Here is a 138,530-nt window from a genome sequence, read left to right on the forward strand (position 1 = left end):
GCTTCTAGAGCCTGGGCCAATCAGGCCTTAGGCTTCGGCGGGATGGGCCGGGAAGGGGCGAGCCCGCTTCATTTCGACGAGGCGAGCTTACCGGCTAGACGGGCAAGAACCGTCTGGCCTGAAGAACAGGTTAGTTTGGAGGTTTGGGGGGGGGGGGTACGTCTTCGGGCAGGAGGGATTGGACACTCTCCTGCCAGCAATCAGTAGTATCGGGGTGGGAGGGAGATCGGTAATGTCGGGGGGGGGGGGGGGTGGGCGGTTGGTAGTGTCGGAGGAGGGGGGCATCCGATCGGACAGGCCGCGGCCCGCTATACTTATAGCGGCAGAGAGATCCCTTGCCGCGATAAGTATAGCGGGCCGTGTCTAATCTAACCCGATTCTCTAACCAGTGTCTGTAACATGGACGCCGGTTACAGAATCGGGGTTTTAGTGTAGGCCGATTCTGAATAGGACGCCTCTCCCGGGCGTCCTATACAGAATCAGGGCCAGAGTTGCATATCTATTTCATTTTGTTTATTACACACGCACAAGGATATTTGAAATATGATTACTAGCAGATGAAAGCATGTACTTTAGCACTCCCACTTATACCACACACATCCTCTATGACACTCATAGATTGTTCACTCATGGATTCTCTATATGGTGCCAATATCGGTAGCTACCTAAAAAAGCTGCTACTGATCACATATCAATCATGCAAAGTAGCCTTATAAAGTATCGCACCTAAGTGAAAGATAGATGCTGGAAATGTAGGCCAAGGTTTTCCAAGTCTACATTCCTGGTGCCAATCTTTGCTATGCATCATGCCTACAAAGGTGCTTTACGATGCCTAATGCCACTTACAGTGTTAGTCATGCCCATAGCGGCATTAGGCGCTGGTAGGTACGATTCCAGCACTTTTTATTTAGGCCCCAGTTGGAGCTTTAAATTCAATGTTAATCACCATTTCAAATGGCATTTCTCAATTAAATTAGGCGCCTTTAGTGGAAATTCTCTCTCAATGCTCACCAAAGGATGCTTTTCTAAAACAAAGGATCCATAATCCCTACTTTATAAAAGGACCAAGAGTAGCTAAATTAGAAATATATTGGGAGTGCTACAAATAAAATTGAAATATGTCTTCTATACCATTTTCTTCAATAAATATTGAACCTTTTACAGCAGCAACGGGAAAGAGGCTCCCAATTGTTCAGGCTGGAGAGCTACCTTTAAATGCCAGCCTTCCAGTGACAGCTTGAACCAATCAGTCAACTGATAAAGAGTTTTATTCAGAAAATTAAAAATAACCATTGGGTAAAATTGATGGGTTGAAGCTGCCCCGAGACAGGTAGAGGGGCATTTTTGATAGAATATCTTGAAAAAGACGTCCAGAAATTTAGGAGAGAAAATGACCACAAACCAGCTAGACTATTTTTTTTTTCTTTCCAGAATGACCTTTTTTTTTTCTGGTCATTCTCTAATATAAAGACGTCCACATGAAAAACTCACAAAAGCCAGCTTTTCAAACGTGTTACCCAGCTACCTTGACTGATAAGTTTGCCATCAGCTGATCGCGGCAGGAGAACCCCTATCAGCTGAGCCGGTTTGGTGGAGTCCAGTCTTGGAGGACTCGGGATAGGTAGTTGATTACTCAGAGGCCCTTACTCTCGCAGGAAGTACAGTACTTCCATTCCTGCAATTTGCTGCAAATCCCAGTTCTCGTGCGACTCTCAACTCCCAACTTGCGTTTTGAGATTGCCCGCCACGAGCCCAGCAGCTTTCCTTCCCCGGCGTCCCGCCCTCTTCTGACGTAGCGTTTTCAATTCTCCAGCGTTCTGCCCTCCTCTGACGCAACTTCCCATTTCCAGCTAAGCGGGCCGTATCTCAGGGAGAGTTGTGTCAAAGGGAACAGGGCACCGGAAACGGAACGCGGCGGGACCGATGGTGGGCGATCTCAGGTATGAGTTTGATTATGGGGGTCTTTTCAGTGAGCGGTGCCCTATCGCGGACAGGGAGGAGAGTGAGAGACATGTTGAGCCGTGGAGAAAGAGGGAGAGATGGCAGACTGTAGTGAGGGGAGACCGGTCCCCTAGTCTCTGAATGCGTGTGAAGAGGGGTTCTTGGCATCGGCATGTGAGAGTGTGAGGGCAGCCGAATCCGTCTGTCACATGCCTAACGTGTGACTTGGTATCTCCGGTCTACGAGGGGGGGGGGGGGCGGTTGACGACGACGGTGGCGGGGGAGGGGGCGTTCAGCCGAATGTTTCCTGCTTCTCCTTTGGCTTCCTGTTGAAAAATCAGAATTCGAACTGTGGTCGAGTACAATGAACCTTCAATTTGGGATAGGGTTTGGATTTCTCTGGAGCCTTTCTAGAAATGATATTCGGGTGTAGTGAGTATTTTCCTATCTCCCTAAGAGCTTGTACTTCAAGTTTGTACATGATATAAACGGAGGGTTAAGTGATTCCCCAAGATGGTTTGCAGTAGGCTACTTCACCATTCTTAATTGCCTGGGGATATTTTAGCTCTGTATTTATATTACCTTCCAATTTAATTTAGTTCAGTGTTTGCAGTCACAGCCTTTGGCTGGAGACCAAGTAGGATTTTTTTTCCCTTTGCAATATTGTAATCTTGATTCTGAATCTCCTTGTAGAGGGACCAGTGCAATAAAGTGCAAGAGGCTTTCTGCATAATATTTTTTGTGTCTGGATTCACCTAATGCTAAAATGACAGTGTTGGAGCAGATCTATATTTGGAATTCAAACTTAGCTACTAAGGTCCTAGAGACCCTGTATTACTTAAACAAACAAATCCAACTTAGGCCCCGTTCACAAAAACTTACTTTTCTTCAGACCTGCTGAATACAATTACCAATAAAACTGACTTTGGGCAAGATCACCAATATCTAAAGGCAATCTCCTGTAGGTTAACACAAGCATATGGGACTCTTAACCTGATAAGAAGGGATTGATACTTGACAATCCTGAGAGGCATTTGACCACCTGCTGCTACCTTGTTACCTGCTTAGTAGAGCAGGTGTACTCCAATAAATAACTTTCTTCCTAGAAAATTCAACAATATGTTCATAACATTGAATCAAGCTTTGAATTAGGAAGGTATGTGCTCAGAGACCGTTAGAGGAAAAAGGAGGACTAACCCCCCCAAAAAATCCTCATCGCCCAATCATTGCAAGTTCTTGCAAATTCATGGCAATTTCTTATAACTATACATGCTTATTATGAACAATAGATAAGAAAAACACTTAATTATTTGGGTTTTTTTTCTGAGCACATACCTTCTTAATGTTTTAATGTTATGAACATATTGAATTTTTTGGGAAGAAAGTTATTTATTGGAGAATTGATTGAGATTCAATTCTTCCTGTTTCTATTGAAGAAATATTTTGTATTTCCTCATTTTTTTTGTTTTACCTTAGAGCAGGAGGCTTCTCAAGGGGGCCACAAAACTCATGAGCTACTCGCTTCACAGTGGACAGTCCAGACTTGGAATTTTTTGGGAAGAAAGTTATTTATTGGAGAATTGATTGAGATTCAATTCTTCCTGTTTCTATTGAAGAAATATTTTGTATTTCCTCATTTTTTTTGTTTTACCTTAGAGCAGGAGGCTTCTCAAGGGGGCCACAAAACTCATGAGCTACTCGCTTCACAGTGGTCAGTCCAGACTTGGAAATGGAACGGAGACAGTTCTGTTTTTGTTAAATGATCTCTATAGAAACAATGATACAAGATTTACCTTGGTGCTAGTACTACTGCATTTCTCATCAACTTTTTACATGGTGGACCACAGTCTCATGCTAGCACGATTGGCAATAACAGGTATGTGTGGCACAATAATTGCCTGGTTCAGGTCTTGTATTTTGGGCAGCACCTCATTGATATCATAGGGCCATTCCATGTCAAGTGGTCTAGGCCTCCCCACTTGACCATCTCAGAAGTTGATGAAATTTTTACTGGAAGTACAATAGGATATGCAATGAATATGTGCAAAGAGCAGGATCTTGACTTCTTCCAAAGTTAGGGGCTTCATTGTTAAGCCCACTTTTTTCATTCCATGGAAGAATGTGTTAAAAAAGAGTCAACTTTTGGTTCAAGTTGTAGAAAGGATAGTTGCTTGACCAAGCTAAAAGTCATAGTTCTAGTACAACTTTTTGTGCTGATTCCAAATATACTACTCAGATCATTGGTGCATGCTTTGGTGTATCATTGCACTGTTGTGGAATGCACAGGCAAATATTTGAGACAACATAGCTCCGGAATAGAAAGCACATATAGGGCTCAGATTTTAGGAATTGGAAGAGATAATGGCCAGTTACAGCCTCATAAACTTTTAGGCACACTGCGCTTTTTTATTTTAAAACTTTATTAACTTTGTTGGGGAAAAAAGTTATGCCAAGCAAGCTCTTTCTTTCTTGCACCATTTGAAAGAGCAATTTTTTGGCTACAGAACTTGCCGAGCCACATTTTTGACTCGCTATTCCTAATAGCTTAAAATAGGCTTGAAAGTACACCAAGGTTTCAACTTGCTTTTAATGTTAAAATATGTTAGAGATGTAGACAGGCACTGTAATAATAAGAGAAACTTTGAATTTGAAATTATATGGTTTTCTAATAACTGAATTTTTATTAGAATTAAAAATTACCCCCCCTTGTTTTTTTTTTTTGAAAAGCATGGAAGGGGTTTTTAACACCAGCTGGCGCTGAATGTTCTGCGCTGCTCCAATGGTCATAGAGTTCCTATGAGCATTGGAGCAGTGCAGAGCATTTAGTGTGCCGGCTGATGCAAAAACCTTTCGTGCTTTATAAAAGGGGATAAGTGATCAAAGAACAGTATGGTGAGGAAAGAGTAACAATTTATAGACAAATTGTGCTTCACAATTGCGTCAAATGCTGCTAATCATGTAGCCAGCTTGATTACAATCCCTTAAATTGTTGTCAATATTGGACAACACAGTTCATGAATAATTGTATTGCATTCCTGTTGAGGTTGTCATCGGAGCTTCAAGAACCATAAAAATATGTTCCTCTGAAACACATACTGTATCTTTTTTTTAATATGCTAGTGAAAGGATAGAGCAGGGCCTTGTAGATGCAAAAAGTTAATTAAAGCATCATTGTGTTCTGAGGAGATTTCGGAGATATTTCCAATCTACCAATAATTTGTCATACATGCAAGCAACATATTGGCCAGGCTGCAGGTTGACAAGTTGAATAAATGTAGAAGGATTATCAGCTTTAGTGACATCAGCAATGAAAAATGTTTCATCTCCTGATATTCTGCTGACACAAATTTTGATTTCATCAGTTGGCTTAAACTGGTGATTTTCCCGAGTTCAGCTACTCTTATGGCCATTCTTAAACTTGGGTTCCTGAATAGGTCTTAATTGCTCAATGTCTTCCTTTGAGATGAATAAGAATTTAACCCCAGTAATATTTTCTTCACGAAAGCTAAACAAATCGTTTGTAGCCAAGATCTGATTTTCCAGAGGCCACTGCAAGCTGGCATGTGCAGCAAGTCATTTTATAGTTCACCCAATACCATCGCACGGTATCTTCAATGGCTAGTACCAAAAAAAAAAAAAAATTCCATTCAGCAGAAATTCCAATGTCTGTAATGCAACAAAGTTTTAAGTAAGACTACAAACATCACAATATATTCAATATAAATTTTAATAATTAAATAAATAAATAGTGCTCAGACCCGCAACCATCAGTGTTTCAGTGCAATCATGATACACAACACTAGCTGCCTTTAGACCATCATAACACTATTCTTGTCTATACCACCAATTATACTTCCATTTACTTTATACATACAAAAAAACTTATCTTTTTTGGTAGTGTGTGACCACCCAATCAGCAACTAGACGTTGTAAAGTGCTTGTGCATTCTGTAAAAGACTTTAGGAAGCCATGAAACACAAGTCCTCCCTCCGAATCGAGTTTCGCCTAACGTGTGCTTCCTCAGGAAGGGATTATCTGCGGACTGCGCTCTGCCGGCTTCTTTATCACCACCTGCCGGAAGCTGTTATCAAAATACGATGCCATCCCGAGGATAGGCGAACGGGGGGGATGGAGTCGATTTCTGCCAGCGCTCCTCAAGCTCTCCGTGGCCCGCCACGCCGGCAGAAATCAACTCCCTCCCCCCCGGGTCCGGATTTCACTCCTGCCCCCGGATGGAGAGTGGCGGTGGTCTGCAGCTGCCGCCGACCTTAGGGTGAATATAGTCGGGGTTTCTGTGGCTCCCGGCCGTTCGCCTATCCTCGGGATGGGACGGGGAAATTTGGTGGTGGGGAAAATTAAGGGCTCCTTTTACTAAGCTGCAATAGCGTTTTTAGCACGTGCAGAATTGCTGCGCTACACGGCTAGAATTAACGCCAGCTCAATGCTGGCGTTAGCGTCTAGCACATGCGGCAATTCTGCGCAAGCTAAACGCGCAGCAAAACTGCTTTCGCAGCTTAGTAAAAGGAGCCCTAAATGTGTACTATTTGTATTAGTTAATTATTATTAGTCATTTTCCAATGCTCAATATGACTGCCTTTCTTAAGGTTTGACACTTGTTCACTAATTTTTTATTAAATTTAAGAAGTATCCAATTCTAGAAGTGAATAATTAGATATTTGCCCTCTTTCAAATGGTAAAGAGCAGCGTCTCTCAAACTTTTTTAACTCCAGCACACTAAATGCAGCAAATGTTTTTCATGGCTGGAAAAAATTTCTGGGGAGAACACTGTTGCCATTAGTTTTCAAGGTCCAATCACGTCAAAGAATGATGCTTATCTGGGCAGTTGTATAATAAAAAGAATGTATAAGATAACATGAGAAGTGAAATTGTCATGAATCAGAGGCATACATACCCTGTAGGTCCTAAAAGCAGGCTTGTGAAGGCAGTGGTGTACCTAGCATATGTGACACCCGAGGCCCATCATTTTTTGACCACCCCCCATCTGTATGAAAAACATGATTTGTAGTAACAATCCACACATTGCACAAGAGTGTACCTAGGAAAAGGCAGCATCTTACATACTGCAGTGAGCAGTACATCAGTACACCCTTTGTAAAACTAAACAAGCCAGACTAGTACAGATCAATCCTAACTGAAAACCATGTCTTTCGAACATACAGAAAACACCTTCGCCTAGTATGGAATATGTAATCACAAACTAACCCCTCTCCCTTTTACAAAACTGTAATGTGGATTTTAGCCATGGTGGTAACAGCTCAGACTCTCATAGAATTCTGAGCAATTACTACCATGGCTGGTGCTAAAAAACCGCTCTACAGTTTTGTAAAAGGGGGGATAAAATAGAAAAACGTAGACAAAGGTTAAATTGAACCACCATGAAGCTGGACTCTGCATACAATGCAACACCACAGAAACAGCGATGCATCTCCCCTAAAGCAGAAAAATAAATAAATAAATATAATTTTTTTCTACATTGTCTTCTCTGGTTTCTGCTTTCCTCATAGTCTTGTCACTCTTTTCCTTTCATCCACTGTCTACCCTCTCTCTGCCCCTTCTATATGGCATCTTCTCTCCTTGTATTCAACTTCCATCTCTCCTTTCACCCCTATTATTCTGGCATCCATCTTCTTCCCTCCTTCAATGGTCTGGCATCTCTCTCCTCTTCTTCCCTTCCCTCTCCCACACCCCCATGGTCTGGCATTTCACTCTCTCCTTTCCCTTCCCCCACTTCCATCAGCATCTGCCCCCTTTCTTTCCCTCCAACCCAATTCCATCCAGTATCCTTCCCCCTTATGTCTCTCTCTCCTTCCTTTCACACCAATTCCATCAGCATCTGCCCCCTTTCTCTCCCACCACCACCCTTCTATGCTCCTCTCTCCCTCCAAACCAGCAAGGTCCCATGATGACTGCTTCTGTTGCCTCTGGAAGATGTAAGTGACGTTGGAGGGGGTGGGCCGGCAGATGCAGGGAGTTGCGGCAAGGTTTTGCAATGACTGCAGCTGCCTGTCCACCCCTTCTGACGTCACTTACGTCTTCCAGAGGCAGAAGCGGCAAATGCTGACTTCGCGGGACCTTCCTGCACTTCAGTGCGGCTGCTGACTCTGCTTCAGAATAAGTACAGCAGCCGCGCTAAGGTGCAGGTGCCATTTAGAGCAACTCGGAAGGTTCTGGATCCAGCTGGCTGTGTACCCCCCTAGGGCTGGCACGCGGAGCGGTCTGCCACTGTATGAGGGGACAAAAAATAATAAAAATAATGGATAACTTGACCGATTTAGACATGTCATACAATTATAACCACAAAAATATGTTATAAAATGTAATTCTAAACTTAAAAGACTCCAGACAAAAAACAGACTCTAGAAAGGAAACCAGAAAAGACCAAACCCATTGTACTAAGATCAATGCTAAAATCGGACATATCCATTATGAAGAGACGTGTGGATCACCGCTAATTATAACGAGTGAGTCTTTAAAATATGAGACGGTAATGGATAGCCAGACCTTGTGGACGGAAGTGACAAATACTGGAGCCAAAACCAGAGCACCGTGATGAAACTTGAATAGAAAAATGGATACCTATTTATACTTTTGAGTAAAATTGCGATGCGAACATATCAAAGAAAAGAATAATGTGTAAACTAAAAACCAAGAACAATATATTGTAACACAGAATTCAGAATTAATGAAATAACATGCTAAAAGAACTTAACCCCCCCCCCCCTAAAATAGGGCATATACATACTTAAAATGATGGCTGGTTACAAACAGTATGCCTAGACTATATAGACCTAAACAGGGCAAAAGTAAACGTATGGGAAATGAACAGCTGATAATACAGTGTATCTTGAAAACATAAGCCGATAGTAGCTCAAAGACAAGCCAACCGGGTAGATGAAAAGTGAAACCTGGGAAAGATCTAAATCAGGGGTGTCCAACCTTTTGGCTTTCCTGGGCCACATTAGCCGAAAAAAAAAAATGTTTCTGGGACCGCACAAATGCACAAACGCTGCAGCAAGACAGAGAGAGAGCCTGCAAGACGGTAAACATCCTTGGGCAGCAGAGGAAAACAATGCATCGCGCTCAACCGGGGCCGCACAAAATACTTCACGGGGCCCCTGTCTAAATTATTGTTCAAATGAGCTTCTATTAAAATCAAAGAATAAAACCACAGCACTCGGGAAAGTAAAAAAGGGAGAGTAAAATAGACTTACCGAAAAGGTCTCTGCACTGATGAGATAAACTCGTATGCAGAATAAATGTGAACACAGTGGGGCTATGATATTTGATCCGTTGAAAGAGGCGCCAAAAAAGTGTCGGCAGTGGATTGGATGCACACTGATAGGGGAGGGGCATCGGACTGTTAAAAAAGGCTGCTTTAATAAATAAATGAAAATACTGGTGAAAAACTAAATAAAAAACCAAAACCATGATAAAATGCCAAACCTGACTGCAAGTGGTAGTGAAAGTAGCATAAGGCATACATAGTACTGTTAGTGCCAGAGCTGCTTAGAATAAAGAACCGTGCTATACATGAGGAGATAAGATGTAAAGTGCTGGCCCCTCACTGCACCACTTGATAAAACTAGGGAGCGATGTTCTAGAGCAGGGGTGCCCACACTTTTTGGGCTTGCGAGCTACTTTTAAAATGACCAAGTCAAAATGATCTACCAACAATAAAATAAAAAAAACCCCCACAAAGCACACTGTTCGCATAGAAAATGTTAATTATTATTCCTATTCTGGGTTTTTTTTCAGAGGTCAAAGCAGATGACTCTATGCACTGTCACCTCAGTAACAACCATACAAAAATAGACAAATATACCCCCTTCCTTTTTACTAAACCACGATAGCAGTTTTTAGCGCAGGGAGCTGCACTAAATGCCCCACGCTGCTCTTGACGCTCATAGGCTCCCTGTGCTAAAAACCTCTATTGCGGTTTAGTAAAAGGGGCCCATAGTGTAAAATATAGATTGCAGATATAAATTCAGACATATTTTGATCACTAAATTTAAAAATAAAATAATTTTTCCGACCTTGTTGTCTGGTGATTTCATGAGTCTCTGGTTGCACTTTCTTCTTCTGACTGCATCCAATCTTTCTTCCCTTCTTTCAGCCTGTATGCTTCCTCTCCTCCAGACCTCATTCCCTCCCCCAACTTTTTCTTCCTCTCTCCCTACCCTTTCTTTCTCCCTGCCTCCCTTTCTTTCTTTCTCTCTTCATGCCCCTTTTCTTTTTTCTGTTTCTCTTCTTTCCTTCTGTCTCCCTGCCTGCCCTCTTTCTTTCTTTCTCCCTGCCCTCCCCCAAGCGACTGCCGCTGCCATCGGGGAACAGGCCCCCAAGCCGCCGCCATCGGTAACAGGCCCCAAAGTCGCCGCCCCAAGCTGTCCCTGCTTTGGGCCGACCAGCATTCCTCTCCCTGATGTCAATTCTGCCATCGGGGAGAGGAAGGCTGATCGGCCCAAGATCGCAATCGACCTATTGGGGAAATACTGCCGGGTCCTGCCTTCGCGGAAACAGAAAGTAGGCAGGACCCGGCAGCAAGAAGAGCAAATTGTAAGCTTCACTGACCTGTCTCCCGCCTTAGCCTGTAGTGAATGCATGCTTCGGGGCTCTAACATGTGCATGCCGGCTTCCCTTCTCTTCTCTTCCCCCCCACCCCCCCCCCCGGACATAACTTCCAGTTTCGGAGGGAAGAGAAGGGAAGCCTGCAGGCACACGTTAGAGCCCCGCAGCATAAGTTCGCTATGGGCTAAGGCGTGAAATCTCCAAGCTGGGTTTTTTTTATTTTTTTTGGTGTTGAGCAGCACTGGTGGCAGCAGCAGAATTCACAGCGGATGATAGCCGGACGGTCATCTAAATTACCTGGGCGGACTGCCCGGCTAAAAGACCCTAGAGAGAACACTGCTCCATAGTAGAGCTGCCCGAATCAGGAAAAAAAATTTGATTCGATCCAGCCTATTGAATCGATTTTTCCATTCGATTTTCGTGCCCAATTGGGTGTGTTTTTCACACATCCTGGTGGGTTTATTTTATAGCCTCTTCACCCCCTTTGCCCTTCCGGAGGTCTGGCATCTTTCTTTTTTTTACATCTCCATCCCCGCAGCTGCAGCGATGGACCCCATCATCCCCAAATCCACCATCTCTCCTTTTCTCAACTACCCTCCTATCCAGTATCTCTATCCCCTCTCCAAACCATCCCTTGAATCCAACTTCTCTCCCTTTCTGTTCCTTCCCTCCCTCCATCCCATTGTCCATCATCTCTCTCCTTTTCCTGTTTTTAGACCCATTACCCCCATCCCATCCCATCCACCCCTCCAGTTAATAACTCACTCTAGGGGTCTGGGCAACCTTGCAGGAAGGAGTGATCCCCACTAGCTCCTGGTCTGATGACTACTATTGCCCTAGTGGTAGTATTATGGGATTAATGCTAGGGGTGAGACAATACAATTTTCACAGTAGCAGCCACCAGAGTAGGAGCAATAGGGATCACACCTGTCCCCAATATTACTGGTCCCCTTCAATGAGTTAGAGTCCAAGGATAGGGTGGAAGGTCTGCTACTTGCCCTCAGTGCAGCCATTGGTAGGGGAGAAGCTTAGAGGGAGGGGAGCAGGGTTTTGTGGGTAGTATTGACCATTGAAGGAGCCCACTAGGGGGCTTAAGGTCCCTTATATTTTGTGCCCTATGCTGGGGCAGGGAGTGGGGAGGAAAGGCCCTTGTGGCATCCGAATCTGACTATGAGAGCCCTTTAAGACTTGCCACAATCCCCCACAAAAAGACAAGACCTGTTTTTTAACAGATTGCAATGGCTAGGAGTGTGTCATGCAACAAGGAAACAATTTCTTAAAGAGAAGCAAATGGGCTCATTTGCAGACCGTGTTTAATTCTCACAGGGGAAAAAAAATATATAAGCCTTGCAAACATTTGCATAGGAGGCCTGAAGAGAGAAAAATCAGGTACGGGTTAAACAGCGGCAGGGGACTGAGAGAGAATAGAAGTAATGAAGTAAATTAAACGATCTGTCTAATCATTTACTCTCCCCTTTTCACCGAACACTCGCATCTACACTAGCTGGAGGGGAGCAGGAAACAAACAGCTGGATTATTAACGTGACAGAGCCAAAGTGGCACGTCAAAGCCCCTACAAGCCCCCAGCCAGCACTGGCCACCGCGATCACCCATGACTTTCTTCCCTTCTCTGGCCAAGAATACAGTTGCCTGCCTCGCATAGGAGGAGCAAAGCCAAGATGCAAAAAAAAAAAAAGAGAATCGTGAGAGTCCGCCGGGCACCAGCAGGCACTTGGAAACGATCTCCAGCTGCCTATTGCCCATCACAAAGCCCACGGTGAGCAGCACATTGTTGTGCAGGTGAGGAGCAGGGGGTGCCCGTGCGAGATAGGAGCCTTGAGACCGCATAAAGCAGGAGCAGCAGTAAGAGGCAGCACTGCCGCTCCTGCTTTAGGAGACCTGAAGGCACGGGGAGGAGGGTTGGTCACCTCGAATCGGGAGGCTGATTTAATTAAAAAAAAAAAAAAAAAAATCGATTCGAATTGATTCACCCAAAGTGAATCGGTGAATCGGAAATTGTGCAGCACTACTCCATAAACAAATTACTAACTAGATACTTATGGAATGGTAACCTCCTTGGGTGTCCCTGACTAAGCTGAAGAGGCCTACATCTGTGGGGGGGGGGGGGGTGTTAATTTTTCTTTATATGCCCTTTCTGCTTTGGTGCGTAGTACTAGGCAGTTGTTTGGGAACCGTCTGAGTTCTGAAGAACCATATTGGGTTCAGTTAGAAAAAGAACTTATTGCCCCCTATCAGTTTACCCTAGATGCCCTTCATGAGAAAATGGGTGGTGCTGTGTACTACACAACAGGCGATACAAACTCTGGGGACTGATTTTATCCCAGCAATGTCACTGTGTACAGATTTACCTATTTGGGGAAACTCCCAGATCTATATTAGTCATCGTACTATTTTTTGGCCTCTTTGGGCCACACGAGGGATCTGGACTATTAAAGATCTTCTGGTAAATGGTACCGTAGTCCCTTTCCACACTATACAACTAAGTACCATATGCCTCCCACTCAGGTGTGTTGCTATCTTCAGCTTGGTCAGTGTATTCATTCTGCTTTTGGTTTTGCTTTCTCAAAGCTATACCCAGGTACGGGTTCCATCATAACCTTTTTGAGTGCATTGGAGTTCCAGTCCCATGCCATATCAGCGGTGTATAGGTTTTTCTCTACCTAAATTCGCCCTTCACACTCACTGGGAGCAGGAATTGTCTGTTTGGGTCTCTGACCTTCATTGGAACTATCTTTGGTGGTGTAATCGTTCTCTGGGTGCAGCCTCTGTACTGCGATCCTTGTATTTTATTCTAAATAAGTTGTATTGGAAGTCTGTTAAAGCGCACACTTCTAATCCTAAGTATTCCAATTTGTGTTGGAGATGTCATACTGCTATAGGTACTTTTCAACATTTATTGTATGAATGTTCTAAGGTTGCACTGTTCTGATAGGAGATATGGGAGCTTATATGTGATATCCTACCCATTCACTCTACCTGTCACTATGCAGATATTATACTGCGCTCGGTGCTCGGTGCATGGGTCCTTGTACCTTACTGTGTCTCAAGCTAAACTTTTTGATATCCTGATCGCTGTGGCACTGAAAACTATTTTATGTCATTGGAAAAAGGACTCTTACCATACATTTGTGGTGGATGTGGTTGACTACCGTATTTTCGCGGATATAACGCGCGCGTTATACGTGATTTTACGTACCGCGCATACCCCTCGCGCGTTATATGCCTGAGCGCGGTATACAAAAGTTTTTAAACATAGTTCCCACCCCGCCCGACGCCCGATTCACCCCCCCAGCAGGACCGCTCGCACCCCCACCCCGAACGACCGCTCGCACGCGCTCCCACCCGCACCCGCATCCACGATCGGAGCAAGAGGGAGCCCAAGCCCTCTTGCCCGGCCGACTCCCCGACGTCCGATACATCCCCCCCCCCGGCAGGACCACTCGCACCCTCACCCCGAAGGACCGCCGACTCCCCAACAATATCGGGCCAGGAGGGAGCCCAAACCCTCCTGGCCACGGCGACCCCCTAACCCCACCCCGCACTACATTACGGGCAGGAGGGATCCCAGGCCCTCCTGCCCTCGACGCAAACCCCCTCCCCCCAACGACCGCCCCCCCCAAGAACCTCCGCCCGTCCCCCAGCCGACCCGCGACCCCCCTGGCCGACCCCCACGACACCCCCACCCGCCTTCCCCGTACTTTGTGTAGTTGGGCCAGAAGGGAGCCCAAACCCTCCTGGCCACGGCGACCCCCTAACCCCACCCCGCACTACATTACGGGCAGGAGGGATCCCAGGCCCTCCTGCCCTCGACGCAAACCCCCCTCCCTCCAACGACCGCCCCCCCCCCAAGAACCTCCGACCGACCCGCGACCCCCCTGGCCGACCCCCCCACCCCCCTTCCCCGTACCTTTGGAAGTTGGCCGGACAGACGGGAGCCAAACCCGCCTGTCCGGCAGGCAGCCAACGAAGGAATGAGGCCGGATTGGCCCATCCGTCCTAAAGCTCCGCCTACTGGTGGGGCCTAAGGCGCGTGGGCCAATCAGAATAGGCCCTGGAGCCTTAGGTCCCACCTGGGGGCGCGGCCTGAGGCACATGGGCCAAACCCGACCATGTGTCTCAGGCCGCGCCCCCAGGTGGGACCTAAGGCTCCAGGGCCTATTCTGATTGGCCCACGCGCCTTAGGCCCCACCAGTAGGCGGAGCTTTAGGACGGATGGGCCAATCCGGCCTCATTCCTTCGTTGGCTGCCTGCCGGACAGGCGGGTTTGGCTCCCGTCTGTCCGGCCAACTTCCAAAGGTACGGGGAAGGGGGGGTGGGGGGGTCGGCCAGGGGGGTCGCGGGTCGGTCGTAGGTTCTTGGGGGGGGGCGGTCGTTGGAGGGAGGGGGGTTTGCGTCGAGGGCAGGAGGGCCTGGGATCCCTCCTGCCCGTAATGTAGTGCGGGGTGGGGTTAGGGGGTCGCCGTGGCCAGGAGGGTTTGGGCTCCCTTCTGGCCCAACTACACAAAGTACGGGGAAGGCGGGTGGGGGTGTCGTGGGGGTCGGCCAGGGGGGTCGCGGGTCGGCTGGGGGACGGGCGGAGGTTCTTGGGGGGGGGCGGTCGTTGGGGGGAGGGGGTTTGCGGCGAGGGCAGGAGGGCCTGGGATCCCTCCTGCCCGTAATGTAGTGCGGGGTGGGGTTAGGGGGTCGCCGTGGCCAGGAGGATTTGGGCTCCCTCCTGGCCCAATATTGTCGGGGAGTCGGCGGTCCTTCGGGGGGGGGGTGCGAGTGGTCCTGCCGAGGGGGGAGAAGAATCGGACGTCGAGGGGGGGCATCAGGCTTTCAGGATGGGGACAGGACTTCAAGGGGGGACAGGCAGACCTTCAAGGGGGGACAGGCAGACCTTCAAGGGGGGACAGGACTTCAAGGGGGACAGGCACGGAGAGGCGGGGCAGTGCACCGAAAGTCAGGGCGGGTGAACGGTGAGTCGGGGCAACCAGAGGAGAGTCGGGGCAGTGCACCGAAAGTCAGGGTGAGTCGGGGCAACCAGATGAGAGTCGGGGAGAGCGAAAGGAGAGTCGGGGTGGCCAGAGGAGAGTCGGGCAGCATGCGCGTTATATGCCTGAGCGCGGTATAGAAAAGTTTTTGTACATATCATCGTGATTTCTGCGCGCTATACCCCTGTGCGCGTTTTACAATGGTGCGCGTTATATCCGCGAAAATACGGTACTATAGCACAATATGAATGTTCCTCATCTCGATTGTCTTCCTATCATCAGATCTGGACTCCTTTTCTCCATTATTGCTATACCTAGGTGTGATTGCTATGTGTAGGGATTGCATACTCCTTGTTACTGTTTTTTAATCTGTTGTATTGTCTTATTGCCTACCTGTTGGTATATCCTATTGACTGCCATTGTTTGTGACTGTTACACTGTATTGTGCATGATTCTTTCAATAAAAATTGTCTTATCATAATGCCACAGGAGATTTTTTATAATCCCAAAATTAATACAAATATAATGTTGATTATTAAAGTGAAGTGCTCAGACCACCCGCTTATGTGCTAAATCATAAACAAGCACAGTCTTCAATCCACCAAGACAAATTGTTTAAAGTAAATTCACTACTAATCTACTCCAAACTTTTTCACTCTTTACTTATCTTATGTCATCTTGGTGTGCTCATGTTCTCTATACAGCGCCTGTGCTTGATTAAAGTGTCCAACTTAATCTCTCAAATTGTGCATTGAGCTGGCCCCCCGACTCTAGTTTCACATTGATAATCTCCTCAAGAGGGGACAAAAATTATTGAACAAAAATTATTGAACACACACACAAAAAAATTAGAATTCTGTTAAATTCCTGACTTGTATGTCTCTTCCTTTATGTTATTTTTCAGCCAAGAAGAGCCTTCTGGCTTTCTGGATCGCCAGGAATCGGTGGCCACCACAGAGGCCAGGCTGAGGATGGAAGGTGTGGAGCTCAAGGAAGAATGGCAGGATGAGGACTTTCCCAGGTAAATGAGATGAATTGGGATTAATACCATTTTTTTCAGGAATGGGGCAGTGTTGTGTTCAGAACCTTTCAAAAATCCTGGGTTTTTTTGTTTGTAGTCTTGTCTGTTCTCTAAAACAGGTATGTGGTATAGCTGAAGCTTGTGATCATTGGCCAGAAAGAATAAAAATATACAAGACACACAACAGAATGCTGGTAAGAAATAGTACATGAAAGAGGCAAAATTACAGAACAGGAACAAATTTGACAAGGAGATAAATTGTTGAGAAGGTGCAGTTTGAAAATAGGCTGCGTTGACCTGGGGGTTGCATAACCCTCTTCCACTCAATCCCCCCCCCCAAAAAAAAAAAGAGACTCAGTGCTTTTCTGTGGAAGAAGCAGTTCAACAGGACATTGTTGACATAATGGTTAAGAAATTCACTCCTAGTGGAATTCTGCGCAATTATGCAATGCAGAATTTTCACAGAATTCCCCAGGCATGCAGAAACACCTGTGTTCTGTGCAGAGTTACTCCCTATCTGGGTCAGAATTGCAATCGCTGCTGGCGACATCTTCAGGAGCCTGTGTGGGCTCTATAGGCTTCCCTCTTACTGTGTTCCTGTCATTTATGATGTCTTTCAGGCAGGACTGTGATAGAGGGAAGCCGGCAGAAGGTTGTCTCAGGAATTGGCGTCGCTGGGATACTGCTGGATTGGGGATAATGTGGACAATAAGGGGAGAGTCGGAAGTGCTGGCTGGGGAGGATTGGGGTGTAGGAAGTGCTGGCTGGGGGAGGGGCGCAGGGACGCGAGAGGTGTGCTGGCTGGTAGGGGGCGCCTAGGGGAGTGAGAGGCACTGGCTAGGGTGTGGAAGATCCTGCACACCCTAGAGGCATAAACATAAAGAACAGATCCTAGATGGGGACTGAGCATAGAGATAAGAACACTGAAGAAATGCTGGGCATGGAGAAGGACAGACATGGAGAAGAATGCTTGATGAGGTGAAAAAGCATTGACACAGGGGCATTGCTTGAAAAGGGGTGCTTTTGATTGTGGGATGATGGATTCAGGAGAATGGAGATGAACATGGGAGAAGCTCAGGATAGAGACAGGAAGTTTGCTGTGCTTTGAGCCCCAGCAGCCATCCACTTCACAGTGCACAGTTGTAAGTGTCTCGGATGCTCAGACTACCTTTTTATCTGTGCATCCAGACATCACTTCGCTGGTCACTGAGCAATGGGAGAATCTAGAAGTCTCCCTGAAGGTGTCAAAAACTATGTCCATACTTTACCCTATGGCTCCAGAGTTTCAGCAGCTGTTCAGTCAGACAAAGATGGAGTCCATGGTGGCTCAAGTGACTTAAGCATACCTCCCTCTCTAGCGAGTGGGGAGTGATATCAAATAATGCAAAAGATCACAAGGTAGACATGGTTCTTAAGAAACAATTTGAAGCACTGGTTTTGGGGATCAAAGCTGCAGTGGCAGTCTGTTTGTGGCACGTGCCTGCCACACTAGGTTAAGTCGGAGTCCTACCGAGGAGGACGACATCTACTCCCCAGCTGGTATTGGAAGGGGCAGATTATGTGGCAGATGCTCTATATGACATCAAAGTCATGAGCAAGGTTTCTGCATATGCTGTTTTGATCCAGGATGCTCTGGATCAAAGAGTGGATGCCAGTGTGGTAGATCGCTGCCTTAAATCTCTGCCAAACAGCAGACTTTGCCGACCCATTGGAGGAGGCAGTCATTTTTTGTTCCTCAAGATGTTTCCATCAGTACTATACAGGTTCTTTACCTCTGAGATCTTATCGAGGATCCAGACAGAGATTTAACACCTTTAGACACCAGCAATCCTCAGGGTCTCGCTTCGGCACATCCTCCAAGAAACCACAATAATGCCAGGTTATCAGCCACACCCTATGCACATTGGTGGGAGACTGTTGGCATTCTTGAGGTAGTGGGAACAAATTTTCTTGAGCTGCTGGATCCTGGATCTTCTTCGAGAGGGCCACAAGATCGAGTTCTATTGCACTCCTTCAGATTTGTTCGATCCACCAGCTGACCGGTTGGCTGGAAAAAGAGGCCATGGTCTGAGCAACAGTGTAAAGTCTATTGGATATTTTAAACCATAGAACCAGTTCCCAAAGAAGAATTGGGTTCTGGCAGATACTCTATTTACTTCATAGTGCCCAAGAAAGGCACAGAAGACTGGACACCGATCCTAGACCTAAAGTCTGTGAATGTGGCACCAAGAATATCGCACTTCTGCATGGCGACAGTTCGATCAATCATTGCAGTGCAGTGTTCTCCCCAGAAATTTTTTCCAGCCGGGTGGCATGAAAAAGTAGCTGGGCGGGATGGGAAAATTTGGTGGTGGGGAAAATTAAGGGCTCCTTTCCCTAGCAACAGCAGCAGATGAATCCAGAGACGAATGGGATAGCTCACATTTACCAGCAGGTGGAGATAGAGAAACTGATTAACAGGTGTTCTTATTGGCTGGCACTCCTCCTGTCTCATCAGTATGCTCTATCTCCCAGCAGGGGAAAGTCGCTATTCCAATTGCTCCTGGATTCTGACTATGGCTGGAAATTCTATTTCTCCTGTTGAGATTCTTTCTCTTCAGTGAGACAGGGGTGTCCGGCTGAACGGTGCCGGCTTTAGAGGTTACACTTGGGCCCCCCCTTGTCCCTGCCTCACCCTCCCTCCAATGATAGAGGGTCTGCCCTGGTCCCTATTTTTTCTTCTTTCCCATTAAAAAAAAAAAAAAAGGGGACTACACAGCTGAATTTTTGCCCTGCTCGTGCTGGGCAGCCGGTGTTACCGGCGTCTACCGGCACTATTCAGTAGACTGTGAGTATGTGTTTTAGTCTACTGGTCTCTGAACTTTGTGGTTGTGTGAGAGCTGTGGGTTCTTGACTATGGCAATTTTGTTTTGTGGTGGAATGTGTTTTATATGAGGTTGCTTCAGTAAGGTGGCCTCTGTATTCCCGCGCATAAGTAAGGAGAGCTTCTTTTCTTGCCCTGGCGCTTGTGCTGTGGGGTTGGTAGTTTCTGGGACATTGTTTTCTTGATGCTGCCACGGCCCGTGGGGAAATGCAACTGTGTGGCTCTCGATATGGCCGCGGGGATGTGAGGACGGTTCCGGGTGTGTTATACATTATCTGAACTGGAGCTGAATCTTTCTGTAGCGCGGGTGGTGCGAGCTTGTGCTCCCCTGCTGTTGGGAGCCATGCGCCTTTTCCCCTTTCCTCCCCGAGGTGTGTTTTGCAATGTTTATTGCAATTTGTGGAGAATGCGGCTGCACTGTTATATTTATGCCTGTATATATTTATATTTATATATATACGCTTCGGCTATGGGCTCCGAGTCTGTTGTGAGCGGCAATGTTCTCGGAGCCGGCCTGTTTTGGCGCGAAACAGTCCACGCTTGGGTCGCCAGCACCGCATTACTCGGGGAGTTATTCTAGGCGGCTGACCTTCTCAGCGCGGGCCTCGACGTCTGCTTTGCGGGGCGGTGTGCTTCTGTTTTGGCTATGAGTTCCCGGTCTGTTTTGTACAGCGCTGTTGGGGGAGCCAGCCGGTTTTGATTCTGGTGGGAAAGTGCCCGCGCTTGGGCCCCCAGCGCCGCGGGGTTCAATGACTCATGTCCTGCAGCTGACTTTTAAGCGTGTACCGCGGCTTCTTTTTGTTTCGGGGTTGGATCGTCAGCCCTGTTGGAAACAGCTTTGCCCCGTATTGCAGTGCTCAAGTTTGCTGTGGTGTTTATTCCACATGCTTCTCTTACCAAAAAAAAAAAAAAAAAATGCAGCTGGTTGTTCTTGGGGGCTGTCCATTTATATCCCTAGGCACTTACACATTAAGTTTCTGCCCTGGGTTTGGCTGCCTACGCTTGGTTGTGCTACCTTATGGGTTGGCAAACAGCACGGTGGAGTAGGTGTCAAGGGCGTGCCAGTGTATCATTCGAGTGGTTCATTGCTTCACTCGGGGTTCCGATAATGTGCAGCGATGTTGGAGGTTTCCTTAGGCCTTCTGCCTATGTGCTGCGTCCGCCTGCTTGTGCTCTAGACATGTTTCTTCAGGGTAGTATGCAGGAATTCCGATTTGGGGGTCTCTCTTGAGGCCTGATGGTTCTTTTCTTCTTGCTGTGGGCCAGCTTGTCTGTGAAAACCTGGTTGGCGCAAGGGTTGTGTGCTGGGTTAGTAACAAGAAGCTGAGGGTTCAAGCCCCAGCTAAGGAGTAGAGCTGATATGGCTCCAAAAGAAGAGGCGGAGGGTTCAAGTCTATTTAAAAAAAAAAAAAAAGCTAGACGGCCTTCCGCTCTAGAAGCATGGTCTAAGTGGCTGCTGATCCCTAAGGGCGAGAACCTCTGCTTGCGAGTTCGTAGGGTAGCTGGCACTGTATGCCCAATGAATTCTCCCCTTAAGCTCTCTTTTGGAGTGGAAACCTGGTCTGTTTTCGGCCAGGTACAGCTCGTTTCTCTGGAGAGGCGTATGCTGCTTCTGGATTACGCCTGGTGCGCCTTGTCTTTCCTTTGCTTGCGTAAAGTTCAGGCAGGTTGCTGAATGACCTCATGCTCCCTTTCACATCGCAAGACGGTGTTCTTTTTCCAGGTTTACAGTTTTCTCATGAAGGAGTAGTCGCTTTACTGTCAGGTCAGGGAGCTGTGGACATTTTTCAGGATGCTTGCACCTTTGCATCCTCCTCACGTTTCCAGTTCGTTCATGGAGTCTCTCTGTTTTGCGTTTCTCTTTGAAGTGTTGCTGGTCCTCGGGACAGTTCTTGTAGTTCTTAGGGTACCACTTAATAGTGGGTGGCCAAGACGGGGGCTTTGGGCAGGCTGGATTCCATTCTGCTGCATTAGTTTCTCAGGGTTACCCATTTCTGCAGTCAACCTGGGAATATATTTACATTTTCTCTATGGACTCCGAATCGGCACTAGGTTTGCCTGCCTCTCTTGGAGCAGCGCTTTCGGTTTTGGCACATTCCATTTCACCTACCCAAGGGTTCATTGGCACTGCCAGGCGATTTATCTGATTTCTGCTTGACTGCCTGCTTGATTCGGACGACTTCCAGTCGGGTCTTTTGACTGACACGAAGCGGGTGGTATCTTTTCCTCAGTTCTTTACATACGCATCTTCAAATTTGCAGTGCTCTTTTCTCCTATAATATTTATAGGTATATCGGGTTGATGCTGTTATTCTTATAGGAGAGACATTGTTTCTTTCCAGAGACTTGAGCGTGGGGTCTCGATCTCAGATTGGCGTTCTTCGCTTACCATGGCTAAGAGTATGGGGTTCTGTACAGGTTCTAGCATCCATATTGCTGACCCCTCTGGGAACCTCGGCTTGCTTTCCCTTCTAACGCTACAGCAGCCGCTTTTGTTCCGGTGGTTCCCGGTATCTCTGGGCTCCTATTAGTTGCTATGCTTCTCCTGCATAGCTCTGTATGATTTGGTGGCTCAGCAAGATTGTCTTTCCAGGGCATGCCTCGGTCTTTGCTGGACTAGCTCATGACCACCGACCATTCCGGACTGTCGGGTTGGGGGGCTCGGTGGCTTCCATCCTCAGCTTCAGGAGTCTGGTCTTCAGAGGCGACTAAGTACTGGTTCCTTCTTCTACTCTTGAGCATGGTCAGGCTTCCTTTCTGGAGCTTCAGACCATTCTTCCGGAATGCCGCTGAGGGCCCTTTCAGTCAGTATTATGATGGGGGTATTTCTCTACAGCTTGGGCAGTAGGTGATGTACTCAGTTGCCAGGTACAGTGGTTGTTCTACTTCGATGGGTGGACCCTCATCTTTCTATTCTGTTGGCAGATCATTTTACGGGTTAGGAAAAGAGTTTGGTTAGTCTTTCTCTCTGCGAAATCTGAGCATGGCCCATTTATTGGATGTTACAGTGTACAGCACTGTGTATGCTCTAGAAGTGTAGACGTTAGTTATAGTGATATCTTCTACATCCTGGATGTTGGGAATTTTGGCTCAGGCGTTCCACTTTTTTGTGGAAGTAAGATCTCCTGGAACTTGACCTCATGGCCTCGTCTCACAATTCCATGCTTCCTAGCTTCTTCGGCGGACACAGGAAGTGGGAGTTAGAGGGGGTAACAGTGTGGCTTCTTTCTCACCTCTGGTTTCTCTTTTTCAGTGTTTTCCCCTGGCTGATGATGGCTTGGATTTGCCATCTCAAGCTCGCTTTCCGGGCACAGTATTTGTAGAATCTCTGGCTTGGCTGCGCCATCCTTGCTATGTGGATCTGATGAGCCTTTCGACAGCCGGACTAAGAAGTTTCCTAGTATCTCCGACTTTGCTCTCCTTGGGTGAGATCAACATGGATATGCATACTACTTTGGTATTACGACCTAGCTTTTGAGCAGTCTTGACTGGCGTGTGAGGGTTATGCGAAGCAGGTTGTTTCTTCTCTTATCCAGGCGCTACAGACGTCTTCTCCTGTGGCTTCTGCTTCCTTTTGGAGGTTTTTCCTTTCTTGGATACTTCTCAACAGTTGCACCCTTCCTGAGTTCCTTTTTGGCACAGGTGTATTGCCGATGGCGTAGCGTTCAATTCCCTTCAGCTTCAAGTGCCATTCTTGGCTTGTTACAGGAACTAGGTATATGGCCCTTCGCTGACTTCTCAGCTTCCTGTAGTTCAGTTCCTAAACAGAAGTGCGGTATATTCATGCGCCTCTTAGAAAGCCCGGTTTGGAGTAATTCATTCACGTACTTCTTCTAAGTTACCGATGGCTTCATTTTAGCCTTGTCCTTTGGGACTCTAAAGAGCTGTGCGGTTGACCATGGGATTCCTTGTGGCCATGGCTTCAGCTTTGCAGTTGCGATGTTGCAGGCCTTGTTCAACGGGGATTCCTATTCCTTATTTCCGTCATATGGGGTGTCAGTTTGGATGGTACCACTATTTCTTTCTAGGGGGGTGTCATCCTTTCTTTTACGTCATGCTCGCTTTTCCTTCCTTCTTCCTGGGAGGAGATAGTGGGAGTAGTACTTTTATTCACTGCATTTTTTGAAACGTATGTAGCGTTCTCCGCGAGCTCGGTTTCTAACAACTGTTAGTTGTTTATATCTCCTTTTTGGGATTCTTCAAGGGACGCCTCAGGCGTATGGCGGCATCCGATGCCTACCTCGCTCAATGGGTCCAGGAGGTCATTCTTTATACTTGCCTGCTGGCAGGGGAGCGGGTGGCGATTGAACTTCATGACCATTCCGCTGGAGCGATGGCTACTTCTTGGGCTCGGCCTTGGAGGATATTTGTCTCGCGGCTAACTAGTCTTCCGAGAGTGCCTTCTCTCCGCGTTTCTGCATGGATGTGTGGGCACATGCGATAGGGGCTTTTTGGTGCTTCGGTTGTTGCGGAGGCGGTATTTGCTTCCCACCCAGATTGAGGATTGCTTTGCTACATCCCATTGGTCTCTGGATTCATCTGCTGCTGTTGCTAGGGAAGGTAAAATTATGTCTTACCTGTTAATTTTCTTTCCCTTAGACGCAGCAGATGAATCCAGAGCCCCACCCTTTCTAATATTTGGTTGTCGGTTTTTTCGTGTGCGACTTTTAGTGATTGGTTGTTGTTAATGGTTGTATTCTGTAGCGTTGCTGTTTCCGATGTGTTCTGGGAAAGAAGTTTTTTACATGCTATGCCTATTGATGGTTAAATGTACTTGGGCAAGGAGCTATACTGATGAGACAGGAGGAGTGCCAGCCAATAAGAACACCTGTTAATCAGTTTCTCTATCTCCACCTGCTGGTAAATGTGAGCTATCCCATTGGTCTCTGGATTCATCTGCTGCGTCTAAGGGAAAGAAAATTAACAGGTAAGACATAATTTTACCTTTATGAAGGTGCATTAGGGCCTTAATGTGCGGAATTGCGTACGCTAAAATGCTGTGCGTGCTAGCCGCTACAGTCTCCTCTTGAGCAGGCGGTAGTTTTTTGGCTAGCGCATGCTAATCCGGTGCGTGCGCTAAAAACGCTAGTGCACTTTCGTAAAAGGAGCCCTAAATGTGCATTATTTTTATTAGTTTATTATTATTATTTTCCAATGCTCAATATGACTTCCTTTTTTAAGGTTTGACACTTAGGCGGTGTTCCAGTAGCATTTAAGCCACCTTTGAAAAAAAGTAATGCAGATCCTCTTATTCCAAATAACTACCGTACTTGAAAGAGTAGTATTCAACCAACTTCAAACTCATGTTGAATCAGTTAAAGCTTTGCATCCCCAGCAATCTGGGTTTTGTTTAAGACATAGCACAGAGACTGTAGTTCCTGCCTTAGGGCTCATTATAAAAAGCTGCGATAGCAATTCTGTCACAGCAAATGCATTGAAGCCCATAGGAATTGAATTGACTTTGGTGCATTTGCCATGGGAGAATTGCTACTATAGCTTTGTAAAAGAGGCCCTTACTGAGTGAATTCCATAGTCACCTAGACCAGTGCTTCTCAACATTTTCAAGCCCCCTAAGTCTAACAATACCAACCAAGTACCCCAGCCCAAGCTCCGCCCTGACCCACCCCCATTATAATAGTACTAATTGTAATGCAATTTCTGCCATTCATTTTTCATGTAATCCCACTGCTAACAATACTTCTTTCAGAGATGCTTACGTAATTATGTTTAGGGTCCTCAGAGGGCCACCACACACTCAAATCATTTCATTGTGTGGGGCTTTATGCTCCCATTCGTCACTGGGCCCATATTCCTTACTTTAACTTTTTAGGGTAATTTTAAATATAAATACTAAAAGTACTTAGCTTTAGGTTGAACGTTAGTCGGGGGGGTAGAAATATCCGCCAACATGTTTCGCCCATACAACTCAGGGCTTTATCAAGACTCCCTCACCCGTTCGTTATCTTTAGTAATCTTTTTACTGCCACCATCACGTGGCATCACGTGACGTGATGGTGGCAGTAAAAAGATTACTAAAGATAACGAACGGGTGAGGGAGTCTTGATAAAGCCCTGAGTTGTATGGGCGAAACATGTTGGCGGATATTTCTACCCCCCCGACTAACGTTCAACCTAAAGCTAAGTACTTTTAGTATTTATATTTAAAATTACCCTAAAAAGTTAAAGTAAGGAATATGGGCCCAGTGACGAATGGGAGCATAAAGCCCCACACAATGAAATGATTTGAGTGTGTGGTGGCCCTCTGAGGACCCTAAACATAATTACGTAAGCATCTCTGAAAGAAGTATTGTTAGCAGTGGGATTACGTCCTATTGTGTCTGAGAGTATATACGAATATTCTTCTTTCATATTCAGTAGTAGAGTGCCTAGTGATTCATTCATTTTTCATGTACACAAAATATCTTATTCATAATGGTAATCACAAAATTAAAAAAACACAAAGCACACTGTATGTAGAGAAAATGTTAATTATAATTAATATTTGTTTTGTTTTTCAAAGAAGTCAAGGCAGATGAATTTAAAATATACAATGTCACCTCAGTAACAACTAAAGAAAAATAGACAAATATAGTGCAAAATATGACAGCAGATTATAAATTCTCAAAACTGACATATTTTGATCACTAAATTGAAAATAAAATCATTTTCCCTACCCTTGTTGTCTGGTGATTTAATTAGTTTCTGGTTGGACTTCCTTCTGACTGTGCATCCAACATTTTTTTTTTCTTTCTGCCTCCTGCATGCTTCCTCTCTGGACTGCATTCCCTTCCCCAACCAACATCTCTCTCTGCCCCTCCATGAGTCCAACTTTTCTTCCTCTCTCTTCCACCCCTATTGGCAACATGTATCCCTCTCTCTCCCTCCTGTTATGATCTTGCATCTCTGTTCTTCCTCAGGGTCTCTCCCCCTCTGTCTCTTTTGTCTGCCTCTCCCATAGTCCAGCATCTGCTTCCTATCTTTCCCATTTGGTCCAGGCTCTCTCTCTCTCTCTTTCTTCTGCTTACAACCCCCCCCTTTCTTCCTCAGGGTCTCTCCCCCTCTGTCTCTTCTGTCTGCACCTCCCATAGTCCAGCATCTGCCTCCTGTCTTTCCCCTTTGGTCCAGGCTCTCTCTCTCTCTCTCTCTCTCTGTCTTCTGCTTATACCCCTCCTCCCCATGTTCAGCATTTGTTCTCCTTTTTTCTAGGTCTTTCTCTGCCTCTCTCTCCTTCCTTCCTCCTTCCCTCTCTGGTCCAGAATCTTTCCACTTCTCTGCAGTCTCTTTCTCTCTCTTCCCACTATACATTCTTCAGGCCGTATGGTTTGTACATCTATCTCAAGAAGAGAACCTGGCTTTTAAGTTTCCTTACAGTGGTAACTCTGGGGGAATTCTTAGCCTCCCTAGATCTGACAGATGCATACCTCCATATTTCCATTTTCCTGGACCATAAGAAGTATTTGTTCAAATGGTTGGAAGCTCATCTTTGGGCGCTCTCTGCAGCCCACATAGCGGGAATGAAAAACGTACAGGCCGACTTTCTCAGCTGGCAGACTCTAGACCCAAGGGAGTAGTCACTATCCCAAAGAGTGTTCAACCTCATTGTCCAGTGTTGGGAAAGCCTGGCGATGGACTTCATTGCTTCAGCAAGAACGCAAAGGTAAATTGTTTCTATGGCTGAAGGGATGAATTGGGAAGTGCAGAGTTGAACACGTTAGTTCAGCCCTGACTGGAAGAGAGGCTTCTATATGTGTTTCCACTGTGGCTCATGGTGGGCTGGGTTATCAGTAGAATTGCAAATCATACAGGATTTGTGATCCTGGTAGCTCCAGATTGGTCTTGCTGGCCTTGGTATGTGGATCTAGTGCATCTCAAACGATACAGATGCATCAAACTACAGATTTCACACAGGGTTCATCAGGTCCAGTTCCCATGGAGAACCTGGAGTACTTTGTTCTTATGGCATGGCTCTTGAGTGCACGGCCTTAACCTGTAAGGGTTATTAGGCCACACAGGCAGCGAAACTTGACCACCAACTGTTCAATCTACTGATCACGACACTAGACTACAAAACTTTCAGAAAAGAAATAAAAACCCTGCTATTCAAGAACTCCATCAAGACAAACTAACTCCGCAGGAAGCATTTCAGTCCCCCGAAGTAACCCGCTCAAATAATAATAATAATAATAATAATTTTATTTCTTATATACTGCTATACCATAAGTTCAAAGCGGTTTACAACAAGTTACATACAATGAGAGTAAGAGATGTTTACAACAAGAAGTAAGAGATGTTTATGTAACTCTTCTGGAAATGTCCAGATAACCTCTTATGTAATCTGCCTTGAACCGCAAGGTAATGGCGGAATAAAAGTCACTAATGTAATGTAGTCATTTTCACTCTTTGAGCGAAAAAAGCCTTTGACGTTTGTGGCTTACGCTGAGGCTTGGAGAGCTTTCCAGCTCTGGTGATCCTGGCATTTCTGGAAGGTGGAACAACCCCCAACACCAGGCTACAGATATAAAGGTGACCATTTTGTTTTTGATGGGTTATTAAAGAAATGACAATTTTGCATGAGGTAAAACTCTTTATAGTTTATAAATCTTTCCTTTTGGCCAAGTCTTAATAATAATATTGTAATTTATAGCTAAAGAGACATATGATCAAGAAACTGTTTTATTTTACTTTTGTGATTATGATAAACATACCGAGGGCCTCAAAATAGTACCTGTCGGACCACAAGTTTGAGACCACTGGGCTAAATTAAGAGGCACTTAAAAGTCCTTAAGTGTTTATATAGCATTAGGATGAAAAGTACAAAAGTAAAATAAAATATTTGAATTATTTTGCACTTATAATACTTCATGGCTGTTTAAAAGTCTTTGTTCTCTTCTGTATCCTCTGCATGCTAGTTCCCACATTCTCTCCTCTTCCACTCTACTCCTCAACACTGTCCCCATATGCTTTTTAATACCCAATTACATTTTTTTGCACTGTGTTTCTCCATAGTCTCCTTTTCTATTTTTCTTACTTTAGAAACCATACCAACTCTACTACTTTAGCCCTGGCTTATTTCAGGTAGTGAGGCTTTGGAAACTCATGTTCTCTAGCCACTGCCATGCTTATTTGTTTTCTGCTTCTGAGTACATAAAAGTGTTGATATCACAAAAGGGCAAATCAAATACTATGCATGTGTTTAACATAAGATCCACTAAAACTCAGTTAAAGCTTTAGAAAGCTAGGCTTAACCTGACTGTTGCCCAAGTAACAGAACTTTGTACAGGCAGATGGGAGACACGCACATGATTCTGAAATGTTACTGCTAGTGCTGGGGCCACTAAGGACTGGAGCTGCAGCAATAACTTTGGGAAGAAGGTAGTCCCAACTGTTGCAGAAGAGCAACAACCTTTAGTTGGTTTAAGAATGTACATGCATTAGGGCTCAGAAAGGAGCTAATGTCCTTGTTCCTTGGCTAGAGGACTGCTAAAGTGGCCAAGTTAGATGGGTGTGAAGGAAGAAGACGTGGTAAGGAATTAGCCTTGTTGGCACTTTTTATTTGAATTGGATGCTTGGAGAATCTAAAATAATCAGGTACAGGGTCTGTTGTGCCATACATTGAGATTAGTTTCTATTGCAGCATATCATACCTAGCAAGTAAAAATAGTTGTAATATAGAAGCTTGAAAACAATGCATTTTACTGTTGCTAGGCCACTACCAGAGGATGACCATCTTGAAGGAGACTTCCTAGCATCAACTGGAGACAGCCATTCAGGTAAGAGCTATACGTAACAAAGTAGATGACATTGGATAAAGGCCTGAATGGTCCAGACAGTCTGCCCAGTAGTCACATCTGTTATCAATTCATAAAAGAAACTATATGATGGCCTCCTGGCCACTCAAGCAGCCAAACTAGACAACCAAATCGCCAATCTACTGACGGCATCCCTCGACTACAAGACTTTTAGAAAAGAAATAAAGACCATACTCTTCAAGAAAAGTCTGAAAAAAGAAATAATACCGCAAGTCTCAAACTCCACCTCTCACTAAAGCCAACTACCCCAAACAAATAACCTTACCCATTTCTTACTCTTTTTGAAAATGACCAATTTTTTTTTTTTTGTAAGTTCTTGTTGTAATACATCTTGGATAATTCTTTTGTAATCCGCCTTGAACTGCAAGGTAATGGCGGAATAGAAATCCCTAATGTAATGTAATGTAATAAAACCAACAATAAACATGGCATAAAATGCATATTCTTGATCTTGATCTTTCTTTGCTATTTTTGGGACACATAGCATAGAAGTCATGTGACCTTAATTCCTTACAACTGAGGTTGCCATCAAAGCACCATTCAACACATCAACATCCATGAATTCAATTAAGTTTGTGTTGTTTTGTTTTATACCATCCTTCCTAATTAAAGTTCCCTCTGTGTTCATCCCACACCTTTTTTGAATTCATCACTATTTTCATTTCCACCATCTCCTCTGAGAGGGCATAGCAAGCATTGACCACCTTCTCCATTAAAAAACTTATTTCCTGACTTAAAGCATAAGTCTACCATTCCCACAACCTCCATTCATGTCCTCTAATTTTACCATTTTCCCCATCTCTAGAAAATATTTTGTTTGTATTTTCAAGTATTTAAACATCAGTATTGTATCTTTCCTATTCTTCCTTTACTCTAGGGCAAGGGTCAGTAATTTTTTTAATCAAAGAGCCATTTTATCCTAAATGTTTGACCCAAGAGAAGGGGGTTTGAGATATGATTTTTTAATGTAATATGGGTATATATGTATTTTAACACAAAAACAAAACTTCAAGTACTTACAGAATATTAAAAAATAAATAAAAATATTTCCCTCTCCTCCCATGCACCATCTCTCCTTCCCCTCCACCCTTGTGTCCATTTCTCCCTCTCTCACCACTCTTATCTCTCCTGCAACATATTTCCTCCCCCAACCCCATTCGCAAATATTATGCTCTTTATCCCAGGTCAAGCAGGCAGCATATTCTCACTGATGGGTGACTTCACCACAGAGCCCCGGTACGGACACTTCAAGAGCCTGAAAAAGCTCTTGACACCCGCACCGCGCATGTGTGAGTGCCTTTCCCCCCCGAGGGAGGCACGCAGTCCCTCAGTTCTTTAGTTTCCGCGGAGCTAAGAGGTTGCGTTTTCAATGGCTGTTGAAAAGTTTTCTTTCGCTGCCTTCCCGCTCTCGCGGTTTCCTGACTTTTTGTCAGTTTCTTTTTCTATTGTTTTTCTAAGTTCATCTACTAAAAAAAAAAAATTAAACCTTTCATTTTATTTTTTCTTTTCATTGTGGGTTAGGCCTTTTGAGGCCTTATGGATTACTATTTTCTTTTCTCCCCTCTACATGGTTCTTGTCCCGGGCTGGTTTTTCCTGCCCATTCTTCATCCACACAGTTGTTTTGTGGGGGAACTTGTCTTCACCGACATCCCCCTATTATTTTAGCAATTTCTGGGCCTCGACCTTGTCGGTTTTTTCTTCCCTTGCTTTTTTCTTCTTCAGCACATTTTCATGTGCTTTCTCCAGAAACTGTTTCCAGTTGACAACGCCATCCATCCGGCACCAGTTGACGCTGGTGATCCGATACCCAGAGTCCTTCCGACATCGATTTCCAGCTGCACCGTCGATGATGTTTCTCTTTTTGGTAAGTTGGTTTTCTCCTTTCAGTTTCAGGTTATTGTAACAGCTTGGTTTACCAGTAAGTCAAGTCCTGCTCACCTTTTTTCAGTACTCTCTCGGGCTCTGCTTCGATGTAGATGACTGTCTTGATATAGGCATGTTCATCTTGGAAGCGTGGAGCGACACTGATGGGGCCAATCATGAGACAAGGGTACCGGTGTTCTTTTCTTTCTTCTATTCTGGAGCCACATCTATGGTACCAGTCATTGACCAAGGGTACCGGTGTTCTTTTCTTCTATTCTGCAGCCACACCCATGGTACCGGTCCTCGACTAAGGGTACCAGTGTTTTTTTTCTTTTCTTTTCTTCTGCAGTCCCAATGGTACCGGTGTTCTTTTCTTCCTGCTCTAGAACACTCAATCTATGAGTTCTCCTCTGGTGCCTCACTGTACCCAATTAGATCACTCTTTTCAGGATTTACTCTGGTTTGTGATCGAACAGATATATGAGGATTATCAGGGGGATAAGTTATCATTGTTGCAGCGGAGGGAACAATACTGGATCTTTGAACTCCAGGCTTTAGTTCCTACTGGACACAATGAATATATTGAATGGCAGCATACTTTTTAACTGTCATTATTCTTTTCCACCAGCAGGGGTCCCCATCCCTGTTGTTCTAATGACTAGATTCTTCACTTGGAGCCTGTGCGGGGAGATGTGTTTCTTTCTCCCCCATGGTTCATGCAGTCATGTGATATGTCAACTGAGTGACTTTTCTTGTGTCTGCAGTTTAAATTGGAGGCGTTCATTCCGGACAAGCGCCATTTTCTGCTTTGCCAAATTGCTGTGCCTGATGATCTGGGGGTTACAGCGCAGCCCAGCTGTTCCTGAAGAAGGGGGTGTTCACCCCCGAAACGGAGTCCCGTTGGATGAATTTGTTACTTGCTGGCTGTATCATCCACAGAGAAGCTAAGTACTGCTTAGTTGGATCTGGACGTTTGAACCTTGTGCTTTGGCCCCCCTGTATAAGGGGTAGAGACAATTTTATTGAATTGTAGAGTATGTTTTTGATTTATTTTTTGCACTTTCAGCACTATTTGTGTGCACATTTATCACAAAAATTGCACGGAGAGAGCCCGGGGATGTTTCACAGTTAACACCCTTTTGGGTGTAAGCCAGTGACAGCCATCACTTCTGGGAGCTCCCGGAGGGAGGCTGTGTGACTGAGGGCTCTCCCAATCTCTTGAAACCATATTATTGGGCTGTCTTAATTACAGCAGTGTAATCATTTTTTGACTTGTCTCTCCCTCTTATCCAGTTCTACTTCTTGGGGTTTGGGAGTTTTGTTTTTTTCATTCTTTTGAACAACAGGCATTCTCCTGTTTCTGTTCTGCCATGGATCAAACTACATTCTTGCACTCATCAGTGGTCTTTTGTTTTCCAGTGGTACCAGACAAGGGCTTGTCTCTCCACGCATGTATATCTTTGCTCTCCTCTAGTCTCTACGAAGGTCCCCTTTTTTCCTTGTTACCTCCTTGCATGGTCTTCCTGCTTGCTGCATCTTTTTTATGCCTGGGAAGTTTCTATACCCATTCTTCAGCCTCGGGGTCTATCGCCTGCCAGGCATCGGATCTTTCCTCATTTTTGTAATGATATTTTAAGACCTCATGATTTTCATCATCTACTCTGCCCTCAAATCCTCCTTCCTTGCACAGTCCATTCCAGGGTTTTACACTACATATAATTGAGCAAGGAGTCTAGGGTTCTCTCCTGTTATCTCAGGAGACCCTGTTTTTGTGACCTTGGAGGTGATTGGTCATCTGCTCTTGCTGATGAGAAGCTGAATTTCGTAGCAGCCAATTTCAGCAGGATTCTTTAATCCTTTTACTCCAGGAATTTTCTTTGTCTGACAACGGTTATTTTTCTCCTGGCTTAGGCGAGCATATTTTTCTCTCGCTTCTTCTCTTGTTGACCTTTTTTCATCAAGCTCACGAGTGCTGTTGATGCATGGTGACCCAGTCAACATGGGTTCTTCCTTCTTCGTCCACTCAATTTTTAGGGAGCTCTCTCTTCCTCTCATTTTCCTGCTCGGTTCACTCCGACTCGGGAATCTTTGTTCTCTTCTTTGGTTTTTTCTTGGGCTGCGTCTGTTTTATTTATGTCTTTCTCAGCCTTTTTGTTGCCCTCTGCCAGGACACTAGCCACTTGCCTTTGTTGATATCAAATGTGGTTTCAGTTTTTTCCTGGTGTCTTTTTATCTGCCTGTTTCCACCTTCCTACCGGTGGTATTTTTTCTTTGTTGCTTCTAGTCTCGAGTCTATAGCTCTCCGACTTCTTTTTCATGCTATTGCTTTTTTTTCTCTTGATCTCTCAAGGAGCACCTTCTTTTTGATTACTCCTCTGGTTCCCAGGATCATGACATATGTTTTCATGCCTGTAACCACATCTCATTCCTTCTTCTATCCACTGGACTATTCATGTGGTTCTTTCCTGGTCGTTGATGCTCCCATTTGTAACATTGGCGTCAGCTCCACTTGAGTTTCTTTCCTGGGAAATGTTTTTTCTTTATGTCTCTCATCTCTTCCAGGGGTAATGGTGAATTTCATGCCCTGCTAGCAGCTTCATCCTTATCAGTCTTTCATCCAGTCAGGGTGATTCTGTGTTCAGGTCTACAGTATTTTCTACTGTTTTCATTTCGCTCAGTCAGTTCTTTTGTCTGTGTTGTTTCCTGCATCTCGTTTTTCCTACGAGGAGCTGGGTTTTCTTTGTTTTTGTCCTTTATGCGTTTTTTTTTCTCCTCCTTGTTACTCAGGTCAGAGCCACAGTGATTTTATCCAAACTTTTTCTTTTTGATTCACCTCTAGTTGGATATCCTATATTCACAAGAATGATCTTTTGGCTGATTGCTTTTATCTCATTCTCTTTTACTCCGAATAGCTTGGCATGGGGATATCGTCTCCCAGTCCTTCAATTCAAGTTCTGGCAGCCTTTTCTTGTTTTCCCTTCGGTTACATTACTGAGGAACTCTGTACAGCTGCCTCATGGTCCTCAGTTCATTTCTTCACTTCTCCCTTTGTCTGTTTTTTTCTCCAGAAGGGATGGGCACTTCAGCCATTATGTTTTCAATTGTATTTTCTTTGGCCAACTCTCCCACCATCCCATCTCTGTTAGCTTAGAGGTCACCCATCAGTGAGAATATGCTGTCTGCTTGTCCTGGGATAAAGCACAGTTACTTACCGTAATAGGTGTTATCCAGGGACAGCAGGCAGATATTCTCACAACCCACCCACCTACCTCCCCGGGTTGGATTCTTAGCTGGCTTATCTTAACTGAGGGACCGCGTGTCTCCATCGGGCGGGAAGGCACTCGTGCATGTGCAGTGCGGGTGTCGAGAGCTTTTTCAAGCTCTTGAAGTGTCCGTTCCAGAGCTTCGTGATGACATCACCCATCAGTGAGAATATCTGCCTGCTGTCCCTGGATAACAGTTACGGTAAGTAACTGTGCTTTCTTGCTTTAACAGGTCAACGACAATTCCTACTGCTGTGTGATGCTAACCCGGAAACCTCTCTTCTGTTTTGTACCGCCTGGGCAGAAACGGGAAGTTCCGATAGAGGGTGGGATGTGGTAGAGGAGAGGCTTCTGGTTAGTGGCAGGCAGCTGTGGAAATCACTGTTACTAACCCGTTAAAGCAAGAGAGAAGTGCAGGAGATACAGCAAACATGAGAGCTCAACACAGGAGGTAAAATAATTGGCAATCACATGGTCAGAGAGCCGTAGGTTGTCAACCCTTGCTCTAGGGTATACATAATTCAAGTCTTCCAGTCTCTTGGAACGGCATCTAGGAAAACGGTGCTTACTGCATGTCATTAGGCACCATTTATAGATTTACACCTAGTAGCACCGGCATCTCAGGTGAGGGTTTTCATGGCCTAAAACACAGTACCAGCGCCTAACTAATTCCACGCCCAAACTACACCCCTAACCATGCCTACTTTTCGAGTAGGTGCCTCGGTGTAGACATCTACATGGCACCTACTGAGTTAGGTGCCTACCTGAAAATTAATTTTTTAAAATTAGTTTTTAATGGTGCTATTTAACAGTGCCGATTGAACCAATTTAAAAATTAAGTTAGGTGCCTAGATCGGCTAGCCGCACCAATCTAGGCACATAATTTATAGAATCAGGGCCTGAGTGCACAATTTTTATGCTGTTCTCAGATGGAAGAAGAAGAGGCAATCTCTTTGGAATCAGTTATGTTAATAGCCAAAGTTGCCAAAGTGACTGACTGCATTTTGTTTTGTTTTGCTAGCTCCAAATCCACTGGAAGTGAATGGGAATAAGAGAGGGAAGAAAAAATTAATTGCTCCAGATATTAGTTTAACCCTGGATCGCAGTGACGGTTCCGTTCTGTCCGAGGATTTTGATAGTACAGAACTCGATCTAGATGACTTGGATACACCTGAGGACAGCAATGAGTTTGAATGGGAAGGTAAAACATTTTTTGCTTTTGATGTTTGTTTATCCTACTTGAGTCAGTTTTAAGCATGTTTACCAGCATGTATTACAAGAATGATGGATTCAGAAGATTTAGGGTCTGAGATTCTCAAACATGGGTCATCCTGACCCCAGAGTTTTCAGGATATCCACGGTGAAACAAGCATAAGATTGGAGACTGAAAATTTTAGCTGGTGTGCATTAAAGATAACTTGAAAACCTTACTGGCTGTGGGGCACCAGCACAGATCAGGCAGCCCTGTACTAAAGTGAGTTTGGGAACATAAATGCTTATTGCTTAATATTTTTGGCAGCCTTTAAAACTCCAATCTGTGTGATCTTATAGATTTAATTAGAATGCATTGGGATAGTAGTTACAAAAAAGACTAGCATAACATTTTAAATGGAAGCAGTGGAGATAAAAGCTGCATATCCTGGGGTCTTGAGTAAACTGTTCTATAAATTAATTATGAATCTAATATAATATGTTGGAAGTTGCTGTCAAATTCTGTAGCTTCTTGTTTCTGGATAAGCCTGCTCTAGAACATAACAGATTGTTACAGAGATCTGGCTAATTTTAGGACTGCCTTTTGAAGTGACCAGTCTTTTGGTTAGTCTAATCATGCCCCAGGAATTCCTACCGCACTGTCTCTTGGCAGTGTATACATTTTTTGATTTATCAACAAGTTTGACTATGCACAATTGAAACGCTTTGCAGGAGAAAAGGGATTTTGAAAGTGAAATATTTGTTCTGATGTAGTGTGTCTGGGAGTCCTGACAGAAGATGATTTCCCATACACAAACTTGTTCTTCAGCTCTGCTGCCTTCTCCAGTGGCTGTAATGCCCCCTTCAGTTTTTCCTTTTGCATCGAGTTGAGACTGTTTAATTCTGAACTGCTGTAATAACTTGTATTATATTTTTGTTTTTTCCAAATTTGAGGCTTTTTGGTGCCGAAGGGGTCCCCGGTGACCCTGGGGCAGCTTTGCCTCAAAAAAGATGCAGACTCTGTGAAAGAGGTATGCAGCTAGCAAGGCAACTCATTGGGTGCCTGTCCTGCTAGCCTGCATTGAGACTTGTGGAGCTCGGGGTCCATTCCCTTTTCAAGCTAGCTTGCATCCTGATTTATTAGGTGGTTGAGCACAGGCTGTTTGGCCCTAGTATCAGTCTAGTAGAGCTTAATGGGTGTCAGCTGTGTGGATTCGTGGGGGTTGAGACCTCGGTTGGGCTTTAGTTTGACTGGCATTCCAAAGATCCCAGCTTGTAGACCTGGTCTGGAAGATTGAGGCAGTGTCTTTATTTCCAGTTTTTGTGAGGACTGAAGCAGGCTATCACCAGCACAGACAGACAGTGAGTATTGCCTGTTGTGGTCTATGGAGAAAATCAGGGGGAATGACATCTTAGATTGTCTGATTTTGCTTAAAAAGCCTCCATCTGCCTCAAAACTCATTGTTTTGCCTTAAAAACACTAGCGATGTACTCCTCTGCTGGAGATACCCCTATATCATTTCAGATTTGTGATGGATTGCCAACTGAACAGCAGCCTTGCGTCACGTGCTGCGGGGCATGTTGGGGGGGGGGGGACGACAGGAGCCTCAGGCTTTGCTGCCTACGGTGTCACTAAGACTTGGGGATCACAGAGGGCTTCTAGGTCTGGGAAAATAACCTCCTTCCCAAGCCTTTAGAAAGAAACCAATCAAAGCGAAGGTGCATGGAAAAGGAAAAGTGAGAATCTGAAGGGTGCTTTGGGACCGTCTGGTGTAGGCTTGACCCTGGATTTTGTTTACTTGCTGTAGAAAGCCTATTTAAATTGTTTAGGGTCTCCTATCTTGGTTGAGGAAGCGCTAAGGTCTTGGCTTCTCCATGTGCATGCTCTCCAGCAGAGAATCTTGAACAGCAGCCAGAGGATCAGTCAGATAATGACTGGTAGTCTGACTCTTTTACTGTCCTAGAGTGAATCATCCTTTCTGGGGGTTTCGGGGTTTGTTTAGAGGCTGGTTCAGGAGATTGTCATTCCCACCTGTCCAGCTTCGTAATTTGGGCTCTTTCCAATTATTTCAAAAATATCTGAAAACTTTACTATTTTCAAAAATGTAAATTTCGCTGCTCTCTATACAATCACTAATACTTATTATATTTTCCTTTCTTTAAAATTTTTTGTAAACCGTGCCAAGCTCTATCTTTATAGAGAAGATGCAGTATATAAGCTTAAGGTTTAGTTTAGTTTAGGTTTTGAAATTCTATGTTCTGTGGCAGAACTTCAGTTTTCCGCACTTCCCTTTGGGCTGACAACGGCACCGCGTACCTTCACCAAGGTAATGGTGGTGGAGGCAGTCCAGATGGGAATCCAGGTGCATCTTGGACAGTTGGCTGATCAGGGCTCCATCCAAGATGGAAGGAGAGAAGGTGGTGGCTCAAGTGGTCCAGCTGCTACAGGACCTGGTTTGGTTTAGCTTGTCCACTTCCAAAATTGTCACTTGGAGCCAGTTTAGGATTTGGAATACCTGGGCAGGCCGTGTTTTTCTTCCTGAGCCACACAAATGGAAGCTCTTAAAACAGATCTCAGACTTCTTGATGACGCTAGCTCTGATGATCTGGTGTTATCTCCAGGTTCTAGGCTCGATGTCAGCGACCGTGAAGGTGGCTCCTTGGCCGAAGGCTCATATGTGTCCCCTCCAGGAGGTAGTTGTCCTGCTGGTCTCCACAAGTGGTTTCACTCTAGAAGCAGCTGGCATGGACAGTGAAGCTCAACAGAGCTTGTGTTGATGGTTCCGACTGGAGTCACTGGAGAAAGGTATGCCACTGTACATTTTGTCTTGGGTGATTCAGACCACAGATGCCAGCCTCTACTGCTGGGGAGGTTATTGTCTAGGTCCAAGGCAGATGGACTCTGTCACAGTGGAAGTAGTCCATAAACTGGTTAGAATTACAGGCCATTTGGAAACCTCTGGAAGGCAAAGTGGTTAGTGTTTTTTCAGACCATTTCACTGTGGTGGCTTATGTCAGTCAAAGAGAAGCACTCCCCTTCGTCTGGAATCCAAGATGCTATTCAGTTGGGCAGAGCTCCACCTGCAAGCAATATTCGATGCATTTAGTGAGAGTAGACAATGTGCAGGCCAATTATCTCAGCAGGAAGACCCTAGACCTGGGGAAGTGATCACTGTCCCATTGGCCATTTGACTGCATACTGTGACGATGGGGGTATCCAGTGAGCATAACATCGTGCTTCTAAACTGCATAACCATCATAACCATAAGTTCAACGCAGTTTACAAAAGATTATAAATAAAAATGACAAAAGAAACATAATAGAATTATTTGGCCAAATATTTTGAGAAGAGATAAGTTTTCAACTGGGTTCTAAAATGTAACTGTAACAAGCTGTAAGCAACAACAATCGAAATTCTTTATTGTAGGAAGCTGCCTGAAATGCTAATGTATGATCAAGAAATTTCTTGCTTTTACAACCCATAAGTGAGTGTCCTTATTGAGTTGGTGGACAGATTTTCAGCAGAAGGTTCGAGCTAGGAAATGATAAATTTGGATGCCCTGGTTCAACCATGGCCAAAGCAAATTCTGCTGCATGTGTTTCTCCAGTGCCCATGTTAGGCTGGGCCATCCGTCAGATAGAAAACCATCGCAGGCAGGTAATCCTGGTTGCTCCAGACTGGCCAAGGTAGACGTGGTACAGGGATCTAGTGCGTCTGCAAAAAGACATAAGACATAAGAATTGCCGCTGCTGGGTCAGACCAGTGGTCCATTGTGCCCAGCAGTCCACTCATGTGGCGGCCCCCAGGTCGAAGACCTGTGCCCTAACCGAGACCAGCCCTACCTATGTTCGTTCCCTTTCAGCAGGAACTTGTCCAACCTTGTCTTGAATCCCTGGAGCGTGTTTTCCCTTAAAACAGACTCCGGGAGAGCATTCCAGTTCTCCACCACACTCTGGGTGAAGAACTTCCTTACGTTGGTATGGAATCTAGTCCCTTTTAACTTCAGAAAGTGCCCTCTCATTCTCTGTACCTTGGAGAGAATGAACAACCTGTCTTTATCCACTAAGTCTATTTTCTTCATTATCTTGAATGTTTCGATCATGTACGGGGATCTAGTGCATCTGCAAAAAGATAGAGGGCTCAAGCTTCCAGTGCATACAGATCTTCTGTTGCAGGGTCCAGTTTCCATAAAGAGTTTATTAAAAATTTGTTAGACAGCCTAATCGGGCTTCTAGGCGGTGTACATCATTTAAAAGATAAAATACATATAATATAACTAAAATTAATAAATACAGACGGTACTGGGGGCTTGTTGTACAATGGACAAAATAATTTGGACAAACATATACAAAAGGAGAAAGGGGTAGAACTACAGTCTTGAGAGAAAAGAACAAAAAAAGAAGGGGCAGAACTAAACTCTTGAGAGACAAGAGGAAAAGAATGAAAAAAAAGAAAAAACAGGTGAAAGGGGCAGAACTACAATCTTGAGAGAAAAGAATGAAAAAAAAGGAAAAATGGATAGAAGGGTGGGAGATGAAAGGAGAAAGGGGAAGAACTATACTTGAGCGAAAATAATTTTTTTAAAAAAAGGAAAAACAGGTGGGGGGGAGGAGAAAGGGGCAGAACTACACTCGAGAGAAAAGAACAAAAAGAAGGGGGAAAAAAGGTGAAAGGGGCAGAACTACACTCTTGAGAGAAAAGAGCGAAAAGAAGGGGGGTAAAAAGTAAATGATCATCCAGTTGTCCTTAAAAGGACAGTTATGCTCCAAATATGTTGTTGAACAGGAAAGTTTTTAATTTGGACTTAAAATAAATTAAGGTAGTTTCTTCTCTTAAATAACTTTGGTGTGGAGTTCCAGAGAGAAGGGGCAGTAACTGAAAAGATGTTAGAATGCATAGTGTTGATGTTCCTCAGAGAAGGAATGGCAAGGAGATTCTTTGAGGAGAGTAGGGATCTGAGAGGAGAGTATGGAATAAGGAGTCTGTTAATAAATTCTGGTAGGTCACTAGATTGAGTTTTGAATGTTAACAAAAGGATCTTGGTCTTATAGCATGCCTCTTGAGTGCACAGCCCTAGTGCGAAAAGGCTTCTTACCAGATCCTTGCCTTACCCTCCTTAGAACCAAATAGCCTACCACCATTGCCAAATATGCTAAGGCCTGGAGGTGGTTTTCATCAGTGGTATACAAAAGCTCAGATGGAATCCTTAACAGCACCGGTGTCAGTAGTGTTGCCATTTCTGCAGGCCGGCCTTGAAAAGGGGCTAGAATTGGATCCCTTAGAGTGCAAGTGGCAGGTCTCTTGTGTTTCAGAGACTGGTTCGGCAAGGGTTCCTAAGCTTTGCATCCTGACAGTCAGATTTTTGAAGGGAGTGCTCAGAGTAAGGCCTCTAGTAAGATGACTACTACTGCTACTATATCACAACCATTTCCCTCGTGGAACCTTTAACATCGTTTTGAGGCGCTTTTTGAGCCTTTGCAGGAGGCGTCATTGCTGAATCTTAATGGTAAAGACAATTTTTCTCATAACCATCGTCTCTGCAAGAAGAATGTCAAAGATACAGGCACTATCATGCAGAGAGCTGTTCCTCAGATTTACAGAGGTGGGTGTTTCTGTTTGCACTGTTCGTTCGTTTCTGCTGAAGGTGGTTTTGTCATTCCATGTTGATCAGGAAGTGATTGTTCGCTTTTCAAACCACGGGCTCCAAAAAGAGGGACAAAATTTTGCAACTATTAGATGTACGGAGAGTTGTTCTCTGATACCTCAAAATAACCAATGAATTTCGTCTTTCAGATCATTTGTTTGTCTTAACCAATGCTGCTAGGCTGGGCAAACTGGCATATAAGGTAACCATTTCCAGATGGATTTGTAAGACTATTTCATCAGCGTACATTGGCTGTGGGAAACAGCCACCAATTTTCTTGAGCACACTCCACTAGGAGTGTGGCGTCTTTGTGGGCGGAGACACGGGCAATTCTTCCTGAAGAAATTGTAGAGCAGCCACATGGTTCACTCTCCATACATTTACAGAGTTTCACAGGGTGGAAGTGGCAGCATGAGAGGATTCTGCTTGGGTCCTCGGTTTTAAAGACAGGCTTATCTGTCCCACCCTAGGTTCAGGAATACTTGATTGGTTTAACTCATTTCTATCCAACAGAGAACACATCATGTGGAAGGACAACACCTTGTCTCAAAGCTGAAGTTCTGTTTGTGACATACCTCTTTCCCCAATATTATTTAACCTATTTATGAGTACCCTTGGCGAAATCAAAATTCACAAATGGGAAACAACTCCTAACCTACGCTGATGACATGTTCCTACTGTTGCAAGTTGACCCAACGGCCCAAAACATCACAGAATTAATTTCAGAATATGCAAAATTTCTATCTGGGCAAACAACATGCTCAAGCTGAACAACACCAAGATAAATTTACTCTTGGTTTCATATCACCTCAACAGTCAGTCCCTAATTCTGTCTGCCTGCCATCTGAAACCACTCTCAAAGTACACAACTCGTCCAAAATCCTTGGAGTTGTCCTGAACTCCACTCTTTCCTACACTCCACAAATCTCTGGAAAAAAAACATCCTTACAATGAAATGACTGCGTTTGATTAGGTCTTTCTTTTATGAACACCACTTTGCCATACTGGTTCAAATGCTTGTTCTATCCCAGCTACACACTTGCAACTGCTTGTATGCTGGTATAATGTCAAACAACTATAGAGACTATAGCTCATCCAAAAGTGGGATCGGGGACTGTGCCTCCAAACAAAGAGCTTCTTTCAGGACGTTCCATACAGTCGAGGTTAAGGCTGCCACTAGTAGAAAGCATATGTAGTTTCTGAGTTGACGATTTGGCAAAGTATCATTAGCTGTAAGTCCATATCACTGTACCACTTTACCCACACTGTACGCAAGCGGCCTGTGTGGGTAAAGACCTGATGAAGATATATGTCCATGCGATGTCCATGAAGCAAACTGGGAAGATTCCACACCAGGCTTGAAGAGAGGATTGCCCCTAATAGTTAGCAATGGGGAGCTAGTATGCAATAAGTTCAAATAAGTTCACATCCAGGCAGCTCTGGCTGAGGATATACTATAGAGCGTGACAGTACTGACTTAAGAAAGGCCTCAGGGGCATGTAACAGGGTTCCTACAGAATGGGGCGCAAGAATTTCCAATCCAACTTCCGTAAAAGTAAAATAGGAAGTCCCCCTGAACCAGTCATTAAGATGCTGCAATTGACACGCTATTGACAACAAATGCAAGTTTAGCAACCCTAGCCTTCCCTTATCTCGAGGGAGAGCCAGTTTTGCATATGACAAGTGAGCTCGCTTACCATTCCATAAAAAGCCCTGGACAGCTCGATGGATCCGAGAATGGTAATGAACATTGCAAGTCAGGGGCAACATTTGAAAATAATACAGCCATTGCGGTATGATATTATAAAGGGTGATATGGCCCTCTAAAGAAAGAGGATAGGAGTGCCACACATACCCAAGCGAAGCTCCGTGGAATGCAATTAGAGGTCAAAATCCACTTAGAGCAAAGTGGCAAGATCATCAGACAACCAAATTCCATGATATTTAAGCTTATGATCCACCCATTTAAGTGGGAAGGCCCCCCTCCCAAGTGGTTTGCAGCATGGTAGGAATTGCTAAAACTTCAGATTTGTGAGCATTGAAGCGATATCCCAAATAGTAACTAAACTCATCCAGAACCCCTAAAGCAGTGGTCTCAAACTCGAGGCCCGCCAGGTGCTATTTTGAGGCCCTAAGTATGTTTATCATAATCACAAAAGTAAAATAAAACAGTGTCTTGATCATATATCTCTTTAGCTATAAATTACAATATTATTGTTAAGATTTAGCCAAAAGGAAAGATTTATAAACTACAAAGAGTTTTACCTCATGCAAAATTGTAATTTCTTTAATAAGACTGTAACTATTTTTTTCTGAGGCCCTCCAATTACCTACAAATCCAAAATGTGGCCCTCAAAGGGTTTGAGTTTGAGACCATTGCCCTAAAGCATGCGACAAGGAAGAAGGAGCATTAGAAAGAATGAGCAAGAAATCATCGGCAAAGCCAGGGATTTTACTACACCAGAGGGGAAGTGGATGCCCGCTACATCTGGATCTTTCTGAAGTGTACTCAATAGAGCTCCAGATAGCGTAAAAATGGGAAAAAAAAGTCGTGACTGTGCCATTGACTAGAAGAGAAACTGAAGAAGAATACAAGGTGTGTAAGGCTTGTAAGTACCATCCCATAATGCCCACATATTCCAATACTTGAAAGAGATATGACTAGCTAACCTGGTCAAACGTTTTCTCTGCGTCTAGGCCAACTAACAGCAAAGGGATATCCCGAGAGATACAATTAAGACATAGATATGAGGACCTTTTGAACATTAAGCACAGACTGCCGCCCATGGACAAAGCCAACCTGTTCAGGACAAATCAATGGTAGGAAGGCCGTCAATCTATCTGCTAAAACGTTGGATAGAATCTTAATGTCAACATTTAGCAAAGAGATAGGGCGGTAAGAGTCAGGATGACAGTCGGTTTTACTGGGCTTCAACAGTAAAATTATCAGGGCTGTATTGTCTATTTCAGGGATATCTTGATGGGCTAATTTAAACAAACATCTAGCTTTAAATTTTCAAGACGTATTTTAAAATAGCTTTTCCCTCTTTTAGATGCTCAGACTTTTCACAATAGCAACCCAAAAGGTTAAGCTTTGAATATTTTGGTCAGCTGTTACATTTTGTATAATCTAAAAAAAAAAAAAATCATTTGAGAGTCCATACTTTTGCTTTTGAAATATTTACTATTTGTTGATGCCTTTTTTTTAGGTACTCTTGACAAAGTTGATGAACTATCCATGATCTTTTTATCCACATTATGGTATCCCCTCAAAGATTGTTTTTATGTTTATTTTATTACCGTATTTTTCGCTCCATAAGATGCACCTGACCATAAGACGCACCCTCAATTTTGAGGAGGAAACAAGAAAAACCCCCATTCTGAACCAAATTCTCCCTGCCAGGCTGGGCACCCTGTCCCTCTTCCCTGCCAGGCTCTGTACCCTGACCACTTCTGGTGGGTCTAGTGGTAGGCAGGGACAGGGTACAGGGCAGGCAGGCCTAGTGACAGGCAGGGCCCCCCACCCCGAGGCAAGCAAGCAGGCAGGCAGGGTCCCCAAAGTGCATAATCTTTCTTCTCTTCTTCATTATCCATGTGTACCATTTCCTCCCCTTCCATTAAGTATCACATCTCTATCTTTATTCCTCCCCTTTTCAGCATTATTCCAATGTCCCTGTCTCTATGCTCCCTCCTCTTTCAGCATTTCTTTGCTCTATCTCTTTCCCTCCCCTGGTTGCCCTGGTTCTTATGCTGGGATTGCTCTATCTCTTATGCTGGGATTGCTCTGTCTCTTTCCCTCCCCTGATTGCCCTGGTTCTAATGCTGGGATTGCCATTTTCTTCCTCCTGTACTCCTCATCCCCACCCCAAGGCAGGCAGGCAGGCAGCCCCCCTCCTCCCCCCCGTAGCCCCTTCTGACCTCTCCCCCGTAGCTTTAGTTCCTCCGGCGCAGCTTGATGGGCTCGTTCCTCCATGTCCTGCCCGAACGCAAAGGGAGTCAGAGGAGCGGCGGTGGAGACAGATGAGGCCCCAATGTGCCGCCCAGCGCTGCCATGAGGGGAGGAGAGCAGGAGGCTGGAACCAGCCACCGCTGCTGCTATTGCTGTTATCGCTCGCTCTCTTCAGGGCTGTGCCACCATGCCAGGATTCCCAGTGGCTTCTGGTTCCGATGGCTGCTACTTGATCCCGGCCCGCGGGGAAGCTGCTGCTCGTATGGGAAGCAGGACTCGCTGTCTCCAGCTGCCTCTCCAGCGGCAGAGTGGCGCGCAAGGTTGCCTGCCTAATCAGCTGACATGGCTGCCTCCTCTTCCCTTCTGTAGCAGCAGAGCAGTGCACAAGGCTATCTGCCTGGTCCTGCGCCACTTCCCATGAGAATGGAAGTGGCGTGGGACTAGGCAGGCAGCCTTGTGCGCCGTTCTACTGCTATAGAAGGGAAGAGGAGGCAGCGGCGTTAGCCGACCAGGCAGGCAGCCTTGTGCGCTGCTGTGTTGCTAGAGGGGCAGCCGTGTCCAGCGAGGGAGGGCACCAAAATTAAAATTAACTGGAGGGGGGGGGTATTCACTCCATAAGACGCACCCTTATTTCCACCAATTTTTTGGGGGAAAAAAGTGCATCTTATGGAGCGAAAAATACAGTATATATTTTTTTGAATTATCCATGATCTTTTTATCCACATTATGGTATCCCCTCGAAGATTGTTTTTATGTTTATTTTATTATATGTTTTTTTTTAACTATGCATTTGTTTTTATTATGTGTTCATTTTAAATACTGCGTATATAAATTTTGTAAACCGTTTAGTTTTAAACGATATATAAATTGTTAAAATAAATAAATAAATCTAGCAAAGTAGTAACTTTTAGATTAAATAATACCAAAAAAGGTTGTAGTTAAATTGAACACACCTCTACATGTTGAGGATTCAGTGAAACACCATTTGACTAAGGGCTCCTTTTACTAGGCTGCGCTAGCAGCTTTAGCGCATGTTAAATTGCTGCACGCGCTAGATGCTAACGCCACCATTGAGCTGGCGTTAGTTTTTGGCGCTCAGCAAAGGCTTAGCGTGCGCGGCAATGTAGCGCACGCTAAAAACGCTACCGCACTGTAGTAAAAGGAGTCCTAAGAGTGCTGAAACTTTGCAGACAAGCTCTTCTTTGTGTGTACATATCTATATCCGTAAACATAATTTAATGTTTTAGAAGTATGCATTTGCATTTTTTTTTTGTTCATTATTCGCATTTAGTTTGCACCTTTTTTAGTAGAAGCTTAAGGTGAGATATTCAGGTACAGTAGGTAGAGGTATTTCCTTGCCCCAGAGGGCTCATAATTTTTGTACTTGAAACAATGGAGGGTTTAGAGACTTGCTCACCATTACAAGGAGCTGTAACCACTAGTCTACTTCTAGTAAAACAGTCTGTAGCATAGTTGTAACTTGCTCCAGGCTCATTGGCTGTTGGTGAACAAGGGTGAAAGCCCTTTTTCGTTATGAGGCTGGGTGGGAGATCTTCATCAGGCCTTTGTAGAATGTCTAGCTAAGGATGTAAGCAAATGGTAGAGTAAGCAAACATCCTTTAGGGTTGATGCTAGGTTTTGAAATGGTTTTTATGTTTTAAACATGCCTATTCATTTAGCCCAGAAGGGTGTGGATTATTTTTCCCCTGAGAATCTCAAATTACAGCAGGATTTGATCCACAAGTCTTGAGGGGAATTTGCTCACTTAGAGGTTAGGGACTGGAAGTGTCCCAGGGGAGAGGGAGGGGAAGGGTCCTTTAAAAGTGATGTTGCTTCTTTGGACCCTCTTCAGAATTTTGCACAAAGTCTTGCACCTTGGTTTTCAAATTGTGTCTGTCTGGAAATGTGATCATTTTTTTCCCTGAAGAAATCACATCCTTTGCTAGATGTTGCACTGAGGCCTATTGAAGATCTGTAATCCAATCCCTACAATAGGAGCTTACCTGGGGAACCATACCATAGCAAACTGCATCAACATATAGTTGTATTACTGTTAACATTGACAAACATATTGTTAGGCGGGACAAAAAGGGGCAATATGCAGGTAAGAAGATTTTGTTGTCTTAAACTTTCTGTTTCTCTTTATGCCTGGTTTGTTCACAAACATTTCCTCTTGATAGCACCAACTCGTGGTAAAAGTAACCATAAAGGCTTTTCTGTCTTTTTCTTATTTTGAAATGCTGCTGTCTTCATTTGCCTGGAAGGATAGCTTTCCTTAACAACTTTATCTTGGAAACAGACAAGTAACATACAGTAGGTCTCTTTTCCCCCCCAACTTGTGGTAAGAACAATACTACAACCATCTATCTTGAAAATGTAAATATAAGCAAAAAAAAAAAAAAGGAAAACACAATCTTGCTGTGGAAGAAACAATCTCTGCAGATTGCTTTTTTCTTTATAATTTTTCTACCTCATGATTTGGCTTGTACACATTGATCCTTTCTGAATAACTTTTATCTGCATGTCTGTTTCATACATAACTCTAATTAAGCCTATGTTCAGATCACTCAGTCATTATCCACTTTGACTTCTGTGTGACACCTCAGAATGATCTTGACATTCATACCTTTAGAAAAATAACTGGTTGTATTTTTAAACCAAATTTGAAAATACTGTTCCGATGCCTCAAAGAATTAAAAATGTACAAGATATGGCAACTCATTTTTCAGATACTCCTGAGGTAATTTTTGTAGTGATGCCTGTGTATTGGACTTGGCTTATTTTTCTGTATCTCCATCCAGTCTTATGAGGTCTATTTCCAGTCTTCAAATGCATGGCTATTTTCCCCCTTGCCCATAAAACATCTCATTTGTAAATCTGTCTCACTCGTCGTCACTGGAGACATTGTGGAATGTCTGATACAAAGATATATTTTCAGGGTCATTTCAACATGGCAGAAACTTTGCAAACCTTGACATTTCAATGATTAAATTTAGCAGTCTCTATTAAGGCCAAAACAGATTGGACCATTTCTAGCCCCTGCCTTTCTTCAGGATGTTCCACAAGTTTATTGAATTTGTGATAATTTTTTCCCCCAAACCTCTGGGTTTATAAGTCCTTAAACTAAACTAAAACTTAGGGCTCCTTTTACTAAGCTGTTCTAGTGGTTTTAGCATGCGCTACATTGCCGCACACGCTACACGCTAACACCTCCATAGAGCTGGTGTTAGTATTTTCTGCATAGCACGGGGGTTAGCGTGCGCTAAAAACACTGGTGCACCTTAATGAAATGAGCCCCTAGTTTTATAAACCGAGTCATCAACCAAGAGGAGCTCGACTCAGTTTACAATAATGTAAAACATAATATATAAATTTGACAAGAAAAAGTAGACTGAAATAGTTAATTTCCAAAATGTTTAGCTAACAAAAAAGTTTTTAGAACTTTCCGGAATAAAGCAAAAGAACCTAAACTTCTTGATGTAAGCGGTAAAGCATTCCAGAATTCGGTTAATTTAAAAGCAAAAGAATAACTTAAGTCCTTGGTGATTTTTTTTTTTCCTGTTTTCGTATACACAAACAGTAACATAATAAACCAATGTCATAAGTGAATACCCTGATTTAGAGGAAGGGGTTTAATATAACAATTGTTTGACACTAATTTTATTTATATCAGGGTTACTCAGGGGCTGTTTTAGTAAATCTTAGTGTGCGCACTAACTGCTAAGTCCATTTTATACCTGTGGTCATCTTAGCATTTAGCATGTGTTAATTCCATTAGCGTGTGCTAAGCTTTAGTAAAAGGATCCCTTAGTTTGCAAGCAAAGTAAAATCCTCACAGTTGTACATTTTTCAGCTTCTTTCATTAAAAATTTTTTTCAAATCATACATTTTTATAAGGTAGTGTTTGGATGAACTCACATGTTTTTCTTATCCTATCTCAGTTCTACATTCTTTTCTTAGTTTTTCCATAGAATTAAGAACTATTTTTGATGTGCAGCTTTTTGTTGGACAGTCAGGGTTCAACAATCCTGACTTAGACCCCTAACACCTAGGATTTCAGGCTTCCGAAATGTCATTTATTTATTTATATTTCTATCCTGTCCTCCCAGCAGCTCAGAGCGGGTTACAAAAGGACATTTACAGTGCAGAGGAGAGGACATTATTAATTCCATATTCTCTAAATAGAACTTTGAGATCCAATGAACAGAATTTACTAACTATTCCGTCTCTTAAGGTTATTAATACAAGACGGCAATTTATTTTTTCGGTTACCGCACCACAGACTTGGAACGCCCTTCCAATTTATTTAAGGGAAGAACAGGATCTGGGAAAATTCAAAAGTAATTTAAAAACATTTCTCTTTAAAGATGCCTTTGATAACTAACTTACAGAGCTTACAGGAATGGGACAGGGACAGCAACAAAACTCACGGGAACTGGGAAATTTAGTTTCTGTGGGGATGGGGAAAAATTTGTCCCCATGTCATTCTCTATAGATCATGCTGTGTGGATTATGATCACCATGGCTACCAGCCTACCTGGGAGGTCCACTACAAGGGCATGGTAGCTCAGGGCAGGTGACCCCAGGAGGATGCAGGGTGGCACATCAACAAATTTGACCATTTGCTCCTGCTGATGGGCACAGTGGTGTGGGTGATGTTGTATAATACCACCACACTATACAAGCAAGGAAGAGTCAGGAGTGCAGCAAGCAGTGCTTGACATGGATAGCATTCGCTACTTTGTGGAGTGTGTGATCAGTTAGCACAGCCAGTAGCCTACATAACAGGTGTAGAGAATATATAGGCAGTTTCTCAGCTGCAATTCTCTGGGCCTGAGGAAATGGGAGTTGAGCCTAGAAAACTTTCAGCTGTTGGCACGCTGGATGAGTCTTGTGTTGCAGTCTGATGGCTTCATAGGGTAACATGAAGTTCAGGTACTTTAGGTCACAGAAGAGAAGGCTGAGTGTTGAAAATTGTTTTGGTATAGCTGTAGTCAATTCGAGCCCTTTTATGTCTTTCCTATATAGTACTGATCAGCAGGGTTCTCCAGAGGGCAGACAGACACCTTTTTTGTTGGTACTGGTGGTTCTGGAATAACCAAGATGGCTGGGGTATGTGGACTTACATTGTCTTCTGGTAGCTATTGCTGCTTCTTCTAAAGGGATGGGGAACCTTGAGGCTCTCTTCTTAGTTACAGTTGGCCCTTGAAAGGCTCTGTCCTAAGGAACAAGGAATATTCAGCACTCCTTGAAGGGTAGAAAGGTATTTTGATGGAGAAGGAAAATGCAATACAATGGCAGATTTTATTTTTCTTCTAAATTTTTTTTAATAGACGAATGTATGTTAGGTCTGTCCTATTTATAATAATGGCGGCTATATGAGCATTGGTGCGCAGGCAGACAGCTCTGTCCTTGGCAGACCCAGCTTTCTCCCCTTTTGGTCTTTTTGTACCATGGCTTGGAGTAGGATCTAGTCCTTAACTTTTTGAAGGTCTAGGTGGCAGCATTTTCATGTTTCAAGAGGAAGTTCCAAAGATCCTCCTTCTTTACAGCTCAGTGATGTGCATTTCCTGAGGGATTTAAAGCATATTTAGAAGAGCCACACTGGGTTAAACCAATGATCCATCTAGCCCAGTATCCTGTGGCCAATCTAGATCACAAGTACCTGGCAGAAACCCAAATAGTAGTAACATTCCATGCTACCGATCTCAGGGCAAACAGTGTCTTCTCCTATATCCTCCTCAAAAGCAGACTATGAACTTTTCCTCCAGGAACTTGTCCAAACTTTTTTTAAACCCAGCTATGTTAACTGCTGTTACCATGTCCTCTGGCAGTGAGTTTCAGAGCTTAACTGTTCTTTGAGTGAAAAATATTTCTTCCTATTGGTTTTAGAAGAATTTCCCTGTAACTTCATTTGAATGTCCCTTAGTGCTACACCACTAAGTATTTTGTAGACCTCGGTCACATCTCCTCTCAGCCATCTCTTTCCAGCTGAAGAGACATAAACCCTTTAGCCTGTTCTCATATGACAGGAATTCTATCATTTTTATCATTTTGGTTGCTCTTCTTTGAATCTTTGCTAATTTCGCCATATCTTTTTTGAGGTATTTTGACCAGAATTGAATGCAATACTCAAGGTGAGGTGCACCATGGGTGATAAAGGCATTTATAATAATCCTGATCTTATTGTCCATCCCAAAGAAGATGGTGGTACCTAGATGGGACTTAACTTGATCCCACCCTTCAAACTGCTGAAAAGCATGTCAGTTTGATGGATCTTACAATAAAAGTGGTTTTCTTTGTGGCCATTTGTTGTGCTGGGAAAGTCTTAGAGCTGCAGGCCTTGACATGCAGAAGAGGCTCATACTTATCCTTTCCACTGTTCAGTTACCATTAGGAATTGAGGAGAGCTTGACTCATTTTTAATTTGAAGAGCATGATAAATCTGAACTATATAAAAAATACAGCCTCGCTGCCTGTGACCTCAACCATTGCCCACCATACCTGTTAAAAACCTCCAGTCCCAAATTCCGTTCTCTCCTCTTACAATGGATACAACCATGCTCACAGACGGCCTTTTTCCACAAGACCTCAGCGAAATCATTGTCACCCCGATCCTAAAAAAAACGTAAAGGAGCGACAGATCAACCATCCAACTACAGACCCATTGCCTCAATACCTCTCTTTGTCAAGCTAATGGAAGGCCTTGTAGCAATACTCCTCACCAACTACCTAGAAAATCACAGCTTACTGCACCCTACACAATCTGGTTTCAGAACCAATTATAGCACAGAGACACTACTAGGTTCCCTCCTAGACACTACCTCAGCACAGGCAAAAAAATGCTGATTATACAACTAGACCTCTCCGCAGCATTTGATTTGGTGGGCCATGACATCCTACTACAAATATTAGATACAATAGGAATCACAGATAAAGTACACACATGGTTTCAAGGATTCCTACAATCCAGGACTTACAGAGTAAAGACAAACAAAGAAAAATCAGAACCATGGTCCAACCCCTGCGGCGTATCCAAGGATCCCCTTTATCCCCTATACTCTTCAATCTCTACATTGCATTCCTAGGCACCTGCCTAGATAAATTAGGCTTAACTTCCTATAGCTATGCAGACGACATCACCATTCTCCTTCCTTTTGATCAACCAACACCCACAATGACAGACACACTACACAGAACACTAGAAACAGTAGCAACATGGATCACAAACTGAAGCTGAACTCAGACAAAACAAAATTCATACTCCTCGAAAATCATAAAACCCCAATCATAACAAACTTAGTTATAAACTCAATCACTTACCCCATTCAACTTACTCTAAAACTTCTGGGAATGATGATAGACAGATGCTGTACCATGCAACCACAAATCAACAAAACAATACAGAAATCATTCATGGTCATGAGAAACCTAAGGCAAGTTCGGAAATTCTTCAACAGAAAACAATTCCAGCTCATTTTCCAGTCTCTAGTACTAGGTCTTCTAGATCAGTGTTCTTCAACCACTGGTCCATGGACCAGTGCCGGTCCACAGAAATTTCCTGCCGGTCCACAAGGCCAGCACGTGCATCAGGCCCAAAACAGTGTTCTTCAACCGCCGGTCCACAGTGCGATCGATGCGTCGTTATCTTCGAGCCAGTTCCCTCTTCCTAACTGATTCAGTGCACAAAGCCATGGGCAGTGGCTCCTATGCGTCCTGCGCCTGAACCAGAAGCCTTCTCTCTGACGTTCCAACGTCAGAGGGAAGGCTTCCAGATGAGGCATGGGATGTGCAAGGTGCAATTAGTACTATTATGGGGGCGGGGTCTGGGGTGGAGATTGGGTAGAGATGGGCGGGGTCTGGCCCATGACTTAGCCCAGTGTTCTTCAACCGCCGGTCCACGGACCGATGCCAGTCCACAGAATAATTCTTTTATTTCTGCCGGTCCATAGGTGTAAAAAGGTTGAAAAACACTGTTCTAGACTACTGTAACATCCTCTATCTCCCCTGTCCCACAACCATGATAAAGCAACTTCAAACAGTACAAAACACAGCACTGAGACTTATCTATTTACTGAGGAAACACGATCATAAGAACATAAGAATTGCCACTGCTGGGTCAGACCAGTGGTCCATCGTGCCCAGCAGGCCACTCACGCAGCGGCCCTCTGGTCAAAGACCAGCGCCCTAACAGACTAGCCGTACCTGCGTATGTTCTGGTTTAGCAGGAACTTGTCTAACTTTGTCTTGAATCCCTGGAGGGTATTCTCCCCTATGACAGACTCCGGAAAAGCGTTCCAGTTTTCTACCACAGTTCTCCTTCACCCAGAGAGGGAAAACACCCTCCAGGGATTCAAGACAAAGTTAGGCAAGTTCCTGCTGAACCAGAACGTACGCAGGTAGGGCTAGTCTGTTAGAGTGCTGGTCTTTAACCAGAGGGCCGCCGCGTGAGCGGACTGCTGGGCACGATGAACCACTAGTCTGACCCAGCAGCGGCTCCCAATACAAGCAAGAATACTATTCAAATTCTACTGTCTACTATTTAAAACCATAAATGGAGACAGCCCAGCCTACTTGAACAACCGCCTAATCCAAACTACCACAACCAGACACAGGAGAATCCACACACCATTCACGCACCCTCCAATCAGATACATCAAACGAAAAAAACTGTACGATAGCCTACTAGCCAAACAGGCGGCAAAACTAGACCACCAACTCTCCAATTTACTGATCACAACCCCAGACTACAAAGCTTTCAGAAAAGAAATAAAAACCCTGCTATTCAAGAAATCCTTGAAAACAAACTAATCACCACAGGAAGGAACCTGCTCTACTCAATAATTCCTCTGGAAATGTCCAGATTACTTCCTATGTAATCCGCCTTGAACCGCAATGTAATGGCGGAATGGCGGAATCATTAATGTAATTAGTTCTTCTGAAGTTCTGTTGGATTCTGATTTATAACTGGGTATGATACTGCTCAAGCAAATAACAATACAGAAGGTTTCCAGCAAGCATCACCCCTCATACTGGTGGTGATAAATTTTACCTTTTGTTATTTGTCTTTTTCCTAATTGATAAGGTAGTTCAAAACTTCATCTCCAAAATATAAGTGATTAGATGTTTTATTAAAAACAGTATCCCTTCAAACATTTTCTGCCTTTAAATCACTTTTGAGGTGATTTAAAAATTGTGGGGGGATGGGGGTGTTGTATGCACAAAATGACACACAAAATACACCGTTTTTACAAGCTGGATGGATAAGAGCAGTCCACAAACATTTATACCTTGAAAGTGAGTGTAAACTTACTTTGTGAGGATTTGGTAACTACTGGTACTGATTCAGAGTGCTTGCCTTTATAGGCACATGTGGGCTCCCTTTTTATGAAAATTACCACTTTCATACCTAAGCAGCTTGATTTCCTTTCATTTTGAGAGAGGCTGTGTTTTCACAGTACTATATATCACTTGGGATCTATTAAACTATGGCCTAGTGTGCTACTTTTCTCTGTACATTTGGGGACATGTCTTATTTGTGGCAAAATAAGGGATTTTTTGAGTTAGGTATTTTTCTTTTCCTTTGCATGTCCAGTTTAATTAGAATTAGGTTCTGGTCCTCCCTTCCTTCCTGATTTATTTCCCTTCCCAGTGTCTCTTTTAAGATGCACTATTGTAATAAACCCAAAGTATAGAAATATCAGTTTAAGCTCCATTTTTATTTCAAATATTCTCATTTATACCACAACACATTCTTATAAACATTACAGTTTAATTTTCTTGTATGTCCTTTAGTATAGAACCCAAGAGTAACATACATGCAAATTGAAATCTGCCTCCAAGGCATCCACAACTCTGGATGACCTGAGCAAGAAATCGAGCCCAGGCCTTTCCACATGGCAAACTGCTGAGCTTCAAATCAGGTGTTTTTAATAAATTTGCTCTGTATGAATATATGATGTTCCACTGCATCTCATCTGTTGTGTGTCTTCTAGTATTTTTTTTTTTTTTTTTGGGGGGGGGGTTCTCATGGAGATTCTGATTTCATAGCACTGAGATCTGCAAATGTTGATTGAGGTGAGAGGTGGTGGTAAAATCTCACTTTGCATGCTTGTCAGTTCAGTATCCAAACAGTGACATGGTTCATGCAAATTGTTTCAAAACCAATAAACAGAGGGACATGTAACATCATTTCTTTTTAAACAGATGATCTTCCAAAACCAAAAACTACTGAAATCCACAGAAAAGGGTCTATTCCAGAATATACTGCTTCTGAGGAGAAGGAAGATGGCAGACGCTGGCGCATGTTCAGGATTGGAGAACAAGATCATAGGGTGGATATGAAGGCAATAGAACCTTATAAAAAAGTTATAAGTCATGGAGGTAAAGTTGCATTCATAGGTAGATTTATGTTTGTGGTGGTCTTCTAATAACCCTTCCCCTCCCCTCAGTGTAAGAATGCCATATGATAAAATGGTTTATTTGGATATTTACTTGCTGTTTCAAAGTGGTGTCAAACATTCCATCTGTATAGAAATGCTGTTAAATTTGTGTTGTATTTTATTACTGACATAATCATACCACAATATAACAGATATTTCTGGTGCAAAAGGTACATCGGTCTTGACCAGTAGGTTATTCTCCTCTAACTGCAAGTTATGTAGAAGACATAGTCTACCTTTTCCAGCTCCACCTCCTTCCTCACTGAACTGTGCTGTAGCTCCTTAGTTTTTTCTTCTACCCACAAGTTGGAAGATGTCTTTCTGCTCTGCTGAGTGTACTTTATTTTCAGGTTCATATCCGGATTTGGAGGCTTTTCAGTGCTCAAGAGATCCCCAGTAGCCCTGGGGCAACTATACCTGGTGGAGACACAAACTCTCTGAGCAGAAGTCTGTCGCTATCAGGGCAGCCCTTTTACAAGGAGCCTATTTAGCCAGCCTGTGTTTACATCTGTGGAGCTTGGGGACCGTTCCCTTAGTATCGAGGCTCGTTCCTGGTCATTCTGGAGCTTGAGCACAGGTTGTTTAGCTCCATGGCTGTCCAGTGGGCTTTAGTAGGTGCCAGCTGTTTCCTTACTCACTGACGACATGTATGGAGCTGTGGGATTCTGAGGTCTCAGTCTGGCTTCGGTCTGACTGGCAACTTGAAAGATTGCAGCATTTGGACCCTTCTACATGCTTATCTGAGGCAAAAGTCTTCTCCATTATCTAGCTGCAGTGTTAGTTGAAGCAGGCAAAGCACTAGCACAGAACAGTGACTACAGGCTATTATAGTCTATGGAAAGATCAAAACACTTTAATTTAGACAACTGAGATGAACTCCTCCAGGCTCTTTTACCCCTGATTCATGGCAGATTTGCACTGAATGGCCTGCTGAGGAATGTCTGTGTCATGGGGAATGTGAGGGAGGGGGGGCAGGAGTGACGGACTTAGTCCCTCTAGAGCAGTGGTTCCCAAACCCTGTCCTGGGGGACCCCCAGCCAGTCGGGTTTTCAAGATATCCCTAATGAATATACATGAGAGAGATTTGCATACCTGTCACTTCCATTATATGCAAATCTCTCTCATGCATATTCATTAGGGATATCTTGAAAACCCGACTGGCTGGGGGTCCCCCAGGACAGGGTTTGGAAACCACTGTTCTAGAGCCTGGGCAGTTCCAGGTGGCTTGTGATTAAGGGAATAAATCTCTCCTACAGCCCTTGGATCGTGACATGACGAAGCGCAGATGTGTGGACAAGGTGAGTCCCTGCAGGGGTCCTTAGGGCATCCTGTTCAGGACTTTACCCCTGATTTGGTGAGTCTGTTTTGTAAAGCCTTTTTGATTTGTTGGGGGTCTATCTACACTTGCTGGGGCCATGCCAGTGGTTGCGCAGGGGGGTTTACCCTCACAGAGCACATTTTCCTCAAAGAAGGGCCATGGATGAGACCCAGAGGTTCAGTCACAGATGGACTGAGAAGACTGAGGAGGGGGGGGGAGGGTTGGAGTTGGAGTCAATTCCTCACTGCTCCAGAGTGTATCTTCAATCTTGGAAGATTCAGGGTCTCAGGCAGAGACCAGTAGTCAAGAGGCCTTGACTAGAGAAAAGACCTGACGGTATGCCACTTTTTTCTTTTTTTAAGCAGGTAACTTTACTAGAGTTTATTAATTTTGCTGTGGGAATTAAGGCTAGAACCCCCGCAGACTTCAGCTGCACAGTGTTCTGGTATGAATGGCTCTAAGACTCAGACCACATTTTCTCCTTCACATCCAGACATTATAATGCTGCTCACAGAGCATTGGGAGGCCCCGGTGGGCCCCTTGCGGGTTGCCTGGACCATGACAAAGCTGTAACCAATGGCTTCTGAGTTTCAACAGTTGTTTGTGCTGCTTAAGGTGGATTCAATTGTAGCTCAAGTTACCAAATGTACTTCTCTATTTAGTGAAGGTAGAGTGATTAAGATATGCAGGAATGCAGGATAGATGTAGTCCTCAAAAGGTACTTTGAGGCAATGTCTAAAGACAGCAGCAGCAGCAGCTTCCTTCGTTGCACACGCCTGCCAAACTAGATTATGTTGGATTTCTGTGACAGATGACACTTAACCTGGTTGTTAGCAGATTCTCTATATGACATATTCAGGGCCATGAGCAAGTTTTTCTTATTCTATCTCCACCCATAGAATGCTTTGGATCAGGCAATGAGTGGGAGAGTTGGCTTCCAAAGCCACTTTGAGCAGGTTTCCTTTTAAAGGCTCTGGTAAGAGATTGGACGATTTTATGGCCAGTGTGACAGATCGTCGTCCTAAGCCCTTCCAGACAGCAGGAACATGGACGATGGGAATCCCAAGGGGCTCAAGGTATCTCAAGGAGCTTGAATGCTACCTCAGTAGTACGTCTCCTTTTCCTGCCCTGCAGCTGCACTCGACCCCTCCACAGAGCAGCGTGCAGCGCTCCCAGCATGCCTCCCAAACTGACCTGGAAGCCTTCCCTCTGATGTCAGAGCTAACGTCAGAGGAAAGGCTTCTGGGTCAGCAGCATGCAGGAACTGCGGCCCTGCCAAGGAGTAAGTGTGGCTGGAAGGCAGGAAAGAGGCGGCCGACCTGGACGTCTCTGGTACAGTCTCATAGGAGAGGGGCACAAAAGTAGCCACAGAAATGATGAAGAGAGGGAGCAAGTGCATTCACAAACGCATTGGGCCAAGGAAGAGAGAGAAAGGGGGCATGAACTTAGGATAAAGGAGAGAACGTGTTGGGACATGGGAGGGGCACAAACTTGGGACAAAGGCTCATAGAGGGAGGGAGGGAGCATGTTTAGACACTTACCCTTCTGTGGTAAGTTCAACAGACAACAATCGGCTTACCAACGCCGTTATGTGGCTCGTCCTCTGCAGTCAGCCCCACAACAACCTAGAAGGCAGCGTCAGCAGCAACGGCAGACACCTAGACCACAACAGCAACAGCCTGCCAAGCCGCCTCCTCAACAGAAATCCACGCAGCCCTTTTGACTTACTTCTCCAGGGCATAGCCAGCGTCCAACCATCTTCCCTGCAACCTCAACCTATAGGAGGTCGTCTTTCTTTTTTCCTCAGCCGGTGGGAAGTTATCACTTCGGACCAATGGGTCCTCAACATCATCCACCACGGCTACTCTCTCAACTTTCAGAACCTCCCGGTCCCAAATCTACCAAAAGAGTCTGCTTTGAACTCTCCTCAGTCTTCCCTCCTTCTTCAGGAGGTTCAATCCCTCCTCCTTCTGAACGCTATAGAGGAAGTTCCTCCAGATCAAAAAGGACAGGGATTCTACTCCCGTTACTTTCTGGTCCCCAAAAAGACAGGAGACCTCAGACCGATTCTAGATCTTCGCGATCTCAACAAATGCTTGGTCAAAGAGAAATTCAAGATGCTATCTTTAGCCACGCTTTACCCTCTTATCAATCAAAACGAATGGCTATGCTCCCTCGATCTCAAAGAGGCATACACTCACATACCGGTCAATCTGACCTCCAGACAGTACCTCCGCTTCATGATCAACCGCTGTCATTACCAATACAAGGTACTACCCTTTGGTCTTGCCTCCTCTCCAAGAGTGTTCACCAAATGTCTGATTGTGGTGGCTGCCTTTCTACGATCTCACCACCTTCAGGTCTTTCCTTACTTGGACGATTGGTTAATCAAAGCCGATTCATCTCAGACAGTGCTCCTGGCCACCAACCAAACCAACCAAAGTTTCTACAACTTCTGGGGTTCGAGATCAATCTTCCCAAATCTCATCTCATCCCCACTCAGAGACTTCAATTCATTGGAGCAGTGCTAGACACAGTCCTCATGAGAGCATTTCTACCGGCCAACCGTCTTCTGACTATCCAATTTCTCTGTCAGCAGGTACTTCTTCAAAGTTCCATATCTGCCAAACAAATGATGATACTCTTAGGTCACATGGCTTCCACAGTTCATGTAACACCTTTAGCACGTCTTCACCTGTGCACTCCTCAATGGACCCTTGCTACCCAGTGGTCCCAAGCGACGGCTCCTTGCTCACGACACATATCTGTGACAACATCTCTTCGTCAGTCTCTACAATGGTGGTTGATATCCTCAAATCTCTCCAGAGGTCTTCTGCTCCATCTACCGCCTCATCAACTGGTCATCACCACCGACGCATCCCCTTATGCCTGGGGAGCTCATTTGAATGAATTCCAAACTCAAGGCCTTTGGACAGCCCAGGAAAAGAAGCATCACATCAATTTCCTGGAACTCAGAGTGATGTTTTACGCCCTCAAGGCCTTCCAACACCTTCTCTTTCCTCAAGTCCTCCTGCTGTGCACAGACAATCAGGTTGCGATGTACTACATCAACAAACAGGGTGGAACAGGCTCTCGCCTTTTGTGTCAGGAATCCCAGAAAATCTGGACTTGGGCCACAGCTCGCAGCCTATTCCTGAAGGCAATCTACATCCAAGGAGAGCAGAATTCATTAGTGGACAAACTCAGCAGAATTCTCCAACCTCACGAATGGACTCTCGATCCTTCAACCCTACAGTCCATCTTCGATCAATGGGGCACTCCTCAAGTGGACCTCTTTGCAGCTCCTCACAATCACCAACGGCCCAATTCTGCTCCAGAATCTATACTCCTCACCGTCTGGCAGCGGATGCATTCCTTCTGGATTGGTCCAATCGGTTCCTGTATGCTTTTCCTCCTCTGCCACTCATGCTGCGGACCTTGTTCAAACTCAAGAAGGAACGAGCCACCATGATTCTGATTGCTCCTCGATGGCCCAGACAACATTGGTTCTCCCTTCTTCTTCAACTCAGTTCCAGAGAACCTTTGCTACTTCCTCTGTTTCCTTCTCTGCTTTCGCAGCATCAGGAGACCCTCCTGCATCCCAACCTTCAGTCTCTACACCTGACAGCTTGGTATCTCTCGGGCTGACTTCAAACAACTCTCTTCTCTCTCAGCCCATTCGGTCTATTCTGGATGCTTCCAGGAAACCCGCCACTCTGCAGTGTTATCATCAGAAGTGGACAAGGTTTTCTTCTTGGTGTCTTCTTCATCATCATGATCCTACGTCTCTTCCAGTGGAGACCTTGTTGGATTATCTGCTTTCTCTGTCTGACTCTGGCCTCAAATCTACCTCCATCAGAGTCCATCTCAGTGCTATTGCTGCGTTTCATGAGCCAGTCCATGGGAAACTCCTTACAGCTCATCCCCTGGTCTCCAGATTCATGCGAGGTCTTTTCAATGTTAAACCACCCCTTAAAGCACCTCCTGTTATCTGGGATCTGAATGTGGTTCTCTCCGCTTGGATGAAGCCCCCGTTTGAACCTTTGGCGACAGCCACTTTCAAGTTTCTCACTTGGAAGGTACTTTTCCTTATCGCTCTTACCTCTGCCAGGAGGGTCAGTGAGCTACATGCACTAGTTGCAGATCCACCTTTTACGGTCTTTCATCATGACAAGGTGGTTCTGCGTACACATCCAAAGTTTCTCCCTAAGATTGTCTCTGAATTCCATCTCAACCAATCCATTGTTCTGCCTGTCTTCTTTCCGAAACCTCATTCTCATTCTGGGGAACAGGCTTTACATACTTTGGATTGTAAGCGAGCTTTAGCTTACTATTTGGATCGTACTAAGCCCCACAGATCATCGCCACAACTTTTTTTGTCCTTTGATCCTAATAAATTGGGTCATCCTGTTTCTAAGCGTACGCTGTCGAATTGGTTAGCAGCGTGCATTTTCGGACTGACACTGGGAGGTTCCGTCACGGCCCATAGAGTTAGAGCTATGGCAGCATCTGTAGCTTTCCTCCGTTCTACGCCTATTGAGGAAATCTGCAAGGCTGCCACTTGGTCCTCAGTTCACACTTTTACATCACATTGTCTGGATACATTTTCCAGACGGGATGGTCACTTCGGCCAATCTGTTTTGCAAAATTTGTTTTCATAATGGCCAACCTTCCCTCCATCTCTCTTTTTGTTAGCTTGGAGGTCACCCATCAGTCAAGAATATGCTGCCTGCTTGTCCTGGGATAAAGCACAGTTACTTACCGTAACGGGTGTTATCCAGGGACAGCAGGCAGATATTCTTGCATCCCACCCACCTCCCCGGGTTGGCTTCTTAGCTGGCTTATCATAACTGGGGACCGCGCGCCTGTGTCGGGCGGGAAGGCACTCGCGCATGCGCGGTGCGGCCTCTAGAACTTTCCAAGTTCTTAGAGTGCAATCACTATAAAAGTGTCCGTACCGGGGCTCCGTCGGTGCCGTCACCCATCAGTCAAGAATATCTGCCTGCTGTCCCTGGATAACACCCGTTACGGTAAGTAACTGTGCTTTACTTCTTAGATTTATTGAAAGCATCATTTTGAGTCTACCCAGTGGCTCAATGGAAACTACTGTGCACTACTTTATGCAAAGGACATGGCTGCTTCTTCCCAGGGCTGAAGATGATGCAGAATCTTTTTTCATAGCCCTTGAGATTGTTGTGTCTCAGCCATTGTGGCACCTTCCAGTTAGGAATTAGGCCTAATGGGATTGAGGGTGAAATACTCACGTGGATCAAAAATTGGTTGGCGGATAGAAAACAGAGAGTGGGGGTAAATGGATAATACTCGGACAGGAAAAGCGTCACCAGTGGAGTGCTGCAAGGTTTGGTGCTTGGGCCTGTGCTCTTCAACATATTTATAAACGATCTGGAAATTGGAACAATGAGCGAGGTGATTAAATTTGCAGACAATACAAAGTTATTCAGAGTAATTAAGACACAGGAGGATTGCGAAGACCTGCAACAGGACATAAACACGCTCGAGAAATGGGCCGCAACATGGCAAATGAAGTTTAACGTGGATAAATGTAAGGTGATGCATGTCGGTAACAAAAATTTTGTACACGAATACAGGATATCTGGTATAGTACTCGGAGAGTCCCCCCAGGAAAGAGACTTGGGAGTACTGGTCGACAAGTCAATAAGCCGTCCACGTAATGTGCAGCGGCGGTGGCGAAAAGGGCGAACAGAATGCTTGGAATGATTAAGAAGGGGATCATGAACAGATTGGAGAAGGTTATCATGCCGCTGTACCGGGCCATGGTGTGACCTCACCTGGAATACTGCATCCGGCACTGGTCGCTGTACTTGAAGAAGGACACGGTACTACTCGAAAGGGTCCAGAGAAGAGTGACTAAAATGGTTAAGGGGCTGGAGGAGTTGTTGTATAGCGAGAGATTAGAGAAACTGGGCCTCTTCTCCCTTGAAAAGAGGAGACTGAGAGGGGACATGATTGAAATGTTCAAGATAATGAAGGGAATAGACTTAGTAGATAAAGACAGGTTGTTCACCCTCTCCAAGAGAGGGAGAACGAGAGGGCACTCTCTAAAGTTAAAAGGGGATAGATTCTGTACAAACGTAAGGAAGTTCTTCTTCACCCAGAGAGTGGTGGAAAACTGGAACGCTCTTCCGGAGGCTAAATTAGGGGAAAACACCCTCCAGAGATTCAAGACAAAGTTAGAGAAATTCCTGCTGAACCGGAATGTATGCAGGTAATGCTAGTCTGTTAGGGCAATGGTCCTTGACTTGGGGGCCACTGTGGGAGGGGACTGCTGGGCATGATGGACCACTGGTCTGACCCAGTAGCGGCAATTCTTATGTTATGTTCTTATGTATTTCTAGTTTTATTTCTCCAGTGCTGAAGTACTTGCGGACCCTTGTTGTGGCTGGTGGAGAACCCTAAGTACCAGCAGCTGAGGACCTCTTCCAAAGGCAACCGGCGACTTGATGAATTAGAAGTCACTGAGCCACTGAGGTGCCAGCATCTGTGACTTGGGGACGCTACTGCTGCCTGGCAAAAGTGACCACCTTCAGAGGAAGTCCTCAGCTGACATAGCTTGAGGGTTTTCATCAGCTGGAGTATTTATATTTACATTAGAGGCTCTGGGAGAGACCCGTTTACAAAGTAAGTATTCTTCCCAATTAATATTTCCAAATTAATGGGTGCACTAGAGGGCGCGATAAGTGATGGCAGCATAATTTGTAGAGCTCCGGTAACTTCAGACAAAAATCGAATAAAACATCGGGTTATTGTTTAAAGACAATAATTCAATCAACTGCACACTTTTCTAAGATCTTTGTGCATGCGATGGCGAGCTCCAAAGTTGGTAAGCGCCATAAGCCTGAGCCCCAGTCTCCACAGAAAACAACGGAGGATAAACCGGAGCAGGAATCTATACAAACTGCTATCGGAGGTGCGAGCCATGAGGGAAACCATAAACGAAACAAAAGATGATGCTTCAGAGATACGGAATGAACTGGCCTCCCTGAAGCTAAAATTAACACAGCTAAGTGGTCGGGTTGATGTGGTGGAAAACAAACAGTTTGCAACGCAGGCTGCCATTGAATCTTTACAAAAACAAACCAGACGGGTGACACAATTGGAAAAAGATCTTGAAGATGCTAACCTAAGATCTTGTCATAACAATTTAAGAATACTCGGGATCCCGGAGGCACGGGAAGGTACAGATGCAGTCAAATACATGGAAAAGCTCATCCCGTACCTCTTGAATATACAGTTTACACGAGAGTTCGAGCTGGATCGAACACTTGGGGTGCCATCTTTTAGACCCACCAACTCAAAATATCCCAGGGCCATGATTGTGCGCATTCTATGATACTCTCAATTGTCGGAGGTCATGCAAAAAGCGCCAATCAAGTTGGACACTCACATAATTTTATTTGTTCCAGATCTGTCTAAAATAATATACGGCGAACCAAAGAAAACAGCTCCTTGCCTTTCGTCCTAAGCTTAGGGAACTCAAAGCACAATGATGTTATACCCTGCCACTTTGAGGATCACTCTGAACTAGAGAGCTGCACGGGAATGGGGATGACGGGAATCCCGCGGGACCCGCGGTGATCCCGCGGGTTCCCCCTTTGGGTCACGGGGATCCCGTGGGGACGCCCCCTAGGGTCGCGGGGATCCCATGGGGATGCCCCCTAGGGTCGTGGGGATCCCGTGGGGACGCCTCCGAGGGTCACGGGGTTCCTGCGGGGTTGGATTGCAGTGCATTCGAGCCGCGAGGGTAGTCTCCTCCTCCTTACCTGCACTGTCGCAGCACACAGCCGAACGGAAGTCTTCCCGATGTCAGCGCTGACGTCGGAGGGAGGGCTTAAGCAAAGCCCTCCCTTCCTCCGACGTCACCGCTGACATCAGGAAGACTTCTGGTCGGCTGTGTGCGGCAGGGCAGGTAGGAAGAAGGCAATGGCGAACGAAAGAGGGGGGAGGGGGCGGTCCGCCCCGAAGAATGTGTACAGCCGGTCAGGTCCCCCGATCGACCGACAACAGGCCCGGCCGACAAACCTCCCTGCCCTGTAGCCGCGAATCTAAATTACCTCTTACAGCAGCTTCAATACTCCAGCTGCTGTAAGAAGGTAATTTAGATTCGCGGCTACAGGACAGGGAGATTTGTCCGACCGGGCCTGTTCTGTTGTCGGTCGGGTGCAGAAACGCCACAAAGGTAAGGGGCAGGGAAGGAGGAAAGGTGGAGTGGAGAAGAAAAGACGCTTAAGGGGAGAGAAGGCCGCTGAAAGCACTGGGGAAGACAAAGGGGTGGAGAATGCCACTGAAAGGACATGGGGAAAACAGGGGTAGAGAAGGCCACTGAAAGGAAATGGGGAAAACAGGGGGGGAGAAGGCCGCTGAAAGGACATGGGGAAGACAGAGGGGGGAGAAGGACGCTGAAAGGACATGGGGAAGGCAGAGGGGGGAGAAGGATGCTGCCTGACAGGACATGGGGAAGATGGTGGGGGAGAAGGACACTGGAAGGAAATGGGGAAGAGGGAATGGGGAGAAGACCCTGGCAGGGAAGAAGACAGAGGTGCCAGACTATGGGGGAAGTGGAGGGAAAAAGATGGGTGCCAGACCAATTTGGGAGGGGGGAGAAAGGGAGAGACACAGTAACAGAGCAAATGGAAGACACAGAGAGAAGAGAGGCAGTGGATGGAAGGAATTGAATGAGAATATGAAGAAAGCAGAAACCAGGCACCAAAGGTAGGAAAAAAAATTCTTTTTTTTTTTTTTTGCTTAAGGATAAAGTAGTATATTAGTTGTGTTGATAAAAATTTATAAACATTAGAGGCTCTGGTAGAAACCCGTTTACAAAGTATGTATTCTTCCCAATTAATATTTCCAAATTAATAAAGTCTTTTTGCTTATTTTTAAATGGGTTTCTACCAGAGCCTTTAATTCAGTAGCATAATTAAATGAAATAACTATTTCTGTAGTTTATAGGGACGGGCGGGGACATAGGGGATTCCTTGCGGGAACGTAGGGGATTCCTCGCGGGGACGGGCGGGGACGGAGGGATTCCTCGCGGGGACGGGTGGGGACGGAGGGATTCCTCGCGGGGACGGGTGGGGACGGAGGGATTCCTCGCGGGGACAGGTGGGGACGGGTGGGAGTCCTCACGGGGATGGGTGGGGACGGGTGGGACTTTGGCGGGGACGGGTGGGATTTCTGTCCCCGCGCAACTCTCTACTCTGAACAACCAGACGAAGAACTTCATGGATCCCAAACGGCTGTCGGACTACCTGGAGGAAATACAGCCCATGAGTATTGATCGGGTTTGAAATCAGGACTACGGCCTTTTTCCACCATGTTACTTACTTTGATGTTGGGCCTGCAACATGTGGTAGCATGGCGGCCTTGTTGAGCAGTTTGCATGTGTTAATTAGACTTTTCTATCGCCACATTTACGTGAAGCCAGCACAACCCATGCGCTGATGCTGCTCTGGAGTTTTTCCTATCGCTGCTTCTCAACTGTAGTATTAAATTAGTTTCTATCAGTTTTTAGTATTGAATGTTATATCTGCCTTTGTTATAATGATATTTATTCGGTGGGATGTAATATACGCAAGTGGGTATGAAAATGAATTCCATGATTATATATTGTTCTTCAGATGCTGCCCATGACTCAAATTGCACAGCTTTGCTTTTTCATGAATTACCTTCCTTAAGCACTTAATGATTAATTTCAATGTAATCGATAATTTATTATGGTATGCATGAATATATTTCTATATGATTAGCTTGGAGATGTTGAAGTTATCATAAATTGATTTTTCTCTATTACTACTGCTTAGATTTCTCTTGCTACTTAATCTTAAATGAATTTTCCATTAACCTGCATTTCCTGGATTAATTTTTCCTACCGCTAGCCGTTTTTACGTTTATTGTTTTAATCTGTTTCTGTTGGATTGACTAGTTTGCGAATGAATTCCTGTAAAGCAGGGGTGCCCAATAGGTCGATCGCGATCGACGGATAGCTCGCCAAGGCAAAGTGAGTCGATCACCCAGGACTCACTTTGCCTTGGCAATCTATCGGGCCGATCAGTCTTCCTCTCCCTGACGTCAATTCTGCCGTCGGAGAGGAAGTTCAGGCCAGCCAATCGCTGCCTGGCTGGGCGGAACTTCCTCTCCGACCGCAGAATTGACGTCGGGGAGAGGAATGCTGGTCGGCCCGAAGCAGGGAGAGCATGGGGTGGCGTCGGCTTTGGGGCCTATTATCCATTGGTGGCGGTTTGGGTCCTGTTCCCCGATGGCAGCAGCAGTGGCAGTGGCTTGGGGAAGGGCAGGGAGAAAGAAAGAAAGGGGGCAGGCAGGGAGACAGAAGGAAAGAAGATAAACAGAAAAAAAGAAAGGGGGCATGAAGAGAGAAAGAAAGAAAGGTCAGGGAGAGAGGAAGAAAAAGTTGGGGGAGGGAATGAGTGTGGAGGAGAGGAAGCATACAGGCTGAAAGAAAGATTGGATGCACAGTCAGAAGAAAGTGCAACCAGAGACTCATGAAATCACCAGACAAGGAAGGAAAATTGATTTTATTTTAAATTTAGTGATCAAAATGTGTCTGAATTTATATCTGCTGTCTATATTTTACAATATGGTCCCCTTTTACTAAACCGCAATAGTGGTTTTTAGCGTAGGGAGCCTATGAGCGTCGAGAGCAGCGCTGGGCATTCAGCGCAGCTCCCTGCACTAAAAACTGCTATTGTGGTTTAGTAAAAAAGGAGGGGGTGGGTATTTGTCTATTTTTGTATGGTTGTTACTGAGGTGACAGTGCATAGAGTAATCTGCTTTGACCTATTTGAAAAAACCCCGGAATAGGAATGATAATTAACAATTCTATGCGTACAGTGTGCGTTGTGTTTTTTTAAAATTTTATTGTTGGTAGATCATTTTGACTTGGTCATTTTAAAAGTAGCTCGCGAGTCAAAAAAGTGTGGGCACCCCTGCTGTAAAGCATTATTTATTTCATTATTTGTACTTTATAATATCTAATACTGAATATTTTAATTCTGCATAACTTTTTTAACGCTGGCCGCTCTCATATCTATTGTTTTACTTTGTTCCTCAGGGAATAATTAACTTGTGATTGCATTAGTGCAAACCTGTTTTTATTTCATTATTCACACATTATTCTATTTATTACTGCGGATTTTATCTCACATGCAAAGCGCTGCCTGCATCCTTATCAATTGTTTTATTTTGTTTCTGTAGGATCAACTAACTTGTGAATGAATTTAGTATAAATCATTATTTATTTCATTCATTGCATGTTATTTTAGTTAGTAATGACCATCTTATTTCCGAAGCATACTTCCTGACTGTTCTTTATTTCTGCCCTCTCATAGGATACCATATTCCTACCTTTATGCTTGTTTATCTAATACTTTCTGTCCTCTCTCTTAGGGAGAGGAGGAGATAGTGGATGCTGTGGATAGTCCATTTGGCCTTAATCTGTGTTCATTTTTCTATGCTTAGGAGATCTCTGGTGAATCTAGTGCCCTGAGCCATACTCATTTTGAAGACATTGGCACCGAGAGAAATCTTGTGTCAATCTTCATTTAGCATATTTCAGAGCACATGTCAGGAAGACGTGACTCATTCCCTGCATGCTTTTTTTTTTATCTCTAATCAATGAGTGACAGTGAGTCTCATAATTTGTTTATTTGCTTGCATGTAATGACTGAGTTTCTCTGTATGTGATTTGTTAGTAGTGTCTATCGCTTGACTGTCCTGTTTAAATTTTTTTTAGGTTATTATGGAGATGGCTTAAATGCCATTATTGTATTTGCTGTTTGTTTTATGCCTGAAAGCAGTCAGCCCAACTATCGATATTTAATGGACAATCTTTTTAAGTAAGTATCCAGAATTTTGTAGGCATAATGTTATTAAAGTATTTTTACACTGTAAAAATTGTTCATAAAATTACAGATATGTACCCAGATGCAAAGTGTATGAATCACAAGATTGTGCCTACTTTGTGTGTTGCATTTATATATTCCCAAGGAAATAGAATTTTTAGCACAATAGTACAATAGGTGTCATTCTAGTACAATAGGTGTCATTCTGGACAATAGGGTATTCTCGAAGGCATCCACTCAAGGTTTTCAACTCCTCCTCCTTCTACTGAGGGCTCTGCTGCCCCCTTCAGTTTTTCCTTTTGTACGCAGGTCAGAAGGTATTTTTCTTTAAAATTTTGATGTATTTATTAACTTACCATATCCCTCCTTCCATATTGTTTCCATTATGTCAGTCCGTCTTGATCCCTCCTTTTTATTTTATATATATATATATATTTATTTTTTTTTTATATATATATGCCATTACTTTTTTAATTTTACACTTTGTAAAACTTTTACTTTTTAATTTTTACATATTGAATCCAATGTAAACCATTTAGGTACCAGTTTGATAAACAGTATATCAAAGAATAAAGAAACTTGGCAGATTGGATCTTTCTGATCTGCTCTGTATATTTCTTTATTTTTGTGTAACTCAAGACTGGTAGTCTTGAGCACTGGGTTTTAAGCCCCACCAGTTGCGAGGCTGTAGAGAGCCCACTATTTGTTTTCATGCTTCATCTCCCATCACTCTGTGATGAGTTCCTCCCTCTTTCTTACTCTCTACAAGTGAGGAGTAGGGAACCTGTCTGTTCTCCTCGAGTTTAATGCTCTGGATTAAGTAGTGGGTGGGAGACTGTCTCCAAGACGATCCTGAACAAACTCCTCTTTCAGGGACAGATGATCTTTGGCAAGGGTCTGGATGATCTTATGGATAGTGTGGTGAATCATAAGTCTAGATCCCTACCAGAAAGCAGACCCGGGAATGCCAGGGAGTTAGGCAGGGGAGATTTTCATGGCTGCTGCTGGTTTCACCAGTATTTGGGAGCAGAGGACAAACCAGGGCCAAAGACAAAGCTTCGGGAGCACCAGGAGTCCCTAAGGGTCTGGATATCATTCTTCTGTGGCTGGGTCAGACCAGTGGTCCATCATGCCCAGCAGTCCGCTCACGCGGTGGCCCTCTGGTCAAAGACCAGCGCCCTAACTGAGACTAGCCCTACCTGCGCACGTTCTTGTTCAGCAGGAACTTGTCTAACTTTGTCTTGAATCCCTGGAGGGTGTTTTCTCCTATGACAGATTCCGGAAGAACTTTCCAGTTTTCTACCACACTCTGGGTGAAGAAGAACTTCCTTATGTTTGTACGAGCTTTACGAATGTAGAGATGATGCGGTATACAAACCTAAGGTTTAGATTAGATTAGATTGGAATCTATCCCCTTCCAATTTTAGAGAGTGCCCTCTCGTTCTCCCTACCTTGGAGAGGGTGAACAACCTGTCCTTATCTACTAAGTCTATCCCTTTCAGTACTTTGAATGTTTCGATCATGTCCCCTCTCAATCTCCTCTGTTCGAGGGAGAAGAGGACCAGTTTCTCTAATCTTTCGCTGTGCGGCAGCTCCTCCAACCCCTTAACCATCTTAGTCACTCTTCTCTGGAATAGATTGGTTAGTCTGTGTGTGTGTGTGCAGGCAGGGGTGGAGGTGGGTAGAATTGTTAGGCACTGCCTGGACTGTGGGAAGGGTGCTGAAGGGGTGTGGAGAAGAGGGGAGGGAGGTGAAGAGGAACAGACACTGAAGGGAAATGGGGAAGAGAGAATGGGGAGAAGACGGAAATGGGAAGAGAGAGGGGAGAAGACGTTGAAGGGAAATGGGAAAGAGAGAGGGGGGAGAAGACGCTGAATAGAAATGAGGAAGAGAGAGGGGGAGAAGACGCTGAATGGAAATGGGGAAGAGAGAGAGGGGGAGAAGATGCTGAAGGTAAATGGGGAAAGGAGGGGGAAAGACGCTGAAGGGAAATGGGGAAGAGAGAGAGGGAGAAAAGATGCTGAATGGAAATGGGGAAGAGAGGGGGGGAGAAGACGCTGAATGGAAATGGGGGAGAAGACACTGAAGAGAAATGGGGAAGAGAGAGAGGGGGGGGAGAAGACGCTGAAGGGAAATGGGGAAGAGAGAGAGGGGGAAGAAGATGCTGAAGGGAACTGGATAGAAGGAGGGGATAAAAAATGGCACATGCTGGATTGGGGAGACAGATCTGAGGGAAGGAAAGGAGTAGAGAGATGCTAAAATCACCTGGGGGATGGAAGGGAAGAAGACAGAGATGCCAGACTATGAGGGAAGCAAAGGGAAGAAGATGGGTGCCAGGCCATTTGGGGGGGCGTGGAGGGAGAGATGGAAGGGAGAGGCATAGTAACACAGCATATGGAAGAGGTAGAGAGAAGACAGACAGTGGATAGAAGGAATTGAATGAGGAAAGCAGAAACTAGACAACAAAGGTAGAAAAAAAAATTTCTAATTTCTTTTTTTTTTTTTTGCTTTAGGATAAAATAGTTTATTAGTTGTGTTGATAAACATTTATAAACAAAGCCCTGCCAGCTAAAGATCTCTTTCTCTAGTTCGGCAGCTAGAACATTGATTTATAAAATGACAATTGTAAAGAATATTCTTTCTTTTAATAAAATAAGTTCAGTATAAAACTATTTGAGGCTTTTGTGGATGGGATCAGATGGTTTGTGGGGACAGGGACCGAGCTCACGGGGATGGGACAGGGACAGAGACCTAGCTCACGGGAACGGGATGGGGTCTGAGCTCGCGGGGATGGGGCGGAGATGGGGACAAATTTTTTCCCTGTGTCATTCTCTACCCTCTTATACACAGGAAGATGCAGCAGTGGAAAGACTCCAGATCTGTTGGCAGCCACAGGCATAATCAGCTGCCTAGGCTAAGAACTGAGATTTCACAGATGGCGAGGGCAGTGCTGGAGGAGACCAAGGGTGAGGCATCAGATCCATGGGAGGGGAGGCCAAGACAAGCTGGAGGTGCCATCAACTTGTATTCGAGTCCTAGTGACTTGATGAATTACAGATTTAAAAAGAGATCCTCCAGCATCAATCCCTATGGTTGTTTTCAACATATCCAGCCCTCTGATTGCAGGTCACCCTCTTCACCTGGTTTCTTTGATCTTCCCAAACACGATATCCTCCTCCAATTATCTTTCTCTTCTGACAGTGTGACCAAAGTAAGACAGTCGTAACGTCATCATTTGGGCTTTGAGTGACCTAACTCAATGTTTCTCAAGTTGATTCTGGAGTACCCCCTTGCCAGTCAGGTTTTCAGGATACCCCAAATATGCATGAAAGAAATTTGCATCTAATGGAGACAGTGTATGCAAATCAAGTTTATGCATATTCATTTTGGATAGTCTGAAACCCTGACTGGCAAGGGGGTACTCCAGGACCAACTTGAGAAGCACTGACTTAGCTGGTTTGATCTGGAGCCATTACAAAATAGAAATATTCTGTGCTCTGTGTCAGCCCTCTGACATACTGGGCAATTGTGACACATTGGTTGAGAACCCCTGCCCTAAGCAATAGATACAGTAGAAGATATCCTGTTGTGATAAAAAGTTTGAACTGGAAACCCTTGGACCTCCAAATTAAGTTAAACTGTCCTTATGCTGCTTATTATGCAAACATCATCTTGAATTTGTTTTGACAGGTATGTTATTGGCACTTTGGAGATGTTAGTAGCAGAGAACTACATGATAGTTTATTTAAATGGTGCCACACCACGAAGAAAAATGCCAAGCCTGGGGTGGCTCAGGAAGTGCTACCAGCAAATTGATAGAAGGTAACTGTAAAAGTAATTGGGCAAAAGTTAATCTCCTTTCCACAGCTTTAAAACAGAATGACTAAGCCATGCTCTCTGTACATCAGTTGCACCCTCCTGTACATCAGTTGTTTTGCGATTACAGCATGTGTGAGAAACAGCCCCTCTTTCTTCAGTGGTGGGTCCCCTTCCACCATGTGGTACATTAAGACAGCATGCTAACACGTGCTTAAATTTTATGTTCAATGCAGTACACTAAACAATCGCACACCACTTCAATAATATGCAGCTGTTTTGCATCCTCTTTTGGAAAATGTCTCCCTTTATAGTAACACATGAACAAAGACTGACTCGTGCATTGATGGTGAGGGAGACGTTTCAAATAAATAGGTTGGCTGGACTCTCCTTCCCCTAACCTCACTGCAAAATCTCTGTGCTGGCCTGTAGACCTCAGGTACACAGGGTCAGAGGCTCTCAACCATACACTCTCATAGTAGAAGTGAAGCTGCAGCTGTGCCGCCCCCCTTCCCACCACTAAATTATACTTACCTGACTTGGGGAGAGATCCAGTGGCATCCTTCTCTTCACTCTGCCATCTTGGAAAATTGCAGTGACTGTCTTCTAGCAATATATCAAATCTAAGATTCACCAATAGGGGTTAGTCTACGAAATAGGGGAGTGCTTATCTTATTTGGGAAGCATTGCCTGTTTTGGCACACTGACCCCTAGCAGTGCATCCTGAGACACTGTTAGGGGTCAGGTACAACTATTTTTTTTCCAAGATGGCAGCACCAGTGTGTGTAATAAGTAGACATTACTCCTGGCTTCCAACAGAGGGGTGGTGTCTGGTTTACTTTGGCCACCAGAGACTATTTCTATGGGCGTGTGTGTGGGGAGCTAGAAGGTTGAGGTCTGGGGTCCTACTTGGTGTTCTTGGATGATCAGTGGTGAATGAAATATTTTTGAACTGAATATTTTGCTCCCTGAGCTAGCATAAAAATTTAGTGCTATGAGAAGTCAAAACCCATGCTAGATTTTTGCATTGTTTTGCATGCTCGCTATTCTATCCTCTAGTGCTGTGGTTTTACCACCAAATTCCCATGCCAAAATTTATTGCGTAATACCTTGGGAAAATTCAGGGAGTAAATAGCTGAACTAAAGGAAAGTACAGTTTACTACTACTATCCAGGGCAGAGTCCCTACCAGAGTAGGAGCTGGGAAAAAGTTAAAATTGTGCTTGCCATCTTGCCCAGTCCCTGGAACTTGGAACAAATTCTTGATGAAACAGGTAGAGGATTTATTACTTTTTTAATGAGGGAAGTATGTTCACATCTCACCTGAATGTTGTTCTTTGTAACTAATATGAAACTTTCTCTTACTTCCCCTTTACTTATTTTAGATTTAAACTAATGTACCAAAGGTCAGCTATTTGATATCTGGAGCCAGAAGGCTTTTCTGGCAACATGTAATAAAAGGTGGTTTGAGTTCAGCATTTACAACCAGCAGATTCTAAAGCATTGAGATACAAGAAGCATAAGATAGCTGCTGTGGTCATTGATTTAATTGGGGGAAAGCTTATGGCAAAAATATGCTCAAGCACCCAAACTTCTTGCTCAGGCAAAATCTGTGCAGTTAGTGACCCTTTATCAGCGAGTTCCAGATACACCCTCTCTTCCTCTCCTCACCACACCCAAAGTTTACAAATATTTGAAGGTGAATCAAAAATTAAAGGCAATTGTTAAATTACATAATTGGAATAGAACTAGCAAAATGCAACATATGTACTCGTATGTTGCTTGTTAGTTCGTCTGTGCACAGTGCAGCACTCAGCCTGTAGTCATGTGGCAGCCATGAGGTCAGAAACATGGATGCTCCATTGCATAAGAACATAAGATTTGCCGCTTCTGGGTCAGACCAATGGTCCATCGTGCCCAGCAGTCCACTCCCATGGTGGCCCTTAGGTCAAATACCATTGCCCTAACAGACTAGCCTTACCTGCATACATTCCGGTTCAGCAGGAATTTGTCTAACTTTGTCTTGAATCTCTGGAGGGTGTTTTCCCCTATAACAGCCTTCGGAAGAGCGTTCCAGTTTTCCACCACTCTCTGGGTGAAGAAGAACTTCCTTATGTTTGTACAGAATCTATCCCCTTTTAACTTTAGAGAGTGCCCTCTCGTTCTCCCTCTCTTGGAGAGGGTGAACAACCTGTCTTTATCTACTAAGTCTATTCCCTTCATTATCTTGAACATTTCAATCATGTCCCCTCTCAGTCTCCTCTTTTCAAGGGAGAAGAGGCCAAGTTTCTCTAATCTCTCGCTGTACAACAACTCCTCCAGCCCCTTAACCATTTTAGTCACTCTTCTCTGGACCCTTTTGAGTAGTATTGTGTCCTTCAAGTACGGCGACCAGTGCCGGATGCAGTATTCCAGGTGGGGTCACACCATGGCCCGGTACAGCGGCATGATAACCTTCTCCAATCTGTTCATGATCCCCTTCTTAATCAATCCAAGCATTCTGTTCGCCCTTTTCACCATCGCCGCCGCACATTACGTGGACGGCTTCATCGACTTGTCGACCAGAACTCCCAAGTCTCTTTCCTGGGGGGGTCTCTCCGAGTACCGCACCAGACATCTTGTATTTGTGTATAAGATTTTTGTTACCAACATGCATCACCTTAGACTTATCCACGTTAAACCTCATTTGCCATGTCGCGGCCCATTTCTCAAGTGTGTATATGTCACGTTGCAGGTCTTCGGAATCCTTCTGCGTCTTCACTACTCTGAATAGCTTCGTATCGTCCGCAAATTTAATCACGTCACTCGTCGTACATAAATATGTTGAAGAGCATGGGCCCGAGCACCGAACCCTGCAGCACTCCGCTCGTGACTTTTTTCCAGTCCGAGTATTGTCCATTTATCCCCACTCTCTGTTTCCTACACGCCAATCATTTTTTAATCCACGTGAGTTCTTATTTTATTGTGTTTACTATTAATAATAATGGGAAGGGGGGTGGGTTATGGGTTTATATATATACAATTGTTGTTTTTCTTGATAAATTTACAAGTGATGTTTTCAAAAATATGTATGATTTTAATTTGTACATTTGTTGAAAGATTAATAATGAATAAAGATTTACAAAAAAAAAAAAAATAATCCACGTGAGTATTTCACCCTCGATTCCATGGCTCACAATTTTTCAAAGTAGTCATTCATGCGGAACCTTGTCAAACACCTTCTGAAAATCCAAATATACAATGTCGACCAGGTCACCCTTGTCTATCTGCCTGTTTACTCCGTTGAAGAAGTGCAGCAAGTTCGTCAAGCAAGATCTTCCCTTGCTGAAGCCTTGCTGGCTGGTCCTCATCAGATTGTGCCCATCAAGGTGATCAATGATGCGGTTCCTTATCAGTGCCTCTACCATCTTTTCCGGTACCGAGATCAGACTCACCGATCTGTAGTTTCCCGGATCTCCCCTTGAACCTTTCTTGAAGCGCGGCGTATCATTCACCACTTTCCAGTCTTCCCTATTTGCCTCCCTATTTGATCGACAGATTGGCTATTAGTTGAAGCAGTTCAGTTCCTTGATTACCCTTGGATGATGCCATCCGGTCCCGGGGATTTATCATTTTTAAGCCTATCAATCTGCCTGCATACCTCTTCTGGACTGAACGTCAACCCTGTCAGTTTCCCATCTTCGTTTCCTGCGTATAGCCTGTCGGCTTCCGGTATGTTGTGTATATCTTCTTCAGTAAATATAGACACAAAAAACGTGTTCAGTTTGTCAGCGATGGCTTTGTCCTCTTTTAGCACTCCCTTTATTCCATGGTCATCCAAAAGCCCCACCGCTTCCTTTGCAGGTCGTTTCCCTTTAATATATCGAAAGAATGGCTTGAAGTTTTTTGCCTCCTTGGCTATTTTTTCCTCGTCTCTTTTGGCCCCTCTTACCGCCTTGTGGCACCTGCTTTGATGTTTGTGCTTTTCCAGTTTTCGTCCGTTTTTGACCTTTTCCATTCCTTAAACGAAGTCTTCTTGTCTCTGATCGCTTCTTTCACTGCTGCAGTGAGCCACGCTGGTTCCTTGTTCTTTTTCCTCTTGGATCCCTTGGTGATACGCGGTGTATATATAGATTTTGCACCTCGGTGTCCTTAAAAAGGGGCCATGCTTGCTCTATGTTTTTACAGTGCTTATCCTCTTCTTAATCTTTTTCCCCACCATTACTCTCATTCCTTCGTAATTTCCTTTTCGGAAGTTCAGTACCATGGCCGATGTTGTGGATCGATGTTTTGCCCCTGTGTCCAGGTTGAAGCAGATCATATTGTGATCACTGCTTCCTAGCATCCCTTCTACTTCTACACCCTGTGCCGGTCCTCGTAGTCCATTTAGAATTAAGTCCAGAATTGCATTTCCTCTCGTATTTTCCTTGATGAGTTGTTCCAGGAAGCAATCACTTACAGCATCCAGGAACTTGGTCTCCCTTCCGCAGTCGGAGGTGCCTAGGTTCCAGTCAATCCCTGGATAATTGAAGTCACCTCCCTTGCCTCCCTTGCAGTTGCATTTAATCTCGTCGGTCATTTCTCCATCAATTTCTTCGGACTTTCTTAGGGGTCGATAGTAGATGCCGATCTTTCGTTTCTGTTCCTTTTGTTCCCAGAATTTTGGCCCATAGAGACTATACCTTATTTTTCATTTCTGGCGTGTTCTCTCAGGTAGACTCAATTTCCTCTTTGATGTACAGGGCAATACTCCCACCTTTTTGACCTACTCTATCTTTGTGGTATAGCTTGTATCCCAGTAGCACAGTGTCCCAGATGTTTTTCTCGTTCCACCATGTTTCCGTGATGTAGATGATGTCAAGGTTATCTTTTTGTGCCATAACTTCCAATTCCCCCATCTTATTTCTTAGGCTTCTTGCGTTTGTGTACATACACTTAAGTTTGTGACCTGTTACTTTCTTGCAATTTCTTCCCATTTGTATCCCTTTCAATCCGTCAGGATTTCCATCTTGCCTATGATCCGGTGAGTCTTCTCCGCTGTCTTCCTGCACAGTATCCTCTGAGTATACTGGTTCCCGAACCATCGACTTTTGGTCGACTGTCGGCTTTCCCCTTCTTCCTAGTTTAAAAGCTTCTCAATTTCTCTCTTGATGTTGCTTTCAAGTAGCCTTGTTCCATCTCTGGTGAGTTGGAGTCCATCCTTCCTGAATAGCTTGCTCTTCCCCTAGAATGTTATCCAGTTGTGCACAAAGTGGAATCCTTCTTCCTCACACCAGCGCCTCATCCACACGTTGACTGCTTGCAGCTCCATCTGCCTCTTCTCATCGGCCCTGGGTATAGGCAGGGTCTCCGAGAACGCTACCTTCTGCATTCTTGTCTTCAGCTTCCTTCCTAGCATCCGGAGTTGGTCTTTCAGTACTTCCCTGCTGTAGTGCCTGTTGCTCACGTTGTTTGTTCCCACATGGATCACTATCGCCGTATCCTCCTTTTCTATGCTGTCGATGATCCTGTCGATGCAGCTCACTATGTCTTCTATCTTGACTCCTGGTAGGCAGGTCACCAGCCGATCCTATCTTCCTCCCGCTATGTGGCTGTCAACTTGTCTGATGATGGAGTCCCCCACGACAATCACTGTCCTCTCTATCTTCTCTTGCCTCTCTAGCCGCAGGTCCATGTCTCTGGTGTATGACCATCTCTCCAGCCGTAGATCCGTGTTCTCTGTGCACTTCCATCTTCCCTCATCCTGGCATTGGCTTGCACCGGACTCATCTTCTTGAGTGTTCCTTCCGCTGTCTCTAGATCCTGCTGCTGTGTCACCCATTTCTTCCTTGTGGTTGTCCTCCAGGTGGTCCTCACTCTGTAGGTGTATCTTGGCAGTTCCACTGTTACTGGTGATTTTCCATGCCCTCCCTTTATGCCTCCTCGATGAATTCTCTAACTCTCGAACTTATTCCTCAATGGTTTCTTCTGTTTTGATGCACTCTGCCTCTTTGTCCTCCTCCTCCACTGCTAGAAGTGCTTCCAGTTCCAGTATTCTGCCCTCCAGGAATGTGACTTGTTTCTTCAGGCTCTCCAGTTTCTCGCATCGAGTGCATACATAAGACCGCCTCCCAGAGGGGAGGTAGTCATACATATGGCAGATGGTGCAGAAAACTGGGTAGCTCATCTTCCTGCTTCTTCCATTGCTGTGGTTTGTCCTCTGTGCCTGCTTTGGCTTGCCTGCTGTGGCTTGTCCTTCTGCTCTTCATGCGGTAACTTGTCCCTTCTTAAGGCCCTCTCGCTAAAGTGAGCGCCTTTAACGCTCACCTTCGCATGCCGAACTGCTGAGTGCCATTGGCTCCTCCCCTTTTAAGGAGGAGCTCCAGTGGATAATGGGGTGTGGGCGGATCTAACTCTCGCCACTGACCCTTGCTCTCACTCTATCCTCTGCTTCCTTCTGTTCTTCTCTCTCATTTGCCTGCCTTCGTCCCCTGTAATCTCCTCCTGCTCGTCTGCCCGAGCCTTTAGTTCGCCGTTGGCTCCTCCCCTTTTAAAAGGGAGCTCCGGTGGATGACGGGATCTCACCGCTGCCCCTTGCTTTCACTCTGTCCTCTGCTTCCTTCTGTTCTTACTCCCTCCTCTTCTCTCTCTCTCGTTTGCCTGCCTTCTTACCCTGTAATCTCCTTCTCCTGCCTCCTGCTCGTCTGCCCCATGAAAGAATATTATGCAGTAGTGCGTTTTCTTTGTGCAGAGGGAATGAAACCTGTGGAAATTCACTGTCTGATATTGATTCAGTATGGATATAGCACCATGAATCAACGAAAGGTTTATGAGTGGGTAAAAAGGTTTAAAGTGGGAAGAACAGGTGTAACCGACAAAGGTGTTTCTGGTCGCTCATCAACATCGCGCACATGAGCACATTGACAGGGTGGAGGCCTGAAAACCGTTGGATAACGGTGTCTCAGTTGACTGCAGATTTGGATATCGCCTATGGATCTGCATTTACCATAATGCATAATGACTTGGGATACAGGAAAGTCTGCAATGGATTCCCAAACAATTTACTGATCTGCACAAGTCTACAATGGATTCCCAAACAATTTACTGATCTGCACAAGCAACAGCGTGTGGAGGTTGTGACCTGGTTCCTGAGATGGTAAGAAGATTAGGCTATTCTGGAAAGAATTATCACTGGCAATGAGACATGGGTGCATCACTGTAACCCTAAGAGCAAATGGCAAAGCATGAAGAAGTAAAGGAAATGGTGCTCTGTGCAGGAATGCAGAAGCTAATTGAACGATACAACAAATGTATCGTCTTGCCTGGGGACTAAATAGAAAAGTGATATGTTCAGTTGCTCATAGTTATTTCTATTAAAGCTGTTAAATGTATTTTGCCTTTACTTTTTGATTTACCCTCGTAGCAACCCAGAACCAGAAATATCAGGGTAAAGAAAAAGGTAGTATATTATATTTTTATTTCTGTCAGGATCATTTTGGTTTATTATATAGCTGGAGCCAGATTCAGCAAGATTGTGTTCTGATGGGCAAAATCAAGCTGGGATACATGTTAATTTTTGCTTTCTTCAGGATTTCCCTAAATAATAGACTACACCTAATTTGTTGAGGAATTTTTTAAGATGTACTAATGTACTTAAATTTTAATACTTCATTTTTCTTAAGGTTACGGAAAAATCTGAAATTATTAATCATAGTTCATCCTTCCTGGTTTATCAGAACACTTCTGGCTATTACAAGACCCTTTATTAGGTAATGGTATAAAGTTTTCTGGTTTTCTTCAATGCTCTTGGAAATGAACTTTCTTAGTTTAGTGTACAAAGTTTTATAACACATCTTTGTTTTTTTTCCAGCTCAAAATTCAGCCAGAAAATTAAATATGTCTTCAGCCTGGTAGATCTAGCTGCACTCATTCCTATGGACTACGTTAGTATACCTGAATGCATTAAACAGTAAGTTCCTTTGCTTCATAGGGGTTTATGAGAGAGAGAAATAGGAACTGTACTGAAATATGTCAGAATTTAAAAAGAAGCTTTAAATGTTTATTTCCGCCAGCAGACTTTTGCAACTGGCTTTTAAGATTAGCCATTCAACTTTTGTTACCTTGTCCCTGCTATTTTTTTCCTATTACGTCCCCTCCAGAATCAGTACTGAAGGTGTTCAATCCATGCACGTGAACCAGGGCTTGCAGAAATCATAAGTTTTCTTTCATCTGCCCCACCTACCTCTGTGAGAGAGACAGAGGTCCCCTACAGTTTTCATTCTACGAGCAAACTGTGTAGAAGTATTTCTGATCTGCTCTGCTTCTTTTTCTTATTTTTTTCATCTTAAGGTCATATTTTGGTGGCGGTGGTGCCATGAGACCCCTTGTGAAGTGGTTCTCTGCCAGGAAAAGGAAGCAGTTCCACAGAGCGGACTACAGCTTTATAGGGCAAGCTTCAAGTGGACCTGTGGAGCCAACCTACTGTATGCTACCTTTCGGGCTTGGGGTCTGCCTCCTGGGAGCTTGCTTGCCTTCTGATCTTGTCGGAGGCTTAAGTGCAGGCTGATTTGCGTCCTGAGTAATAGCCCTCAGGGTATCAGAGTGCAGGCTGCATTTTCACATTTAGCTCCCGTGGAGAGTGTATACCAGTTTCTCTCAAACTGTGTGATTAGCTCAGTTGGAACACCAACGATGGCCAGCGTTTCACATAGTGCTGCCTTAGGGTGTAACCTCCGATCGTGAGCTTTCAAAACGGAACACAAAATTGTTACATCAATTGTTGTAAATGATACAACTTATAGCATCCAGTCAACCATAAAGATACTTGCATAATTTTAGATCGTACTCTTACAATGAAAAATCAGGTTGTCTTGTTGGTTCAAAGGAGCTTTTATACTTTGTGGAAACTAAGAACTATTAGAGCATATTTTGATGTTAATTCCTTTCGATTGCTGGTTCAATTACTTATCCGTAGTCAGTTAGACCAGTGGTTCCCAACCCAGTCCTGCAGGACCCCCAGGCCAGTCGGGTTTTCAGGATAGCCCTAATGAATATGCATGGAGAAGATTTGCATGCATGGCACCTCCATTTTATGCAGATTTCTCTCATACATATTCATTAGGGCTATCCTGAAATCCGACTGGCCTGGGGGTCCTGCAGGACTGGGTTGGGAACCACTGAGTTAGACTATTGCAACATTGTTCATCTTGTTGGTACCCAGAAAAACATAGAAACATAGAAAAGTGACGGCAGAAAAGGGCCAAGGCCCATCAAGTCTGTCCACTCTATTGACCCACCCACCCTCCTAACTACCCTGTGAGAGATCACACTCTGATGTCCCATTCCCTCTTAGAGATCCAACATGAGCATCCCATCTGTTCTTAAAATCTGGCACGCTACTGGCCTCGATAACCTGTGCTGGAAGCTCATTCCAATTGCCAACCACTCTTTCGGTGAAGAAGTACCTCAATAGACTGCGCATATTTCAGAATGCAGCAGTCACGACTGATTTTCAACTTGAGGAAGTTTGACCAAATTACTAATTCTTATCATCGACTGCATTGGCTTCCAGTTAAGGCGCGGGTTAAGTTTAAGCTCGGCTACATTTGCTTTAAGGCACTAACAGGCTCAATTCGTGAGTATCTCATGGAATCTTTTATTATTACAAGTTCTAAACATCTTAGAAAATCGCATCCACTGTTTTCATTCCCCTCAGTTAAGGGATGTAAATACAAGAAATTTCAGGGACGACTGCTTTCTTTTCAGGCAGCCTCATTGACTAAGGATTTAACTCATATTTACATTTCCGATTTCATACCAACAATTTTGTCGTGCCTTAAAAACTTATCTTTTTAGGGAATCTTTTGGAAGTTAGAATCTGGATCCTTATTCATTTGTATTACTAATTTTTGTAAACAGCATAGAACTTAATGGTATTTGCGTCAGAGGAGAAGCTTCTGCCCACACAAACGCGAATGCAGGGCGGCACAGGCAGGCTTCGTCGGCTTCAGTTTATTTTCTAAAGCACCGCGAAGGTAAGGGGGAGGGAGGCAGATAGATTTCGCCAGAGGTAGGTAGGGGGCCATGCGCGATCAGTGACTGCGCACCTTCCCTCCCTTAACTGCGGGGACAAGGCCATTCACCGCTCCACGGGGCGGTGGATGGCCTTGTCCCCTTGCCCGCAGTGAGCACTTTTTCCCCACACAGTTTTCGGCGGGTTACTCGCGGCTAGTTGTGGGTAATTACCACCGTGTCATTCTCTAGTTACTGGTGCCTCTACTTCACATGGTGGGTGCCTTTCTATGCTTGGGTACTGACTGCTAGAGGGCACTAAACTGATCTGTGAAGCACACTGGAAGCAGAGTGAAAAATCCGGAGTGGATTCCTTCTGCAGTCCATGTGAGTATAGTGAAATAACCTTGTTGTCTAGAATGTCTCACCTATCTACTGGAAAAGAGCTTACCAGGGCAAGTACATAATCTCTTTTTATAATGTACCAGATCTAAAAAAAGGTTAAGAGACACTGATCTAGACATAGACATGATAAATGAGGTAATCAAATATGCAGATTATACAAAATTATTCAAAGTCATTAAAATGGTAGAAAATTGTGAGACTAGGAGACTAACCATGTAAATAACAGATGAAATTTTGTGGACAAATGCTGAGTGATGCACATAGTGGGGGAAATGATGCAGCTACAGGTACAAAGTGCTGGGTTCTGCATTAGGAGTTATCACCCAAGAAATAAAATCTTGAAAGGAGTTGTGGATAGTGTGTTGAAATTTTCAGCACTGTGGGTTGCATCTGCTTTGAAAGCAAATGGAATGTTAGTTATTATTCTGAAAGGGATGAAGAACAACACTGAATATCATTAATGCTTCTATAGATCCCCAGTATGTCCACACCTTAGGTATTGTGCAGTTCAGGTTGTCCCTCTAGTAAAGGATGTTGTAAATTAGAAAAGGTTCAGAGAAGGGGTGGAATATGATAAGAGGATGGAATGCCTCTTATGAGGAGAGGCTTAATAGGTTACAGCTTTTTAGCTTCAGGAAGACCGAGAATATTTTATTGAGATTTAACAACTGGTTTTATGAAGAGAATCATCTGGAAGTGTACAACACAGGGCTTACAATTCTGTTAATAACATAACAATAATAAAATGTTTATTAAAATGTAATATTCCGCTCAAGCTAGCAACAGATCTAGGCAGGTACAAAGGGAAGGACCAATTATAAATTAATAAACACAATAAATGAGGTAAACTTGAAAACAGTAAATTGAAGCCTAATAATAGAACTACCATGAAACAGTATAAAAAATACAGACATTTAACATAACTGAAATTCCAGTAACAGATTTCAGTGGGGGGGGGGGGATGGTAGTTTTACCTTCAAACCAAAGGAGCCAGTTCTGTGGGTTCAAGATCCTTTATTTGTGTCCGGGGAGGGATAATTTTTATACTTTTGGCACCCCCATTTATTTTGAAATGTTGGTACTTGTGCTTCAAACACAAAAGCAAGAGGACAGTCCATAAATTAATGATCAGCAGATTGAAAACAAACTAGATGGAGAGTTGTTTTTTTAATGCAGTAAATTATGAATCTATTCCCTGAGGATTCAAATAGCAGAATTCAAAAGAGAATATTGGGCCAGTTTTCTGGAGAAAAAATTCATAAATTACTAGCCAGTTAGAATTGGGAGAGCCATTGTTCATCCCTAGAAATGAGACCTAGATCTTGCTTTTGGGATTTGCTGGGTACTTGCAATGCAGACTGATTACTGTCAGAGACTCAGCATGACTTTTCCTATGTGCTTGAAACTTGGGTTTGAACAGCTGTGGAGACCCGTGTGCATTAAAAGCACAAAATGTCACAGAAACACTATATATAAAATCGAATTAATTTTTGCAGCTTCCTTTTAAAAAGGAAGTCAGTAGTGACTGTACTTTTTCAACTAGCGGGAAGGAGTATTTTAGTAGCTATTTAAAAGTTTTAGGGTTCAATGTACACTCATTCATTTATTAACTAAATACAGTGGAACCTTGGTTTACGAGCATAATTCGTTCCAGAAGCATGCTCGTAAACCAAATTACTCGTTTATCAAAGCGAGTTTCCCATAGGAAGTAAGGGAAACTCACTTGATTGGTTCCACCTCCCCCCCTCACCCCCCCTGCGGCCACCCGCGCTGCTCCACCCCACCCCAACACATCCCCAAAAGCCACCTCACCCCCGAGGCACTGGTGTGCTTCCACATCCCCCCGCAAACCGGCATCATCCCCCCCCTCCATGCTCACAAACGCCAATCCCCCCTCCCCCCTGTGAACCAACATCACCCCCTCACGAACACCCGCCCGCCCAAATTGAAGCCTTACCCCCATCTGGCACTGGCACGCAGCACCAACCCACAGGAGGCGCCGATGCCTGAAGATCATGCTGCTTGCCAGACTGGGCCTTGAGAATCTGCGCATACTCAAGGCCTTCTGGCTTCCACCTCTCTTCGAGATTCTCAGAGAGAACGAGATTCTCCGAGAGAACAAGCGCTAGAAGGCCTTGAGCATGCGCAGATGCTCAAGGCCCAGTCCAGCAAGCAGCACGATCTTCGGGCACCGGCATGTCCTGTGGGTTGGTGCTGCGTGCCGGTGCCAGATGGGGGTAAGGCTTCAATTTGGGTGGGCGTAAACGAGGGGGGGGCGATGCCGGTTAGCGAGGGGTGGTGTTCGCAGTTGGGAGTTTCGCAAAACGAGTCAACGCTCGGTTTGTGAATCACGATTTGCAAAAAAGTTTTGTTCATCTTGCAAAACACTCGCAAACCATGTTACTCGCAAACCGAGGTTTGACTGTACTGTCTTTTCTAATTTTGTGTGCATGTTAACACTTTGCAGAGCTTTTGTTAAATGCCATTCTACAACCCTCTGAATTTATCATTAGCTCCAAGCTCCAGATATGGTTATCACAAGAAGTATCAGATATCGCTCTATGAAGAGACCTTAGCCCCACCACTCCACCGCTATAAATCGTTCAAAAGCAGGAAGAATCACGTGGTGCCTCTCATCATCGGTCTCTACATATGCATATATAGTTTTGCTTGTTAAACATCTTTAAATAGTATAAATAGTGTAAAGAAAAATGTACTTAAATATTTAAATATTAGTATAAAGCACTTATCTCAGCCTTAGAACAGGAGTAATGCCCCAACATGTTTTGCACTTGCCGTGCTTTATCAAGGGACTCCCTATAAAAATAGAGAAAGGACAATTATAAATCCTTTATACAACACCCCCCTCTCATACTCAAATACACCTAATTCTAACTCTCCCACATCAAAAAAACTTTATTCTCTTACCGGGGCTGTGTCTGTCATCTGACTCCCTATATTATGTGAAAGGAAGATGGCGGCGGCGTCTAGTCCCGGTGTTTAAATAGCAGGAAGTTAAATGCAGAAGTATCACCCCCCTGTGCCCTATTGGACCGGAGATCAATCAATCAAAGACGCCCATTCTAGTTCCCCATTCAAACCATTAGGTTCCACAGTATCAAACCTGAAAATATATCTCTGCTCCTTCTCATTCAACCTTCTAAAATCGGCACAATAAATGAAACAGAGCACAAAATATTTAAACACCAGCTTGGTGTACAAAGTGAGCAATGTATGTTCCACCCTTGAGAAAGTATAGAACAATCTGATCTCTAGCATACACTAGGAGAGAGGATAATTGTAATTGTAAGACTTCCTTCCCTCCTTAACTGGATGCTGGTTTATACTCAGTAGGCACAGTGGTAGTGATCATTGACTAACAGCTAGTGTGTGTTAACACGTGTTATTTGCTTTGGAGCCAGTTTTTAAATAATGGGTGTCAACAGTGTTGCTGTGCATTGTTAAAAACTGACTCCCCCCAGTGAGAACCATCTTCTAGTTCATAAGTCTTTGGGTTAGATTCACTAAAGGATAGTGAGTCAATCACTGTTGGACGATTCCTGGACGATTTTAAAACAACGATTGATTCACTATCAAGTTTGCAAACTCCGACTCAAAAGTGATCGGGTCGGGGCAGACCCCAACACTAGTGACAGGAGAAGCAGCCTCCTGTCACTGCAGTCAGGGATTCTGCCGGCTTAAAATTTTTATTTTTTTTTTTTAATCGGGCATATATTTTGTGTGTATTACACACGCAAAATAACTGCTCGATTGAAAAAAAAAATAAAAAAGCCTCCCCCCCAACAAAGTGCTTCCTCCCTCCCAACGTGGCCCCGCCAAAGACAAAAAGGCAGGAGGGATGCCAACTCCCTCCTGCCATCGTAAACCTGGCCAGGCCCGTCCCACCTCCCTCCCTGTACCTTTAGCTAGGCCCGTACCTTTAAAAATGTTGGGAGCAGGAAGGGTGCTCAGTCCCTCCTGCCCCAGGCCTCCTCCTCTGACGCACTGCAGCCTTAGGCCACACCCTGGTGCATCATGTGATGCACGGGGAAGGGTCTAAGGCCCTGATTGGCTGAGGTGCCTCTGGCTCCTCCCTTGGGAGGAACCTGGGGCACGTCAGCCAATCAGGAACTTCTTTAGGGAGGAGTCTAAGTCCCTGAAATTTTAAAAACTGATTTACAACTAGGATGTGAATGCAGATCACACATCCGTTCCTAACTAGATTTTTCAGTGTTGCTTTGCTCTGGTGCATTTTGATAGTCAGTTTCTATATAGTACAGTCTTGGCACTAGTGCTGCCCTATTCAGGGATAAAAATTTCAATTCGATTCAGCCTATTGAATCGATATTTCTGCCCAATTGGGTGGTTTTTTCCAAACATCCTGATAGGTTTATTTTATAGCCTCTTCACTCCGTTTACTCTCTCTTACCCACACTGGTCCTGTGGTGTAAACAAAATAAACAAACAAAAAATACTTTTCCCCTCTCTGTTAAATCCTACCTCACGTTTGCGATCCAACACCAGCTCTGGAAGAATACACATTTCATATCTGACATATTGTAATCACAAAACAGAAAATAAAATTATTTTTCCTACCTTTTCTTGTCTGGTTATTTTTCAAATCATGTTGGTCTGGTTGTCTTCTAATCAGGCTGTTCTTTCTTCTTTCTCCATGCTAACCATCCATCTTCCATCTCTGTCCTCCCCTTCTGTTTCCCTTTCCTCCCCCGGAGGTCTAGCATCTTTCTTTTTTTTCATCTCTATCCCCCCGCAGCTGCAGCGATGGACCCCACCATCCCCAGTCCACCATCTCTCCTTTTCTCAACTACTCTTTCATCCAACATCTCTCTTCTGTGTCCTTGTCCCTATTCTTCTTTCCAGTGGTGTCCCCCTTGTGTCCCTGTTCCTATGCTCCCTCCATGCCCAGCATCTTATCTCTATTTCATGTCTCTCCCCATATCCAGCTTCTTCTTTCTCTCTTCCTTACCTCTTGTATCTCCTTCCCCAGGTACAGGCTTTCTCCTACTATGTCTCCTGCCATCCTGCACCCTGCCTAAATACTTTGGAGCAGTATCTGTCCCTCTTGTACTCTTCCCCTTGTGGTCTTGCATTTCATCTCCCTCTTTTCTTTAGTCCAGCACCTCTCCTTTGCTTTCTTCCCCCTCTTTTTTGTTTGGTCTCTCTCTTCCCTTCAGCCCAGTTCTGGCATCCCTCCTCTCCTCTCTTACTCCTTCCTCCTCCTCCCTCTGCACAGGCCTGCCTCCCCACCGCGAAAGAACTCTTCCTCCTCTTCTCTCTGCACAAGCCTGCTCCCCTGTCTTGAAGGCACTCTTCAGCCTGCCCCCCCCCCCCTGCTGTGAAGGCACTCTTCGGCCTGCTCCCCCCGCAAAGGCCTGCCCCCCCTTGCCGTGAAGGCACTCTTTTCTCCTGCTCCCCGCCGCGAAGACCTGCCCCTCCTGCCGTGAAGGTACTCTTTTCTCCTGCTCCCCGCTGCGGAGACCTGCTCCACCCGCAAAGGCCTGCCCCCTGCTATGAAGGCACTCTTCAGCCTGCTCCCCGCTGCGAACGCCTGCTCCCCCCGCAAGCCTCTATCCTCCCCCAGCTTCCCCGCTCTTACTTTTAGGCTAACATGGAAGCCTGCAGGATCGCTAGTGCTATAGCGATCCCTGCAGCTGCCCGTCGTTCTCAGCGGCACGTTCTCTCTTCCGCGATCCTGTCCCTGACATCAGAGCAGGGGCAGGACGTAGCAGAGAGAACATGCCGCTGAGGATGACAGGCAGCTGCAGGGATTGCTATAATACCAACGAGCCTGCAGGCTGCCTTGTTAACCTTAAGGAGGTAAGAGCGGGGAAGCTGGGGGAGGCCTTTCTGACTTTCTTCCCCCTCAAGCAGGAGCGGCAGCGGACGGCCAGCAAGAGGCAGCGCTGCAGTTCCTGCTTTAGGAAGGCATGGGGGAAAGGTCGGTCATTGAATTGGGAGGCCAAGTTTTTTTGAAAATTGAATCAATTCAAATCGTGAATCGGGCAGCACTACTTGGCACTAATAGCTGTACACCAAATGATGCAGAAAATTGCACAATACTGATTTATTTAACCTTTGGACCAGCCTATATCTACATGGTTTTGAATACCATTGTTGCCTTTCACAATTTAGGTTTTATGTCAAAAAAATTCAATGCCTGGTATAAATTTGTAGGGGGGATGAGAGTATAGTTTAAATGCAGTTTAAATATATTAATGCATTGATAATTCAGTTATTATATGAGTAGTATTGATGTAAGGTTTAAATTTGAAGTATTTACTGGGCAGAAGGTATGTTTATGTTTTTATGAAATTAGTCTGTAATTAGCCATTATATCTTATGCAATGACTGAAATGTTAACTTTCTCTCACCAAGGTATGAAGAAGAAAAATTTAGAAAGAGGCGCAAAAGGTATATGCATATTAGTACTGGGGTTGTAACTTAGATTAGTTTGTGTGCACCAAACACACTAACTCCTTCCTCATTGGTTGGCTTGCAGAAACAGATACAGTATTTGCAAATGTACATCACAAGACAATTACGTAACCACAATGTCAATCTAAAAATTGCACTGGTCTCTCTCTATTCCCCTTTTTTGGCCTCTGGGTAAGAGGCATATGAAATTTATATAACTTTATATGGGCGTTGGGGGGGTCTTGAAAACAGCATAAGAATTCAACTCGCCACTAAGGGCATGTTCATTTAGTCTAGAAAGATTGTCACCCAAATTTCCTTACTAAGCCAACAAATCTGGTGTGCTGTTGTACAGAATTATTTGCAAAAAGCATGCTATTTTCCAACACAAGAGATCTGCATCTACTTTAATATGTAAACTCAGTGCTTTACAGTTCTGCTTGACAAAAACTTTTTAAATTCTATGTGTTAAACTAACAATTTTTAATGTTGGAAAATCAGGACAGCACACACTTGTTGCATCTTTGCTTCTTTTGGGGCTTAATATTTTTGTTTGTTTTGCTGTTCCTGAATGCTTAACTTGTGCATGATGTTATCTTGCAGAATACTCCTCATATGGCATTTTAAATGATATTTGTAAAGCTTTGCTGCTAATGTCAAATAAGATGAATCAAAATGCCATTAACAAACTTACTGCTGATTATAATAATATTTGGAATCATGCACACAGTTCTATGTAATCATATAGAAAACTCTTAGGAAAATACAACATTAGTTACAGCAATGTCTTTGGCTCCTGGTCTGTTCATGGACAAGGAGACAAGGTAATATTCACCTATGGGTAATATCACCAGTGGAGCCCGGCACAGGAAGCTTTTGAGTAGTCTTCACCATGCAGCTGTACCTTTTTACCCCTGCCACTGTTGCAGGGGACCTCCTCAGTCTGTCTTTTTGTTTTGTTTTCCTGGGGGAGCTAAGCAGTCCTGTTTTAGTGCTGTAGTTACCCTGGTGCTCAGTTCTTATTTGTTTGACATTTTGTCATGAGTCTCGCTGCCATGTAGATTAGCTTTACTATATTCCCTCTTAGATCTTTTTTTTTAGCTTTTATTTATTTTTCTGCCTTGTCTCAGTTTTTCTCAGTATAGGCCTTGAATTCCTGTCTGGGGTTTTTATCATGTTCTGATAACACTCCAGATGAGTCAGGAGAACATAACCAACCCTGTGATGCCTTTTATTGATGGCACCCTTTAATGAGCTGAAGGAGTCCTACTTCAATTGACAGATTGCTATAGCTTCAACGTTGTCAATGTTGAGGGCAGTGTTAAGCTCACTCTGCAGACCTGTAGATTTTTGTGCATGAACTGCTCATTTCAGGTTCTGCCACAGCATCTTACTAGGTTCAAGGCCAGTCCAAAACTTAAATTTGGTTTCTCTTTAGCCATTCAGATGTAGACTAGCTTTTTGTGTTTCAGTCTATTACATTTTGGCTTCAGCTCATTTATTATAAAGTTAAACAAACCCCACTTATGAATGACCCGTGATATGTTAAAGCATATTTTTTAATACTCTTTACTGCCTTCAGCTCATGGACAGATGATTGGTTATTCTCATTAAGATTTTTCTTGTACAGTGCAGAATTCATGGTTCCTTCAATAATGGCAAGTTTCCCTGCTCTTAAAACATCTCCACATTATTACCATTAAGTTTGATTGTTGGTATGATCTTATTGTGGAATGCCATATTTACTTTACACCAGATAGGAGTGGAAGAGTGGCCTAGTGGTTAGAGCTGCTGCCTCGGTATCCCGAGGTTGCCAGTTCAATCCTAGTGCCACTCCTTGTGATCCTGAGAATGTCACTTAACCCTACATTGCCCAGGTAGCATAGTTAGATTGTGAGCCTGCTGGGACAGATAAGGGAAAAACACTTAGAACCATTCAATGTAAACTGCCTAGGATCCTCTTGGGGTATATAAGCAGTATATAAATAACTAGTCTTATAGCCCGTTACATTAACGGGTGCTAGAATATGTGTGTGTGTCTCTCTTTCTTTCTTTCTCTCTCTCTCTCTCCTTAGCCGCTTTCTTTCTTTCTTTCTGTCTTTCTTTTTCCTTGGCTGTCCATCAGCACCCCTTGCCTGCTCCCCCTGTCCATTCTCCCTTCCTTTTACCTCCCCTGTGTCCACCACCACCCATCCCGCACCCCTCCTGATGCGACTCCCGCTGTCCCGCACCTGCCCCTGTGTCTTTCTTCTTGTCTTTCTGTGTCCCTTCCTCTGTCTGTCTGTCCAAAGCAGCATTCCCTCCCCCCACACCAGTTCCCTGTGCACCTGCCCCTGTATCTTTCTTTTTGTCTTTCTGTCTTCCTTCCTCCCTCTGTCTGTCTGTCTGTCTGTGCAAAGCTGCATTCCCTCCCCCACACCAGTTTCCTGTGCCTGTATTAGCTTTTCCTCTACCCTCTTTCCCTTCCCACAGTCGCGACTACAAACGCGGGCCCAAGTCCTTTGTCGCCCCCCCCCCCCTTCCCGCGGGCCCGACTACACATGGCGATTTAAGCAGCGTGTCAGCACTCTTCACACGCTGCTTCGGGCCCTTCTACTGCCCTAATTTGCTCTGGATGTGCCAGAGTAAATCAGGGCAGTAGAAGGGCCCGAAGCAGCGTGTGAAGAGTGCTGACACGCTGCTTAAATCGCCAGTCGGGCCCACGGTAAGGGAAAAGGGGGGGCGGCGGCAAATGAGTCGGGTCCCGGACAGCGGAAAGTTGCTGGGCTCCTCGTTGTGGCCGCGATCCCTCTCCTCCCAGACCCCCCCCCTCCCTCCCTCGGAGGAACGGAGATCGATTTGCCGCCATTTTGAAGATTGTTCTGCCCTGCTCCTTGCCTTAGTATATTTTTAAGTTGAAAGACACGGCGGCGGCGGCTCCTCTCAAGATCCCCGACTGCATTGGACTTCCGACGCAGGTGGGGATCCTGAGAGGAGCCGCTGCCTGGTCTTTCAACTTAAAAATATAGTAAGGCAAGGAGCAGGGCAGAGCGAAGAACATTGATTCCCATAAGATCATCAGCCTCGGGGGAGACAAACGCCGCGTCCGACATCAGCCTCGGGGGAGGAGAGAGGACTTCAGGCAAGGAGCAGGGCAGATAAAAAAACAGTACGGGCCGACAGCCGCCGTGTCCGACATCCGTCTCGGGGGAGGAGAGAGAGTGTTTCGGTCTGAGATGCTGTACATCTCACGGAAAACGGACCCACGCTATGGAACTGCGCATGCGCGGCCTAGCATTTTATTATATTAGATAAAATTTAAAAAAAAGTAATGGGACCTAATGTTTTCCAAGGAATTCTTCTTGTGATTCTTCTATCCATAAAACATTAATCTCAAAAGGCTTTTAGAACACCCAAGTATGTTTTTGCAAATGTGAGATAAGAACTGATGTTATGTTTGAATGGCATTTTCTACCCCTACTACTCTCTCATGAATCCCATTTTTGCCCAGTCTTTCTTATTGTGGAATCATGAATACTGTCCTCATTGCCCAGCTTTCTAGTTCTTTGGATGTTGTGGGATGTTTTATGACTTCCTGGTTGAAGGTCGCTATACCCCAGAAGTAATTTTGGCTGGCCATTCCTGGGAAGATTCACCAGTATTCCAGGTCTTCTCCATTTGAAGATAATGGCTTTCACTGTGGTTCAGTGGAGTCCCAGAGACTTTGAAATGGCTTTGTAATCCGTTCCATACTCTGCATTTTTTTTTCTCATCTTTCCTGGAATTTCCTTTGATCGTGGGATAGCATTTTTGTAGAAACTTTAGTGGTGACTATTTCACACTCATGGTAAGGCTCAATATACAGTGCTCCCCTGCAAATTCGTGGTTTGTGGTCCCGGTCATTCGTAGTTTCAAGTTTCAAGTTTATTCAATCTTTTGATGGATCGCCTATAACAATTTCTAAGCGATGTACATAGTGTAATAATAAGAGATTAGAAACTTAACAAAATTAATTATATAAACATAACACAAAATAAAAACATTTAAAACATACTTGAGGGGCAAGGGAAAATTAAAAAGTTACAATTTCGGGTTTTGTAAGAAAAGGGGAAAGTACAAAAGGTAGGGTAAAAAAGATAGAACAAAATGGCTTAAGCATACTTCATTAACAATAATACCAGATCATAAGTAATTTAAAGGAACTATTAAAAGTCAAAGGCATCTTTAAATAAATATGTTTTTAAAAGTTTTTTAAATGTTGTAATATTTTTTTCAATTCTAATAAATTGAGGGAGCTTATTCCACCTTTGTGGTCCGGCGACGGTAAAAATATCTGCTCTTCTGGTGCCTATGATTTTTAAAGATGGAACAGTTAGTAAGCATTGATCAGTAGAGCGAAGAGATCGATGAGGTTTATATGGAATTAGAGTTTTAGAGATAAATTGAGGTTCATTGGATGTTAGAGTTTTGAAAATTAGGAGCATTAGTTTAAAACAGATCCTATGATTTACTGGTAACCAGTGTGCGTCTATTAGCAATGGAGATACGTGGTCAAATTTTTTTGAATTATAAATTAATTTTACTGCTGTATTTTGAATTATTTGTATTCTTCTTATTTCTTTATGTGTGATGTTTAAGAATAAGGCATTACAGTAGTCTATTTTCGCTATTATAAATGAATGAATAAGAATATTTAAAGAAGAAGGAGTGAGAAATTTAGCAATAGATCTTATCTGCCGCAATTTAAAAAAACAATTTTTAACCATATATGATATGTGTTCATGGTAGGATAGTTTTTCATCTATGTAAACGCCAAGAATTTTTGTTGAAGATACCATGTTAATGGGGGTGTTATTAAGGAGAAAAGGTTTGGAAAGAGAAATATTTTCCGACCGCAAAGGGGAGGCAGGAGATGGCAGCTGGAGCACCGGAAAGTGAAGGAAATCACTCGCGGTATGCTCCGACCGCCTCTTCCTGTACTAAAGTCGGGCCTCACCAATCAGGAGCTGCATGTCAAAGCAGCTCCTGATTGACGAGGCCCGACTTTAGTACAGGAAGAGGCGGTCGGAGCATACAGCGAGTGATTTCCTTCATTCACCGGCGCTACGGCTGCCCTCTCCTGCCTCTCAAGTTTCAAGTTTATTTAAAATTTCTTATACCGCCCAATCAGTCTTCTAGGCGGTGTACAAATTGTAAGAACAAAGGACACACTAGCTAAAATAAAAGTTTGAAGTGACACTACATCACCAAACTCTAACTATTAAAAACACAAACAAACAAGAACATAGGGCACCCGCTCAAACTCAGGGGCGGAAAATTTCATGGCGACACCAGAAAATATTTCTTCACAGAGAGAGTGGTTGATCATTGGAACAAGCTTCCAGTGCAGGTGATCGAGGCAGACAGCGTGCCAGACTTTAAGAATAAATGGGATACCCATGTGGGATCCCTACGAGGGTCAAGATAAGGAAATTGGGTCATTAGGGCATAGACAGGGGGTGGGTAAGCAGAGTGGGCAGACTTGATGGGCTGTAGCCCTTTTCTGTCATCTTCTATGTTCTATGTAGGGTAAAAGGCAAGAACTACATGAGGCAAAGTAAAAGAAAACAATTAAGGAAAAAACTAGAGGGAGGGCTGCTGTAAGCTCAGTAGTATTTTCACTCAGTTGCCCTTAAAAGGACAATTAGGCCTCAAAGGCATCACGGAAGAGAAATGTTTTTAGCTTTGTCTTAAAGTTATTAAGATTTGATTCTTCGCGTAAATAATTTGGAATACTATTCCAAAGAAAGGGGGCAGACACAGAAAAGATGGTAGATCTCATTGTATATATAAACCAGTGACGGTATAGAGAAAAGGTTATTAGCTGTTGATCTTAGGGACCTGGAAGGAATATAAGGGGTAAGAAGATTATTTATAAATTCCGGTAGATTGTTTTGTCTAATCTTAAATATTAACAGAAGAATTTTGTAAGTGATTCTGTGTTCCACTGGCAATCAGTGGACTTCTTGCAACAGGGGAGTGACATGGTCAGATTTCTTTGCATTGAATATGATTTTTACAGCGGTGTTTTTTGTATTATCTTAAGTCTTCATATTTCTTTTTTAGTTATACCCTTATAAAGGGCGTTACAATAGATGCACAAAGAAAGTGAATCAAAATATTCAAAGCTGCAGCATCTAATAGTTTCGATAATGATCTGATCATACGTAGCCTATAAAAGCAACGTTGGACCACTGTACTGATATGAAGATGATAATTAAATTTAATATCAAAAGTTACTCCAAGTAATTTAAATGAAGGTACGGTTTTAATAGGTTGAGATTTGAAAGTAAGAGGAGATTGCAAAGAAAGTCCTTCCTTGTTGGGAAAAATCATTACTTTAGATTTTTCAATGTTTAATGAAAGCATGGTTTATAAACTTTATTTCTAAAGGATTATTTAGATCTATTGGGTGTATTAGTTAGACATCATCTGCATAGGCAAACATTGTAGATTGCCCTAATGTTAAAAGGGGGGCCAGAAAAATATTGAAAAGTAAGGGGGATAAAATAGAACCCTGAGGAATCCCATAATCAGTTGTAAATGAGCCAGACGATGTAGAATTAAACACTACCTCTCCAGATGCCCTCTCCTGCCTAAAAAACGTATTTGCGGTTTTTCAACATTCACGGGGGTTCCTGAAATGGAACCCCTGTGAATATCGGGGGGAGTACCGTATAGGAAGGTTTAGATTCAACACGGTTAGCTGAAACCAAGCCTATTTGTCTTCAGCTGAATCTAATTGTATCTAGTTAATTGTGTAACTAAGAAGGCAGTTAACTTTTCATATGGGTGTTGGATAATTTTTGGTCTTTAAATAAATGAAGTAACGTTTAAGTAATGTTTACTATGTTTTGCTTAAAGATCAGTGTGACAATGAATAATAGGAGCACTCGGAAGGGGTAGGGAGGACTTCTTTTTCACCGCATTGTAAGATTTGATATACAAGACCAGGTTGCTGATATTCCGTGCTGTGGAGAGAATTTCTTTGGAAAAAAATGTGCAGGAGACTCCAACTCTGTCAAGAAGCACAGTGATGCTCTTTACCTATCTCTCAAGGCCCACTTTTGACCCAGCCTCCTCTTATAGGAGGTATTGGAGCAAAGAGCAACAGAGATTCTATTATTCTCAAATGTATTAATATTACCGAACTTTCTACTCTTCACTAGTCAACAGAGATCTTTCTTTTATCCTCAATCAGTGGTTCTTAAACCTGTCCTGGGACTGGGTTTTGAGTTCCTCCATGAAAAAATAGATTCAGTCCCTGTATCTGTTTCAGCTAACCTATCAGTAGGCGGAAGGGATGGATATATATATATATTTTTTTTTTTTGTGAACAGATGGCCCCATATTACCTCAGATGGGTGGGTTTTTAAAATAGCTTGGATGCTGTCTGCAGTTAGCAGAATGGCCTCCAAATTACCCACTGACAGCATTAAGATTAAATTGGTAACATCAAGAAGTACATATAAAAGAATTCTGTTCTCTTTTACAGGCCGGTGTGGTGGTGCCTCATTCCATTGTGGGAAGAGTGCATCATTTTACTCCAAATATATTGCCTGATCACAGAAAAAGAATTATTCATCTGACCAAGCAAATGTTAGGATTTCCGTAGGCTCCCTTTCTCTTCCTCAAAGAGAGGGGTCTGGCTACATTCTCTAGACCTAAAGGATGCTTATCTCACATACAGATTTTTCTGTGATTTGGATGATTTATGATTTTGTCATAGGAAAGCACCTTTACCAGTATTGCTTTCTGCCATTTGGAATTGCATCTGCACTTTACATTTTCCAAAATGCTGAGGGTTATAGCAGTATATCTACACAGACTGGAGATGCACATTTCTCTATTCAGACATTTGGCTGGTAAAGTATGTCTTGCGAAGGAGCAGGAAGAGCAATTCATTCCACCATTCAGGTGCTGGAAGTTGCTAGGTTTGTCATAAATTATCCCAGGTCTCAGGCTCTGTCTCTGCAGAGAAGCGCCAGGGCTCGGCCCTCAGCTACAGACAAGGGTGGGCTCAGTTGACCCGTTTAGTAACTTTGAGTTTACGCCCAGCAGTGTCTACGGTGAGCTGTCAAAGCTCAAGGTTAACAAAGCAATGGGGCCGGACAACCTGCACCCCAGGGTGCTTAGGGAGTTGAGTGATGTCTTGGCGGAGCCACTGTCCGCGCTCTTCAACGAGTACAGGCAGCGTCCCGTTGGACTGGAGGACGGCTAACGTCATTCCACTCCACAAGAAAGGCTCAAAGATGGAGACAGCAAACTACAGACCAGTGAGTCTAACATCGATAGTGAGCAAACTAATGGAAACTCTAATCAAACACCAATTAGATAAGATCCAGGATGAGAAGAATCTACGGGATCCCCGACAACATGGATTTACTAAGGGGAGATCCTGCCAATCCAACCTGATCAGCTTCTTTGACTGGGTAACGGAGAAGCTGGATATTGGGGAGTCCCTGGACATCGTGTACCTGGACTTTAGCAAAGCATTCGATAGCGTACCACACCGCAGGTTACTGAGCAAGATGAGTTCTATAGGATTAGGTAACACATTGACGAAATGGGTTGGGAGCTGGCTTGGAGGTAGGCTCCAAAGGGTGGTGGTGAACGGCACCCCCTCCGAAATGACGGAGGTGATTAGTGGAGTACCACAGGGCTCAGTCTTGGGCCCAATCCTATTCAACATCTTTATAAGAGACTTGGCAGAAGGGCTTCGAGGTAAAATAACATTATTCGCCGATGACGCCAAACTGAGTAATGTAGTGGGCAAATGCACAACAGACGAAGATTCAGTGCCCGACAACATGATGCACGACCTACTCCTACTGGAGCGATGGTCTAGGACATGGCAACTCAACTTCAATGCCAAAAAATGCAAAGTTATGCACCTGGGCAGCCAGAATCCATGCAAGTCTTATACCCTTAATGGCGAGATCCTAGCAAAAACGGTAGCAGAACGAGACTTGGGGGTAATCGTCAGTGAGGACATGAAGTCTGCCAATCAAGTGGAGCAGGCTTCGTCCAAGGCAAGACAAATCATGGGCTGCATACGAAGGGGTTTCGTCAGTCGTAAGGCGGAAGTCATTATGCCATTGTATAGATCCATGGTGAGGCCCCACCTGGAATACTGTGTGCAATTCTGGAGGCCGCATTATCGCAAGGATGTGCTGAGACTGGAGTCGGTGCAAAGAATGGCCACCCGGATGGTCTCGGGACTCAAGGATCTACCATATGAAAAACGGCTTGACAAATTACAGCTATACTCGCTCGAGGAGCGCAGAGAGAGGGGGGACATGATCGAGACGTTCAAGTATCTTACGGGCCGCATCGAGGCGGAGGAAGATATCTTCTTTTTCAAGGGTCCCACGACAACAAGAGGGCATCCGTTGAAAATCAGGGGCGGGAAACTACGAGGTAACACCAGGAAATTCTTTTTCACTGAAAGAGTGGTTGATCGCTGGAATAGTCTTCCACTACAGGTGATTGAGGCCAGCAGCGTGCCTGATTTTAAGGCCAAATGGGATCGGCACATGGGATCTATTCACAGGGCAAAGGTAGGAGAGGGACATTAAGGTGGGCAGACTAGATGGGCCGTGGGCCCTTATCTGCCGTCTATTTCTATGTTTCTATTCAAATCAGAATCAAAGCCCACTTCTTTGAAGATGCTTTCAATTCCAAACTCCAACCCGCCTTCTAAGCCACCAATATCTGTCTTATCAATCCCTCTGTAAATCCCCCACTTGGGCACAGCATATTGATGTACTTTCTTATCCAGTTTGTCTGTTTTGATTAGATTGTAAACTCATTTGTAATCTCTCTTCTGTGTTTTGATGTACAGCACTGCATATGTTTAGTAGCGCTATAGAAATAATTAGTAGTAGTAGTAGTACTTAAGCATATCCACAGCGTTGGAGTTCATAGGACCTTTGCTGGCTATGACTCAAGCAAGTGCCTGTCTTCCATAAAGGATTGCCTTATTGATATCCATTGCAGAAGAAATTCAGAAGAGTCAAGCAAGTGAGCTGGACAAATATTGAGGATGCTGGACCACACGGCATCAACAGTTCATGTTGCACCAATTATATGGCTTTTAAGATAAGCGTGGACCTTATTCAGAGGACTTGATCTACAGGCATCCTCCAGAATGTGTTATTTGTCATCAGGCCTCCCCAGGACTTGCCATAAAAAATTCCAATCTGGCTAAAGGAATTCCCTAAAAATTCCACAGATTCAAGCAACTCCCAGGAAAAGTATTATCAGATAATCTTCTAGAGCATTCCATATTGTTCCTAGCTCTTAAGGGCTTTCAGATTGGTTATCAAACAAGGTAATTCTGGTTACAGTGGACAAACAAGGAGGGGCAGGATCCTACCTCTTTGGGTTAGGAGACTTGTTAGATGTAGAAAATGGCCCATTTACCACAAAGTTTTTCAGGCTCATATATATAGTACACAAACGTAGAGGCAGAAAAAAGTCAATGGGCTCTGAGAGGGGTATTCTGAAGATAAACACTCATGAGGACACCAGTCAATACATTATTAAATACGTATTTCAATAAAATAAAATTTTTTGTGAGACGGGGTATCCTCAGTTGAAGAGGTCAGCAAGGGGGAGGAGAACCTTCAGCGCAGAGAACCACAAGGTTAGGGCGAGCAAATCCCTACCAGCACACCATCATCGGATACCTCACGTGTGCATAAATAATATAGTGAAATTAAGTGTAGTCAATAAATAGTAAGTAATTAACACGAGTGGGAGGAGCCGGCTTGAATGATTTATCTGTGTGGCAATTGATTTGTTTTTGCTATTCAGCTCCAGCGGGTTCTTGATGAAGGGACGCTGAGTTACCGAAACCGGGCTTGGTTGAACCCAGCCAGAGAGGATCCTTGAATGTGGCAATTCCCTGGTTTTCTGTTACATCTAAGGAAATTGTTTTCGTCTTTCGAGCTAAGTCTGAGTTCATTTGGGGAGTTGGCTGGGGGGGCTCCTAGAGGTGTTTTTCTGTGTGATTTCACTCGTGTTAATTACTTACTATTTATTGACTAAACTTAATTTCACTATATTATTTATGCACACGTGAGGTATCCGATGATGGTGTGCTGGTAAGGGTTTGCTCGCCCTAACCTTGTGGTTCTCTACACTGGAGGTTCTCCTCCCCTCACTGACCTCTCACACTGAGGATACCCCATCTCACAAAAAAAATTTATTTTATTTAAATACGTATTTTAATAATGTATTGACTGTTTGGTGTCCTCATGAGTGTTTATCTTCAGAATACCCCTCTCAGAGCCCATTGTCTTTTTCTGCCTCTACGTTTGTGTCTTTTAAAGTTCCTTTGGCAGTCTTTTTTGGGGTCTTTTTTGTGTATTCACATATATAGTAGACAGACTGAGGAACCCCCTCTACCCTACAAATGGTCATTGGATAACAAAGTCGCCTACAAGATCTTTCAAGAGGGACACCTTATTTCTTTCCCACTCTTTTCAACAAAAAAATTGCTTTGGTTTCATTCCAGGATGAGGACATTCCTGGTTTCAGATGTCTGCCTTCCTTCATAACAAATACCATTCTGAAACTCCAGACGAGATTGGGAGCCATAATTCTCAAGGCTCCCTATTGCCTGCGACAAGCTTGGTTCCCATATCTGTTGAATCTCACCATCAGAAATACAGTGAGTGAGGCTGGAATGTATGTTCCCATCCTGATTTCACTAGATCAGGGGATATTGTAGCATCCCAACATTGAACCCTAGCCCTAATAGTTTTAATGTTGAAAGGTTAACATTTGGCTTCTCTAAGGTTGCCTGACAGTGTTTCATGTCTTGCTAGCTGCTAGAACAAATTCAACTAGGAGAGTGTATGGTTTTAAGAGGGAGTTTCCATTTGTGATGGCAAAACTCTAGATCATTTTACTTGCCCTGCACATAAACTACTTGAATACCTTCTCTCTTAGGTAGGTCTTAAGAACAATTCTGTTAGGTTCATCTTAGTGAAATTGGAGCTCATCAGGCTGTGTACAGCCTTTAGCTGTTCACTTGATGCAGGAATTGCTTCTGTTGAAGTCTCCCACAATGTCCTGAGACCTGAGCATTGTATGGCCAGCTGATGAAAGCTCTGTTTGACGCACTTGCTACTTTTGTTTTTGGTGGTGGTGACTTCAGCACATAGGGTCAACTAATTTCAAGCAATGGCAATTGATCCACCTTACAGTATGTTTTTCAGCAATAATAGTTTTGATGACTCATCTGTTCCGCCCCAAGATTATATTGAGTTCTGTTCTAACCAGTCAACAGTACTTCTTGGTCTTGAGTGAATGCCCATAGAATGTCCACCTAGTTTTGTTTTAATCTCCCCCCAAAAAATCCAACGATGGGCGCTGCTGTTGGTAAATGCACACTTTCCAACTGGGCTAGCAGACTACATTTCCTTCACTTATGGCCATGCTGGGCTGACTCTAGAGGGTCATGTCACAACTCATAATGTCAGAGCTATGGCTGTGTTGATAGCCCAGTTAAGATCAGTCTCTGTAGAAGAGATTTGCAGGGCTGCAGTATGAACATCTGTCCACATCACATTTTTGCCTAGAGCAGAACATGACAGCAGGTTGGTTAGACAGTCCTCTGAAATCTGATGTTTGATGTTTAGAATCCAATTCTATTACACCCCCCCCCCACCACCGTTATTTTTTGTTCAGGCTCCTTCTTCCACCCCTTCTTCCAAAAGGTAGTTGTATGATAATGCTCAACACCACCCAAAATATTAATGTGTCTGCATGTTGCGACCCTACTATTTTCTGATTGAAGGCAGCCTCTAGCTTAGTTAGGAATCATATGTGAGGTTTTCACTGTCCTGTTTTTCCTCAAAGAAAACAAATTACTTACCTATTGCAGGTGCTCTTTGAGAATAGTATGGTATAAATCCTCACAACCATCCCAAAGAGTTGTGATTCTCTAAGTCTGTGATTGAGGAGGTTCCACATGACAACAGTAAGCAGGAACAGGCAGGCATACATGGTAAAACATTCCTTTGAGCAAACAGAAGTAGTGCGTCCTACACTAGGATCCATCAGTGATGTCACCCAGAGGTGAGGAATAGATTTCTCTTGCTATCCTCTGAACACTTACTACATACAACTTTACTGTACAGTATTTTATGTTACTATGGGGTGTAACAGAATGTCTTGTTACTAGTATGTGAGAATATTTGTAGGGGATTGAATTTTTTTTCAATTGACATTTTACTTGTAGGCTCTTGTAATCATGTTATTCCATCCATAATCATGCTAATTTCATTTCTATGCCCAAGTTCCCTTACCCATTGATTTGCAGACTGTTATGTTGTTTTATTTTTCCTGCAGAAAATATATTGTGCAGTTATTTTGGTAATAGTGATTTAAATTGTATAAATACACACATGTAGAAGTGCATACATAGCATATACTGATCCTTATTTTCTCAAAAACGGTATCATGAAGATATTATGTAAGGATTGTAGAATCCTAGCTGAATTACTAATTTAGCTAATGCACAGAATCACTTTTAGGAGAGCATTCCGCCTTCTTTTCCTCAGTTTCAGTGTGTATTCCAATAAACATCATCATCTGGTCCCTGGGAAGCCATAGCACAACTGAGATGTTGGAGGAGGAGAAGCTTGAGTCACTAATGATGCTATTATATCAGCAGGTGGTGCTATCAACAAAAAAAAAATCACCAACTCGTATTCAGTCCAGAATCCAAATCAGAGCAGTGTGTTTAAATGATCTGTATCCTTTTTTTGGCTGCTGTTTTTTTGATAGGATGCAGCAAGCAGTAGTATTCACTCGGGTTGGCTATAAATTTTAAGTCTAAATTTTTCATGCTGCTACACTGCAGTTTTAATGAATAGTGTTAAACTGCCTTGTCATTGATGTCACTTTGACAGCCATTTGAACAATCAAATTTAGTGCTGTATTTCTGAAACTCTTGTTAATATGATTTTGCTGAGGTGCAGAAGAGCTTATAATTTCCAAATGTGATGGACTGAAATGTCTGGTAGATTGTGGTGATTGCTGCTGGCTGCATAGAATACTTTAAATTTGTGGTGTATAATGGTGAAGAATCAAGTCATTTAACTTATAGTGACTTAGTATTAGACTTAAAGCACACTGGCTGGCCCTAGAGCAGATCTGCACTCGACTAGAGAGTGCTGCTGAATATATACTCAATGCTGAGGCACTCTCCAGTTAGTGCCAGGGTGGTACAGGACAGACCCAACAGCTATCTGGGTACCATCTGTAGAAATAGCCATCCTAACTTGCCTGGATATGTATCCAGATACCAGCACAGATTTAGGCCTGGCATTGAATATCCAGGTCCAGTAATCAGCACCTTGAAAATTGGTGACGACTGTCAGCTAACTATCGGCCCCAACCGTTTTGGGGCCTATACCAATCTGTAAAAATTTACTATTTTTAATGAAAATTTTAGTTATATGATGCACCTGCCTTTGTTTAAACCTATTATGCAAAATTGCTCATATTCTGTTGTGGCAATAAATAAAATTTTACCAAATAATCTGCTATAATGCAAGACGGAAGGGGGGGGGGGTAGAAATAACTCTTTAAAAAGAAAATTGCCCCCTGACTTGATTTAGCAGTTCCCAGGAGCCTCCCTAGTAGGACAGTGGCTTTTGACAAGGATCATCCAATAAGTTAAGGAATCCCTCACAGATGGCCTTTGATCCCAGGTGTATTTGGGCCCTATCCTGAAGGTAGGACACCAAGGTGCTAATTTTCAAAGCTCATAGACTTAGAAAATTTCATAGCAAACTATGTAGATTTGTAAGTCTGTGCTTTGAAAATGAGTCTCCACATGGCTGCAGAAGCCTGTTCCCCACCCCCAGTTCTCTCAAGTGGTCTATACAGTGATGGGAGCAAGAGTGATACCCCACTTGCTTCTATCTCAGTGGCTGCTATGTTAAAAATGATCCCTAGTTGAGGGTGCAGGGCTATCAAATAAAGGCATATGCAAAAGTAACTCTAAAAAAATGCAGAACTCCTCAAAGTTAATGTTTCTGTTAATTACAAGATGTTGCAGAAGTATGCTTTGTGTGAAACTGCATGTCAGGTATATAAAGTCCTTAGAATCTAGTCCATGGCTGGGAGAAGGCAGATACTATGTCCTGGAACATCATAGTTGATGGAAGGAATTTATGCCTTCCCTATTTAGAAAACAGAAGATTATGGAATGAGAGAATTCTTATTTTTTACTAATACAGCATATTATAAAGTGTCCAAGTGAAATAAAGCGTTGCTGAAAGCGCAGGAGGAAGAACATATGGCTAAAAATGTAAAAAGGGAGACAAAATTTTTTTCAGATATATTAGTGAAAGGAGGAAGATGAAAAATGGAATTGCTAAACTAAAAGATGCTAGGAACCGATATGTGGAGAGTGATGAGGAAAAAGCAAATGCACTAAACAAATACTTCTGTTCTGTGTTCACGGAAGAAAATCCCGGAGAAGGACCAAGACTGTCTGGCAAAATTACGCAAGAAAATGGAGTAGATTCTGTGCCGTTCACGGAGGAAAGTATTTATGAGCAACTTGAAAAACTGAAGGTAGACAAAGCGATGGGAACAGACCGGATCCATCACAGGATACTGAGGGAGCTCAGAGAAGTTCTGGTGGGTTTATTAAAGATTTGTTCAACAAATCTCGAGACAGGAGTGGTTCCTGGGGATTGGAGAAGAGCAAATGTGGTCCCTATTCACAAAAGCGGTCACAGAGATGAAGTGGGAAACTACAGGACGGTAAGCCTCACTTCGGTCTGGAAAAATAATGGAAGTGTTGCTGAAAGAATGGATAATTAACTTCCTAGAATCTAATGGGTTACAGGACCTGAGGCAACATGGCTTTACTAAAGGTAAATAATGCCAAATGAACCTGATTGAATTTTTTGATTGAGTGACCAGAGAACTGAATCGAGGACAAATGCTAGATGTCATTTACTTAGATTTCAGCAAAGCCATTGACATGGTTCCTCATAGGAGGCTCTTGAACAAACTTGAAGGGCTGAAGTTAGGACCCAAAGTGGTGAACTGGATTAGAAACTGGTTGTCGGACAGATGCCAGAGGGTGGTGGTTAATGGAAGTCGCTCGGAGGAAGGAAAGGTGAGTAGTGGAGTCCCTCAGGGTTCGGTGCTAGGGCCGATCCTGTTCATTTTTAAAAAATTATTTGTTTTAAACAAAATATAACGTAACACTTTCCATAGAAAAGCATAAAATACAAACAATAATAACATTATCAAAAAAAAACCATATCCAGTGGATTAAAATAATAATAATAGCTTTATTTATATCCCGTCATGCCTGTTCAGTTCAAGACGGTGTACAGAAAATAACATCTTTAAACATACAATTAAATATAACATTTCCACTCCCATCCCTCCCCCCCCAGGACCTGGAATTTCTTCTTCATAAGGACAGGACAATATACTTAACATCTTTATTTCCTCCTCTAACCTTACCCCATATCTTCCTTCTCCAATTCAATATGTTTTCCCAAAAGATCTTTAAAATGTGCCCACCGGTTTGTTAAGAGGGCTGATAGTCTGTATTTTTCGCAGACTACTCCTAGTCAGTCCCTCATATCTCTTAATCTAGGAGCCTTGGAATTACACCTCTGCTGGGCCACAATTAATCAGGCAGCTATAAATGCCAGATCCATAAGTTTAGATTGAGAAGAATACAATCCCTCGAGACCCCTCCCCCCCCACACACACACACTCCCAATAATGCCCTTTCAGCTTTCATAGCCACAGGAATTTGAATTAACTTACGTACTGAAACACCTGTTCCCAGTACTTCTGAATAACTTGACATTCCCACCACTTATGATAAAATGTACCTTTTTCAATACATCCCCTCCAACAATCATTTTTCCCTTTTACACATTTACTAATTAGAACCAACATAACAAAAGTTTGATAGCATTTTCTACCAAGGTAGCAGCTCTAGCTGTATGGAAAAGATGTAATACAATTATCCCCCATTCATCAATGGTCCATTCCCTTCCCAAATCCTGTTCCCAGGCTCTCATTTATATGTATAATTTTATATAGCTAGGAAATACATCCTTTCTTCACCTGATTTACCAACCTCTTTTCAAATTCAGACTTCCTCAATATTTCTTTTCCATCGTTTTACATGTCATAATATAATTTTTTCAACTGTAAGTAGGGAAAAAGATCCCTTGCTACTAGTTGGTATTGGTCTTGGAGATCTCCAAAGGATTTAATTTCCTCCTCCTCTATAAATTGTCCAAAATACCTAAAACCTTTTCGCTCCCACCTCTTAAAAATCCCCCTTCCCTTCCTGGTATGAAATCATGTGCAAATAATATAGGACAAAAATTAATCCCTTTCTCTTTACCCAGCAGGTTTTTATTTTTACTACCTCTTTCCATATCCTCATTGAGCTACTGATAAAGGGATTACTTATATTTGTCATTTCTTTTTTCCCCAGAGCTACCCAAGGTAAATATTTCAAATCCCTAATATCTTGTATCCCTTCCAACATTTCTTGTTCTACCCTCACCCATAATTTAAGTGGATATGAATATCACTCAACTATCGCTCTCAACTGGGCAGCTCTATAGTATTCTTCCAAATGGAGTAAACCTAAACCTTCCGCCTTAACATTGCATAGCTAGCCATCCTTGGACGTTTCCTCCCCAGATAAATCTTTCTGGATATCTACTATTAATGGGATATAATTTTGTTGAAATAAGTTTCCAATCTACCCCAAGATTTATTCCTAAGTAACGAATGGGTCCTTTTAAGTTTCAAGTTTATTAACAAAATTTTATACCGCTCAATCAAGCTTCTGAGCAGTGTACAAATAAGTACTAATAAGATACAGACAATATAAACTTACATAAATGAACTCATGATGAGTTAACAAGACAAGCAATACACACACTTTAAACGAACGGGAACAATAGAAAGAAAAAAGGGAGGAACTACAATGGTTAAACTAAAGTGAACATAAAAGGTAAGGTACGATAGGAAGGGGATTTAAAAAATAAAATTTAGTCCCAATAAGGGCAATTAGGTGCCAAAAGCGTCTTGAAATAAGAATGTTTTTAACTTTAATTTTAAAATGAGGAAGAGATACTTCTGAATGGAAATGGTTAGGGGGTGGAATTCCAAAGAGAAGGGGTGGTTACCACAAAATTATTGGATCTAATGGTATTGATATGTTTTAAAGAAGGGATTAAGAGATTTTGAGATAGACTGGAACCTAGGCACCTCTGGCTGTGCTAGGGAGACCAAGTTCCTGGATGCTGTAGGCGATTGCTTCCCTGAAACAACTTGTAAAAGAAAATACAAGAGGAAATGCAATTCTGGACTTAATTCTAAATAGACTGCGAGGACCGGCAAAAAGTGTAGAAGTAGAAGGGACGTTGGGAAACAGCGATCACAACATGATCTGCTTCGGCCTGGACACAGGGAAGAAACATCGGTCCAGAATGATGGCCACGGTGCTGAACTTCCAAAAAGGGAATTACGAAGGGATGAGACTCATGGTGGGGAAGAAGATTGAGAAGAGAATAAGCACTGTAAAAACGCTAGGGCAAGCTTGGTCCCTTCTTAAGGACACAGCCACCGAGGCGCAAAATCTATATATACCATGTATCAAAAAGGATCCGAGAGGAAAAAGAACAAAGAACCAGCGTGGCTCACTGTAGGGGTGAAGGAAGCGATCAGACACAAGAAAACTTAGTTTAAGGAATGGTAAAAGTCAAAAACGGACGAAAACTGGAATAAGCACAAACAACATCAAAGCAGGTGCCACAAGGCAGTAAGAGGGGCCAAAAGAAACTACGAGGAAAAAATAGCCAAGGAGGCGAAAAACTTCAAGCCTTTCTTTCAATATATTATGGGGAAACGACCCGCAAAAAAAATGGTGGGACCGTTGGATGACCATGGAATAAAGGGAGTGCTAAAGGAGGACAAAGAAATCGCAGACAAACTGAACACTTTTTTTGCGTCTGTATTTACCAAACAGGATATACACCAGGGATCTCAAAGTCCATCCTTGAGGACCGCAATCCAGTCGGGTTTTCAGGATTTCCCCAATGACTATGCATTGAAAGCAGTGCATGCACATAGATCTCATGCATATTCATTGGGAAATCCTGAGAACCTGACTGGATTGCGGCCCTCAAGGAGGAACTTTGAGACCTATGGGGACCTGGGGTCTCATGCTCATTCGGGGTCTGACTGGTAACCCGAAGGAACAAGCATTTGGAGTGAAATTTTATGCTTGTCTGAGGCAGCCTTCTTCTTGTCAGGCTGCAGTTTTAGCTGAACCAGGCACAGCACTAGTACAAGTGTGAGTATAGGTTATTGTAGATTATAGGAGACATCGGGGTGGTCTACAGATTTTAAGTTCTGTTGTGGATACACAGGAGTCCATACTTAGGCTGTTGATTCCCATTTCCCACAAACAGCAGAAGGATATCCCTTCAAGAATTTGAAAATTCCTCCCATTTTGCAGTGGAGCACAGACCTCCATAGACCACCTGTCATAAATAAGTAAAAAAGAAATTAACTAAAAATGATGGAAACAAATTGCTAGACCAGCTATTCTAAAAATATTTGTGAAATACAGTATTTAAAATCACCAAAACTTGTGTTGGTTGATTTGTTTATTTATTGGAATTTATTATCCGCCTTTATGAAGAGAGTCACACAGGGCGCGATGTACAGTCAAATCTTTTCACAAAGAAATCAAAACCCATCTATTCAAAAAATTTATACAGATGTCATAACTCCAACCTGGATTCCCCTCAGTGTGACTCCCCCATCCTCCCTTCTTCACCAGTTACCCTTCCCCTCAAAGCCCAAGCTTGTCAACTGCTTCCCTAACTGCATATATACTGAAACTGCACTATATCCTATCTGTACAGCATCCCAAATTGTATATCCACTGGAATAGCCCAATCCTCCTTGCCGTATCCCATTCCCTAAACTATACTACACCATTCTTCTTGTAACTCCTCTGGAAATGTTCTTCTTCTTGTAACTCTTCTGGAAAAGTCCAGAAGTCTTTTTGTAATCATCCTGGAAATGTCCAGATGTCTCTTTTGTAATCCGCCCAGAACTGCAAGGTTGAGGCGGAATAAAAATCAGTAATGTAATGTAATGTTAATTCAACATAAAATTTACAATTTTGTTAACAGCATAACAGTAGTAAAAAGACCAAATATAAACATAATCTAATCTACGGTAATCCTTAGGTTTGTATACCGCATCATCTCCACGTTCGTAGAGCTTGACGCGGTTTACAGTAGGAGAAATAGGAAGGAACTACAACAGAGGGTTAGAGGTAGAAATGTGAAGAAAATTTAGAGGACTTGGGATGCCAAGATATAAGAGTTTCCTTGAATTCCTAAGTTGGAGGGAGACTACATTTTTTGAGAAAAGCCAGGTTTTCAGATGTTTGCGGAAATACTTGGAGAGAGCTCAAGTTCCGAAGAGGGGAGGTAAGGTTGTTCCAGAGCTAAGTGATTTTGAAGTGGAGGGAGGTCCCTAGCTTTCCTGTGTGGGAAATGCCTTTTAGCGAGGGGAAGGATAGTTTTAATTTGTGGGAAGATCTGGTGGTAATTAGGGTTTGAGGAATTCCAAGAAAGAGGGATAAAAGGGAGGGAGGATACCTTATAGGATTTTGAAAGTTAAACAGGCGCATTATAGTGGACCCTGGCGATTATCGGAAGCCAGTGGAGCTTGGCCAGGAGCGGGGAGACATGGTCAAATTTACTTTTAGCGAAGATGAGCTTGGCCGCGGCATTCTGAATCCGTTGGCGTCTGTGGAGGTTTTTTCTTAGTTAGGCTTAAGTAGATAAGAGACTGTTGATTGACCCTCACTTGTGTTTGTTTGCTTTGTGCTTTATTTTTGCACTTTTTTGCACTTCTATTGATTTATATTTCACACTTTGGAAGTACCCCATGATGGTGTGGGTGCAGGGACTGGTTGTCCTTGTCTCATGATGTGAAGCGTAGGAGTACTGCTCCCTTCGCTGCGTTATCACACTGAGGGCACTCCTTTATTAAATTATATTAATTACTTTCTGGAATTCCACCACTTGTGTGTTCACAATTGTTTGGTCAGTGAGCAGTCTCTTTGAGGACCGATAGCACAGTTACTTACCGTAACAGGTGTTATCCAGGGACAGCAGGCAGATATTCTCACATGTGGGTGACGTCATCCACGGAGCCCTGACGCGGACAGCTTTTCAAGCAAACTTGATTGAAGATTTCAAGTTTGCTAGTGCTGCACCACGCATGTGTGTGTGCCTTCCTGATCCACTAGAGGGTGCATACCCTCCTCATGGTCCTCAGTTCAGATAGCTAGCAAAGAAGCCAACCTCGGGGAGGCGGGCGGGTTGTGAGAATATCTGCCTGCTGTCCCTGGATAACACCTGTTACGGTAAGTAACCTGTGCTTTATCCCAGGACAAGCAGGCAGCATATTCTCACATGTGGGTGACCTCCAAGCTAACCAAAAAAGGGACGGAGGGAAGTTGGCAATTCAAGAAAACAGATTACGCAAAACCGACTGGCCCAACCGGCCGTTGCTCCTGGACAGAGTATCCAGGCAGTAGTGGGAGGTGAAAGTATGAACCGAAGACCAAGTGGCAGCCTTGCAAATCTCCTCGATAGGCGTCGACCTGAGGAAAGCTACAGAAGCCGCCATCGCTCGGACTTATGTCCCGCGACTCGACCATGCAGCGCAAGACCAGCCTGAGCGTAGCAAAAGGAAATACAAGCAGCCAACCAGTTGGACAAGTTGCGCTTGGAAACTGGGCGTCCTAACCGATTAGGGTCGAGGGACAAAAAACAATTGAGGAACCGTCTGAGGTGAGACTGAGTGCGTGAAGATAAAAAAGCCAACGCCCTCTTACAGTCATAGTGCTTAAAGTGGCCACCTCGCCAGGAGGCGAGTGGGGCTTCGGAAAAGAGACCAGAAGAACAAGGAATGATTGAGATGGAAAGTCCAAAACCACCTTGGGCAAGAACTGGGGGTTGAGTACGCAGGACCACCGTGTCATGAAGAAATACAGGAAAAGACGGGTCCGCAACCAGAGCTTGCAGCTCACTGACTCTGCGAGCAGACGTGAGAGCAACCAGGAATACCACCTGCCAGGTGAAGTAATTCAAAAGAGCTTTATCAATGGAATCAAATGGAGGTATCACCAATTGAGTCAGGACCACACAAAGATCCCAAACCACCGGAGGGGCTTTGAGCGGAGGATGTACAGTGAAGAGATCCCTCATAAAGCGGGAAACCGTCAGATGGACGGAGAGCAGCGTCCCATCAAGCGGCCGATGAAAGGCAGCAAAAGCACAGAGGTGGGCTCGAATAGATGTCGATTTGAGACCAGACCGAGACAAGTGAAACAGATAAACCAGCACTGAAGGCAAGGAGGCAGAGAGCGGATCCATTGCGGTGCTCAGGCACACCACGCAGCAAATCAGGACCATTTCTGGGAATAGCATTGCCGAGTGGAGATCTTCGAGAGGCCTCGAAAACACCCCCACCGACTTGAGAGAAACAGAAGGAGGGAGGCACGTTGCGAGGAACTAAGCTGATAAGTGTAGAGACTGCAGATTGGAAATGCAACCAGAAACCTCAACACTGAGACAGCAGAGAAGGGGAGCATAGGTAGGAACAGAGGCTCCCTGACATGCTGGAGGAGCAGGGAGAACCACAGCTGCCAGGCCACAGAGGAGCCATCAAGATCATGGTGGCGCAGACCGACAGGAGGTGTATCAAAAGACCTGAGAATCAGAGTAAAGGAGGGAAACACATAGAGGAACCTGCCCATCCAATCGAGAAGGAAAGCATCCACCTCGATGCGAACCCCGGAGAACATCCTCGAGCAATATCGAGGCAACCATGTGAGTGAGGGGCAATAGCGAACAGAACTACCTGTGGGGTTCCCCACCAAGACAACCACACATGCCGCAGAGTCTGAGAATGGAGGGACCATTCAGTGCGGCCGAAAAGGGCGACTCAACGTGTCCACCAGACAATGCTGCTCGCGCCCGGAAATACACTGCCCAAAAGAAGAAGTAGTGTGTAACTCCCCCTCCAATAACGAAGGGCTTCCCTGCATAAGTAACAGGGAACCTGTACACCCTGGCTTGGTCACAGAATACATCGCCACCGGGATGTCGGGACGCACCAGGACCCCGCAATCCAGCAACCAATAACGAAAATCCACCACAGCATTGTAAATGGCCCGGAGCTTCAGCAGATTGATGCGGCTGCGACGGTCCGCACCCGACCAAAGACCCCCGAGTCCGAAGGCCGTCGTGTTGCGCCCCTAAGCCGATGCCGAGGATTCCATCGGCAGAACCTTCTGATGCGGGGATACGAAGAGGTGGCCCACCAACGAAACCAGCGCACCACAAAAGCGCTGGAAAGCGGGATCCCGATCCTGCCATCACTGAGATGCTCGGGTCCAGCGGAGAACACGAAGAGGAAACCAGGCGAACATCAGGACATGAACCGTGGAGACCCATGATCCCAAAGCATCAGCTCGGCCGAGGCCGAAGACCGCTGAGATACCAGCTGACTCAGGCGCAGACAGGCGGCCTGCCGAGGCAGAGGCAGAAAAGACTAGAAACTAGTGCAGGTCACGAAGGGCCAGGACCAGACGCAGATGGGAGGATGGGAACGCCCAACCGACAGAGGCGAGGCTATACTCCCAGTGCGTAGACACGGTGACACCCCTCCCGAAGGGAGGGGAGGAATCCCCAGAAAGAGAGCAGCCCGGAGGCTATGCGAGAATAGTCAAAAAGACGGCCAGGAGTCGCCGAAGCCGGCGGCTGGACCATAACTCGGCGCTGCAGCAGCTATTGCGGCTGCTGCGAAGGAGGCCGAGATAACACAAGAAAGGTATCTGGAGGGCCCCTCCGGAGAAGGAGTCCAAACCACCAAGGCAGAAGGGATTCAGTTGAAGGCGTCCCGATAGGCGAAGGACCGGGGGTCGCGTTCTGAATGGCGTTTAGTGGCCTCCGCAAAAAGAGGCCTCAAGAAACGCAGTACTCACGCAAGTAAAAGTGGCGAGACGATCCTGGAGGTTCGGATCCTCAGCCACACTCTGCGCCAAGCGAGGTGACGCATGGCGGGAGCAATAGAGCCGGAGCAGGGAGAGAGTCTCCTCCAGGAAACCAAACTCCGCACTACAAGAATCCGTCACGGCTGCCCGGAATGAACCGAAGAGAAAACGGGGAACCCTCTCGAATAGGAGCCGGAGACGCCGAGGCACAGAGCCACAGACGAAGTCGAGGCACGAAGCCCCCGTCGAAACCGGGGCGCAAACCCGCAGTCGACGCCGAGGTATAAAGCCCCTAGCGACGTTGCGGCACCAAGCCACAGTCGACTTCGAGGCACAAGGCCACAGTCAACCAAAGGGCACAAAGCCCCAAGCGACGTCAAGTCACAAAGCTCCAGTCAACGGCGAGGCACGAAGCCTCGGTTGACGACGCCAGCCGACGATGAGGCCCCCAGCCTCAGTCGACGTCAAAGCACAAGCATCAGGCGACGCGGAGCACACGGCTCAGCCGACGTCGAAGGTACAAAGCATCCGTCGACGTCGAGACACCAAGCCTCAGTCGACATCGTGACACCAGCCCCAGTCGACGTTGAGGCAGAAAGTCGAAGCACAAATGCCTCAGACAACGTTGAGGCACAAGGCCGCATTCTACGTCGAGGCACAAGGCCGCATTCCTACGTCGAGGCACCAAGCCTCAGTCGACGTCGAGGCACAAGCCTCAGTCGACGTCGAGGCACCAAGCCTCAGTCGACGTCGAGGCAACCAAGCCTCAGTCGACGTCGAGGGCACCAAGCCTCATTCGACGTCGAAGGCACCAAGCCTCAGTCGACGTCGAGGCACCAAGCTCAGTCGACGTCGAGGCACCAAGCCTCAGTCGACGTCGAGGCACCAAGCCTCAGGTCGACGTCGAGGCACCAGCCTACAGTCGACGTCGAGGCACCAATGCCTCAGTCGACGTCGAGGCACCAAGCCTCAGTCGACGTCGAGGGCACCAAGCCTCAGGCGACGTCGAGGCACCAAGCCTACAGGCGACGTCGAGGCACCAAGCCTCAGGCGACGTCGAGGCTACCAAGCCTCAGCCGACGTCGAGCACGAAGCCACCAGCCGACGTCGATGGCACGAAGCCCCAGCCGACGTCGAGGCACGAAGCCCAACCGACGTCGAGGCACGAAACCCCCAAGCCGACGTCGAGGCACGAAGCCCCAGCCGACGGTCGAGGCACGAAGCCCCAGCCGACGTCGAGGCACGAAGCCGTCAGCCGACGTCGAGGCACCAAGCCCTAGGAGACGTCGAGGCACGAAGCCTCAGCCGACGTCGAGGCACGAAGCCTCAGTCGACGAATCGAGGCACGAAGCCCTAGGAGACCGTCGAGGCACGAAGCCTCAGCCGACGTCGAGGCACGAAAGCCTCAGTCGACGTCGAGGCACACCGAAGTCCGTCGAGGGTTCAGAAGTCGGCACCGTACCAATGAAACTGGCAATAAAGGTGCAGCAGTACGCTCCATAAAGGGCAACCTCGAGATGAGTATTCCCATGAAAGGAGGCACGCATCGAAGGTCTCGTAGAGGCGGGCACGATTGCACTCGATGCCTGGAATGCCTGAGACTCAGCCGGTGGCGTTACCAAGGTAACGCACCTAGAAGAAAGAAAAACTTACCGGGGATCGAAGCTACTCAGTCCGATTCCAACGAAGGAAAAAGGGTCCCGGCCATTCTGCTCACACGAGGTGAGCCCAGAGAGAGGCCAGGGAAGAAGAAAATACAGCTGAAGCAAAATGAGGCCTAGCCCAGCATGGCTGAGGCCAAGAAGGGCCTGCCGATGGAAGGCAGAAACACAATAAAAAGTCCTTTTTTTTGAAACAAAGAAAATACACGATCAATTAACAAACGCACAGCGACTCCCTAACAACATAAAGAAGCCGCGGTGCCAGAAAGGCACTTAGAAGAACGCAGAGAAGAGAGACAGGGCTTTCTGGCTCAGCGGAAAACTAAGAACTGAGGACCATGAGGAGGGTATGCACCCTCTAGTGGATCAGGAAGGCACACACACATGCGTGGTGCAGCACTAGCAAACTTGAAATCTTCAATCAAGTTTGCTTGAAAAGCTGTCCGCGTCAGGGCTCCGTGGATGACGTCACCCACATGTGAGAATATGCTGCCTGCTTGTCCTGGGATAATGATCTTTACTGCCTCTTCTTTTGGTATCTTGTTAAGCTTCTTTGGCAGGTTTTGGAGTTTACCTTTGTTTTTGTGTGGCTAGTAGGCCATCATACATTTTCTTACATTGTATGCCTTTGATTGGGGAGTGAGTAAAGGGTGCCTGTGTTCTCCTTGGTCTGGATATGTTGTTCCTGGTTAGGCGATTGTTTAGATAGGTTGGTCCATCACCATTCAGGGCTTTGAATAGCGTGCAGTAGAATTTGTAGAGTATACGTGTATGGGGAGCCAGTGTGAGTCTTGGAATGCAGTGGAAATGTCGTATATCAGTCTGAGTGCTGTATTTTGCATTGTTTGTAATTGTTTAATCATGTTGGTGTGGCATGACAGGTATAGAAGGTTATAGTAGTCTAGGAGTCCTAGAACTAGGGACTGGACCAGGAGTCTGAATTGTTTTTTGTCAAAATATTTTCGTATTTGTCTTAAGTTTTGCATGACTGTGAAGGCTTTCTGGACTGTTTTGTTGTTTTGGAGTTGCATGGTGCAGCCTTTGTCTATCAGTGTTCTCAGCAGTTTTAGGTTGGGTTGCAAGGGGTAGGGGATGGAGTTTATTTCAAGTTTTGTTATGGTTGGGGTTTTGTTTTGTTTGAGAAGTAGGAATTTAGTTTTGTCTTGGTTCAGCTTTAGTTTGTGATTTTTCATCCATTGTGTCACTGTTTCTAGAGTTATGTGTAGTATGTTTGTTGTGTTGGAGGTAGGTTGGTCGAAAGGAAAGAGGGTGGTAATATCATTGTGTAGCTGTATGAGGTTATGCTTAGCTTATCCAAGCAAGTACCGAGTGTGGCTATGTAGAGATTGAAGAGTGTTGGAGATAGTGGAGAGCCTTGGGGGGATTCCGCAGGGGTTGGTCCAGGAATCTGATTTTTCTTTGTTTGTTTTAACTCTATTTCTTGGATTTAAGGAATCCTTGAAACCATGTGTAAACTCTACCTCTGATTCCTATTGCTTCCATTGTTTGTAATAGGATGTCATGGTCTATCAAGTTGTATGACTAGCTTTTTTTTTTTTTTTTTTTTTTTTGCCTTTACTTAGGTGTTGTCTGGCTGTGTCTAGTAGAGACCTATTAGCAAACTTTTTCAATGAAAAGGTCACCGCCTTGAGAAGCTCCTTCCCTCCCGTAGTCTCCTACAATCCTCTGGTGCCCGCCTCCCCCGATCCTACTACAAAGGTCCCCACCCCCGTCCCAGTCAACAGATCCTGGACTACCTTTGAGCAAGTATCCGATTCGCAGGTCCTCAAACTCTGCCTGAAACTGAAATCCTGTAACTGCACCTTGGATCCATTCCCATCCTATCTATTTGAGAAAATACCCACACAGGCCATCTCTTCTCTCACCATACTCATAAATTCTGCCCTATCATCGGGCCTCTTCTCCCCTGAAATGGGACGCATTGCACTGACCCCCCTACTGAAGAAAGCTGACCTAGACCCCTCCTCCCCATCCAATTATCGCCCAATAGCAAACATTCCGCTCCTAACCAAATTGCTAGAGTCCATCGTCTCCTCCCAACTCTCAGCCTACCTGGAAAGATTCTCTGTCCTCCTACCCTATCAATACGGCTTCAGACCCAACTTCAGTACCGAAACCCTCCTGGCCTCCCTAATCTCGAAGATCCAACAATTTCACTCTCACAAAAAATTTGCCGTTCTCCTTCAATTCGACCTCTCTGCTGCCTTTGACGTTGTCCACCATGACATTCTAATCTTCCTACTCTCCGAGATAGGCATTAGTTCTACAGTCCTTGACTGGTTCTCGAACTTCTTACGTTCTCGCTCTTACACCGTCACCAAACATGGTTCCTCTTCCTCCCCATGGAAACCGACTTGTGGAGTCCCACAAGGCTCCCCCCTATCTCCCATCCTCTTCAACATTTATATGTCCTCCCTGAATCTTCTCCACCTATCCCCCCTAGAAACACTCTACACTTACGCTGACGATATCCTGGTCCTCATCGAGACCGACGCGAACCTCACCAATCTCGCAGCTAACATTTCTTCTTGCATAACCAAACTTCAATCCTGGGCTCACACTGTACAAATGAAATTGAACGAGTCCAAAACTAAACTACTTTGGCTCGGCCCTAAACTTGATCAATTACCCACTTCCATCCCACTGCCCACAGGCTCCTCTCTACAGCTGGAATTCTCTAGCAAAGTTCTGGGCATCACCATAGATTCATCATTATCCTTCAACGACCACCTCAACTCCCTGATAAAAAAATGCTTTTGCAGCCTTCACATGCTGAGGAAAGTGAGATCCTGCTTCCACCAAAAACACTTTGCCGTCCTCGTACAATCCATTATCCTCTCCAGATTGGATTATTGCAATTCCATTTACCTAAGCTTAACAAAGAAAAGCCTCCACAGACTCCAACTAATCCAGAACACCGCGGCCAAACTTATCTTCTCAAAAAGTAAATTTGACCATGTCACACCGCTCCTATCCAATCTGCACTGGCTTCCCGTTATTTCCAGGGTCTACTTTAAATGTGCCTGCCTAACCTTCAAGATCCTCCACGGTATCCTTCCTCCTTTTATTCCTCTATCCTGGAATTCCTCAAATCCAACCTCCACTAGATCCACTCAAAAATTAAAACTATCCTACCCCTCCTTAAAAGGCATCTCCCTTGTTGGTAAACTTGGCTCTTCCCTCCCTTTCAGAATCACTCAGCTCTGGAACAGTCTCCCCTCCCCTCTCCGCAATTTGAGCCCCCTTCTACCATTCCGTAAGCATCTGAAGACCTGGCTCTTCTCCAGAACGTAACCCCGTCCCGCTCCTGGCACTCTCACACCAACCTCTCTTCTCTCATACTTATATAATTCCACTGGAGTTCCGTTCCTTCCCTAACCATGTAAACCGTGTCGAGCTCCATCTGCGGAGATGATGCGGTATATAAACCCAAGATTTAGATTAGATTAGATTAGATTAGAGAGCATAGTAGTATCTCTGTGCTGTAGTTGGCCCTGAAGCCTGATTGTGAGAGGTGGAGTATGTTATGGTTTTCTAGGTAATCTGTGAGTTTTGCCACAAGACCTTCCATTAGCTTGACATATAGCAGTATTGAGGCTATAAGTCTGTAGTTAGATGGCTGATCTGTTGTGTGGCAAGCTAGTTCTAGTACAGAATGAGTGTATAACCAATCATCCTTTGTATTAAAGGCTTGGGTGAAAAGCCAGGCATTCACCTGCTTTCTCAAGTAGAAGTAGACATAGCCACTCTGGGAGTAAATTCCAGAGCGTCGAGGCTACGCCCGAGAAGGCTTGTTGGAGAGTATTACATCGTACAATTTTTTTTGATGAGGGTACAGATAGCATGTTCTTTAAAGTATTTTGGCCCATTTTGTCTAAGGATGTTGAAAATCAAAACATTGATGCTATTGTTTTTCTGTATATTCCCCCTGGTCTTGGAGACCACATACAATTCAATGGGAGGCTGCAGATTACCTACCCATGATTTAACCTTTCAGACAGCACTAAAAGAACACTCATGGAACTAATAACCCAGCATATTGAAAACAAATTGTAGAAAATATTCACTCAACCCTTTAAGCTATGGGATCTATTGTTGAAGGACATAATCAAAGTAACTAACATAGCAGAGTTCAAAAGTGGTTTTAGACATTCCTAGAGGAAAAGTCCATAAATTATTAGCTACCAGGTAAATTCGAAGAAGCATTGCTTGTACCTTGAAATGAAGAATTTGATCGATTTGAGATCTTCTAGGCAGACTGTTACAGACATGATGGACCTTGATTTTGATCTGACTCAACATGGTTTTTTAATGTTCTTATCCATGTTTCACATACCTCACTATGAGAAAATGCTTAATACACTTCCCCCTCCCCATTCGCAGTTTCGGCAATTGCGATTTCACATATTCACAATTTTTGGGGGAGGGGGAAAAAATTTTTTTAAAAACCCCATAGTTTAGCCTTCCCCCGGTGTCCCGGCCTTACCTGGTGGTCTAGCGTGCTTTCGAGGCAGGAGCGATCTTCCTACGCTTCTGCCCCATGTAGATCGCCAATAGGAAATGGCTGTGGGGAGTTCCCGTCATAGTCTCGAGAGACTACAGGAACTCACGGCAGCCATTTCCTATTGGCGATCTGCACAGGGCAGGAGCGTAGGAAGATCGCTCCTGCCCTGAAAGCCTGCTAGACCACCAGGTAAGGCTGGGAGGGAGGAGGGGGTGGGTCAGAGCCGGACCAGAAGATATTTGCGGTATTTCACCATTCGCGGTCCGGCTCTGCTCCTATCCCCCACAAATCCGGAGGGAGAAGTGTATAGAATAAATACAACACTATAGCCCCTTTTTTCAAAGCCGCACAGCAAATTCTCTAAAACCCATTTGATTCCTGTGGGTTTCAGAGTATTTACCGTGCTGTTGGACTTTGTAAAAGGAAGGGTTACCAGACATCTGAATTTACCCGGATATCTTTCTAAATTTGAAGTTTGTCCGGGTTTTCCTTCTTCCTGTCCCCCACCTATCTCCTCCATCAAATATTTAAGCTCCTGGGCAGCAGCAGTGAGGTGAGCCTACTGACGTTGGCCTGCCTCGGTAACCATCATTCTGCAGCTATCCCGCCTATGTGGGGAACAGAAAGTTGCTGTAGAATGAAGGCTTCCAGGGCAGGCCAATGGCAGTAGACTCACCTTGCTGCCGGCCGGCCCAAAGATTAAATATTTGGTGGAGGTGGGTGGGGGGGACAGGGGAAAAGCACGATGCTGGGCTGGGAGGTATTGGAGAGACAGCCTGCACAACCAGATCTTGATGGGGGAGAAGAGGGAGAAGGAGACAGACAGAAGCACCCATGGGGAGTTTGGCGGGGGGGGGGGATTGGAGGGGGAAAGAGAGAAGCACCCATGAATGGGGAGAGGGGAGTTAGCGAAAGAAAAAAAAGCACCCATGCAGGGGGAGGTTGGATGGGAGGGGGGTGAGAAGCATCCGTGGGAGAGAAGCACCTGCATGGGAGGGATTGCAGGGAGAGAAGCACTAAAAGGGTACAGAGGATAGGAAGGGGGACTAAGGGGTGAAAGGTGGGAATGGGGCAGGGACAAGACTGATAGGGGGGGTGCAGGGCAGGGCTGGATGAGAGTGGGGTGTGGTCATGTCTTTTTCACTTCACAAATATGGTAATCCTAGTAAAAGGGAGCCTAAATTCCTTAATTTTTGTTATTTCTGTTGAATAGTTCCAATTTATAAGCAAGTGATTCTCCTATTACCTAATTCATTATTTCATTAAAAAAATAGAACTAATGATGCAGCCAAATATGTTAGCTAAAAATGTTTGAATTTTATTGTGTTGGCATTATATGCTAACTTTATGACTTTTCTACCAAGCAGAGTTGACAAAGAGCTTAATCGGAAGCAGGAAGAATCATCAAATGAACAGTAGGTCTGAAGCCCAAGTAAAACGGAAGAATGTGCAGCTGGAATGATACTTACTATTTTAAGAGGAAAGGGGACATGTTATGACTTCTATGATGTATTTGGTCGTCTCTCTGTAATCTGTTACAAAAGGTGCCTTTTAATTACGTCAGCTATTGTACAATGAACTGTTTACTGCTGTACTAGTTTGCATAGCTATTTCTTTACAAAAAGAAAAACTCCTTTTGGGTGGACATCCAAACAGTAGTTTGCAGCATTTAGCATTTGCCAGATATAGAACTATGCCTTTTTAGATTTCACATGTAATACAACACCCTTATATTTCAGTTCAGTTCCATTGGGTGTTGCCATGTTGGAAGAATGTCAGTGTGGCATCACAAAACAGGTCAGGTAAGGTTAGTTCATTATTTCTGACATCACACACTGCATGGTGTTAGACACCTGGTATCCATCGCTTTGAAAGTCTCCTAGACCAGTGATTCCCAACCCTGTCCTGGAGGAACACCAGGCCAATCGGGTTTTCAGGCTAGCCCTAATGAATATGCATGAGAGAGATTTGCATATGATGGAAGTGATAGGCATGCAAATTTGCTTCATGCATATTCATTAGGGCTAGCCTGAAAACCCAATTGGCCTGGTGTTCCTCCAGGACAGGGTTGGGAACCACTGTCCTAGACCTTTTAAGGCCAATATTCAAAACAAGTTACGCATTCACTGGTGGCTGTTGAACTTATAAACCTGCCTGAGAATTTTGACCATAATACTTATAGTATCATGCCAAAAGTGGTCTGAACATCTTGACACCATCTTTACACTAAGGGGGCCAGGTTTGGGGCAAAGCAAAGAAGTGCTTTCAAATTATCCAGATTGCAGCATAATAGGTGTGGTGATTTTATGTATATTCAGTGCTGCTAAATATACATATTAACTTAAATGTCTGCTTTAATGTTTAACATGGTCACTGCTGCTGCAGCTGCTGAAAATTGACCCCTTATATTTCTACAGTTGGGACAAATTATTACAATACAAAAATTGTGTGTATTGAGAATGCCAGAGCATAATTCTGTGTTGAGGCCAAAAGTATTTATGAATCTGTACCTTGTTCCTTGATTCCCATCCAAATACCTTTCTGGATTGCCTTTGTGGATATAGGAGCATGTGGATCAGATTGCTTTAAGCTAGCATTAAACCAAGATCATACTTGATCTTAAGTCTGTACAACTTGGTAATACTGCTGTGTCAAATACATTTAGTACAAACAGTATGAAATAGATATTCGAGATGAGCAAACATAGGATGTAATTCAGTATTCATTGGTCTGTTACATTTATAAAGCTAGTTAGCTACATTCTTGGTTAGGGTTCAGATTACAGCCTTTGGGAGTGCATTTCTGTAACCCACCTATTCTTTCCTGCCCATGGTTTTATATGGTCCTGAAAGAAGTTTGCATTTTTTTTAAACAATGGCAAAGACAAGAAGGCTATGGCTCCTAGGCTCCACTAACCAAAGATACAATTATATGTCATGGAAACTTAGCAAACTGGGAGGGGGGGGGGGGTTGATGGTAGTGGCATAATTCCTCCAAGATCCACAGCTAATAACTTGTTCACCAGCTCTTCTGGTGCTTTGGAATAGCCTATTTGGCTCTGCTCTTATGGTGTTGATTGCTGTTGCTAGCTCTGCAGCTCTTAGAGGATCAAAGAAGTTTGTTTTGAAAATTGTCCACAAGACATTAAAAGTGCAATTTCAAATCTACAGAGCAATATTTCATCCTAATTATATGAATATTGGAAACCATGCTCAAGGCATCGTAAATGGAGTTTTTGTTTAACTGTTTACTTTTAATAGCTACCTTAATATTGTATTGTAACCATTTTATATTTTATAATGCTGTCAAGAACCACACTTTCTTTAAAAAAGAAAAAAAGCACACTTGGCAATTGTTTATTTGAATGATACATGTTCTTCAGCAAAATATTTATATTCATAAATGGTAAAGGACAGAGAATATATTTTTATGAGAGGTTTTTGAGCAATATTTTATATTGTGCAGCTGTAGACTGAATATGTCTGCAGACAAAGGCAATAAAATTTCATTGTTTTGTATAGTGCATGATGAATGTTTCAGTATGTTTTTCAATTGTGTTAATGTTAATTAGTAATCTCTGTCACATACAAATGTGAAACTTTGTTGTACATTATTAAATAGAAATAGAATTAATTTATACTGATGGTAGTATTTTTTGTAAGTATAAAATTTTTTATTTGTGAACTTTATTTTCCATTTCTCACAAAAATCACACCAAATCACTCTTGCAGCACTGCACTTTAAACCTCAATTTGTAAAATTACTTTCATGGGTTAATGTCTCCATACAGATTGTACTCTTTCTTCATGTAGATTAGACTTTTTTTAGACCATAGTAAGAAGTGCTGGAAAAATTTTAAGAGAATTTATGGCAACTCTCCCTGTGTGGTTGAAGGAAAACCAACCCCAACCCCCAGTTCTTGTGGCTTTCTTAGTTTTTAACAATTTTGTGAATTTCAACTGGGTTTTTTTTTTCTCAGCATAGTATGTTTCCATGATCATTCTAATTAATGATTTTGTTCTGTTTTTGTATTGTTTTAAATTTTGTCATACTGTCTATGGATACCTTTTTTTTTTCCTCTTTAGGCTACTTCTCCAGTCAAACTATGCAATCAGGGAGATTTTTTTCCATTGGGGGTTATCTTTCTTAGAATTTACTCTTACTTTGTATTGACTGTTTTGTTAAGTTTCTTCCGGTTTCCATATACTAGGGGCTCTTTTTACTAAGCTGCGATAGCATTTTTAGCGCGCGCTAAAAACTTTATCGCAGCTTAGTAAAAAGAGCCCTGGGTGTTCAATCCAAACCCACAATCTGGGAGTTGCAGAAATCCACAAACTTTTTTGAGCAAATGCTCCACCCTCTTAGCCTGGAGCTAGCAAACATATCCAGTTGCAATCTGTGCAGAATTGCTCTTCTTTTTATTTTTTCCACTTAAAATTTGTTTTCTCAGTGGCTTCAGTGCCTTGAGACCCCTTCCAGGTAGTCCCCTGTCTGAAGAAAGGATGAAGTCCCCCCGGTGCCGGACTGCTGCTTCACAGAGAAACTGGTGGATCTGTGAAGCCAGTCTGCTGTGTGCCGCCATTTCTAAACTCTGGGTCCCTTCCCTTGGGAGTCTGCTTGCCGGTGATCTTGTCACGGGTTTCAAGTGCAGGCTGTATGCATCTGGAGTGAAACTCGCCCAGGTTTTAAGGCACAGGTTGCCTTTCCTGCTCCCGACTGCGTGGATGCAGATCAGTGGGGGCGGAGGTCGTAGTCGGTATCTGGCTTTGCTGGCAGTCTGAAGATTTCAAGTCTGGATCCATTTGGAGCTGTTTCTGAGGCAGAAAATAATTTTCCTCCACCCTAATGCTGTTTGAAGCTGCTGACAGTCTGGCACTGCATAACTGAGTAAACCTCCATTATCTCCTATGGGAACTTTGGGGGTGACTTGTAAAATGAGTTATTTTTCATTGTTTCTGAGGGTAGAGTTCAGGTCCCCCAGTCCCCAAATTGCTAAAATTTTTTTTCAGCTTTTTTTTATTTTTGCCATTTTTGGTGTAAATTCATGATGGGTGGCCATCTTGGATTTTAAAATCTTTTTTTCTAACTTTTATTTCTGCTTCAGAAACCCCTCGATTTGACATAAAATCATTTGGGATGAACTCCCCCAGTCCCTAATCTGTTGAATGTCAACACTGTGCTGGATCAGCAATTGTGTACCGCATGCCATACTGCATTGGGGAGGGGAGGGGGGAGAGCTTCAGACTTCTCCGAGTAATCTTGGGCTAGGGAGCAGGCCTTCTGAAGAAAATCTCACCCAGAGGCCATTTTGGAGTCTGGCACAAAACGCCTGCATTCCGAGTCTGGGGACTCTTTTGGCACGACGCATATACCTCAACAGAGCCCTGCCATGGTTGTGGGCCTTTTCACGATTTTATGCTGCTCCTCTAAAAGGAGTATTCCTCAGATCCCACTCGCTTGACACAGCCAGCAGGTGCGTCGGGGCTTTTTCGGTCTGTTGCACCTGTGACGAAGCTTCTTGTTCGGGAGCCCTCTCGTCTGGCTCTGCCAGACCTCGATTGCAGTAGTTGCATTGCCGATATTTAGATTCTTCTGTCTCCTGCTACTGTCTTTATTTTGGATTTGGCTGATGTCTTTGCTGAGACTAGTCTCCTCGGCTGCCCTGAGCATCCGGATTTGGGTGCAGACCCTTCTTCACAGATTTTTAAGCAGGCTTCTGTCTGACTCTTTACGGATAATGTTCTGAAAAAGCTCCATTTGAATTCTCCACCTTTCATTGCTCAGGCTTTGGTCCTGGACCATTCTCCTGTGCCCTTTTCTCCTTTCAATCCACAGCTCCTTAGTCTGGTTTCAGAATAATGCAATATCCCAGAAAGCTCTTTCCAACCTTCTAAAGCTATGTCTAAGCTTTATCCCCTGGATCCTGATTTTTGGCATGTTTGAACAGCCTGAAGTAGATTCTGCAGTGGCACAGGTTATTCAGTGCACAGCCCTCCCTAGTGATGGGGGAGTGAAGTTTAAGGACTCTCAGGATTGCAGGGTGGATATTATGTTACAAAACATTCTTTTCTAGTGGTATCTTCAGTAGTGGCTACTTCCTTTATGGCGCATGCCTGTCATTCCGGCTTGCACAATGCCACCTCTGTTGGAGATGCATGTATGTCCTTCTTTGGTGATGGTTGGTGTGGGATTAGGTGCTGGCCGCCCTTTATGATCTTCAAGTTCTTAGTACATTCTCTGCTGTTGCATAGTCTGTGTGCCAGACTCTTTGGATCTGTCTTTGGACTGGACACTGCCTCAAGGATCACCTTAAGCAGACATCTTTTCAAGGGTCAGTTTCTTGTTGGTATAGGTCTGGATGACCTCTACACAGGTGTTGCTGAGCGCCACCCTAAGTTACTCCCTGTGAACAAGTTTCGCTGGACGTCAGGAGGAGGTCATAGTACTCTTTGTTCCTCCCGCAGGTGTCATCAGGGATACACAGGTTTTTCCTCCCAGACATTCCCAAGGCTACACCCATGTTTACAATGGTTCCAATTCAAGGCATTCTCAGGTTCCTATGCAGTGGCTGTACCTAAAAAGCCCCAAAGCCACCAGGGGTCAGAAATGGCTTCCTCATTTCAAAGGCTGACTTCTCAGTTTTGTCAGGAGTGGACTCAACTTTCATCGGACACTAGTTAGTCCTCCTTTGCCCACCTCCGGCTTGATTTCTGGACTCTGGCAACTCGACTAGAATGGAGTCCAGGGCCCACGATACTCTGCAACGACATCAGGATGCTGGAACATGTTCCAGAACATGAATTGTGGCTTAGGCGGATACTCCTTATCCTTCATCGTACCAGAAAGACTCAGAGGATTGGAGACCCATTCTGGATCTAAAGTCGGTGACCCACTTCTTGCGAATTCCATTTTTACGAATGGCAACAAAGTACATGGTGATAGCTGCTGTCTCTCTAAGAGTTTCTAGTGTCCTTGAATGTCCATATTACAGTTAACCCAGAACATCGCAGGCAGCCTCCTTGGAGGTGATCCACTGGGCCACAGCACCCATGCACCCTTTTACAGGAGTCCCTCCTATCTCAGTGGTCTCCAGAGATTTCCCCTTCAGCAGCCTGTTAGGTTGTGGGCTCACTGCGGGGCCTGCTCCAATCAGGGGCAGTGGACTCCTGGGCTTAAATGTTGGTTGACCAATCGTCTGGCACTTGGGGCAATTCAGCTAGCGATACTCATTCATCAGCCCCTTCTGAAAGGGTCAGCAGTGCAAGTTTCTTCGACACCACAACGGTGGTGTACGTATATCACAAGGGAGCTCTAGTGCTCTCTCTCTTGGGCCAGAAAGATCATCTGCATTCCACTGGGCAGAAGCACATCTTCTGGGTCTTGGCGGCCCATGTGGCCAGAGCGACAATATGCAGGCAGACTTCCCATTTCCCTTCAGTGTCTTTTCCTCTCCACCCCACATTTCCTCCTCCCTGCCCCTTACCTTCGTGGCGCTTTCACCCTCCCCCCCCCCCCGGACAATAGGCCGGTCCAACAAACCTCCTGCCCTTTACCAATGGCCGGCGATGTCTAAACTGCCTTCTTACAGCAGCCATAGCGTTGAAGCTGCGTATGGCTGCCATAAAGGTCATCTCTGACGCAACCGGAAGTTGCAGCAGAGACAACCTTTATGGCAGCCATATGCAACTACAATGTTCCGGCTGCTGTAAGAAGGCAGTTTAGACATCACCGGCCATAGATAAAGTGCAGGGATGTTTGTCGGACCGGGCCTGTTGTCTGGGGGGGGGGGAGGGGGGAGTGAAAGCGCCACGAAGGTAAGGGGCAGGGAGGAAGAAATGTGGAGCGGAGAGGTAAAGACGCTGAAGGTAAATGGGTAAAACAGAGTTGGGAGAAGGATGCTGAAAGCTCATGGGGAAGACAGAGGGGGGAGAAGGACACTGAAAGGGCATGGGGAAGACAGAGTGGGAGAATATGCTGGCGGGGAAGAAGACAGAGATGCCAGACTATGGGGGGTGCGGAGGGAAGAAGATGGGTGCCAGACCAATTTGGAAGGGGGGAAGAAAGGGATAGGCACAGTAACAGAGCAAATGGAAGACGCAGAGAGAAGACAGACAGTGGATGGAAGGAATTGAATGAGAAGATGAAGAAAGCAGAAACCAGACAACAAAGGTAGAAAAAAAAATTATATTTCTTTTTTTCTTCAGGATAAAGTAGGATATTAGTTGTGTTGATAAAAATTTATAAACAAAGCCCTGCCAGCTGAACATCTCTTTCTCCAGTTCAGCAGCCAGAACTTTAATTAATAAGGAAGGAATAAGCTAAATATTGCAGTACTGAGGCTTGTATGGATGTTGCGGAGTCGGTGACGGGGCAGTGAATGGGATGGCGGTGACGGGGCAGTGAAGGGGATGGTGGGCCGGGGACAGTGCCGTGATGGGAACAGATTTTTTTCCCCCCATGTCATTCTCTACGTAACAGCTAGGAAGGATGCTGCTTTCGGGACTTCTGTCTTATAGGCATTTGCAGCAGGCCTACCCTAGGCTCTGGGGATGCTTTGGTACATCCCTATCATTTCACGAACATTAGACACATTGCACTAGAAAGCACAGTTACTTACCGTAACAGGTGTTATCCAGGGACAGCAGGCATATATTCTCATATGTGGGTGACGTCATCTACGGAGCCCTGATGCGGACAGCATTTCAAGCAAACTTGATTGAAGATTCAAGCTTGCTGTGCTGCACCACGCATGCGTGCCTCCTTCTCCACTAGAGGGCGCATCCCCTCCTCGTGGTCTCCAGTTCACATATCCAGCAAAGAAGCCAACCCCGGGGAGGTGGGCGGGTTGTGAGAATATATGCCTGCTGTCCCTGGATAACACCTGTTACGGTAAGTAACTGTGCTTTATCCCAGGACAAGCAGGCATGATATTCTCACATGTGGGTAACCTCCGAGCAAGTCAAAAAGGGAAGGAGGGAAGTTGGCAATTTAAGAAAACAGATTACGCAAAACCGATTGGCCAAAACGGCCATCGCTTCTGGACAGCGTATCCATACAGTAGTGGGAGGTGAAAGTATGAACCGAAGACCACGTGGCAGCCTTGCATATGTCCTCAATAGGCGTGGGTCTGAGGAACGCTACTGAAGCTGCCATCGCTCGGACCTTATGTCCCGTTACCCGACCATGCAGCGCGAGACCAGCCTGAGCGTAGCAAAAAGAAATACAAGCCGCTAACCAGTTGGACAAGGTGCGCTTGGAAACTGGGTGATTAGGGTCAAAGGACAAAAACAATTGAGGCACCGTCCAATGAGACTGAGTGTGTTTGAGATAAAAAGCCAACGCACTCTTACAGTCAAGAGTGTGAAGCGCCACCTCTCCAGGATGAGAGTGGGGCTTGGGAAAGAACACAGGCAGAACAATGGACTGGTTGAGATGAAAATCAGACACCACCTTAGGTAAAAACTTAGGGTGAGTGCGGAGAACCACCTTGTCATGATGGAATACAGTGAAAGGTGGGTCCGCCACCAAAGCCTGCAGCTCACTAACCCTCCGAGCGGAAGTGAGGGCGAGCAGGAAAATCATTTTCCAAGTGAGAAACTTAAGATGACACCTATCCAAAGGCTCAAATGGAAGTTTCATAAGTTGAGCCAGAACCACGTTAAGATCCCAAACCACAGGAGGAGGTTTGATAGGAGGATGAACATTCAGGAGACCCCTCATGAAACGAGAAACCAAGGGATGAAGAGAAAGAGACTTTCCATCCAGGTGTTGATGGAAGGCGGCAATCGCACTAAGATGCACTCGAATGGAAGTGGTCTTTAGGCCAGAGTGAGATAAATGAAGTAAATACTCTAGAACCAAAGAGACAGGGACTGACACCGGATCCCGACGGTGAGAGGAACACCAGGACGAAAATCGAGTCCACTTCTGTGAATAGCAGAGTCTAGTCGAGACTTTCCAAGAGGCCTCCAACACCTCCCTGACTGACTGAGACATAGGGATAGAAGTCAGGGGAAAAGAAACCAAGCAGTCAGATGAAGAGACTGAAGATTGGGATGCAACAGTAAACCTCGACTCTGAGATAGCAGAGAGGGAAACACAGGCAGAAGTAGAGGATCCCTGACGCTGAGTTGGAGAAGCAGGGAGAACCAAGGCTGACGAGGCCACCGAGGAGCAATCAAGATCAGAGTGGCCTTCACCGATTTCAAATGAACCAGTGTCCGCAGAATCAGAGGGAAAGGCGGGAACACGTAGAGGAACTTCCCCTCCCAATCGAGGAGGAAGGCATCGGCCTCGAGACGTTCCGGGGAGTATATCCTTGAACAGAAGAGATGCAGTTTTTGATTGTCGGGGGAGGCGAACAGATCTATCTGAGGAGTCCCACACCTGTCGCACGATATGAGAGTGCAGGGACCACTCGTGCGGCTGGAGGAGGCGGCTGAGCCTGTCCGCCAGACAGTTCCGCTCCCCTTGTATGTAAACCGCTCGAAGGAAAATGTTGTTGGAGATCGCCCATTCCCAGAGACGCAGAGCCTCCTGGCAGAGAGACCAGGACCCCGTCCCTCCCTGCTTGTTTATGTAATACATCGCCACCTGGTTGTCCGTGCGGACGAGAACCACCCGGTCGTGAAGCAGATGTTGAAAGGCCACCGCGGCAAGGTAAATGGCCCGAAGCTCCAGCACGTTGATGTGACAGCGACGATCATCTGCTGACCACATTCCCTGAGTGCGGAGACCGTCCAGATGAGCCCCCCAAGCATACTCCAACGAGTCCGTGGTTAGGACCTTGTGGTGTGGAGGGGCGAGAAAGAGCAAACCCTTGGAAAGATTCGAAGAGTCGGCCCACCAACGGAGCGATCGTTGCAAAGAAGAAGTCACTGTCACGGGGCGGGTGATCGGGTCCCGATCCTGACGCCATTGAGAGGCCAATGTCCACTGCGGTAACCGCAGATGTAGATGGGCGAACGGAGTGACATGGACGGTGGAGGCCATATGGCCCAGAAGCGTCATCATATGTCGCGCTGAGACAGAGGTCAGCCGCAAGATCCGGCGACTCAGATTTACCAACGCCTCCAGACGTGGAGGGGGAAGGAAGGAATGGAGGCGGACCATGTCCAGCACGGCCCCGATGAATTGTAAGGACTGAGAGGGGCACAGCTGGGATTTTGGAAAGTTTACCTCAAACCCCAGACTCTGAAGAGAGATAATAGTCTGTCGGGTCGCTGAGATAACCCCCTCCCTGGTCGGGGCTTTGATCAACCAGTCATCCAGGTAGGGGAATACCTGCAGACCCTGGGAGCGCAAGGCAGCTGCGACCACTACGAGACACTTCGTGAAGACTCGGGGAGACGAGGTCAGGCCAAAGGGGAGAACCCGATATTGCAGATGAAGGTCTCCCACCTGAAAGCGCAGGTACTTGTAACAAGCAGGATGCACCGGAACATGGGTGTAGGCCTCCTTCAGATCGAGGGAGCAGAGCCAATTGCCCTCGTTGATCAAGGGGTAAAGAATCGGAAGGGAAAGCATCCGAAACTTTTCCCGCACTAGAAACTTGTTTAGGCGTCTCAAGTCCAGAATCGGGCGCAGGTCTCCCGTCTTCTTCGGTACCAGGAAGTAACGGGAGTAAAACCCTTGGCCCCGTTGACTGTGGGGGACCAGTTCCACCACCCGCAGGCGAAGGAGGTCCCGGGCTTCGGATAGAAGGAGGGACAACTGCGCTCGATTGGGGGGACACACACTTGGAGGGCTGTCGGGAGGAACCTCCCGAAAGTTGAGTGAGTACCCTGATGAGATCACGTCAAGGACCCATGAGTCCGACGTTATAGCTTCCCAGCGAGGGTAATAGGCTCGCAGGCGGCCCCCGATGGGAAGAAGGCCAGACGGGGGCACGGAGGGGGCCAGCCCCCGTCCGCGCATCCCGTCAAAAGGACGGAGACGGCTTCGCAGGTGCAGTAGGCTGTGATTTCGGTAAAGCCCTAGAGTGAGCCTGAGGCCTAGAAAAGGTCGGGGTGGACTTCTGGGGGTAACGTCGAGGCAATCCCCGAAAAGGTCGAGAGGCCGGCGGTTTAGGCTTTGGACGGACGAGGGAAGCAAAGAATCGTTCGTGTTCCGATAACCGTTTTGTAGCCACCTCGATAGTGTCGTCAAACAGTTCTTTACCGACACAAGGAAGGTTAGCTAACCGATCCTGGAGATTAGGATCCATATCAACCAGTCGCAACCACGCCAGCCGGCGCATGGCCACAGCAAAGGCAGCGACTCTGGATGAAAGTTCGAAGCCGTCATAAGCAGCATGGAACAGGTGCAGGCGGAGGTTTGAAAAATCCTCGAGGAGGAGGCCAAACGCTGCTCGGCGAGAGGCAGGTAAATCCGCCGAGAAGGCGCCCAGCAGCCCAATGAGGTGTTTCAGATAAGAGGAGAAGGTGAATGTATAGTTCAGTACTCTAGAGACCATCATAGAGTTCTGATACAGACGGCGGCCAAACTTGTCTAGGGTCCTGCCCTTGCGACCCGGAGGGACCGCCGCGGATATCCGAGAGGGGTGAGCTTTCTTCAAGGAAGACTACACCAGCAGAGACTGGTGGGACAACTGCGGTTGCTCGAACCCCGGGCAGGGCACCGTCCGGTACTTAGACTCCATTTTAGATGGGACAGCCGTCACCATGTAAGGAGTCTCGAGGTTCCTGATGAGAGTCTGCCGGAGCACCGGGTTCAGCGGCAGCCGGAGGGACTCTCGGGGCGGAGAAGGCATATCCAGCTCCGCCAGGTATTCCTTGGAATATCTCGAGTCAGATTGTAAGTCTAAGTCAAGGGCACGTCCCATGTCCTGGACGAACCTCGTAAAGGAAGGGCAGGGTATTCCCGTAGCCCCTTGCGGGGACGGTGAACGAGACCTCCGATTCGCTGAAAAGGAAGGGGAAGCCTCCCTCAAGTAGCGAGGTTCTCGCTCGGACCCTCGATCCGACACCGGGGACATGCATGGGGAGCACTCCGGAGTCGAAGACCTGCGTCGCCTCGAGGAGCCCCTCGGGGACGCCGCCGGGGTTAGGGGCACCGACCGATGTCTGGTCGGAGACCTCTCCCCGAATTCCCTCGGCGAAAGCCTGGAGCCTCGGACCGGAGCCCCGGACCGAGGGGGAGTCAGCAAAAGCTTAGGGTTAGCGAGGGACAGCTCGGTAACCCGTAGCGGTCCTCCCGAGCGAGTCGAGGGCGAGCGGCCTCGGGTCGGAGGCGAACTCCGGGCCTTTTTGAACAGTCGGCAGCCCGAGGACTCGAGGGACTTCGACCTATGTTTCGCCCCGCGCAGCTCTGCAGGGGACGAATGCCTCGAGTGTCTCGGCGAGGAATCGGAGGAAGAGAGGCGGCAAAAACGGTGCACTTTTCCCCGATGTGCCTCGACACGGGGCTCAGGTTGGTCCGGCGCACGCAAGGTCGAGGTCAGGGCCGGGTGGAGGTGAGCCAAGGCGACAGATAGCTCCGTCGTGATCATTGCCCGGAGCTTATCCTGGAACACCGGCACAGACAGCATCGATGGCATGTCCGAGGCCGCGGTGCACTCCACCGAGGGCGATCTCGACTTTGAGCATTCCCGAGTAGTGGAGGCACGTCCAGAGGACTTAGAGGGCTTCGCCGGGGCCGTAGGTAAGGAACTCCCCCCCCCTTGCCCGGACATCGTCCCCGAGGTTGGCTTCTTCGGGGGTACGGAACCTGAGGAAGGAAGAGGGGACTTACCCGGAGCCGAAGATTTTTGAGAACTCGGGGTCTTCGAAGTCGAGTCCCGAGGCGGGGCCGAGGGACCCGAGGCCGAGGTCGAAGGTTGGTCAGCAGCAAACAGGTCCGCCATGCGGGCCCGTCGGCGGTGGAGCGCCCGGTGTTGGAAAGTTGCACACCAGGGGCAAGTTTCGGTCGGATGATCGGCCCCCAGGCAAAGGATGCACCAGCGATGCGGGTCTGTGATAGATAATAGACGCTCGCACCTGGTGCACTTTTTAAAGCCGGTAACAGGCCGGGACATAGAAAAAACAGGCGGCCGCGGCCTACCAGGCCACGCAGCCGCGATGACCCGGGGGCTCCCGGGTCGCGAAACGAAATCGCGGTACGCAATGAAGCAGGAAAAAAAGAAAACAATTAACTATTCGCACAGCGACTTTTAAAAAAACGAATTAAAATAAGAAATTGCGGTGCAAAGAAGGCACTTGGGGCAGAGCTAGAAAAAACAAGTCTTCTTAGCTCCGTGGAAAAAAACGAACTGGAGACCACGAGGAGGGGATGCGCCCTCTAGTGGAGCAGGAGGCACGCATGCGTGGTACAGCACAGCAAGCTTGAATCTTCAATCAAGTTTGCTTGAAATGCTGTCCGCATCGGGGCTCCGTAGATGATGTCACCCACATGTGAGAATATCATGCCTGCTTGTCCTGGGATAAAGAAAGATTAGGTTGTTATGTTGGTAATCTTCTTTCTTGTAGATGTGTCTAGTAGTACAGAAGCCCTGCCCCGTAAATGGGCTTCTCCTGCTTTGCGCCTAAGGATTAGTCTGGATTTGAAGAATTCTGTCTGTCAGAGGATCTGAGAGGATAAAGTGAGAGAGAGAATACATAGGAAAATCCTCAAAGACCATAATCTGGTCCACAGGACCTGTGGATGGCTATGAGCTCTATATATGGTTGGTGCTGACTGCACAAGTTTGAATGTTATAATGTTATTTACTTTGTTTGTTACATAGCAGAACAAAATTTATTGTTGTGGGTTTTTCCCCGTTTCCCTCCTTCCAGTTATGTCTTATTACAGTGCTACTTTATTGCTTTTATATGAACTGAGGGAGCTGGAGCAGCTCCCTGGGATGGAGGTGGAGTTGAAATCCATGATTGACAGTTTTCGGTAAGCAACTTGCAAGTTGAGATACAGAACCCTATCTGCGACAGCATATCCTGAAGCCGGCGGAATTTGGACCGGCGGTGGCCAGCCAAATCATCCTGGAAAGACGGTATGGATTTGATGCTATGCTTGAGATAGGATGTGAAATTGAAATTGTAATTCAGGACCCAGTTCGCCATCATCGAATTCTGGTACAGGCGCCGGCCGAACTTGTCCATAGTACGGCCTTCCCTGCCCGGCAGGACAGCCGCGTAGACCTTGGAGGGATTAGATTTTTTTAAGGAAGGCTCCACAACCAAGGACTGGTGAGAGAGCTGAGCCTTTTCAAACCCCTTGCACGGGACCGTCCGATAGCGGGATTCCATTTTGGACGGTATGGCAGGAACTGCATATGGTGCCTCCAAATTCCGGAAGAAAGTCTGTTTTAAGACTGGATTCAAGGGGAGACGCAGGGATTCCCTTGGTGGATGAGGAAGTTTCATCTCCTCCAAATACTCCCGGGTATATCTGGACTCAGACTGGAGGTCCAGTTGAAGGGCCTTACCCATGTCCACCACGAACCTAGTGAAGGAGGAAGTCTTGGCAGAAGAGTGCCCTTCCAGAGGCGAAGAGGATCTGGACTTCGGGGCAGCAGAGAAAGAGGGAGAGACCTCCCTCGAATACTGCGCTGGCACGTCAGTGTCAACGAGCATGGACGCTGAGGAAGCTCTGCTAAGAGACAGGGGAGGCGTCGATGAATGCTTGCGTTTAATCTGCCTGAAAGGCAATGACCCTGGGGTCCGAGGGACGGAAACCAGGGGAGCAACCCTCGGCGAGCCCTGGGAGGAAGAGACCTTCCAACATGGCTGCGAGGAGGGAGTCCTCGACCTCGACTCGGAGACCGAGGAGCTACGGAAGGCAGCTGAGGTCGAGACTCAGACTCGATGAGGGCCGACACCTCTATGGACCTTGAGGCCCCAGAGACCTACCCCACCTAGGAGGAGAGTGTCTAGATCGTTTCGCAGACCGCCGCTTCGAAGGCGAGGCAACGCTTGGAAATGGTGCCTCGATCGAGGTCGGGCGGCCGAAAAAGCCTGCCTCGAGAGAGCAGGTGAAGAATCACTCGAGGACAATCGGCAAGAGCGACGATGCTTGTCTCAGGGCCCCTTGGCATGACGCTCAGGCAGGTTTACAAGGAGCGGAGTCGAGGCCGGGGCAAGCTGGGCCAAAACAGGAGATCTGCGTGATCAAGATAGCCTTAAGCATGTCCTCAAATATCGGCACCGAGACCAATGGATTTGGTCGGATCGGTGCAGCATGCGCTCTAACAGGGTGACCTCGAGGTAGAGTATTCCCTTAACTTGGAGGCATAGAATTAGAGGGGTAATCTGGATCAGTGCTTCTCAATCATTGTGTCCCCCAAAGGTTTGGCATAAACAGCAAACCTGTACTTTCCTTAACAACCAAAAGTACCAATTGTTATTTTAGGGACTAGTTGTGGAGATTTCAGCTGCGATCAGTCTATTGGAAATGTTAGGGCTGCTATCTGGCAGTAGGTTTTTGTGTTGCTGTTACTAAAGGGACACCAGAATTTGAAAGTATACTTCTCTTGTATGATAAGCTGTATAGACCCTAAAATTATTGTGAGTTTTTTTACTATCCTAGCTGGGAAAAACTGTATGCTACACAGTCCAAGATTTGGCATTGCTAAAAGTACTGAAAGAGAAGACTGAAGCTTTCTTTAAAAAAATTAAAATAAGTTAATTTTAACAGTATATAAAACAAAGTGAATTCTGTTTTAAGAATTTTTTGTTTGTTTCCTTTTCCATTATTTTTAATAATGAAAGATTTAGGGCCTGTTTTACAAAGTCATGTTAGCAGCTGCCACGCGGCAACAGCCCCGAAGCCCTTTAAATCTCTATGGGCTTCGGGGCCGTTACTGCACGGCTTTGTAAAACAAGCCCTTAGTTTTGTTATAGTTTAGCTGTGACTTAATGGTTATGTGTGTGTGATAAACAGATTACTAACAGTCACAGTGGAAGAAAGACTGAGAAGTACTGGTCTACGAGATAATGTCCAAAGCTAAGCAACCAGAATAGTGGATTAGTCTGCAGCAAACACTTGGTAAGATAAGACTTAAGAATATGAGTGAATATACTATAGAGCAGTGTTTCTCAAGTCGGTCCTGGAGTACCCCATTACCAGTCAGGTTTTCAGGATATCCACAATGAATATGCATGAGATTGATTTGCATACATTGCCTCCATTGTATGCAAATCTTTTCCATGCATATTCATTGTGGATATGCTGAAAACCTGACTGGCAAGAGGGTACTTCAGAACCGACTTGAGAAACACTGCTCTACAGGCATGGCTTATAATAAGCATTTAAACAAATGTATTATTAATAAGTAGTAAATCTTTGAGAACTAGGATTCAAGTGGCAAGGTTCCAAGGCGTAAGTCTGTAACATCCAAAAACTGCTGGATGCTTGGAATGACCTTAAAGAAGCAGTATAGTGACACCATGGAAATGGACTACAAAAGAGCACAATAAAAACTGAAAGGAGCCCTAATGCCCAATGGATACTAATGAGTCTAAAGTACTACTGTCCGATTCAGCCTATTGAATCAATTTTTCGATTCGATTTTCCTGCTCAATTTTTTTTTTTTTTTTTTAAACATCCTGGTGGGTTTATTTTATAGCCTCTTCACCCCCTTTGCCTTCTCCTAACCACACTGGCACCGTGGTGTAAACAAAATAAACAAAAAAGACGTTTCCTCTCTCTGTTGAATCTTAGCTCACGTTTGCGATCTAACACCAGCTCTGGCAGGATACACATTTCAAATCTGACATATTGTAATCACAAATCAGAAAATAAAATTATTTTTTTTACCTTTTGTTGTCTGGTCATTATTCAAATCTTGTTGGACCCCGGCTCAGGTTGTCTTCTGATAACTTGCTTGCTAGGGTCTCCTTCTTTCTTCATGCTAATCATCCATCTTCTATCTCTGTCCTCCCCTTCCCTCCCCCAAAGGTCTGGTATCTTTCCTTTTTTTCATCTCCATCCACAGATCCACCTTTTCTCAACTACCCTTTCACCCTATCTCTCCCTCCTTCCCCACCACCTCAGGGTCCACCATATCTTCTTTTCTTTTCCCAACTACCCTCTTATCCAGTATCTCTATCCCCCCACACTCACCATCCCTTGTGTCCAACTTCTCTCCCTTTCTGTTCCTTCCCTCCCTAAATCCCATTGTCCACCATCGCCTCTGTTTTTAAACCCATTATTTCTCTCCCCACTCCAAAGTCCAGCATATGCACATCTCTTTGAATCCCCCTTCCCTCCCTCTACTTCTACAGCAGGGCCCCCCCCCTAAGGTCTGTCCGTCCCTGAAGGCTGGCCTGTACCATCCCCCTGAAGGCCTGCACCCACCCCCTTGCCTCCCGCGCACCATTTACCTATCTCTGCAAGCTTCTATAGGTCTTCAGAGCTGTTTCCTCTGCTGTGATCCTGCCTCTGATGTCAGAGGAGGGGTGGCAGAGGAAACAGCTCTGAAGACCTATAGCAGCTTACAGAGATCACTAACCCCAGCGATCTTCTCTGCAGGCTGCTGCTAGTAGGTAAATGGTGCGCAGGAGGCCAGGGGGCAAGCAGGACACCAGTACTTCCTGACTGAACCCTCGCCCTCTAAAGTAGGTGCGGCAGCGGCCGGCCAGCAAGAGGCAGCGCTGCTGCTTGAGGGGAAGGGTCAGTTACTGAATCAGGAGGCCGGTTTTGTTTTTTTTTAATCGATTTGAATCGATTCACCCAAAGTGAATCGGTGAATTACCATAAAGCTTCAGAAAAAGTTGGATGGACATTGCTTTCAATAAAAGTAAAATCTATTTCTTATCAGGCCTCCTTACTTCCATTGCTTTCAATGGAAGCATAAGCCTAATGAACTGATGCAG

The 138,530-nt window shown here is 44.9% G+C and overlaps 1 protein-coding gene across 3 annotated transcripts; it reads left to right on the forward strand.

Annotated features, from left to right (window-relative positions):
* Positions 1-1,812: 1,812 nt before the first annotated feature.
* BNIP2 (BCL2 interacting protein 2) lies at positions 1,813-121,315 on the forward strand. Of its 3 annotated transcripts, XM_033920298.1 has the most exons (11): positions 1,813-1,940; positions 16,426-16,542; positions 29,109-29,173; positions 35,361-35,540; positions 55,331-55,507; positions 68,676-68,778; positions 72,475-72,606; positions 80,240-80,326; positions 80,428-80,526; positions 89,370-89,405; positions 121,092-121,315. In XM_033920298.1, exons 1-11 carry the CDS (start codon positions 1,924-1,926, stop codon positions 121,141-121,143), a joined length of 1,065 nt encoding a protein of 354 aa, XP_033776189.1. In that variant the 5' UTR covers positions 1,813-1,923; the 3' UTR covers positions 121,144-121,315. The 3 variants fall into 3 exon arrangements, with proteins under 3 accessions (XP_033776189.1, XP_033776190.1, XP_033776187.1); XM_033920299.1 differs by lacking the exon at positions 89,370-89,405; XM_033920296.1 differs by lacking the exons at positions 89,370-89,405; positions 121,092-121,315 and adding an exon at positions 80,907-81,366.
* Positions 121,316-138,530: the final 17,215 nt, after the last annotated feature.

This window comes from Geotrypetes seraphini, chromosome 14 (genome assembly GCF_902459505.1).
Source record: "Geotrypetes seraphini chromosome 14, aGeoSer1.1, whole genome shotgun sequence".
NCBI classification, from domain to species: Eukaryota; Metazoa; Chordata; class Amphibia; order Gymnophiona; family Dermophiidae; genus Geotrypetes; species Geotrypetes seraphini.

Coding starts and splice junctions, on each gene's coding strand:
- BNIP2 (XM_033920296.1), top strand. Junction 35,541..55,330: donor CAATGAGTTTGAATGGGAAG/GTAAAACATTTT, acceptor CTTTTTAAACAG/ATGATCTTCCAAAACCAAAA. Junction 55,508..68,675: donor AAAAGTTATAAGTCATGGAG/GTAAAGTTGCAT, acceptor AATTTTTTTTAG/GTTATTATGGAGATGGCTTA.